The 144,179-nt window shown below is 31.5% G+C and overlaps 2 protein-coding genes across 6 annotated transcripts; both read right to left on the bottom strand.

The window, feature by feature from the left end:
• Positions 1–12,987: 12,987 nt before the first annotated feature.
• On the bottom strand, positions 12,988–24,774 carry LOC139489029 (GTP-binding protein 1-like). 3 transcript variants are annotated; one of them, XM_071275085.1, is made up of 11 exons: positions 24,707–24,774; positions 21,627–21,922; positions 20,687–20,795; positions 19,902–20,082; positions 19,331–19,577; positions 18,706–18,801; positions 17,138–17,376; positions 16,179–16,323; positions 15,443–15,625; positions 14,681–14,816; positions 12,988–13,547 (listed from the first exon to the last, which is right to left on the bottom strand). In XM_071275085.1, exons 2-11 carry the CDS (start codon positions 21,762–21,764, stop codon positions 13,108–13,110), a joined length of 1,914 nt encoding a protein of 637 aa, XP_071131186.1. In that variant the 5' UTR covers positions 21,765–21,922; positions 24,707–24,774; the 3' UTR covers positions 12,988–13,107. The 3 variants fall into 3 exon arrangements, with proteins under 3 accessions (XP_071131186.1, XP_071131183.1, XP_071131184.1); XM_071275082.1 differs by lacking the exon at positions 24,707–24,774 and adding an exon at positions 24,486–24,580; XM_071275083.1 differs by lacking the exon at positions 24,707–24,774 and adding an exon at positions 24,197–24,542.
• A 5,818-nt stretch (positions 24,775–30,592) lies between these two features.
• LOC139489028 (cGMP-dependent protein kinase 1-like) lies at positions 30,593–141,127 on the bottom strand. Of its 3 annotated transcripts, none has more exons than XM_071275079.1 (17): positions 140,107–141,127; positions 99,394–99,560; positions 94,640–94,753; positions 93,437–93,542; positions 74,552–74,615; positions 61,119–61,196; positions 57,766–57,860; positions 47,289–47,360; positions 45,737–45,808; positions 45,390–45,477; positions 43,087–43,226; positions 40,712–40,801; positions 36,833–36,974; positions 36,070–36,233; positions 34,893–35,015; positions 34,138–34,267; positions 30,593–32,698 (listed from the first exon to the last, which is right to left on the bottom strand). In XM_071275079.1, the coding sequence occupies exons 1-17, from the start codon at positions 140,457–140,459 to the stop codon at positions 32,600–32,602; spliced, it is 2,097 nt and encodes a 698-aa protein (XP_071131180.1). In that variant the 5' UTR covers positions 140,460–141,127; the 3' UTR covers positions 30,593–32,599. The 3 variants fall into 3 exon arrangements, with proteins under 3 accessions (XP_071131180.1, XP_071131181.1, XP_071131182.1); XM_071275080.1 differs by lacking the exon at positions 140,107–141,127 and adding an exon at positions 109,717–111,182; XM_071275081.1 differs by lacking the exon at positions 140,107–141,127 and adding an exon at positions 101,320–103,490.
• Positions 141,128–144,179: the final 3,052 nt, after the last annotated feature.

Genomic DNA, 144,179 nt, shown 5'->3' with positions numbered 1-144,179 from the left:
TATTTCACAATATTGTGCAATTAGATATTTCTTGCCATTGCGCAATACTGTGCAATTGAAAAGACTTGCTATTGCACAATACTTAATATTATAATTTTAGATCCTGATATGGACCAACTTGAAAACTGGGCCCATAATAAAAAATCTAAGTACATTTTTGGATTCAGCATATCAAAGAACCCCAAGATTTCAATTTTTGTTAAAATCAGACTAAGTTTAATTTTGGACCCTTTGGACTTTAGTGTAGACCAATTTGAAACCAGGACCAAAAATGAAGAATCTACATACACAGTTAGATTTGGTATATCAAAGAACCCCATTTATTCAATTTTTGATGAAATCAAACAGAGTTTAAATTTGGACCCCGATTTGGACCAACTTGAAAACTGGGCCAATAATCAAGAATCTAAGTACATTTTTGGATTCAGCATATCAAAGAACCCCAAGATTTCAATTTTTGTTAAAATCAGACTAAGTTTAATTTTGGACCCTTTGGACTTTAGTGTAGACCAATTTGAAACCAGGACCAAAAATGAAGAATCTACATACACAGTTAGATTTGGTATATCAAAGAACCCCATTTATTCAATTTTTGATGAAATCAAACAGAGTTTAATTTTGGACCCCGATTTGGACCAACTTGAAAACTGGGCCAATAATCAAGAATCTAAGTACATTTTTAGATTCAGCATATCAAAGAACCTAACTGATTCATTTTTTGTCAAAATCAAACTAAGTTTAATTTTGGACCCTTTGGACCTTAATGTAGACCAATTTGAAACGGGACCAAAAGTTAAGAATCTACATACACAGTCATGACAGTTAGATTCGGCATATCAAAGAACCCCAATTATTCAATTTTGATGAAATCAAACAAAGTTTAATTTTGGACCCTTTGGGCCCCTTATTCTGTTGGGACCAAAACTCCCAAAATCAATACCAACCTTCCTTTTATGGTCATAAACCTTGTGTTTAAATTTCATAGATTTCTATTTACTTATACTAACGTTATGGTGCGAAAACCAAGAAAAATGCTTATTTATGTCCCTTTTTGGCCCCTAATTCCTAAACTGTTGGGACCTAAACTCCCAAAATCAATACCAACCTTCCTTTTGTAGTCATTAACATTGTGTTTAAATTTCATTGATTTCTATTTACTTAAACTAAAGTTATTGTGCGAAAACCAAGAATAATGCTTATTTGGGCCCTTTTTTGGCCCCTAATTCCTAAACTGTTAAAACCAAAACTCCCAAAATCAATCCCAACCGTTCTTTTGTGGTCATAAACCTTGTGTCAAAATTTCATAGATTTCTATTAACTTAAACTAAAGTTATAGTGCGAAAACCAAAAAAATGCTTATTTGGGCCCTTTTTGGCCCCTAATTCCTAAAATGTTGGGACCAAAACTCCCGAAATCAATACCAACCTTCCTTTTGTGGTCATAACCCTTGTGTTAAAATTTCATAGATTTCCATTCACTTTTACTAAAGTTAGAGTGCGAAAACTAAAAGTATTCGGACGACGACGACGACGCAGACGACGACGCAGACGACGACGCCAACGTGATAGCAATATACGACGAAAAATTTTTCTAATTTTGCGGTCGTATAAAAACTATCAAACAAATCAAAATCCTCATTTTAGTATAATGGTATGTATATCCCTTGTGGACTAAAAAGATATTAAGCTTCAGTCAAAATATAGGACACTACAGAAATATCTAAACTTTGCCTGTATTTTTCAACCTATAATGAATAAAGTCCTAAACTATGGAAACATATGTTCCTTTAAACATACTTGACATATAGACACTGTGTAAATTGTAAATAAACTGGAAGTTTTTATGTTGTGGCCAAACCGGTTTTGGGGGTGAACAATAATTTTTCCAAAAAATCGGGAGGCTTGCGAGATAACTTAATTTGTTTAAAATTGGTATGAATGAAAACTGTAACATATAATGCAGTACAAGCTAATGTTGATTTTTAAGAAAATGTATTGATTTACGAGTTTCAGTTAAATTCATGTATCTTAGTGAACGAATATCAAAGGTACAATACAGAAATGTCATTGTAACATATTTATTTGACAAATAAACACTAGCTTGTACTGCATTACATGTAACAATATTCGTCTATACCAATTTTATACAAATTAAGTCATCTCACAGGCCTCCAGATATTTTGGAAAATTTAGTGTTCACCCCCAAAACCGGTTTGACCACAACATACAAATTTTAAGTTTATTTGCTATTTTTACAGTGTGTATATGTAGAGTATGTTTAAACGAACATATGTTTCCATAGTTCAGGACTTTATTCATTATAGGTTGAATATTACAGGTAAAGTTTAGATATTTCTGTAGTGTCCTATATTTTGACTTTAGTGGAACCTTGAAACAAATTGCTACTCGTCAATTATGTATTCGCACACCATGCTATTAATATGGCAAATATGTCTCTACACCATCCAACATTTTAATGTTTATATTGTATTACAAATCTATAGTGATATACAAACTTATCATAGATACCAAGGTTAAAATTGCGTACACCAGTCGCGTGTTTCGGTCTACCAAAAAACCTCATCATTTACAAATACAAATACCAGGTTATACCTATAAACAACATGAACAAAGTGAGGAATAGAATCTGATGTAAATTTCGTTAACACAATGTTTTAATATTATTTTTTTTAAGCAAAACTAAAACAAAACGTTTAAGCAACTGTTTTAAAAATAAAGCTGTAGTTAGGATCTGCAATAATTTCATCATTTAATTTGAATTGCAAGAACATTTCACAATTTTGTGATCCCATTAAACTGTAAACTGATATCACTATTCAAAACATTTATTTAACATTTTTTTTTTTAAATTGAGGATCATAATTTTTAAGATAGATGTGACAACAATCCAATTATGCTTGAACAATAGTTCATTATAAGTTATAGTGTTGAAAAAGTATACAATTTTCCTGTAACCCATTCTTAGTTTACCATCCAGAAAAAAAGATTGCGTCATGAGCGTGGTAATACTAATCCCATCAGTATTTCAAAGAAACAGAAAACAGGAGGGAGTGTCAGAAATAACCTCGTCAATGATACCAGGTTTATAATTCGTTTCGTGAGATGTAGTTATCGGTGGCCCACGAATCAAAACGATTTGAATACAAAGTTAAACAATATACGACGAAAAATTAAAATGTTTGCGGTCGTATAAAAACAAAGCTGAAGAGCATTAAACATCTAAAATTCAGAAAAGTTGTGCCAAAATACAAAACAATATCTATGTCTGGGGAAAGAGAGATGTTTGTTTTGAATAAGACGACTGTTTGTTTCAAATAAGGTGACGTATAAGCAAAAAAAAAAACCTAAACATACCAATCATCTGTCTTTTGGAACAAATATGACTATGCTTGGCTGTTGGAAATTCCAATAAGTCAATCGAAAATCAAGTTTTGCACTTGCTGATGAATTTTATGATTTCAAAACTCAACTTGTTTATGCTTATTATGATTCAAATAAAAAAATGTGTAAAGGTTCTGCGAAACCCAGTGTCTCGCTTACCTTATGAAATGACTATGTAATGTTAACTGGAAAAAAAGTCCATTTATAAATAAAATACGGATAAACAGGATTTGTTGTTTACAAAATTATTTCTACTAGAGACTAGCTTTTGATCATAAACAAGCTTCTTTCTGTCCACATTTGGTAGAAATCCAGGATAGTTTAAAAACTTTAACCGCAGAGTGAATGTAATGTTCACTGGCAGAAAAACTAAGTCCATTTATAAATAAAATACGGATTCACAGAATATTTTTTTTACAAAATTATTTCTGGATACTATCTTATGATCATTAACAAGCTTCTGTCCGAGTTTATTTTAAGAAAACTATTAAAATTTTTGAAAACTTGAACCAGAGTGAATGTAATGTTAACTGGCAGAAAAACTAAGTCCATTTATAAATAAAATACTAAAAAAGAGGATTTTTTTTACAAAATTTCTTTCTGGATACTATCTTAGGATCATTAACAAGCTTCAGTCCAAGTTTGGTAGAAATCCAGGATAGTTAAGAAAGATTTTAAAATTTCAAAAACTTTAACCACAGATTGATTATTTGTGGCCGCCGACGACGAGGACACCGACATTGACGATGACGACGATATGTAGGATCGCTATGTCTCGATTTTTCGACAAGAGAAGGCTCGACAAAATTTGAAGCGTTTCAGTGTTCATGAATTAAAACAAAACATAATACAACGAGAACACGTGATCAGAAAGTTGGCGTGTCTAATTGACAACATGTTTGTTGAAATTGGAGGACGAATTTTCCAGGAGGTTGTAGCATTTCTATGGGAACAAAACTCTCCTAGCCGACTTTTTGTCTTATTTTCATATGAGTTGGAACAAAAGATGAAGACCATAGAAACTAGAGACTCAGGAAACCACAGATAGCGCTTCATTTATTTCTTTTCTAGATATGTAACTCGAATTTGACAACAGCGGTGACCTCAGAAGTCTATCCAGCTGCTTCTCCGATGTTTAGCAAAAGATTAAGGTGGTATGTCAAAGACCGTCTGGACCTTTTCTCCGAAAAATTTCATCGAAATGAACAAAAAAGTCAGACACAAAGATTTTGTGTCTACTTCACAAATAGTACAAGATGTTTTTGAGTGATATATTCTATTTGCTGAAGTTTTTTTTAGGGGATCTGGATTTTGATTTAGGCCCTACTGGTTCAGGTAAGTCCAGATGTGAGGTTTGGACGCATGGTGTTTTACAGTGTTATTTCAATTTTGTATATCATTGTATTTTTAATTTTCACTTTATCGAAAAAAATGTATTCTTTACGAGGTAAGTACGCTCTACTTCTAAAACTTTTTGTTGGCGTCTTTGTTAGATTAATTTGTATTTGTTGTTGAACTTCTTCAGTCGTGTTGTTTGTCAGTGACTTATGTATGAACAGTTTTGGCTATGAAGTCAAAATTATTTTCTCATTTACCTAATAGATATAGGAAGATGTGGTGTGAGTGTCAATGAGACAACTCTCCATTCAAATAACAATTTAAACTAGAGGCTCTAAAGAGTCTGTGTCGCTCACCTTGGTCTATGTGAATATTAAACAATGGACACAGATGGATTCATGACAAAATTGTGTTTTGGTGATGGTGATCTGATTGTAGATCTTACTTTACTAAACATTCTTGCTGCTTACAATTATCTCTATCTATAACAGTACTTATCTGTGCAAAATGTTATTGAAAATCTTCAAATTTTAAGAAAATTGTTAAAAATTGACTATGAAGGGCAATAACTCCTTAGGGGGTCAATTCACTATTTTGGTCATACTGACTTATTTATTTTTAGTTCTTACTTTGCTGTACATTATTGCTGTTTACAGTTTATCTCTATCTATAATAATATTCAAGATAATAACTAAAAAACAGCAAAATTTCCTCAAAATTTCCAATTCAGGGGCAGCAACCTAACAACCGATTATCCGATTTATCTGAAAATTCCAGATAGATCGTGACCTGATCAACAATTTTACTTCCTGTCAGATTTGCTCTTAATGCTTTGGTTTTTGAGTTATAAGCCAAAAACTGCATTTTACCCCCCATGTTCTATTTTTAGCCATTGCGGCCATCTTGGTTTCTTGGCCGAGTTAACGGACACATTTTCTTAACTAGATACCCCAATGATGATTATGGCTAAGTTTGGTTAAATTTGGCCCAGTAGTTTCAGAGGAGAAGATTTTTCTAAAAGATTACTAAGATTTACGAAAAATGGTTAAAAATTGACTATAAAGGGCAATAACTCGTAAAGTGGTCAACTGACCATTTTGGTCATGTTGACTTATTTGTAGATCTTACTTTGCTGAACATTATTGCTGTTTACAGTTTATCTCTATCTATAATAATATTCAAGATAATAACCAAAAACAGCAAAATTTCCTTAAAATTACCATTTCAGGGGCAGCAACCTAACAACCAATTATCCGATTCATCTGAAAATTCCAGGGCAGATAGATCGTGACCTGATCAACAATTTTACTTCCTGTCAGATTTACTCTAAATGCTTTGGTTTTTGAGTTATAAGCCAAAAACTGCATTTTACCCCTATGTTCTATTTTTAGCCATGGCGGCCATCTTGGTTGGTTGGCCGGGTCACCGGACACATTTTTAAACTAGATACCCCAATGATGATTGTGGCCAAGTTTGGTTAAATTTGGCCCAGTAGTTTCAGAGGAGAAGATTTTTCTAAAAGATTACTAAGATATACGAAAAATGGTTAAAAATTGACTATATAGGGCAATAACTCCTAAAGTGGTCAAATGACCATTTTGGTCATGTTGACTTATTTGTAGATCTTATTTTGCCGAACATTATTGCTGTTTACAGTTTATCTCTATCTATAATAATATTCAAGATAATAACCAAAAACAGCAAAATTTCCTTAAAATTACCATTTCAGGGGCAGCAACCCAACAACGAAATGTCCGATTCATCTGAAAATTTCAGGGCAGATATATCTTGACCTGATGAACAATATTACTCCGTCAGATTTGCTCTAAATGCTTTGGTTTTTGAGTTATAAGCAAAAAAACTGCATTTTACCCCTATATTCTATTTTTAGCCATGGCGGCCATCTTGGTTGGTTGGCCGGGTCACGCCACACATTTTTTTAACTAGATACCCCAATAATGATAGTGGCCAAGTTTGGTTAAATTTGGCCCAGTAGTTTCAGAGAAGAAGATTTTTGTAAAAGTTAACGACGCCGGACGTCGACGACGACGGACACCAAGTGATGAGAAAAGCTCACTTGGCCCTTCGGGCCAGGTGAGCTAAAAAAGTAAACCATTATAGGTCAATGTACGGCCTTCAACAAATGTATATTTTGCATTTGGTTGTTTTCATCCCACTTTGACAATATAGCGAAACATAAACGGAAATATATGCGATGTTAAAAACAACTGCCATACAAGTGGGTGCTCCTGCTAGCTATTAAACCAGATTCAACCATTATTTTTTCGACAATGCGTTCGTTCAAAGTCAGGAATATCACAGTTGTTTTTCACTCGTTCCGTTGGTCAATAAAGTTGAATTTTTTTTTTGACTTTTTACCTTAAGCTTGTAGTCTAGAATTTGTTTCCCCAAAGTATTTCCTGCTGTCCAAAGGTAATTGCCCAAAAATACGAGTTAATATAAATTAGATTTTAAATTGACACAACTGCTGTTAAAAGTAATTGATCACTGATTCTAGAGCTTGTCATAGAATTTGCTTATATGAACCTTTATTTCGTTTGATCAGCTCTTCAACATTAATATAATTTTCTGCTTTCAAATAATGTTGCCTCTTGCATCACTGAAGACAATCATCGTCGAAATGCGCATCTTGAGCAGTACAGTTGGTACTAAAGTGTTATTATAACAATCCTACAAAAAACAAGAGGCTGTCACAACGACAGCAAACCGGATTTATTAACATGTATTTGTGTCCTGGCAATATCACAAGAACCATTACTGATGAATGGTGAAAATGAAAATCGTCAATATCAAATCTGACCTCTATTTTGTCATCAGTAACAACATATTAAGATTTCAAAAGCTTTTGTTGAATGGTTCATAAGAAAATGCAAGGACACGACGGGAAACACCATTTTACAATCTTTCAAGAACCATAACTCCTGAAGGTAAAAGTCAAAATCGTCATTATTAAACTTGACCTTCATTTTGTCATCGTTAACAGCATATTAAAATTTCGGAAGCTTTGGTAGAACAGTTCATGCATAAATGCACGGACACGACTGGAAACTCAATTTTTCAATCTTTCAAGAACCATAACTCCTGAACGGTAAAAGTCAAAATCGTCATTATTGAACTTGACCTCCATTCTGTCATCAGTAACAACTTATTAAAATTTGGGAAGCTTTGGTAGAACAGTTCATGCGTAAATGCACGGACACGACTGGAAACTCCATTTTTCAATCATTCAAGAACCTTAACTCCTGAACGGTAAAAGTCAAAATTATTGAACTTGACCTTCGTATAGTTGTCAGTAATAACATATTAAAATTTTAAAAGCTTTGGTTGAACGGTTCATGAGTTAATGCACGGACAACATTTGATTGCCGCCCGCCCGACCGCCCCGCCTGCCGTACATCCCCAAATCAATAACCGACATTTTTGTCACAAAAATCCGGTTAAAAAATGCATTTGAAAGGGACATAACTCATTATTTCTTTTCTACCAACACTAATTTTTTAACTTGTCCGAGAAATTATTGTTATCAAACTTTATAGCGCTTTATAGCGCTTCAGATGAAATCGACCTCGAATTTGACAAAACGGTCACCATAGTACCAGAATCTATGACAAATGAGACGATTTTAATTTTAAAATCCCCCCATCTCAGCAAAAAATACCAACTTTATCTACATATGGGGAAGCCTGCTTCTGTAACTTAGCCTCTTTGAAAAGTCTACAGTACCTGATTTGTTTTCGCTCAATCGATTCATGACCATTAAACAGCAGGATACTACTGTTGTCACAAAGTAGATGAATCAGGGTTATGTCAAAGAACCTCTTGACCTTTTCTAACCAGATGCTCCACAGGGCGCATCTTTATACGACCGCAGAGGTTAACCCTGAACGGTTGGGGTAAGTATGGACACAACATTCAACTGGATTCAGCTCTAAATTTGGATTGTGATTAAATAGTTGACACAGCATAGGTTTCTGACACAGAATGAATGTGGTCTAATAAACTCAAAATTTGTTTTTTGCCTTTGAGCAATTCATTATGCTGTTGAATATTAATCCTCTCAAAAAAATGTTTGAAGAAATTTTCTTTTATTTATGGAATCTGAAATGAGAAAAATTTACCCCCCCCCCCCCCTCCCCGCATCCCCAATTTTTTTTTCACATCCCCCTTTCCCTTATTCCAAAACTGATCTCAATTCAAATTACTAATGGAGTTTGCAACAAAAACTACTCATTTAAATACATCATAAAATACTAAAATGTAAAAAAAAGTGCTTGTTATCACTGAATGGTAAAGATTGTTTTAATTTATCAGTTGGTAGTAAAATTTGTATATTGTATAAAACAATGATTTAAGTTGATTCAACTACTATTTTGGACAAAGAAAGATAACTCCAATTGAAAATTTCTTGCTATTGCACAATATTGTGCAATTAGATATTTCTTGCTATTGCGCAATACTGTGCAATTGAAAGTACTTGCTATTGCACAATACTGTGCAATTGAAGATTTCTTGCTATTGTGCAATACTGTGCAATTGAAAATTTCTTGCTATTGCACAATACTGTGCAATTGAAGATTTCTTGCTATTGCTGAATACTATGCAATTGAAAATTTCTTGATATTGCACAATACTTAATATATAATAATTTTGGATCCTGATTTGGACTAATTTGAAAACGGGACTAAAAATTAAGAATCTACATACTCAGTTAGATTTGGCATATCAAAGAACCCCAATTATTATATTTTTGATGAAATCAAACAAAGTTAAATTTTGGACCCTGATTTGGACCAACTTGAAAACTGGGCCAATAATAAAAAATATAAGTACATTTTAAGATTCAGCATATCAAAGAACCCCAAGGATTCAATTTATGTTAAAATCAAACTAAGTTTAATTTTGGACCCTTTGGACCTTAATGTAGACCAATTTGAAAACGGGACCAAAAATTAAAATCTACATACAGTTAGATTTGGCATATCAAAGAACCCCAATTATTCAATTCTTGATGAAATCAAACAAAGTTTAATTTTGGACCCTTTTTCCTAAACTGTTGTTACCAAAACTCTCAAAATCAATTTCAACCTTTGTTTTATGGTCATAAACCTTGTGTTTAAATTTCATAGATTTCTATTTACTTATACTAAAGTTATGGTGCGAAAACCAAGAAAAATGTTTATTTGGGCCCCTAATTCCTAAACCGTTGGGATCTCTACTCCCAAAATAAATCCCAACCTTCCTTTTGTGTTCATAAACCTTGTGTTTAAATTTCATTGATTTCTATTTACTTATACTAAAGTCATTGAGCGAAAACCAAGAATAATGCTTATTTGGGCCCTTTTTTGGCCCCTAATTCCTAAACAGTTGGAACCGAAACTCCCAAAATCAATCCCAACCTTCCTTTTGTGGTCATAAACCTTGTGTCATAATTTCATAGATTTCTATTTACTTAAACTAAAGTTATAGTGAGAAAACCAAGAAAATACTTATTTGGGCCCTTTTTGGCCCCTAATTCCTAAACTGTTGGGACCAAAACTTCCAAAATCAATCCCAATCTTCCTTTTGTGGTCATAAACCTTGTGTTTAAATTTCATAGATTTCTATTTACTTAAACTAAAGTTATAGTGCGAAAAGCAAAAGTATTTGGACGACGACGCAACAACAACGCTGACGCCAACGTGATACCAATATACGACCAAAAAATTTTCAATTTTTGCGGTCGTATAACAACAAATTTTCAATTTTTACGGTCGTATAACAAAAAAAATTTCAATTTTTGCAGTCGTATAACAAAAAAATTTCAATTTTTGCGGTCGTATAACTAAAAATTTTCAATTTTTGCGGTTTTATAAAAAGTTCATCAGAAGATACCAAGACCTTGTTGATAAATAATATTCAGTATCAAGTTCACAAATAATACCAATAGCCTAGATGTACAACTTCTAGGTATTGACGTTGTTTATCATCTTAATTGCGTGTTATAGTGTTCTTTTATTCGTCTTTGTAAATTATAAACCTTAACTATTTATACCATTTTTGTTTATATCCTTTTGGTATGGCTCGGTTCTTGTACAATCCATCTTTGTGTTATTGTGCTATGGTTATTTTTTGTATTTTTGTCTTTAATTTTGGCTTGTGCACATGTCATTTTGCTTTCCTTTGGTGGCATAGTTTTGTTGTTGTTAAAGTGATTAAGAATTTGTTAACTTCTGTACCCCTATTATTGACATTTTCATCTATTACATCTTTTTGTTTTGTTCACACTTCGTTGTCAATAAAATGGAATAGGATGCAACTTGCATACAAGTGAGAGGTTAAGTAATTATAAAAGCAGGTCTAATTCACAATTTTATACGTAAGGAAATAACTGTACCAAGTCAGGAATATGACAGTTGTTTTCACTTCATTTGATGTTTGGGGCTTTTGATTTTGCCCTTTGATATGGACTTTTTCGTTTTGATTTTTACTTGGAGTTCCATATTTTTTTTAAAAAATTCTTGAAGTTCGGTATTCTCTTAAATTTTAATTTATACTACTTAACCTTATTACTACAGATATAAACCTTTGAAATAAATTTCACAATAATCCTACAAGAAATGTAGTAATTAGCCTGTGTACAATGCAATCCCAATCTTCCTTTTGTGGTCATAAACCTTGTGTTTAAATTTCATAGATTTCTATTTACTTAAACTAAAGTTATAGTGCGAAAACCAAAATCGGAAGATGACGACACCAACGCTGACGCCAATGTGATACCAATATACGACCAAAATTTTTTCAATTTTTGCGGTCATATAACAAAACATTTTCAATTTTTGCGGTTTTATAAAAAGTTCATCAGAAGATACCAAGACCTTGTTGATAAATAATATTCAGTATCAAGTTCACAAATAATACCAATAGCCTAGATGTATAAATTCTAGGTATTGACGTTGTTTATCATCTTAATTGCGTGTTATAGTGTTCTTTTATTCATCTTTGTAAATTATAAACCTGAACTGTTTATACCATTTTTGTTTATATCCTTTTGGTATGGCACGGTAGTTGTACATTCCATCTTTGTGTTATTGGGCTATGGTTATTTTTTGTATTCTTGTCTTCAATTTTGGCTTGTGCACATGTCATTTTGCTTTCCTTTGGTGGCATAGTTTTGTTGTTGTTAAAGTGATTAAAATTTTGTTAACTACTGTACCCCTATTTTTGACATTTTTATCTATTACATCTTTTTGTTTTGTTCACACATTGTTGTTAATAAAATGGAATAGAATGCAACTTGCATACAAGTGAGAGGTAAAGTAGTTAGAAAAGCAGTTCTAATTCACAATTTTCTACGTAAGGAAATAACTGTACTTAGTCAGGAATATGACAGTTGTTTTCATTTCATTTGATGTTTGGGGCTTTTGATTTTGCCCTTTGATATGGACTTTTTCGTTTTGATTTTTATTTGGAGTTTTTTCTTTTTTTTTCTTGAAGTTCGGTATTCTCTTAAATTTTAATTTATACTACTTAACCTTAATACTACTGATATAAACCTTTGTAATAAATTTCACAATAATCCTACAAGAAATGTAGTAATTTGCATGTGTACAATGCAATTTTCCAACAAACAATATATTTCTGAGGACATAACTCCAATTATAATAGATCTTTACCACTAATCTTCAAACTTAACAAAGACATTGTTGATATACATTGTAAACCTCATAGCATGATATACATTTCATCAATATATAGAAGTTTAAGCATTAGTGAGCTTACACAATATACAGATGGTAAGGTGCTCAGTATTCCTATGTCATCTGCACCACTTTAAGGGGGAGGGTGGAACGAGGGAGAACATTTTTTTTTTGCAATGTTTGGTAAGGTCTCATTCTTATATAAAGTTGATAATTTCAGGATGAAAAGTGTTCTAATGGATGAAAAATGTAAATAACTCCAATTTTTAAAGATAACTTTAACAATGACATCATTTATATTTTTAGAACAGATATGAGATATCTGCAACATCTGGAAATGTATAGAACGTTATGATCAATGCACTATATTTTGAGTATCAAAAAGGTAGTGATAAGCCTAGGAAGATTCAGTTATCAAGTCAGTAACATAGGGTTTTAAATCTTTACCCATAAAATGCCTCTATGAGAACCCAACACTCGGAGAGTGATGAGAACTGTGTACTAACTCAAACCAAGATGACATTTAAATCTCAAGATAAATAGAAAGGCAGTTAATTTTTAAAAATATTTATTCAATTAAATTCTTATCTTTTTACCTGTTCAAAAGGAAAATACTCACTCAAAATTATAAATAATGATGGATGCTTTATGTTTGGTTGTGTTTTACAAAATTATGACTCAACTGCCACTGCAGTAGGGGAATTAACTCTAGCTTCCACTACAGGCTGAATGTTGTTGTTTGTGATTGACACGTCATTTGTGTTTGACACGTCATTTGTGTTGGACATGTCATTTGACACATCACGTTTTGACTTTTTGCTAGGTTTCTGTGGTTCATTAGCTGGGTTGAGTTGATGATTTGCTTCCATTGCTTTTTTCTGAGCTCTTTGCTGCCGCGTATTTTGTGCCACTGCACTAACATGAGGATGTAGTTTTATAATGGAGCCGATAGCTTTTGTTCTTCCTTCACGAAACACCATTTTCATGTCTGTCTTGAGATATTCAGGATTTTTTATAAACCTAAATCTCACATTACATTTATCCCCTGTTCTTAAATGCTCCTTTGTCATATGAACTATTGTGGCTGTCTGCCGCACACTTCCTACATGCACTGAGAATAGAAGAAAAATAATTATATGTTTTATAATTTAAGATAATGCAATAACAAAAATTGTTAATAGTTTAGACTACAGTCCGTAAGTCATATAAATGAAGGAAGAAAAAAAAAAAAAAAATGAAGGATGACTTAGAGAAAGCATGTGAATATAAAATGTGGATGGTTTTGTTCTTAGTTTTGTCTCCTTTTTCTGAATTCTCTTTGCCAACTGCATTTTTAAAAAATTCATAACAATGTGTCAATATATTGTGATCTGTTTAAAAAAAAATCTCAGTCAATTTAAAAAGACCATTTTATAGCCGATTGCAATGGTGTGTAGGTAAAGGTAATATCTTTGGATTTTTTGTCATTCTATCATGTCTAAACAATTACGCCGTAAATTTTTAAGTTGTATTGGAACAAAAGATGTGCAACATATAATATTAAAACAGCAACATGTGAATACACAAATAAATGGACATTGTCCTTCAGTAGTTACCACTTTTTTGCTGACATGAATTATCATTGATATGGTTATATTTATATATTGAGAATTTTGGTTCTCAATGCTCTTCAACTTTGTACTATATTTGACCTTTTTAACTTTTTTTTGGATTCGAGCGTTACTGATGAGTCTTTTGTAGACAAAACGCATGTCTGGCAACTCATAAAATGCCTCTATGAGAACTCAACACTCGGAGAGTGATGAGAACTGTGTACTAACTCAAACCAAGATGACATTTAAATCTCAAGATAAACAGAAGGGCTGCTAATTTTAAAAAATATTTATTCAATTAAATTCTTATCTTTTTACCTGTTCAAAAGGAAAATACTCACTCAAAATTATAAATAATGATGGGACTATAAAAAAAGAAAAAGGAGACAAAACTAAGAACAAAACTATCTACAGTTCTTTATATTTTATGGGTTTAGAATGACATCCATTATCACTGAACTAGTATATATTTTTGTTTAGGGGCCAGCTAAAGCACACATCCAGGTGCGGGAGTTTCTCACTGCATGTCTGCTCTTTGGTCGGGTTGTTGTCTCTTTGACATATTCCCTCATTTCCATTCCAAATTTTATTGTAAATGGTCAACTTTTTTTATAATATAAGCTCTATCTATAAACCATAATAAACTACGTACCCATTGCCTGGTATCTGACACTTATTGTTGTTGGATGATGTAACACCAGTACTTCAGATTCAAACTCCCAGCAGGCTTTAGGTTCTATCTTCGGTGATACCATTACCATACCTTTTCTAATTGTTGATCTTTTAATCTAATAAAATGATTTAACTTGGTTGAATATAATTATATATGAAATACATTTTTATTAAAACAAATAGTAATTTGCACAATACAAGACTATTCCCTTCAGTGAAATATATGCTTTAAATAACAAATGTGAAATATATGTTTTCCTTCAGAACCAAAGCTTTGAAACAACATTTAATTCACCATAATCATTTCCTTGGAACAATGAGATATTGACCCTTTTTTCAAGAATAGATTTCAAGAATAATAAAAAAATAAACGCAACAAAATAATAATGCTCAATAAAACATTAAATTGTAAGGACAAGGTATAACTTCCAATAAAGACATCATTCTATATCAACCTCTAATAAATATGTGCAAGTAATTGATATTTCTACTTTACTTATACATGTATAAATAAATAATTAGGTCATTCTTTATAGATCAGTATGGACTCAAATAAATTGTTGACAGTCATATAGACAAACAAGTGGAAACATTGTGCCTACCTGTAGATGAAAGGGCCATATTCTTCCTAAAAGATATGAGTCAATAACAATAATAATATTGAAAGGACTCAGATTAAAAATGTATATGTTAATCATTTTTGGCAACATTAAAATTCCAAGAATAAAGTAGTACAACAAACCTTTTTAAGAGCAAATGAAGCAGTTTGTCCACCTCTGACCTCTTTGACCGGCATTCGTTTCCTATGTATACTTTTAACAGCTATTGGTTGGAAGCTTCCTAAGGCGTCTGGCCCTAACATAAGTACATCGTTGATTCTGATACTGCCTTGTAATAAAGTCCCTGATACAACAGTTCCCACACCCTATCAATGAAATACAAAAATATCAAATAATGAACAATTTATAAGCTCTATAAATACATGTATATAGCAATGACATAATGTCAATGTTCAAGTGAAAAGTGGTTTTCAACTTGTCTGGGAAGATTTCTTGTTAATAGATTATTTGTACGTTAAGTTTAAATTTATTATTTACAGTAAGTGACCCTTGCATGTGGAAATTTAACATGTTTACAGTTTGTACTTAGAAAATTGAAATAGAAATGTCAAATGAGTTAATCCAAAGTAGAAAATATCAAATTAGATAATCAAGTGTTCAAAATCTCTAATTAGATAATTTCATCTTTGATTTAAAGTTTTATTGTTTTTTTGGTGTAATGTCAGGGTTGATCCAAGGCTACAGGAAGGGGGATGTGATTGTTTAGATTCCAAATGCAGTATTCAATAAAATTACATATTTCAACTTTTGAACCTCTGAATATTTGTTTTAAGTTATAAGAGCTGCATTCATTGCCATATGAATCTTTGAAATCTAATTCATAGTTGATAACGTTATTGTTATTCATTTATGTCTTACCGGCACAGAAAATGTATCATCTATCTGGAACTCAGCTGGTGCTGCAGGCAGACTTTTTAATCTTGTTGATAGAAGGTTCATAAATGTTTGTAGTAGTGGTAAGTTTTCTCCACTCACGTTGGACACTTGGAAAATTGGACACATTCTAAAATACAAAATTATACACTCAAAAGTATATCAATAGAAAACATAACAGTAGCTACAAAAAAATGTAACTGTTGCACAAATTACTGTAAATTCAGAAATTATTGCGATTTTTTTATTGTTGCAAAAAAACTGCAACAGGATTATAATCGCAATAATTTTTTTTAACCTCCATTTTGAAATTTTGTATATGAATAAAACAGGATTTTTTTTTTTAATTTAAAAATTTCAATAGCATATAAGTCTAAAATGACAAAATTGCAATAATAAATGCATACAACAATTTTTGAATTTACAGTAGTCAACTGGTTAATCTCACTAATATTACACATTGTTTTACCTTCACAATATCAGTCTGAACACACTAAACGTTTAGACCAGCCAACAAAATAATCAACACTGAATGTAAAGCAGGGTATCCTAAATGCATGGCTAGGGCTCTTTTTGAGAGTGTTGTTTTCATTATTGGTGCTGGCTTTCTCCCAATACAGCTTCTAATTAAATACGCTTAGTCAAACTAGATTAGCCTGCTTATTCTTGCATCCACTTATAAAAGCACCACTTATTTTATCCAGGGTCTTGCTGCTGGAAACCATAATTATTTACTCCAGCCAAACCCTGGTTCTTATTTTATTAAAACAATTGTGTGAATACAGTAAATTCAGAAATTTTTGCGATTATATCATTTGAGACTAAAATGTGATTTTAATTTTTGCAATTTTGAAAGAGTTGAAAATAATGTGTTTTTAACCCTGTCACATTTTTTTCGCATTATTTTCTGAATTTTCTGTATGTCTTGTCTGTATTTTTCTTACCTTTCAGAAGTGAAATTCATCGCTGAAACAATGACATCGTCCTGGTTCTGTACCATGACAGGAATCTTCCTACAACCTGGAGACTTCAGAATTCTGGTTAATAATTTTAAGGTTTCAGCAAGGACATTTGGAGGACACATGTCAATCTTTGTAACAACAACAAACACAGGAACATTTAATGCCAGGGCTAATCCCAAGTGTTCTTTGGTCATACCTATAACACCAGCATTTGATCCAACCTGAAATACAGCATATTTAACTATATAATAAAACAGGAGATAATAAGTATAAGTTAATGAAACAGGAACCAGACAGAGAAATAGGAACACAAATATTCTACCCCTAACTATTCTGTTATCAAATGTATATAGTTTTATCAAAATTTATTTTTCGAACGTACATACGTTATTTTTATTTTTTTTGTTTTTTTTTTATTTTGTTATTTATGATTATTCCTTGCTACAATGTGAATTTTAAATTTTATAGTCGACGCCCAGCGAATAATCTTCAATAATTGAAGGATCCCTAGAAACTTAAAGAAGAAGAAGGATGGTTTCAGATCTTTTTCAACCCCATCATATACTATGGAATCATTATTATTCGTGTGATACAAATTTTCTTTGATTTCATGGTTAAAGGTGAACCACAAATTTACATGTTAAACTTAATAGTACAAATTTTCAATATGACTTGGCAAAACCACCAAATCAAATTTCCATAAAAGAAAGTTTCTTCAATTCCCAAAAAATTGGTACCAAGGAAAATAAATTAATTTACAGTTTATGCTCCTGTGTCTGTCAAAAATCTGAAACATACTGTTTGTGGTTGTCTATTGTTGAAACCGACTAATTTCTAAACATTATGGATAGATTTTTTTTTTAATAGTAGCTGATAAATTTATTCACATCTTTTCTAGACTAAGCAAATTGGAGCTTAACATACTGAAAGTCATTTGTCATTTGTTGAAGATCTTTATTGACATCCAGATGTCTTTTATTTTTCTATTGCTTCCTCATTGAGATAAACCCATCTTTTCTTTAGTTCTTATAAGACATGCATCTATCAAGTATTTGACAGATAAAACACACAATAAATGGGGAATGTGTTGATGGGTCACAGATGATCCCCAGCTTGCATATCATATAAAGATATAAAGGGACATTATGTCACATAAATGAACAATGGTAAAAGTCATGCTACCCAAATTTGCACTTGATCTGAGTTTTGTAGTAATAAGCATTGTGTATAAGTTTCATTGTATTTGGTAGAGGCAAACTAAAGTTAGAAAATGGAAAATGAAAAATATCATTTTTTTTCCCATATGAAAGGGACATAACTCTAGAACTGTTACAGTCACGCCACAAAAAAATCACACTAGATCTGTGTTTTTTTTATAATAAGCATTGTGTATAAGTTTCATACATTTGGTTTACTCAAACAAAAGTAGGTGAACAAAAACCAACTTTGGGATGTACAGACATACACACAGATGGACAAGAGTAAAACTTAATGCCCCCACCGCCATGTCTGGGGGTAAATAAACATAAAAATAATAAAAGACCTCCTACCATTAACATTGCAAAATCAGGCGCATGTCCAGTCATACCAAACACTGTTGTCTTTAAGTACTTTTCGTGGCCTGCTAAATCTATAAATGTTATCACCTACAAAACAAAGCATAACATTAGTTATTCACTCTCATTATTATTATCTTTAATTTTACACCTGAACATGCTGAACAACATACATAAAATAATATGATACAAATGTAAAAACTATTTGTTTTGTGTATTGAAGTATATTTGCTCCTATCCTTTTATTGATTTAAAATATAAATATAAATCATATTATAAACCCATAAAAAAACACAGGCATTATCATAATAATTGCTAAATTAAATGATCGCTATTTTACACAATTTTCCTTTGATCTTACTGAAAGATAATTTCCTTTCTCAGCACAGTAGAGGGGTATGAAAAATTATCGCTAGAAATTAAGGATGCACATGCTGTTGTCAATGAAATTCAAAACGTCATCATAGATAATAAGCAATAAAGAGATTATCATTGATCATGATCATCTCAACTCGATTGCTATCTGCTCAACCTATAAGTATTGGATATCTTTCATATAATTATTTACTGCTTTATAGAGTACATATCAACACTGGTAAAATTTTAATGAGTTTCATACCTTCGCTGATTCTTCACAGATTCTGACCCAGTCTAAGTTTCCATGTTCTGGTTTATTGACTACTTTTCCTGTGGCATCAAACCCTAAGATATCATTCCCTACGCTACTTGTTCTCCCAGATTCCATCTCGTGTTTGTGTCGGAATAATTTCTGTCTTGCATGTCCTCTACCATTATCTAACTCCCCGTGTGTCAATACACCAAGTAAAGTACTTTTTCCTGCATCTACATTTCCAACTACGGCAACCCTAAAAGTTAGAAAAAGAATTATCCAAATTTTTGTCGTTACAAATCAAGTGGACATTCTTGAGCGGATCAGTTCAGAGTGGTCTACTATACCAAACAAATAGTGTAAACAAATACACAGCTAAAATATTTTGTTTCCAAAATAGTATATGTTCATATAAAATGTTGGCGAAATATGTATCAAGACATTTGGCTTGTTAGACAGATTAATACCCTTTCAAACCTTTGTTAACTGTGAGAAAACAGAGTTATAAAAAAAAAATAATCCAAAATCATATTAATTACAATGTATAATTATATTCTCTACTCTAGTGCTTCATATTTACCTAACTTCCATGAAGTCCAATGGTTCTAACTTTTTTCTCAGAAGATACTCATGAACACACCCATCCACTTCTCGTTTGTCTCGTAACAGAACCATTTCCAGACCTAGAGTTTGAGCGATCATTTTCAATGTAGCTGCACTAGCCTGGAGATCTTCTTCATTCAGACCTGGTGTTTCTCCATCTAAAAATTAAAAAAAAAAAAAAAATACTGAACATCCAAGGAAAAATTCAAAACAGAAAGTCCTTAATCAATTAATGGCAAAATAAAAAGTGAATCAAGCAAATGGAAAACAACTAGACGTTGTGGGTTTTGCTCATTGTTGAACGCTGTACGGTGACCTATAGTTGTTAATGTCTGTGTCATTTTGGTCTTTTGTGGATAGTTGTCTCATTGGCAATCATACCACATCTTCTTTTTTATATAGACAGATAGTTTGTGATACATTATTATTTATTGTTTGTCATATATCAACCTGTTTGTTTACTTATTTCAATTTTTTTCCCATTTGGCAGTGTGCACATTTTATATCTCAATATACATGATATATGGTATGCGTCTTGATACCTTGTTTGAAGGCCATACAGTGACATTTAATTGCTTAAATCAAAGTCATTTTGGAGTCTGGTAGATAGTTGCATCATAGGAATTTTTAATATATTTCCTAATTTTTGTATAGATATGTACATAATCGATTTCATCATACATTTTGTCAGACATTTTTTCCCCTTCAAATGGTAACTATAATCCTGTCCTTAAAATGCTTAAATAATAATGAAATGTTTACCTCCAGTTCCTATTTCATAGATTGTCTCCCCTTGTCCTTCTTCTATTCTGTCCTTGATCACATCACAGATATATTCATATTCTTCATGATTAGGGCTGATGAAAGATGTCTGAAATCAAATTGTCAAAATTATAAATGTTTACCCTCCTAAGTTTGAGACTTAAAAGCTTTAACTATTGCTTTAAATGTATGTTTAAACAGAATATACATCTATACATGCACCAGACATACAAATAAATAAAGTGTCTGTGTATTACATGTACATCCATGTTTAATTTAGAAAAACAAAACATTAAAAATCTTGTTTGATAGTTATCAAAGGTACCAGGATTATAATTTAGTACGCCAGACGCGCGTTTCATCTACATAAGACTCATCAGTGATGCTCATATCAAAATATTTATAAAGCCAAACAAGTACAAAGTTGAAGAGCATTGAGGATCCAAAATTCCAAAAAGTTGTGCCAAATATGGCTAAGGTTATCTATGCCTGGGATAAGAAAATGCTTAGTTTTTCGAAAAATTCAAAGTTTTGTAAACAGGAAATTTATACAAATGACCACATTATTGATATTCATATTCATTGACACTTCCACATATTCATGTGCTTTTCCCCAACCCTTGAATTTCAGGTTGTCACATACTATACGATAAATTCTTAATGGTGAGTTTTTTTACGAAAATTGTGTGATGATGGCAAATCTTTCATACTTAAAGTTAAATTCATACAAAATTTGTCTAAATGATTTAGAGCTTGACATATTGTATGGACTCTCCTCTTTTGTTTAAGATCAAATTTATAGATGTCTTGGGCTGTTTGTCTCATTGGGTTGCTTTTTCTTTGATCATGTTGATGTATATAACCCACATATCCTTTTGTCACATTCAAATGTCCAATGTTATGAATGTTAACATATGTAGATATAAATGTAAATAAATACCTTTGAAGTGAGTGGTGAGGCATCTACTTCAATGTCATGTCCTGGGGTAAACAAATTCCCCTCAGGATCTTCAGCTGTGTCCAGTTCCAGGTCTCTAGGACTGATTGCTGGCGACGGCATGTCAACTGCCGCTGCCATTTTAAAATAATTTTTTTCTTTTTCTTCCTTAAATTTTTCTTTTGGTAAATAAAAATTTTGCAGACAGCTGTTTTATAGCGATGGTATATTTCAAAATTTGCACACTTTTGATTTTATAACTGATTTGTTTAATGTCTTTGGGTAAGACAAGTTGTTACCTAAAATTAAAAAAAATCTTAATGAACAATATGTATTCATGGTATTAGACAAGTCTAACATGTTTGATTTTGTTATTTATCATGTTTATAGACATCTATAGTCTGCCAATAAATTCCACTTGTGATCATCTCTAATATCGCAGTCCCACTAGGCCACAATCGCACTACGATCTGTGAAAAAAATGAAAATTATGATGATTGTAGATCGATTGTGTAGATCGCAGTAAGGTTGTATCACAGTCGTGGTGAGGTCTTCAAGATTGTGATGAGCGTGGCCAACTTTGTTCAAAACAATCGTGGTGCGGTCGTGGTGAAATCAGGTTGTAGTAGAAACGTAGTGAGAGCGCAATAAGATCGTTGTACCATCGTAGCGAGAGCGTTGCAAAAGCGTGATTCTATTCGGAGAAACTGTGCTACGATCTCACCGCGACGTTATTACAACCTCACTACGACTATCACGTTCTCACCGCGACCCAACTACGCTTCCACTACAACTATACCACACTGTTCACGACCAAAGTACGATTCTAGCACGCCCTTGAGGTCCTCATCACGCTCTTCTTACGACCTGAATACGTTCATACTATAAGCTACGACCAACATTCTTATTGTCATTTTCACATAAAATATATTAAATCTCTCCAGGTTTTGTTTGTCTTTATGTAATTGGGACCTCTTGTCCATTTTCTCTAACGACTCAACCATGCTTCTCGTTTTCATATAGATTAAACCGTGGGTTTTCCCGTTTGAATGCTTTTACACTAGTAGTTTTAGGGGCCCTTTAATTTATATCTTGCTGTTCGGTGTGAACCAATGCTCCATGATGAAGGCCGTAACCTTAGCCTATAATGGTTTTCTTTTAAAAGTTATTACTTGGATGGAGAGTTGTCTCATTGGCACTCATACCACATCTTCCTATATCTATTGACACATCTGGTGACTGGATCGACACATATATTTCTATTTGGCCTAAGCAAGAAATGACACTGCATGTACATGAAAAAATGTATCTAGGAGCACCTTTGAATATGAGAATTTTGCTTCAAGAAAGATAACTCCATTATTATTTTTACATTATGTCCATAGACTAAAAGAATTACTCAAGATCTGTCTGTTACACAAATGTATCTTCCTTCAACCTTTAAGACATCTTTTGAATTACAGTCTGAGACCAAACTTACCATTACCTCAAGTCCATAGTAGCTACATTGTATTTCAATAATGCAAAAATTATGAAAATTGCAAAAATATGAAAATTGTGGTGATCAAAATTCATAAAATCATTATTGGCCAAAAAATTTGGAGATAAAAATATAAGTCCATATTGCTTACTGTACTTCAGGTTTCCATTTTCTTGGACTTTTCCCTAATCACTCATTGATTCAGGATTTACATTGATTTGTATGATATTAATAGAAAATCAATAATCAGCTGATTGCATTTTATAGCTATTGGCAACAATGGACTAATGAATAAAAAATGTTGTTTGTATTGTTACATGAACATGTCAGATGAAATGGTGTGTTAAATGGCGACACATGTCACCTTAAGGATTTATTTACAACTTTGATTCAAAGTTGTATTATTGAGTGTACATGTACTTCACCATGGTTTAAGCAACATCTTGAGACATAGTACTATGTCTCCTCATTCATTTTTTTCATTTTCTTATAACAATGGTTTGGAAGTAAACGTTTGTTTTATTATTGAGTTTTCATTTATTAAAATTGTTTGTATAATTATAATAGACAACAATATATGGCAAAATGATTTTTTGTTTTTTTAGTTGGAAAGAATTTAAATAAAAAATATGATTATTTCAGTGGGCAAAAAAAAAAGAAAGTGGCAAAAATCATGAAAATATATCAATGATTTTGCAAAAGAGGTGGTGAAAAGGAAAATTGACCCCTGATTTCAATTTTACACTTTGTAAACAATAGAGGCTCTCCAAGATGTCTTATGGTACATGCAACTATTTTAATGTGATACATGTACATATGACGGATATGTATGCAATTATTACTATATTTTTAGATCAATGTCAATGTACAAAACTGTATACTGAAAAAAGAAAATGAAAGTAAAAATTAAGCTGTAAATCATGCTGTTTTGCATGTATATATTTTAAGCCAAATCAATAAAGGCCTATTGATGACCAAGAAAAGTATGTTTAATCATTGCATAGAGTGACTAAAGCCCTCAAATAATTTACTAGCAATTAAGATTGTGTAGATCGAATCCTGATGTATTTTTATTCTTCATAGAAATACTCACATTTCTCAGGTAACCATTTGAAATTTCCTAATAAGAGCTATTAGGATATCCCTAAAATATTACATTTTATATTATTCCATTTTCGTTTTTAGAATCGTTTATCAGGTTATTGGTGTTGTACACTTTTTCCCAGCTGGCAACATGTGTATTCGCATATGGGAATCGACACGTATTTCACCAATCTATTGATTATATTTAAAGTTTTCTAATGAAAATTTATTTTATAGGTCTCGATTGCCGACGCTGATGCAATATAGCTGTAATGTGAACTTTGCATTATGGATTATACCTTATAAAGAAAACATTGCGTTGCGCCACCATGTCATCATCAAAATCAAAATACTATATTCTACAACCGGAAGTACATCGACGGATATGTATTTTTTCCGGAAACTAAAATGCGATTAAAAGTTTTGATTACTGAGGAACAGTTGGATGATCTTGAATACAACGTGTGTAAATTGCAAGCAACAAATATATACTTATAATTAGTATATGTAACTTACTTACAGTTAGTCAATGGAAAGGTACATACACAGATACTAACTTGCCTCTGATTTTTTGTTCCTTGTATAACTAATCATATTAAGAGAAAATTTTCATTTAAGATTAAAGTCCCTGTGGGTATACATGTATTTTGTGAAATTTGGTTCGAGGTGATTAATTTCATAGTTTAAACATTTCCACAGAATATCCAATGAAGCACATATCGGGCCAATCGGCACAACTCGAGCAGTAATCCTATAATTGGTCTATTGCTGATTACTTGTTTCATAAAGGTGTTTGTTAAAAGGAGGTAATAAAATAAGTTATGTACATTTTCTTTATAGTATCATACTCAGAAAGTTGTCATATTTATTCAAATTGTGTCAGTGATTTACCATATTTGAGTTAAGGAATGTTGAAACAAGATTAACGAACTTGATTGCGATTTATTTGCCAATCGAACATGAGACTACTATAACACAGAAGTCTCAGATCGATATAAAACAATGTGATATATTAAAATAAAGGCCCGCTCAGATGAAAAAGATATATAGTAGCTGCTGATGTAGCTATATTACTGAGATAAAGAGATGTCTACTTTTTTTTTATGATAGAAGCTGGACCCTTAGTTTTTTCAATTGAATTGTTTCTTATTTTTTCACGTCGGGGTATTTTATAGCCTAATAAACAGTAAGTTTTTTGTAATTGTTGAAGGTCGTATAATTGCTTACACCACTGGAACTTTGATGGAAAGTTGTCACATTAGCAATCATAACCTTATTAATATATTTATCTTACCTCCCAGTGGCGTAGCTAGGTCATTTTTACGTGTACGCCCGAACCTTGGCGAGGGATCTGAGGACCCCACACTGATCCATGTCAAACAATTTCTGGTAGTGGATTAGGTATAGGGAGCGAGGCCCCCGGAAGCTAACGAGTTGTCGAGAATGAATACCATTCCTGTCATTAAAAACTCATCAGTAGCAACATACTTTAGAATCTAAATGGTTTATTTGTTATGTTCAATTATTCATTTTGTTAATTTGAAATATAATAGTCATTAGATTTAGAGATAATGTCAAAACCAGTAGCTTTTAAATATGTTTTAAAAGAGTTGTGAGGGTATTTAGCAATTAACCAACAAAATCACCTTTCTATTTCCAAATTTCGTAAATGAATATTAATCTTCAGAGATGTTCAGGTGCAATATTAGATATCGTAAAGGGTTCTGTGGAACGCTGTTTTTTGTCAAGAAACCCCCCTGCAAAAGGTGAATCCATTTATCCGTCCATTACAGGATTTTAAAAAAAATCCAACATTTTCTTTAGATATTTTTTCTTGATCTCGAGTACTAGTTTTGAGCAAATTTCATGACAATTTGTGAAGATTGAGGCATTGATAATTTATAAAAAGCCATATAGGATCGCTATGTCGCGCTTTGGCGTCATACATACAAATGTATGTCACAGGCTCGACAAAACTGTAAACCACAAAACGAATCTAAGGAGATAAAGGATTGCTTAAAACAAAAGTGAAGGGAGTATAAAACTCACAGTAGCTTCAGACTTGACAGAAAATTAACAAATAAATGATATGATTCCATTTGACTGAAAGTAAATTTCGTCAATTTTCCAACGAAGAAAGAATTATAAAGCTGATGTGCTTCTAACAAGTTATTTTTATTTTCTTTAGATGGAAATATTTTTTTAACAAAATTCAAGTGTACGCCCGGGCGTTTTGACGTAAACGCAGCTACGCGCCTGCCTCCTATACATTTCTAGGAATATGACTGGTTAAAAGCGTCCGCGTGGAGACTGTGTATATTCCATATTGATGAATTCTATAAATTAATATAAGTCTTATCGATAGACGAAGAATGGGATTTGTTAAGGACTTTTGATACAGTATTGACCTTTTAAGTATGATATATTTGACATAATATGTCCATTTTAATCATATATTTTGGCAAAGCTTAATTTTAGCAAAAGGCATTAATTACCACTTACATTTTTTACCCACTTTAGCATCGCTGTATAAGACAAATGAGCTGCGTCGGATAGAAATCGACCTTATGGAAATGAATATCAATAATGATACCTCTGTTAATTAAGTTCGGGTTGAAAAAGTCTTTATGCAAAGTCTGTAAATACTTAAAAATTGATACAAGAAACATACAAAACGGGCAAAAATCATCGTATACTTCCTCTTTGAATGTTACAAAAATATTCAAAGTCATATACATGTACAGAATAGAATTTTTTTATTTTTATTTTTATTTTGTGTACATGTATACGTGCACTTGCATAAGCTCTATTTCTATCCGACGCTCCCACGTGTGCATCTAAATACTAATGAAAACCTTAACACATGGCTGCATTATAAATAACGTTATAAGCCAAAAAGCAATATGCCAAGTAAAATTGAAAAATTTTTTTTTAGGGTTGTCTTTCTTAGAACGAATAATTCGCAGCAATACACAACAAAAAGGACCGTAAGCAATGTAAAATTCTGCCCATGTCACCATACTTTTTATTGGCGGTAGTATTTATTTCTAACAGCTTTAAACATAAGAAGATATGATATGATTGCAAACCAAACAAACATATACGACAGTTTGTTGGTTGACAAACGAACAAACAGTGATTGCAGGACACGGAACATCAAACGTTTCGCATAATTATTGATTGCCTTATCTGCTGACAAACATCAGTTTATATTAAGCTAAGTTTAAAAATTTGATGTCCTTTATATTTCATTGAATTCAATTCTAATATTGAAAATATCAGTTACTTACATTTTAGTATAGAATATTACTGAATGATAAATATGATAAATATAATTGATAAGAAAATAAAACCGACAATGCCCAATCATATATCCGTGTGTAACAAGGCAACAGTAATACCAGATCGTATATTTGTTTTGCATTAAGTTTCCTTCATTTTGCCCTGTTACCAGTGCTTTGGTACTTACTTAGGTCAAGGGATAAATTGCTATGGAAACATGCCAGTTTATAAATTGTAAAATTGTAAGATCATAAGTTATCAAGTATAAACACCACAAGGGTAAACTCCGGTGAAGAATATGTTCAACTCCGGCTAACGGCATGTTGCTCATAACAAATAAGATATGATGATATAATTTCGTATTCGGTATAAGCTAATATACGAACAATAGAGAAGTTAAACTTAATCGGGTAACGGTAATTGAAACATAATTGTTTTGATCTATGACATACACATTGATATGGTCATAATTATGAATTAACTGTCTTCAAAATTTTAAATTTAAAAACAAATATATTAAAATGATTTTTCTAACAAAGGAATATATTACCATGGACGCATTTGACAGATGGTTTCTGATTTTCAGATCTTCAATGCTCTTTAACTATGTATTTTATATGGCCGTTTTGACTTTTGTATCCAAGTGTCACTGATGAGCCTATTGTGCTATTGTAAAACATTTTTGTATGCTTGTCTTTCATTTGTACTAATGTGCTTTGTTTGTATGCCTTTTTGTTTCTTTGATACATGTATGCATATGACGTTGCTCTATACTTATACATCCCGTCATTGTGTTATTGTACTATGGTAAATGTTTATATATTTGTCTTTAATTTTTGCTAATATGCTTGGTCTGTATGCCATTTTGTGTTTCTTTGTTACATATTTGTTTGTTTTTATTGATTAGGACTATAAGACAAGGTTGACTGCTGAACCCCTAGTTTTGACATTTGTACCTATTTTGTCTGTTTGTTTTGCTCACGCATCGTTGTCAATATAACGGAATTTGATGCAACTGTCATACAAGTGAGAGGTTCGGCTAGCTTTAAAACCAGGTTTAAGCCACCATTTTCAACGTAAGAAAATGCATGTACCAAGTCAGAAATATGACAGTTGTTTTTCATCCGTTTGATGTGTTTGAGCTTTCGATATTGCCATTTGATTAGGGATTTACCTTGGAGTTCAGTATTTTTGTTATAGCGTTCAAACTTTAAGCCTGGTACATTGAGCTTTGATGAGTATTTATACATAGTAACTGTTAATCAACTCAAGTTTTATATACGAATGGATAACTTTAATTTACCGTTCAAAACCATTGATTCTTAAAGTTCATAAAGCATCCTCTGTCCTGATGGGACACGCTTAACCGAAAATATAGTATAAAAGAGGCGAAAGTTAGATCATACCAAAGGGACATTCAATCTCGAAAGTTGAAAATAGACTGACAACGCAATGGCTAAAAAAAAGAAGACCAGCAGACATACAATAGCACACAAAACACAACAAAGAAATAGACTGGTGAGTCTGTAATGTATATATGCAGCTATATAAAAACAGGAATTTACCAATCAGATCTTTAGTTATAAGGTTAAGATCTCATCAAGCTACTGATGCCGATTTCTAAGTGTAGAGCAAGATATGAAGCACAATCTGCTTTATTTAAATATCCTTTATCACCAAGAGACAGGTTTTCGCGGTCTCAGATTCTTTTTTTTAAATTTCTGCTCCCGATGTTGTTATTTGTACTGAGTGTATATGAGCCATGGTGATGTATGCATTATCAGGATATCAGGAAATGCTTATCTTGTCAACGAACCCGGTCTTGCTCCTTTTGGAGTGATGCTTTTTCCTCACCTTTTCTACCTGGATTTATATCTATCTAAACTGTTTAAATAATTGTATTGCTGTAATCAACAATCTCCAAAGTCTGACTTATTCAGTGATAAAGGTACGTGGAGACACACTACAGCTTTCATCTCATTTTAAAAAAACCAACGTTGTTTGCATTTTACCTAAAACGAGTATAGAAATAATTCAACGAGAAAAGGAACACAGCGAGTTTCAATTCGAACTTTCAGTGTCTTTTCAAGGACAAAGTCAACGTTTTGTCATTAAGGACAGTTATAGAAATCCAGAAGTTCGTATTTTTATATTTGTTTTATAGTTTTGTTTAATATACATTAGCTTTAATTGTCATCCAGTGTTGTCTGAACAATGATTCTATAAGTACTTGTTTGATGGTTGGATGGTTTCACTGGATGGTTTAGTTTTTTTCTCTCGACATTTTCCCAGTTTCTTTGTGTTTGCCTAACTGCAAGTGGCAAATGATCAAGTCTAACCAAGATGAATCCAAATAAATCCACTTTATATGTCCTTTCAAATGTAGCATTAAAACCACCCAGAGAGTTGTCGACAAAACATTTAAACGTATAAAGTGTGCATCTCTCTTAACGCAACAACTTATTTGTATCCCTATACGAACTAGACGTGGCTGCATATTTATACATCCTATCTTTTCAACAGACGATGCTTGCAATGGGAATCGTGCTTCGCAGACGGAGAATATTCATACACGATGGCATCTTCTTAGATATTTATAATATATTTATCTTTCCGCTAAACCGTTTACGTCCTCTTATAATGTCTACACGAGATCGTACATGTAGTTTTTTTAGGTTTTCTATTTTAAAATATCGTAAATAAAGGCAACAGTAGTATACCGCTGTTCAAACTCATAAATCCATGGACAAAAAACAAAATCGGGGTAACAAACTAAAACTGAGGGAAACGCATAAATATAAGAGGAGAACAACGACACAACACTACAATGTAACTAACACACACAGAAACGGACCAAGCATCAAACAAAATCCCACGAGAATAACAAATATAACATCAAAACCAAATACATGAAAACATCAACCCGAACTCACAAAATGAAGAATTATTTTTGCAAAAAAGACGAACACATACATTTGATATTATGCATGTGTTTAAAATCTGTATCAATGTTATAACGTACTTGAAATCAGTTCCTAACCTGCTATAAGTAGATAGAGGAGTCAATGTAGATACAGTGGATCAACTTTACTGCACAATGGAGGAGAACAAATGCAACACGAAATAAAAATTATATTTTGTATTAATAATGAACGTTTGTACATTGTACATAATTATAACAGCACATCTTTTCAATACAATCTATCGTTATTTTTTAAAAATTAAAATACAATGCATCAATTTATGTACTAAGATATGGTGCTTACAAACAATCATATCCTGAAATGATCAAGAAACTTTTTTGAAATACCTGTCATCACTGGTATTATAGTTGCTTTCCGTTAATAAATAAGATTTTAAGCTATATTTTTATGTAAATTACAAAAAAAAAAACAAAAAACACGTCAATTTAATTATGTAATATATATGATATTATAGCAGTTAATTAAAAAATTCCATTATTTTTTCTATTTCTTTCTAAAATTATTATATAAAATATGTTTCTGAAGAAAAGTATGACGAAAACAGAGATAAGACTTTTTTCTAATTAAAACAAACTATTTAAAACAGATAAAACAAAACCAAAACTAAAACTAATATGCCATTTCAAAAGATAAAATACCAATAACATAAAATACACAACCTCTGAATCAATGTTATGTGGATTTCAACAATGAATTACTTGTATTTAAAAACAGTGTTTTGTCCTTTCAATAACTTAACAGTTGTGCAATTTCTAGGTTGCTATTTCGGTCCGCCTACCCTACATGAAAACTACACAATTATAATAAATAACATACTTTAAAAAAAATATTGAAACTTTTTCAGTCCTTATGACCACTTACAATATGGCTGTGTATTTTTATATGTATGCAGGGGATGGGTATATTTTTAAACAGGTAATACATTTTAATATAAAGCATCAGATTAGGAGGCACATTTTTCACTGCATGTTCATGTTTAATTCAATATCAATTGCAATTTGTATATTTTGTAAAACAAAAACCATGTGCAGTTGTTTGTGTATATTCCTTAAAAAAATTCGTTTTAATTTATAGCAGTTATAATAGATATTGCACCAATCACAGAATTATAAAAGTAACACAATGTTTAAGATAAACATCTTACTGACAAGGAATAATAAACTGGACAAGAAGTAGTTTTGCCATCCACCTTTAGTTTGACTATGCACTTTAAACCTATAGGATCCTACATGTACATTTTTTTAGAAACTGCAACGTTTGTGATTACAAGTTTATTTTAATTATTTGTTTTTCTACATAACACTGCATATTAAGGTTGATTTTTAATGAAGAGAAAATTATTTAAAAAAAATGTCTCTCACACTATTTTGCGTTATTTTTAATTGATATAACATAAAACCATTTCAAAGTATAACCATATAGACATTAACATTATATAGAAAACCCTAATTAAAAAAAAGTCGCTGAAAATAAATAGAAACTACAAGACAATGTGAACATAAGATACATTTTGTAACATCAATGGACTGATTCATAAATAAAGTCTTTCATCATTTTAGCATTTTAACAAAGTTTATGAAAATAAATAAAAGATTAGTCTTTTATAATGTTAGAAAAATGCATATATTTAATTTTGCTGATGTTTAACATAAAAGTATAGAAAAAATAATTTGAACTATTTAGTGGAAGACAAGTAATTTAACTTTGAGGCACTTTTGTGTAACCATTTCATATCCACTTGTAGGCACAATTAAAAAATAATGTTATCTCATCTTTAATAACAATATAAACACCTTAGACTTTGTACGAAAACAAATATGGAATAATAAAATAATCTATTTATTCATACAGTTCAACAGGAATATGTAGAGTAAAACAAACAAATATTCTACTATTTTCTACAATGCATTTCTTGAATGAAGAAATTTCTATAATGCAACGCTGGACGGCTCACAGTCCGATTCTTAGCATTCATTAAACCTATCTAATAGTGTTTGAACTGTATTCACATCGTTTCACTCTCTTGTCCTCAAGTCACTAAATCGCCTATTATATCACAGTTAAAAATAGTTCAACGATCTCCACACCTGCCCGGCTAGAATTGCAATTACCATTTTGTCAATAATATCACATAGATTAATACGTCATCAAAATTCGCGATCCCATCCTGTGACGTCATCTGGTGGTGGTTCATCTTCTTCCTCTGGGTAATCATCGAAGTTCGTTGTGTCGACAGGATTTTTAATCTGTTAAATGAGAAATAATATTACTACTAATATTATGCATAGCACTTCGATGGTTGGTTATGATGAAGGACAGAACTTTTGAAGAGTGGGGTTTTATGCGGTGATCATACAAGTGGGAGAATTAGCTAGCTATAAAACCAGGTTTTATCCACAATTTTTTACATAACAAAATGCATGTACAAAGTCAGGAATATGACAGTTGTTATCTATTCGTTTGATATGTTAGAGCTTTTGATTACGGACTTTCCGTTTTGAATTTTCCTCGGAGTTCGGTAATTTTGTTATTTAATTTTCTTGTGCATGAGTTCATGAAATTATTCCAGATTTACTTTTATATGAGATGTAATGTGATACTAGGAATATAACATACAAAAGGGAATGGCAAACAATGTTACTAGTCGACGTTTGTACTAGGTTTTGGATTTTCAAATATTTGTCCTCAGATATGTTACTGCTATATGGACTGTCATTTTTTCTTATGTTAGTTTATTTATAGTGGATTGGGAAACAAGTTTTGCAACTTATATTAATCCCTTTCCACTTTCCGGGTGCGAATGCTGCCTTGTAGCGGCATTAGCCTGCTCTTTTTCGAAATCTACAAGGGTGTCTTTAACGTGCAAGAGATATGGCTCTCTCTTAACACGGGTCAGCCATTTATCGTCCCCTTCCGACGGACTATCATCGTTTCCTCGAGACCATACTCGCAAATGGTGTCTTATGTTATTAGTATAACAAATGTCATGTCAACTTAAAGATAGCGAATGTCCCTACACATTTCCTTCTTTTTAACATTGTCGTAGGCTTGTCCTTATACGACAAAAGTGTTGTGATATTATTTTGAACATATTTTATTCATTTCGGATAATGAACAGATTTTTATTTCTAGAATAATATTTCGATTACTATCATAATTTTAAAAACGTAGAATCTAGGGGTCTATAGTTAAAATACTATGACTAAGAACATCTTTTTTTACCATTTGATTGTATCGATCCGATGCATTGGGCAAATAATAAAACACGTCACAGATATAAGTACTGAATCCTGATGGAGCTTCAGAACATGATCGCACAATGGCGACATACAGAAAGGACGTTGTCCTTTTTGCAGAGTTTCGTCTAGTTGTTGCATATATTCAATAACATTAGTCTTCTCTTCTGTGCTGACATTAATTATCATTGCTATGGTCATTATTATAAATCAACTGTTTACAAAACTGATTTTTTTTAATGAACTAAGGATTTTCTACCCCAAGGAATAAAGATCATAGAAGAAATTATCTATATTTGGCAAAACTTTTCGGAATATCGAGACCTCAATATAGCTTTTTAACTTCGTATCGTATATACCTTTTTTAACCGATTTTCATAAGAACACCACGTATGAGTCTTTTGCACAAAGTTTTATTCCTGGTAGTTATCTAAAATGAGTTAACTTACCTCTGGTATAAATGGTGATTTGGTCGTTCTTTTACGTAATCCTTCCCAGTTAAATCCATCAAACCATTTGTGTTTCTGTATTTCTCGCATTCCACCTCGTCCAAATCCCAACCTTTCTGATGGGTTTTCCCTGTATTTATATTTAAACTTGTCAAATTTCACAATCCAAATGTTATAAATAAGACGATACAGTGTATATATCCTAATTAAGCAACATGTCAGTATAATCATAAATATTATTTCTGGTAAAATATAGAAAAAAACATGGATATAATGATTTTAATGAAACTTCAGTGTTTCTGTTGTTTCGTTGTTTTTCTCATATAGTTGATGTGTTTCCTTCGGTTTTTAATTTGTAACATGGAATTGTGTTCTTTCAATCGCTTTATGACTTTTGAACAGCGGTATACTACTGTTGCCTTTGGTAATAGTATAATGCTCGAGTTAGCCTTTGTATTTATCATTCACATACAAAAAGAACAGATCAACCTTATCAGTGGTTGCTTATTGTCTAGTAGCAAAATTAATACATATATATAAAATGTATATTATATTTAAAATTTTATCAATTACGTCATGACTTGAATAAGTATAATTCCCATGCATGCCAATAACGATACGTTTTGTTTGTGAAAATTTGTTCACACAATTGCATGGACCATCAGCAATGTCCCACTATGATTTTTATCATGAATCTGATCAGGGATCTATGACTTTTAGTGTTACAGAATTGAACAATATTATCAATGTATTACCTGCATAACTTTTTAATGAGATTTTGAGCATTCTTCGTAATTTTTCTCGGAAAATCTATAGCATCTATCCCTTTCAGTATTATATTGTAAGTTTTCATTGGATCTTGTCCTGAGAACGGTGGACTGAAATAGAAATAAGTCAGTACATTTAGATAATCAATAAATTGAACGTCTAGTTAGCGTTACTGATGTCAATACATATGAACTATAATTGTAATTTTATGCCAATGTCATTTAAAAAAAAAGGTGATTTGTGAGTTAATGGGCATTACAATCCTTTAGCATTATGTTTAATTTTCATTCATATTGTTCATACAATATGAAGGTTCATGTTTTGTTTACGTCATCACATATAATTCTTAAAGATTATCCCCAATAACTTTTTTACGCGTTTTTTCAAGTGAAAAACCAACATCAATTATTTTTTTATATCCTAGTAAGTGCCTTCTATTACACCATTGCATTTTTGAATAAGCACCAAGCAACGTTAAATACTACTGTAAATTCAGAAATTAATGCGAGGTTTTTATTATTGCGAAAAATGCGACAGAGTTGTAAACGCAATAATTTAAACTCGCATATTGAAATATTTTATATGAATTAAACAGGATTATTCTCAAAATCGTAAAAATTAAAATCGCATTTAAGTCTAAAATGACTAAATCGCAATAATAAATGCACGCAATAATTTCTGAATTTACAGTAAATGAAAATAAAACAATACATATTTGTCTATGACATTATAATGCAATTTGCAAGCTTTATCAATTTTGCCATTATAAAGAAATTAGGCCAATATTTCTTAAACAAATAATATCGATTTACTTTGATGTCATCTTGAATGAACAATTAATCGTAATTGAATCATTAAACTGGCAACTTCAATAACTATTAATATGTACATGGATACTTTAACTTTATTATTCTACTGTCGACTCGATGTCTAGTGGGGTAGACCCATTATTTTTGGTGGAACGTTTTTATACATTAAATCATGATTTATGAAAATTATCTGAAAACGTTTCGAGTGGATATTGGCAACAATCGAAATAACACTAACTTAACAAATCATATACAATTATTAGTGAATTTACACACTTCGCATGAAAGCTTGGAAGAGTGCTTAGTTTTGGTCGCTTCATTTATAATAAATTCTGACACCTATGTAAAATCTTACCTTCCCGTGAGTAGTTCATACATAAGTATCCCTAACGACCAAAAATCTGACGAGATATCGTGTCCTTTATTAAGAATGATTTCTGGGGCCACATATTCTGGTGTTCCACAGAATGTCCATGTCTTTCTCCCCAATCCTACCTTTTTAGCGAAACCAAAATCAACCTGCAAGTTTATATGTAAAAATCATTAAATGCTTTTCTTTCAAATATGCATAGGTAATGATTGTTTTTCAATTTAGAGCTATCAAACTTTTCGTCTTCAAAGAACTCGATAAACATTAGTCTACGAAACTATACCTATCAAATTCAAGCGGGATAATTTACAGAAGAAAAAACATATACTTATATTTGGCTACTTCAATGATACTATAATTTATTATTTAGTTTGATCTGTGTGCATCGGACAAATCGAAATTCACGAATTTCACATTTTTCGTTGGTGACTTAACACATTCTACGAGCATTAATAAATGTAGTTTATTGTTTTAAATAGTATTGTATACGAACATAATTGACATTCCATTCATTTTTATGTCTTTTTCTTAGCTTAACTGAATAAACTTGAATTCTTGACATGCGTTAACATGTTCAATGTTTTTAAAATATATTTCTATTAACGGAATGACAAAGACTAAAGATTATAAATTTAAATAAACCGACATGTTTTCCATGGTTCAAGCTTTGGATAAGTGTGTCATTTCTAGTTTATTATCATGAGACAATCTAAAGTTGGCGATACTTTTATAATAACAATTAACATACCAGTTTTACATATCCGTTGGTGTCTAACAAGAGGTTTTCTGGTTTGAGATCTCTATATACAACACCTTTGTTATGAAGATAGGCTAATGCTTCTATCACACATCCTGTATAAAATCTAGTTGTTCCATCATCAAATGAGCCTCTGTAAAAAATTATGTCACAATTATGATTAAATTTGATTAAGGATATAATTTTTTAACTAAGGTTGTAGCTCCTTTATCCAAAAAGAAATTGTGAACAGTGATTGATTTACCATGTAGTTCAGTGGGTAAGCACAGAAACACACAAAGGACAATGCCAAAACCGTCTTTTGAATGATTTATTAAATACATTAATGTACCTATTAAAATAAGGAGATGTATTATCATTGTCGATGAGACAACTATCCACCAGGGTTGGAATATATAACCGGGATATAAGCAGTTATTAGGTTTTCTCCTGAATTTCTCAGCATAGGTGTTTAATTTTTGTGTTACTTGTAAAACTAATTTATACTGAACAGTTTAATATATTTGTTTTTGAATCTCAATTAGAAAAAGCTCAATTTGTACTTGTGTCTGTTCAATGATTTTCATGATATCTAATCTTTATTTTTTAAACTGTTACTCGTAATACTTTCTTTATACTGATGCATTACAGAAGGTTAATGATTCGTTAAAGCAACATATCTACAATCTTATAAAAGTACATGTAATAATAGATCTATTGAAACAATGTTTAACATATAAGTTAATGGTGTATACGTTTGATGATGTTTGTAAGCAGCAAGTGAAAGTGCGTTTCTTATGTTTTTTTTACAAATAAAGTTTTATTTCGTTACAGTACACTACAAACCATTAAAAGTCTGAAATGGCCTATATCTGTACTCGACTGTACTGATTTTTACTCGACCAGTCTGAATTCATCTGAGATTTACTTGATAGAACTCGACTGTAGACTGAACCATACTTAACAGTCTGAATGTGTACTTAACCATTTTATACAAGTCTGAACCGTACTCGACCTAGTCTGAACCGTACTCGACCTAGTCTGAACCATACTCGACCTAGTCTGAACCATACTCGACCAAGTCTTAACCAACCTAGACCTATTCTTTGTATCTATCAACTGAATTTTATCAATTTAGGAATTCTTTTAATAAAAATGAAATTTGAACAGCAACTTGAAATTAAAAATGTATTCAATACAGTATTGAAATTAAAATTTCACAATAATCAATCAAAATATAACTTCAACTCAATATTAATCAACACTTACATAATGATGCATATGTATATGTATATTTTCAATATTATTCAAAATATTATAAATATTTCGGAAGTATTTAATGGTAACTGGACTATTTTCACCATTAACTTAAGCCTAGTATAGATACATGGTGTCAGTTGAGTTCAGGTAATAATGCAGTGAATGTTTTAATTAAGATATATATAAAATAGTATATAAAACAAATTAATAAATTTTTAAAAAATGAGAGCTTAATTGTTTTGTTTTATTAAACCAAGAATTTAATATAATCATGATAATAGAATTTCCATAGCAATCCTTGATAACCTTTTTAAAAAAGGAAATGCATTCCAAAGTAACAGTAAAAAAATATTTCAATTAATTTAAGTATTTTTTTTGTCAAATTAACATGGCATACATAAAGCACTTTAATATGTTCTTATTACCTCAGTACATGTGTGTTTTACAGGTAAAAAGAAAACCCTATTTTCTTAAATTCGTGTATTACTTATCTAGTACATACATGTATATTCGAAAGGCCTTGCTATTTAATTTAAACAGGATGTTGCAATTTTGAATCAATGTTATTTAGAATTTAATACCTCTGGCCAGGTGTGATCTTATTTATGAGTTTGCCCCCAAGCAGAGGTTATACTTTATATTTCACCACTAATCAAAAAAACACTTTTATTTATTTATTTAATTTTATCCCTTTTTACATAAGCTATATATAATATTTTTTTTTATCCTAAATATAATCAGAGATATATTTCTTTTATAAGGTTAATTTTTTTTATAAATTTTGTTGGCTGTTGTTATATATATATTTAAGTTAAAAAGAAATTTATTTTAACAGTTTTTTGGTCTAGTATGGTTCAGACTGGTCGAGTATTGTTCAGACCTTTGGTTAAGTATGGTTTAGACTGGAAAAATAGGTCAAGTACATGTCGAGAATGGGTTAAGACTGTTTCAGACTGGTCGAGTAATAGTTCAGACTATTTTCAACGGCAAAGATAAGCGTCAAGTACGATTCAGTACAGTCAAGTATGGTTCAGACTGGGGTCGAGTAATGTCAAGTAAAAGTCAGACCAATTCAGACTGGTCGAGTAAAAATCAGTACAGTCGAGTACAGATATAGGCCATTTCAGACTTTAATGGTTTGTAGTGGTAGTTAAGATAATGACAGTAATAGATCTTTTGAAACATTATTGAATACTTCTGTTTTATTTTTTGCTTTAAAGTGTCTTTGCATACATCAAGTAAAAGATCAAATGTAAACACTTTAAAAAAGTAAATAAGATATTGGATCTGTTCCAAAACATGCAGTGTCATGTCACTTAAAGTCAAGTCAAACTGTTGCAAACATATTCAATTGATAGCTGATATATGTCTATGGTTAAAATGCCTTTTAATTCTGACACGGAACATGTACGTTAATAAAATTTCACCTTCAATCATGCTGAGAGAATAATTACATATTTTTATTTTGATAACATACGTGTTTTGATATGCCTGCCAAAAGTTGATGTAATCAAAGGGCTTCTTTTGAATAAATTTAGACCTTGCTGGACTATTTCTCCTATTCCATTTCTTAACTATTTAAATGCATGATAAATTATGAAAGAATTATGTTTTCGGCATGGAAAAATGGGGCATAGTAGAAGTCATCTTTGACACAAGTCTTTCTAAAGCAAACACCACTATCAACTAGCGATTGAGGAGGATGCAGACTTGCTATTGTCAGACTGCTGTGACACAGTTATACAATAGAGGTCAATAACATAAAGATCAGGTCAAAACAATATTCTAAAAATTAATTTTGTTTTCTTGATTGATACTCAATTTATAGATGGGATGCCAATTAAGGTTAATGTTCAGAGCCGTACTTCAAATTTAGCTATTTTGAAGATACATGCGATAAAAACTAAATCACTGATCTTTTGACCATATATTTAATACAAAAGTAAAATCCATAACTCACTTGAATCCTATGCTCTTTTCATGAAAATCGCGAAAATGTAGATGAAATGCTTAATATATCGGATGGTATCTTGAACTTTATGAAATTTGATTATCCGTTTGATATATATATTTTTTTGGTGACTTGAAATTATCATTTGACACATTACTATACACACTGGCTCAAAGCCTTTCAAAGAAAACAACTGAAAGTTTACCAAGTGTGTAACAAGTCAAGTATATGGCAGTTGTTTTCTATTCAAATAGATAGAGTTTGATTTTGTCAATTTTTATTGACTTATCCTATTTCAATTTACTTTGGAGTCCTGTAATTTACTAATACTTTTTGTAATGCAATTTAAAGGGTTTGAATGTACAATTGTCGAAAATTAAAAGACCACAACAAAAGATAAAGATATAATAATTCATCGAAAATGCATGATAAACCTTAAAATAAAACATCGGGACATATAAAATCCGATGTACGAAAATATGATACTTTTTATATCTACCTCTTTGATATTTTATGTCAACTATATACTGAGATAAAACTTTGTTGATTTACATATCATAGCGCAGAAACTGTCACGGAAAACACCTTTTATCTTTTAATACCAGTAACAAACACTTTTGAAAGAGGCGGACTAAATTATATAACATAACAATATAAAACGATTAAACCTTAATACTTACTTGTCTCTCAAAACAGTCCATAACTCTCCTCCAAGGCAAACTTCTAATAACATATACAAATACTTTCTGTCTTTGAAAGTCCTATACAACCTACAATTGAAATTAATATTAAGTCTTATGTTGAAATTGTTAAAAGAAAAGAAATAACCGCCTTTGTGATCTAATGGTTGCTCGCTTCGAGCGCGAACAATCGGGGTTTGGTCACCGGTCTTGTCAACCTGAACACTTTTACAGGTTGTACCTGTTCTTTCTCTGCTGTTCAAGAGAAAGGATTGGTCCGCTCATGGTCGAAGTAAATAGTTTTCAAAAAGTAAAATCACAAAAATACTGCTCCGAGGAAAATAAAAGTCCCTAATCACATGGCAAAACACATAAAAAACGGATGGACAACAACTGCCGTATTCCTGACTTGGTACAGGCATTTTCAAATGTAGAAAATGGTGGATTGAACTTGGTTTTTTAGCGCTAAACCTCTCACCTTGTACGACAGTCTCATCAAACTCCGTTATATTTACAACGATGCGTGAACTAAACAGACATAATAAATAAAATAGTCAAAATATGGTTACATTAAAGGTACCTGGATAATAATTTAGTACGTCAGACGCGCGTTTCGTCTTCATAAGACTCATCATTGACGGTCATATCAAAATAGTTATAAAGCCAATAATATGTCATGTTGAGTAAAATTTCTTACTATGGTTTTCATTAAGAACGATTAAATCTGACTGAATGTGAAGGTGTTGTTAAAACAGGGTATTTTTTTTTCTTTAATGCTTTGTAGCTTCGTTTTATATTTGTTTTGATTGGAGTGCCACTGCAGAGTCTTACATAGACACAGGGTATGTCTGACGTATGCCATTATTTACTTTGAATCCTACAAGTTCTAATTACGTTAAATATATCCATCCACCTTAATGTTAAATATATCCATCCACCTTAACTTTAATTATATCCATAAAGAGATCACTTCATTTTTATTGTTTTGACGGGTTAAGCATAACATACATATTACTTCAAAAAACTTACACCATAATTTATTTAATATAGCAGTATTTATAAAAGCTTCAATGATTCCGTCTATTTGTAGATCAAACCATGAGTTTTTGTCTTTATCATTAATTTTATGATAACATATGAAATTATTATGATTAGTCTATAATTTCTATTTATTGATGGTGATCACAACTTTTAAGAATAATAAAAAAAAATTCCTACGTCAAGGTTTTTATTTTTATCACAATTGTATTTTGGGCTTCCTATAATGTAAAAACCATGTCAATGATAGAAAAGTTCATGCGTCTTTTTATCAAATTATCTGTTTTGTCTATTAATCATACTTAATTTTGGAATCTTAGAAGCTATTTCAATTGTGCTGAACCATTCAAATATATAGATATATATAAAAAGCAAAAAAAAATGTTATAAAAAGTTAGTACGTTTGCCAACTTTACATCATTTGTAGCTGCTCTATTGCAAATATATGACATTTATTTTTTTCCATTGTAATCCATCAGTTTGTCATGAGAAAACTCTATCGCAGCTATAATTGAATATCTTTCACTGTATTGCATCTTTTATAACTTTTTAACAGTAGTGGGATCATAATAAATCAATGCATATTTGTTGGTGTGTATATGATGGAAGTTTTTAACGACCTTGACTAGCTATACAGCCCTCGCATGGTCGGCTGGTGTGTAGAACATGGCTTACTGATATTTGTATTTGATAAAGAGAAAAATTAAGGAACAGTTATCTTCTTTTGTATTGTGAAAAATAAAATAACAGAGATGAGAAAAGATTACTGCGTTATGTAATGTTTCACTAATGAATTGCTACACTTTGGTCGATACCACCAGTAATGGGTGTTAGTTGCATAAGTGTAAATAAAGTAATTGCTCTGTTGTCGGTATGAAAATAAATCATTACAAGCATTTTGAATAATTTTCAGCTGATGCATATTCCAATACCCAAAAAAAAAACTAAGGTTAATAAGTTTAACTTTTACGGCCATAATTTTTGAACCCCTTTTGTATTCATTATTAAACTACGAAAAACGCATAAAACGCTCCTGTTTCCGAATGTGACCTGCCGACTAAGACTTTTAAACGGATGTGTACTAATATGATCAACACGACGGATGCCATATGTGCCTACCCTTCCGGAGTATCTGAGATAACCCAAAGTTTATGATTGGGTTAGTGTTGCACAGTCCTTAGTTTTCTATATTGTGATTTGTGTACTTTTGTTTGTGTAGTGGTCGTTTTCTTTTTAAGTCATGGCGTTTTGAATGTAACTTTTGTATCCCTCGCCTCTCTTGACATTATTTTGATATTTTGAAATTGAAAACACCAGTATCTATTGGATATACTTACCTAACTATAAAATCTGTTCTCGATTCTGACATAATTTTCTTTTCATTCATGATATGTTCTTGTTGACGTGTTTCTACTATATGATGTTTCTTTAAAATTTTCAAGGCAAATGTTCTACTACTGTCATTGTTAACTTGAACCTAAAAAAAGAAACCAAAATATAATCTGTCATCAGATACATATTTACATCTATCAAAAAACCACAATAAAACTTTACATAGGAACCAAGTATTAGCAAAACTGCCGAACTCCAGGGTAATTTTAAAAAGGATAAAGTCCATACAACCAGACAAAATCAAACGCTTGACTATACCAACGAACGGGAAGAACGGAAAACAACTGTCAAGTTCATGACTTTATAAAGGCATTTACGAATAAAATAGTGGGTTGAACATATTGTATATATGATACAAATATAAACGCAGAAGGTGGAAATAGCACTTCCTTACATTTCGTTCATTAGATATGTATTTCAGAATTTACATATATTTTGAACACTCAAAACAAAACAATTGAAACATGTGAAAGCTAGTGATGTTTAATACGTAATCCGATGTTCAGAACAAATCTCAAATATCAAGGATAGAAGCAAAGACTGAAATGATATCATCTTCAATTGAATTTAACCTGGAATAAGTAAAAAGAAGAAGCTCATAATTTGTAGGTTTAACGCCAATGGACTCAAAAATCTAAATTCAAAGGCAAAACTTAGACACGAAAAAAGCGGTTATAAATTCCCAGAACTGCTTAACTCATAGATCTTTCTAGAACGTAACGCACAAACTACAGAACAGGTATTAAATAAAAGAAAAAGAAGAATACAAACGGTGTAACCCTCACTGAATATAATTATCAACAAATAGACAACATGTAATTTCCAACAAAAGAAAACCAAACAGGTTCAGCCATTGGCCAACCAAATGCACAATGCAAAATTGTTAAAGAATAAAGCATTACAAATTAACATGTGTATTCACTTGAAAGTATATGTACGTTAGATCTATATAAATATTGTACTCTATACAGCATGTCAGCTATCAATTTTAATAACAACAGTGTAATGAGACTGCCATGAACCCCTGTAAGCAGATATACCAAAGGGAAGGAGTGATAATGTAAAGTTTAATGAATGTTAAGTTCTAGCTAATTAACAGTTCTTGTCTTATCAGTGAACACAAACCAACCATACAGTCTTTGATGCTGAGATAAGACCAGACTGCACTTGATGAAGTACGTGTAGATTTGTTTCTGAACGATTAGGTTCAAAGTGGAGGTATACCCTTAGATACAAAGATAAAACATCAATTCAACAGAAAGTGCATAAACAAAGGTTACAAAGAAGTCAAGTACAACTGAAAGTTAAACAAATTATTATGGATACCAAAAGTTTAAGTTTGGTGCAATAAAAACTCTGGAATATGTAAAGATGTCATATTATACCCATATATTAAGGTATCAAATCAACAATAATAGCAAAGACAATTTTTGTAATTTTACACGGTGTTTCTGTGATAAAGAATCAACACATAAGACACAATGTTTTAGTTGCCACCGTATCTATCTGATTCGTTCAAAACACAGCCTGACACTCGGGTGGTATCAAGCTAATATCACAATTGAACAGAAATCGAATTGAAAAGGTTGGTTTTTGAACTTAGTATCAATGTAAACTCTATTTGACATTGAACTGTTCAATATCAGAACAATCTTTTAAAAAATATGCCAAATAATAACAGATAACATGTGATAAGCAATTGATTTGAAATGTACAAGACTTTTCTGTGAAGACATATTTCTCTTGGCAACAAGTAATACATTCTTGAATTTAATAGAACAAAAGAAAAACAAAACATTGTTTTGACATCTGGAAGGAATTTATGGAACAAATTCTCAATATATTTGTTTTATTTAATTGAAAGCAACTGCAAAAAACATTGATTTAATATACTAATTGCACCTAGCACGGATAATGAGATGATTTTTTTCTCTTGGAATCTCCAGTTTGTACTGTAAACCTACTTTTTTAAAACTTTGTTCTAATTGGATATTTAAAGTACCACAAGTATACAAAAGGATCAGTGAAATCATTTTGTTTTGGTAGTAAGAGACTAGGAAAACAAAAGATTATTTTCGACTATAGTCATATATAAATAGGTAAAAGACATACAAAGTTCTGACAAATCAGTCTACATTTGAACAAAACTGAGTTGACCAATTTAAGAAACAATAGAGTACAGTGGAGTAAGTACAAACATCTATACAAAAGATTTTTCAATAAAACTACTCGTCTATGTTACGCTTACCAGTTCAACTCTTCCAAAGCCACCAACACCCAGTGTTGCAACTATACTGAGATCGCTTAATTTCAACTTTGTAAACTCGGCATCAAATCTGAAATATTACACAGAAAATATTTTATGATGGGTACTGTGGCAAGAGTTATAGAACAAATTTTCAAGTAAATATCTTAATTAGCCGAAAGTTAAGTGTTAGACATGTTTAGTGTTTTCGAATGCTGTAAAACTATGTAAAAAACAAACAACTGACATACAACCATAGAGGTTTGATTGTTATGTTTTTATTAAGGATCATAAAATATAATGACATCAAATACGTCACTGCATTTAATAAACAATATTAGTTTACTTACGAGGTGTGCTCTTCGTCATCTTCGTATACTTTCTTAAGGACATCGAAGTCGCTTATTAATTGACAATAAGACCTACAAAGGAGATAACAAATATTATTATGGTATACCAATACAGCCTTTGTAAGAGTGCTGAGAGGGAACAAATTAAACACTGCTGCTGACAACATATTTTTTTTTAAATGACTACAATAATACAGATGGAAAACCGTCACTTTATTATACGTTTTTTAAAAGGAGTTACTTTAAAAGAGTACCCAACACTCAAAATTAAATACATTTGGCTCGTTTAATATTCTCCAAAAAAAGTCTTTGACCTATTGACAAAAGAAGAAGATTTGAACCACACAATTTACATGAATAATTTCATCAGATATAAATCAGCTTGACAAACACTTATTTTGATCGTTTAAAAGTTTACTCATAATTTGTTATTAAAACTGTGTGCTGATCTTAAAAGGGTTAACCCTGTTAGGTATTAAGCACCCCCTAAACATTTACTGTATTACTTCTTCGAAAACTAAAAGCTGAGATCAATGTGCCTGAAATGAAACTAGGAGCTTATGAATATATTCCTATTATCTGATTTCAGACCTTCAACGTGAACACTCAAGCTTTGATTTGCAGAATAAAAGTGCACACAACCTGGAATAAGTATAGTTAAAGCATTGACAGAATCACTACAAAAGTTTAACTAAGATATTCACCATGGAACATGCTAATGTGCAACGTTATTGAACTGCACTTTTTAACAACCATAACGAACCAAATAAAATATCCAAAACATGTTTATTTCGAACATGAAACATGGAGTTTAATTGCTCATTGGAGATTAGAAACCATTAAAGCACCACACCACCACAGTAGTAAAATGGTTTTATCTCTCCTTTTAATTTCTACGAAGAGGTACAAAACTCTTAATTCGTATGCAATGAAACACAGTTAATCTAAAATCCGTGAAATTAAACATGTTCAAAAGATATGCTATTCCACTGTGACTGACTATCTATGTTTTGAATTAAAATTGTTAACATCTTCATATCATTACTTTGCAGAGTAAGACAAGCTGTGGTGGAATCATCTTAGAATGTTTATATAACGCATATGGCGTTTGTGCTTATCATAGTTAAAAACTAAAAAGAAAGCAAAACTCCTGCCTCCGTTCTCTTCACGTGCATCTTTTAAGTAAATTATCTTCTTTGTTTTGAAATATTGATGAGTTCCAGAATAAGTAAAGACATCGTCTTTTTCGTTTATAAATATTCTCTTTTAAAATGCTTTATGCATAATCTAAATTTACGACAATAAAATTGGTTAAGCTACAGACAACGACCGCTAATTACTGCCATAATCATTTCCATATAAAATAAATATCTTAAATTGCTTTCTGGAAGTTCCAATTTTAAGACAATATCACTAGTTTAGCAACCTCAGAAAACCATCGCTTATTATCGTCGTAAGCGAAAACGATCGCTTATTATCGTCATAATTACATCAATTTAAAATGAATATTAGTTATTATTATCTGACAATTAACAATTAATAGGATACTTACTCTCTGTCTATGACTAGACATTCCACACCGGCGGGATCTGCGACAACCACATTGGCAGTTCGTATATCCTCACTGTAAAAAAAAGAACAATGTTTAGACAAGAATAGAATTTGAGTCTAAAGTTTAATTTGTCGTGTATTTCAAATTTATTTTTTATAAATATGGTTTAAAGTTTAATGAAAACGGTGACGATTATACTTTCTATCAATGACTTGACTGAACAAGCACGATTCAAAGGATTTGAAATAAATAGGATTGGGGACTTGAGGTACATGTTTAAGGAATAATGATCTTCGTTCATTCCATTAGGTTATACAATCTAACGTTTCGTTTTATCAGTTTTTGTAGACTTCCTCTTTCTGAAATTTACCTCAAAAATCGATAATTTTTTTCTAGTTTTTTATAAACGTGCTTGTTAGTTTTATATCCTCGTCAAACTCTATATTACAACAAATAAACTGTTTGAAGTCACTTCGTGTACATCAGTTTGCACAACCAATCAGTGCAACAACAAAAAACTGGGATTTTGAACACAAATGCAAAAAATATCACAACACTCAGATACGTTCAGATAATAAAAACTTGTTTTTGTTTGTTTCTATTAGATTCATAACATATTACATGGACAACTTCATAAGAGGTTTATGTACAGACATAATACAACTTTAAGAAAGATAAGCTTTTTGAGTGCAGGTGACATTAGAGCACAACAGCACCAGTTTAGTAGCGCGCTTCAAAGTAAATCACCATCAAAAACCATGTAGATAATCATCTTATATGAGTAAGCTTTTATTGTTGTCTTATTTTTCTGTTTTGTTGTTTTCTAATGAGATTGGTTTGTAGATGATTGCAGTTGTCACTAGAGGTGAGATGCATTATGCGAGCTATCATGATAAATTACGTTGTGAGCCAATAGTTATTGTTCATTAATTTTGCACTTAATTATCATAGTATATTTTTTATGCACCTAATTTCAACTACCAATTGTACTTTAATATGGTGTGATACAAGAAAACCATGCAGAATTCTTATCTCACATATGCAACAAATGACCGATTAACTTTTTAATTTTTATTTTGCATGTAACACATCCTTTCTTTACATTCAACTTTATCTACCAGTAAATTCTCCAGAATGTACTTTAATAACCCTTTCCGTTAGCAATGACTTTTTTAGATGGGAAGGAGGTTATGTCAAAGAGTGTCAATTGTGCTACTGACTTTTAAACTGGAGATTTGTTTTCAATGCATTCACTTAAAGAGTCATATTCTCATATTAATCACAAATGATATATAAATGAGACAAAGCCACTGTTGATATATTGTTTGTACGAGTAAGTTTTTTGTACGTTAACGTACATGTATTTCCAACGTTCAGTTACGAGATGGTACATTGAACGTATGTTAAACAACCACCCTTTCTCTACTAGATGTTACAATTGGGGAATAATTCAGCTACTTACAGTTCTTTTATTGTTCGAATTCATCTCTTTAATAGTACAAACACGCAGATTTGTTATATTCTGCGATTATCAATAGAACTCAGAGAAAGTGTGATATTAATTAAGTGCATGACATATCGCCTCATTATTTTGTTTACATCGTAAACTAGATACTTTTTTCTTCAACAAAGTGATAAGAAACATATAGAATAATAAGATAAAACCTCGATGTAAACAAACGTTTTATCTTCACACATAATAAAAGGATTACCACATGTTAAAAGCCATTTTGTTTTAAATATATTAATTTGAAATATTTTCTTAGCTATAATGAGATCAATTCGCTTTCTAAGAAGAATCATTTGTCAAATATGTTTTAAACACCTATATTTCATTTCAAACGAAAATAAAAAGTTTGTTGAATGAATTTTTGCAGGAAATTTGTGTTAATGTACATTCTGAAGGTTTGCTCGACACTTTTAACTTTTAAAACTAAAAACATATTCTATCAATTTGTCTAACAAACTAGTGCTGACTTTCTTAAACAGATATACATTTAAAACACATTCACTTTTTACAAAATTAGTAAAGCAATTTAAATATATACATATTGGTGAAATACTATGCATTTCACATTATCGTCACCCATTAGAATACCTGCCTGTAGTTGGAATTAGTACAAACATGATGGAAACTATTTTCATATAACATATACACGAAAAGATCCATCACAGTATCGATAAAAGAGGGACGAAAGATACCAAAGGGACAGTGAAACTCATAAATATAAGATAATATAGCACTGTAAAAATCAAAGAACAGCAACTGAATATCATTCATATCAATCTAACCCTAAACTCGTGATAAATATACCAAACATATTTCGCGAGAAAAAGACACTTTAACAAGTTGCGACGAATTTGGAATTCCATAAATTGTAGATGTACAAGTTCAAACAAAAACTGGTGCATCTTTCCATCACGGTTTTAGAAGATATATGATTTACGACTGCTACATATATATGGCATATTTTCTAATAAAAAAGAGAATTAATGTCATCTGTCTGCTAATTAACAATTTCAGACATCTAATCAAGCTTTAATTATCTTACTTAAATAGATTCTAAAGCAAGAGTACATTTTTCAGTCATTGCATCTGCTGTTAATTTGTAACGACTATAACTATATCTGTGTTAACAATATCTTCAATTGATGGAAAGTATTATTGAATTATTTTGTAAGAAATGTAAAGATCTAACGTTAGTTACATAACTGTAAACATCAATTAACACTGGCCTAGTTCGAACGAACTTTAATGAAACTCTTCTGCAGTAACTGTAACTGTCGATTACGCTGGCATGCACAGTTCATTCCTGTAACGTGTTAGGTTCTTCGCCGGATTGTCAACGGAAAGGGGATTTATATATATAAAAGAGGGACGAAAGATACCAGAGGGACAGTCAAACTCATAGATCGATAATAAACAGACAACGCCACGACTAAAAATAAAAAGACAAATAGACAAATAATAGTACAGAAGACACAGCAAAGAAAAGTAAAGACTAAGCAACACGAACAAACCCACCAAAAACTGGGGGGTGATAGTCTTTCATTTGTTCCCTAAAAGACTTATCATTAAATAAAGGCATCAGTAGTATACATGTGTTAAAGGTCACACATCGACAACTAGAGGTAAACAAGACAATAACAATCAAAACCAAGGCAAATGGACAACAGGAACACTGATGTGAACAACAAGAAACCCCTAACATACATAGAAATGAACTATTTGATAACAACTGCCATATTGCTGACTTGATACAGGACATTTTAAGAAGAAAATGGTGGGATGAAATATTGGTCTAGAAATTAATTTATTGGTTGTTGTGGTCTCCTCATTTTCTTATATCAATGAAAGGATTGGAAAGAGGGTTTATATTACTGAGACTGTAACCCAACTATACAAATAATCAAAAGATATCAAACATACAAACAATGTATCATATCATGGCAGTCAAGAGTTTCGTCATGAAAACCTTATTAACGCAAATCTGTCAACGGGGGAGTAGTAGTCTTAGATCCCTCATGAGTTATGTAATTGTTTTAAATAACTGACAATGTTAAATCAATCCACTCATTACATCACAGTCATAACGTAACATTGACTCAGTATCCAATACACTCTCATTAAATGTAGGAGAGAATGCATGTTCTTTACATTCTAGTGTGCATGTTCAAAAGGCTAATGTCAGCACAAAGGACAATAAAACAGTTATTTTTGGTAAAGGGATTAAGTACATGTAAGAAACAATGTGATTGATAAGAAGCACATGGGATATACATGTAACCATAATAAAAAAAGACAATGAGCAAGTACTCATTTCAATCTATACATAACTGCTATAGACTTAAGTTCTAGGTTAGAACAGTAAATGTTACAGATTGCATCAAAATGTTAACAGATATACACATTATTTACATTGTCATTTACGGCAAAGAAGAAGATGTATGTTTCATATATTCAATAAGACAGCATGTTAAGAGATAATTTTATGAATTAAAACGTTGGGACTTCCATTTGTTACGATTCTTTTTGACTTCATTAACCTTGCATCTATTGATATATGAGTCGTTGGTGGTTTTGTTTGTACAAGAACGAAATGAAAAAAATCACCTACTTTGTTAAACCTTAAGCCTCTTAATATATAAAACAAATAATTTCATGAATTATAACTACGTTGTTTTTCTCGTATATTTATTGTGATGTATATCTCAGGGTGTATACCTTAGTTTATAAGTAATTTGGCCAAATCGAAAAGCAGTAAAGTTTAACATTTTAAATTTCTATGAAGATAATAAAAGCAATTCCGTTTATTTTTTAGCATCCAAGATAATCACAAGTTGTAATTTGATCAATTTTGCATTTCATGCCATCGATATGTAAGTACTTTCGCATCTAATGAAAAACTACTAACATAAAACCGCAGCTAAATTGTTTTTCGTTGTTATCATTAAAACATATCACAACACTGCCAAACATATTAATATATATATAAAAGAAAGTAAATTGCTGATAAGTGTAGTACTTCATACGTCAATAATAAAAAAGTAAGCAATTTGCGTCTTTAGTTTTGCAATTTTTAGAGTCAATATTTTGCACTTACAAAAAGATTTTGTATTCCACTAAAGGCACAATACAAGAATTTACAACTCCTGTAGTAATCCTGATACAATAAATATCTGTTGTATTGTCCACACAACGAGTTAGGTCTTAGTTTAATGTAAAAGAAAAAAAACACTTAGTCCTGTCGACGTCAAGCAGAATGCAAAGATTGGTGAACACTAAGGTTGGTGTATGATGGAATATCACCAATGCTTCTGTATGTTGGTCGATTTCCAAGGAAAAGGTATCTTTGGACATCACAAAAATTACGTATGTTGGTATATCACCAAGGATTGTGTTTTTATGGACATAACCAAGGATGATGGTGGTAGCATATAACAAGAATAATGAGACGTGGGATATTCAAATCCGAACATAATAAAAGAGGGGCGAAAGGTACCAGAGGGACAGTCAAATTCATACATCAAAAAATAGACTGACAACGCCATGGCTAAAAATGAAAAGCACAAACAGATAAATAACAGTATACAAGAACAGATGATATTGCCCATTTATTAGTTATGAGAGCAAACAATTATCCTTCTAATCCGTAATCCAGACTAGATAGTAACTCGAAAGTGAGGCAATGTCAGATTCAAGCACTTTTTCTTCTTTTTTATTAAATTGTATTAATCAGCTCTTTTCCTGTCTCGACAGTTTTAAAATTACTCGTTAGGAAAGTACTTTAAAATGCACGATTAGTTCCACATGTTTTCTCATTATTACAATATGGCCTTGATATACACTTGTGATATATTACTTCTCATCAATGCCTCTTGAAAAACAATTAGACAGAGGTAGATCATTAGTCTGAAGGTAGAGGAGACCCCTTTAATCTGATAGACCATTACACGATTTTGATTAGAGATTACAAAGGGTGTAATATATGCCTTACTTTGAATTCACATTTTTGCATAATTATCTTAAAATTTATCGATTAGGAAATTTTTTTCTGATTTTCTTCTTTCAATATCGTTTTGTATCCCTTATCTTTGAAACTCATTTTACCCCACAACCAATTTTTCACAGTACAAAAGTTACCAACATATACTGAAAACAAACTGTTTGGAAAATATTTCCTATTTTTAAATAATTTGAATTGTTCAAATGTCTTACAATCTTTCTCTGTAAAGTTAGTTTATAAAAGACTGAGGTATGGCATTATAGATAATACCAATTTGAAATTATTTGTCAAAATCAACCGGTGAATTGAATCGAAGACATCCTACATCAGGGCACATGCTATATCGACACATCTTTCAAAATCGTATTGTATTCGGACGTGCATAAAGTGCATGCTATAATGTGCAATAATCATCAATTATATTGCAGAAAATCTAAGGAACTCCATGTTCAAATGAGTATTAAAATACATGTTAAGTAACTCAACGAATTTAGGGAGGTAGATCTTTGATAGATAGTCTCTCTTAATACGTATCATAATGTTTTAGACAAGAGGGAGTTAAAAGCTTTACAAATTATAAATAAGACTAACAATTAAAGAAGAGTTGACTGTAAACTGAACATGTAATCAAATTGCTATTTAAATAAGCAGTTGTTAAACCGTTAATGCTTCGCTGTTCGATTCTGTGATAATATTAGCAGAATATGAATCTACCGACAGATGGTCTTGCGTTGTGATATTATTGCATGAAATATGTTTATTATGACAATTTGAATAAAAGGTTTAGAGGTGAAGGTTGGGTAAGCTATTTATACCAAATCATATTTATTTCTAACCTCACAAAAATGACTCACTTGAAGAGAACACTTAATATACATTTATCTCTATCAGCAATAAATTATCAGTTCGATTGGTAATCTATTTTCAACCGACAGTCAAACATCTACACAGTTTCTTTTATCAAACTTCTATTTATTGAACCGTTCAAAAACGAATAAGATTCACAAGGTTAACATGTTTAATGCTGTTTCTTAACTCTCAGTACAATTATCTATATATTGGTTGGATGTTGTCTTCGCAGAACAAAGAGTAAACAAACAATACGCGCTTTAAAAACGTTTTATGATGATGTTGTTTAAATTGTATTTGTATGTATCTTTGACCTTGAATTGTGTTTTTCTCAATCGATTTATGAATTTCGAACAGCGGTATATAGTTATCAAAGGTACCAGGATTATAATTTAGTACGCCAGACGCGCGTTTCGTCTATATAAGACTCATCAGTGACGCTCATATCAAAATATTTATAAAGCCAAACAAGTACAAAGTTGAAGAGCATTGAGGATCCAAAATTCCAAAAAGTTGTGCCAAATACGGCTAAGGTAATCTATGCCTGGGATAAGAAAATCCTTAGTTTTTCGAAAAAAATCAAACTTTTGTAAACGGGAAATTTATAAAAATGACCACATTTTTGATATTCATGTCAACACCGAAGTGTTGACTACTGGGCTGGTGATACCCTCGGGGACGAAACGTCCACCAGCAGTGGCATCGACCCAGTGGTGTAAATAGTTATCAAAGGTACCAGGATTATAATTTAGTACGCCAGACGCGTATAATACTATTACTTTTATTTGACCCTCATCTTATGTGTGAAATTTGAGCTACTACAATTGCTCTTGACGAGGTTTTATTGTAAAAATAACTAATAGTACAAAACAGGCTAAAATCCCGCTGCAAATTTTTGCACCTGTCCTCAGTCAGGAATCTGATGTACAGTAGTTGTCGTTTGTTTATGTAATTTATACGTGTTTTTCGTTTCTCGTTTTTTATATAGATTAGACCGTTGGTTTTCCCGTTTGAATGGTTTTACACTAGTAATTTTGAGGCCCTTTATAGCTTGTTGTTCGGTGTGAGCCAAGGCTCCGTGTTGAAGTCCGTACATTGACCTATAATGGTTTACTTTTATAAATTGTTATTTGGATGAAGAGTTGTCTCATTGGCACTCACACCACATCTTTCTATATCTAAAACTCTTGTAAAAGTAATGGTGATGTGTGGCGAGCGACAAGCCATTTCCAGAGACTTGAAATAACATTGATATTTTCAATGTTTTAATATCTTATTCAACTGAATTAAAGAATTCAATTTTTTGCTTATATAAAATAAACTCATTTCAGGACTACAGATTCCCTCTACGTATCAGTAGAAATTAAAAACATCGGAAGACCACAACAGGTTGTATATCTTGAAATAATCAGCTTTGAAAGAGATTTTGCATGTTTCATGGTATATTTCATTTCATTGAATCAAAAATTGGTGGCTTCTAACAAGTTTTCTTGTGATTTATTAAAGACATTTTTAACGGTCTAATTATAAATGTACAATATTTAAGTTCTCTAATGTAATTAAGCGTTTAATATCTGCAATCAAATTATTTCAAAAGATACTAAAACCTAGAAAATATCTTTTATATACATCGTTCAATAACTTAAATTAAATACAAACAACACCATAAAGATTAATATGACTAAGGTAATCTATGCCTGGGATAAGAAAATCCTTAGTTTTTCGAAAAAATTCAAACTTTTGTAAACGGGAAATTTATAAAAATGACCACATTTTTGATATTCATGTCAACACCGAAGTGTTGACTACTGGGCTGGTGATACCCTCGGGGACGAAACGTCCACCAGCAGTGGCATCGACCCAGTGGTGTAAATAGTTATCAAAGGTACCAGGATTATAATTTAGTACGCCAGACGCGTATACTACTATTACTTTTATTTGACCCTCATCTTATGTGTGAAATTTGAGCTACTACAATTGCTCTTGACGAGGTTTTATTGTAAAAATAACTAATAGTACAAAACAGGCTAAAATCCCGCTGCAAATTTTTGCACCTGTCCTCAGTCAGGAATCTGATGTACAGTAGTTATCGTTTGTTTATGTAATTTATACGTGTTTTTCGTTTCTCGTTTTTTATATAGATTAGACCGTTGGTTTTCCCGTTTGAATGGTTTTACACTAGTAATTTTGAGGCCCTTTATAGCTTGTTGTTCGGTGTGAGCCAAGGCTCCGTGTTGAAGTCCGTACATTGACCTATAATGATTTACTTTTATAAATTGTTATTTGGATGAAGAGTTGTCTCACTGACACTCACACCACATCTTTCTATATCTAAAACTCTTGTAAAAGTAATGGTGATGTGTGGCGAGCGACAAGCCATTTCCAGAGACTTGAAATAACATTGATATTTTCAATGTTTTAATATCTTATTCAACTGAATTAAAGAATTCAATTTTTTGCTTATATAAAATAAACTCATTTCAGGACTACAGATTCCCTCTACGTATCAGTAGAAATTAAAAACATCGGAAGACCACAACAGGTTGTATATCTTGAAATAATCAGCTTTGAAAGAGATTTTGCATGTTTCATGGTATATTTCATTTCATTGAATCAAAAATTGGTGGCTTCTAACAAGTTTTCTTGTGATTTATTAAAGACATTTTTAACGGTCTAATTATAAATGTACAATATTTAAGTTCTCTAATGTAATTAAGCGTTTAATATCTGCAATCAAATTATTTCAAAAGATACTAAAACCTAGAAAATATCTTTTATATACATCGTTCAATAACTTAAATTAAATACAAACAACACCATAAAGATTAATATGAAAGCATGATCAATCTACAAGCGCTTTATCTTAGCTTTTTAATGCACTGATAAAAGTGAAAGTATCCCTTAAAATTAGCAAAGAAACCACATTACGTCTTGATCCAAGTCTCAGAAGTGAAACTTGTAAGATGCATGTATTATAATATTGCTTTCATCTTGAATTTATGTGTATTTACAAAGAAGTTTATTTTAGAATATATATTTGATATAAATATATAAATTATATATTTCTAAAACTTGTAATCTTATTATCATACAAAAAGGAATAAACTTGATGTGTTTTTGATGTAAAATACACAGAAAGAATCAATTTTCATTTTGTTTTGATCATGATAAATGAATACAAGGCCTATACAGTTTGGTGCTCTATTATCTTTAAAACTGAAAGTGATGTATGTTCTAAATTGAACTGCACTAGGTGAATGGTGTACTCATGATTTAAAATATATTTTCAAAAAGTCATATTTTGAACCTCATGTTTTGTTGCTGAAAACTTTGCTGATTGTATTGAAAGAAAAGCGAAAAAAAAATAAAGAATGTTCCTATCATCGCCTAGCACTTTCAATCACTGGAAATAACCCTGCATGTAATGAGGGACAAAACAGTCATAGATACCATATATTTTGTAACCCAGACGCGGACTTTGTTTAATGAAAAGTTAAAAAGCCAAGTAAAGTACAAACTGAAGGTATCACTGTAGTTATAAGATAGTATTTGTCTCAAGGTATAAAATTAAGTATTAACCCCATAAAGCAGATACAAATCAAGACAAACAGTGCAAAAACTGAGGGTGCCTATGTATCATCCCTCAAATAGCTACAGTAGCTTAAAAATGATTCAATTTCTTAATGGACATTTAACTCGAAGCTTTGATGACCATTTAACCACAGTACTATCTAAAAGCAGCCTTACCATACCTTCTCCATAAAGTTGTTATGTCATAATTTAAATTTTATTTAAAGTAAAACATTTTAAAATAGTTATACTTTTTTGGTATGGAAATACAAGACTTTTTTAATGAGACGTGTTTTAACATTCATATCTTACATACGGTTAGTATATTTCTGTTTACCTCAATTTGATGATTTGACCTTTTCAAGGTATAACATTTAAGCCTGGAATGAGATCTGGCATATAATTCATTTTTCTTGTATGTTTCGTATTGTTGTTTACAGTACATGATGATGAAATAGATAATTTTTAGATGTATCCATTAAAAAAAATAAGAATGATACGATGTCAGATGGTATATCTTTATATTATCAATTCAACTAATAATAACTTACCTTTGTAATGCCTTTTCCCCAAAGAAGTCTCCTTTTTGAAGAAGGCGAATTACTTGCTCTTCACCAGACTTGGAATTTCTTTTTGTTACTTTTACCTATTCAATTATACAGACCAAAACTATTCATATTTTAAATACAGTAATGGACAATGATAACCTTATTATGTTCTTCGTTTCATTAGTGGTTATTTTTTTAAATAATATTCACTAGTCAGTTTATGTGCATATAATACAAAATTATACATTTATTTTGTAATAGTGGGTTGATGTCATCACTAGAAGACTGGAATAATATGGCAGTTCTATAATATTTTAGACAATACTTGATTAACGCGTATCTTTTATTCGAAATATACCATATCATCTCGTTGTGTATGTTTTCGTGAGCTGCTTTTTAAAATTTATAAAGTACATCAAATAAATGTCGGTCTTCTCATTTGTATTATGATATTTTGAAAATCGTTCACGTTCTACTTTAAGTGCAGTATATGTTTATGTTTTTTGTTTTTGTTTACTCGTGTTTACATGATACATATTTGATATTGTCTCATGTTTCACCAACCCATAATTGTTTCATTGTATTACAGTTTGTTTTTAAAATCGAAGTTTACATTCTAAATTTCTAAATGCAGATGATATGAGTCATAGTATGAACTCTACCCAGACAACATACATCTTGGTTTACAATCTAATTACTCGATAAAGTAATCAGTTTAATCATGACCACTTGCAGATTGAATGCTCATCTTTATCTGATATTGAAGACTTCTAATTAACTTAAACTTGTTTGAAATCAGTTTCGGCTGAATGTTATAGAAATATATTGTGTTACGTTCTGATTGCAAAATCTCTAAAGTCTAAAGAGGAAAAACTTATCTCAGTGTTAGCTGAATGTTATAGAAATATATTTTGTTACGTTTTGATTGCAGAATCTCTAAAGTCAAAGAGCAAAGACTTATCTCAGTGTTAGCTGAATGTTATAGAAATATATTGTGTTACGTTCTGATTGCAAAGTCTCTTAAGTCTAAATAGGAAAGACTTATCTCAGTGTTAGCTGAATGTTATAGAAATAAATTTGTTACGTTCTGATTGCAAAGTCTCTTAAGTCTAAATAGGAAAGACTTATCTCAGTGTTAGCTGAATGTTATAGAAATATATTTTGTTACGTTCTGATTGCAGAATCTCTAAAGTCAAAGAGTAAAGACTTATCTCAGTGTTAGCTGAATGTTATAGAAATATATTGTGTTACGTTCTGATTGCAAAGTCTCTTAAGTCTAAATAGGAAAGACTTATCTCAGTGTTAGCTGAATGTTATAGAAATATATTTTGTTACGTTCTGATTGCAAAGTCTCTTAAGTCTAAATAGGAAAGACTTATCTCAGTGTTAGCTGAATGTTATAGAAATATATTTTGTTACGTTCTGATTGCAAAGTCTCTTAAGTCTAAATAGGAAAGACTTATCTCAGTGTTAGCTGAATGTTATAGAAATATATTTTGTTACGTTCTGATTGCAAAGTCTCTAAAGTCTAAATAGGAAAGACTTATCTCAGTGTTAGCTGAATGTTATAGAAATATATTTTGTTACGTTCTGATTGCAAAGTCTCTTAAGTCTAAATAGGAAAGACTTATCTCAGTGTTAGCTGAATGTTATAGAAATATATTGTGTTACGTTCTGATTGCAAAGTCTCTTAAGTCTAAATAGGAACGAATTATCTCAGTGTTAGCTGAATGTTATAGAAATATATTTTGTTACGTTCTGATTGCAAAGTCTCTTAAGTCTAAATAGGAAAGACTTATCTCAGTGTTAGCTGAATGTTATAGAAATATATTTTGTTACGTTCTGATTGCAAAGTCTCTTAAGTCTAAATAGGAAAGACTTATCTCAGTGTTAGCTGAATGTTATAGAAATATATTTTGTTACGTTCTGATTGCAAAGTCTCTTAAGTCTAAATAGGAAAGACTTATCTCAGTGTTAGCTGAATGTTATAGAAATATATTTTATTACGTTCTGATTGCAAAGTCTCTTAAGTCTAAATAGGAAAGACTTATCTCAGTGTTAGCTGAATGTTATAGAAATAAATTGTGTTACGTTCTGATTGCAGAATCTCTAAAGTCAAAGAGAAAAGACTTATCTCAGTGTTAGCTTAATGTTATAGAAATATATTTTGTTACGTTCTGATTGCAAAGTCTCTTTTAAAAGTCTAAATAGGAAAGACTTATCTCAGTGTTAGCTGAATATTAGAGAAATATATTGTGTTACGTTCTGATTGCAGAATCTCTAAAGTCTAAATAGGAAAGACTTATCTCAGTGTTAGCTGAATGTTATAGAAATATATTTTGTTACGTTCTGATTGCAGAATCTCTAAAGTCTAAATAGGAAAGACTTATCTCAGTGTTAGCTGAATGTTATAGAAATATATTGTGTTACGTTCTGATTGCAGAATCTCTAAAGTCTAAATAGGAAAGACTTATGTCAGTGTTAGCTGAATGTTATAGAAATATATTGTGTTACGTTCTGATTGCAGAATCTCTAAAGTCTAAATAGGAAAGACTTATCTCAGTGTTAGCTGAATGTTATAGAAATATATTGTGTTACGTTCTGATTGCAGAATCTCTAAAGTCTAAATAGGAAAGACTTATCTCAGTGTTAGCTGAATGTTATAGAAATATATTGTGTTACGTTCTGATTGCAAAGTCTCTTAAGTCTAAATAGGAAAGACTTATGTCAGTTTTAGCTGAATGTTATAGAAATATATTGTGTTACGTTCTGATTGCAAAATCTTTTAAGTCTAAATAGGAAAGACTTATGTCAGTTTCAGCTGAATGTTATAGAAATATATTGTGTTACGTTCTGATTGCAAAATCTTTTAAGTCTAAAGAGGAAAGACTTAACTCGGTTTCATTCCTAACAAAATCAAATGTACGAACCGATAAACAATCTTGTGAATACCAATTTCTTAGTGTTTACTGGTGAAGTTCAAAACCTGAATGAACAGGGAAATAAGCGAACAATGGAATGCGAACTAGTGAACAGCAAAAGAAAGAAATATGTCTGAGAGTATTTAAAAAAAATATCGTATGACACAGATTTCAAATCTCATGGCAATATCAATTTTTCATCCAATACGTAGCTTTATAAATGTATCTGCTGAAGGTTATGGATAACGCAAAATGCATTTTTAAAATTACATATTGCTTAGTGGTACAAGTCGATAATGGGAAGATTAATTACAAGAAAGATTTGAAACACACGTGGAAAAGCTCTATGCATAAACATTAATTGGAAAAAACAAAGTGAAAAATTAATTACCGATAACTTAAATGTATTTCTCTTAATTTCAAAGAGCTACTCACCTTTCCCTTTGCTATGATAAAGAATGTATCCCCTCTAGCACCTTGCCTAATGATGTATTCACCATTGTTGAAATGTGTCTGAAATATAATGAAAACATAATGTATAATGAAGAAAAATGACATCTGATTTCTAAAATAAAGTAATGCAACTCTATTATAGCATTGTACGTACTAATACTAACACAGTTCCTGAAATCAGCCTTGATGATAATGGAAGATACTTGATTAAAAAAGATAAATTGGTTGACTTTGTAAAATAGAGAATTCTAGTCTTTCAATTATTCAGCGCTTCCTCTTAAATGCATTCTATAGATTAAAAAAAATCAACCTAAATTCATTATTTGAATATGCATGACGATTTCTGAAACATATATTTCTTACTATTGACATACAAACACTATTTTTACATTTATTTCTTCTTCCCAAAAATATATGGTTCTCGTTCATACAGGGTTAGAGATAAATAATAATATAATTGATTGGTTGTTGATTGTTTAATGCACAGTAGCAAATATAGTCCTTAACATTGAACCTAAGCCAATATTTGAATTAAAATGATTTTTAAAAAGAAAAAAACATTAAAATAAGTAATAAAATAGGATGAAGTAGAACTCGATCTTCGTTTTTTTTGTAGTTTTGCCATAAAATTTCAAGCAGCGATTTAGTAAAATGTAGTACTTGTGTTTTCAGACTTAACATAATGTTTGTAATTGGAGCATCTTTCAAACGTCCATTATCATTCACTTAAAATTGATGTCAAGGTCAAATGTTTCCTCTAATTATCAGGTGTTTCATGTAGGATCAATCTAATCAAACAAATCAATCGTACAAGGTATAGACAGATGCGAGGTTAGTTTAGAGGATTTATTTTGCTTTTGTTGACTTTATCAATAAACAATCGATTTCAAGCTTATTCCGAGTGATATAAATAGTACTAATATTGCTTTCTTGTATAAACATCGATATAGTTCAAAGTATTATAAAACTTTGTGCGATATACTTTACCACATGAAAGTAGAATCTGGTGATAATTCCTAACTAATGGATTTCAGTATTAGTCAATTTCAATATCACTTTCACTTCTACGTTTACAATTATGAACAAAAAGTATACAAATGAGGGACGAAAGATACCAGAGGGACAGTCAAACTCATAAATCGAAAATAAAATGACAACGCCATGGCTAAAAATGAAAAAGACAAACAGACAAACAATAGTACACATTACACAACATAGAACACTAAAGAATAAGCAACACGAACCCCACCAAAAACTAGGGGTGATCTCAGGTGCTCCGGAAGGGTAAGCAGATCCTGCTCCACATGTGGCACCCGTCGTGTTGCTCATGTTATAACACATCCAGTAAATAGTCTAATTCGGTAGATCACATTCATGAAAGGGAAGGGGATTGTAGTTACCACGTAATGAACATATCCGATATCATCTATGAAACGGTTTTTCCATAAAAGTCAACCAACTCGTGATGGCGTCCGTAAAATTTACGAAGGGATGATTTTAACTTCACCATTTGAAACTCTTGGTTTAATAGCTTTCTTGTGAGCAGCAACCCTCTATCAAGAAAATCATGATAGGAAATACAAGCACGGGAATATCGTAACAATTGGGAGATATATACCCCGTATGCAGGTGCTACTGGAATGTTGCTACTTAGAAATGAAAAGTTCACAATTGGAAAGCTGAAATCATCCCTTTTGTCGTAAAGTTTTATTTTTAAAACCGATCCTCGTTGTCAATTTCTAGATGCAAGTCAAGATATGAGGCCGACTTTCAGCATAACCTTTTTCATCAATTAATGGTGTTAAGACTTAAAGTCTTATAAGCAATGACAAGAAACGCCAAAACAATTGACTTTAAGAACTGATAAAGATTGAACAAACAGGTTCAAGAAAATAATTCATATATAACATGCAAATGAAATCACATACAATTTATAACAGAGATCCAATTTTGATGATTGCTGAATAATGCAATATAGCATAATACAAAATACATTTCACAAAGTTTATGAACTATTAAAATAAGCTGACATTATTAAATTAGAGACTGTGATTTAACGAAACCCATGGGAAATTATCCCTTTATCTTTTTAAAGGAGTTTTGATGAAATTAGGCACTTGAAGACTCCCTGCAAGATGATTGAATTGTAGCTAGTTTTTGTGTGTGTGAATATTTGAGCCCGACTGCGTTAAAACAAGAATGGTTTGTCCATGGTTACTTACATTACAAAAGTGCAGAAAGTCCCGTTATTTGAAAATTTACACTGATTGAAGGAAATGTAGATAACACTTATATATGAATTCCAAAGCTTCATAATATTATTTTAACCCTCTTGCAACAAGCTTTACAACTATTAAACAAGCATTATGATTCTGAAACACGGATAATGTGAACTACTGCCATTAAATGTTGCTAATTACAGCTATCATTTTGTCAATATTGACGGAAATTCAATTGATAATGGTGTTGGTTTCTTACTGTGTAGTGAAAGTTATTTTGACAGATATAACACGTTCTTTATAACTTAATTAGCAGAGCGAGAAAATAAACAGACATGAAGAATGAAAAATGAAACAGTGTTTTATGCCTTTGAAGCTCGGATTCAGTCAAAAGTTGGATTCTGGGTCACCTAATTTATCCAGGGAACATCTCTCAGGTTTTTTTAGGTAGAGAAAAATACCCTGCACAAAAAGCACAAATGATTATTCGAAACAGCAAATTTATGTACTTTACAACAATGGATATGTTTATTTTATATACTAGTTTATGAGTGTATGGTGTTTTTTTCAGTTTGTCGCAAATATGTTTTTATTTGTTTATATGACAATAAAGATTATTATTATTTAAATACAAATTTTGTAATAGACGATGTTTATCCTAAAATTAAGTTCATACATGTACATACAAATAAGCTTATTTAACTTTTCACTTTTGTAGTGAGAGATTGTGTCTTTTATTGACGAAACGCGAATCTGGCATAAAAATGATAACCCTTGTACCCTTGGTGATTTTTTGTTTTATTTTAAACTCTCTAATCATTTCTTTTAATGGAAAGAAAATATGAAAAAAAGGAAATAAGTAACGATATAAGAAACTCGCTGTTTCAAAAACTGCAAGACAATGCTGAATTTAATTTCATTGTTTTCACAGTGCACTGCATTGCTTTTTTTTCATTATTCTGACACAATCATGTGAGACGTTGATTCACTGATCTCAAACGTTTTGATGAAAGTTTTTGAAAATATTTTCCAAACTGAACTGTTTCTGATATTCATTCTCTCATTCACGGATGGTGTAAATAGGAAAACACACCTACAAAACATCTACTTGCAAACGCAACTTAACCATATGAGAATCATTATACACCATTTTTATATATCAAAGAATCTGCTTTGAAATAGCCAATTGAATTTAATAAACTATGTGAGATAATGCAATAACAAAATCTAAAGATGTACCCCTAGTAAACCAGGTCAGTAGCACAATGGAAATATTTATAGGGATAAGACTACAACAGAGCATACATATACTGCCAAGATTTTAAAGCCAGATAATTCACAAACCATTAGTGTAATGAGGTTAACCCTATATATAAACGTCCCAACATCTTCACCTTACTGCTTAGCTCGAGAAGTGTAAATTCCCGGATTAATTTAAGATTTCAATAACGTCATGCGGACTTAAGCACGTCTGATGAATATGGGTTGTGAACTTAGCTTCTATTTGTCATTAAGTACATTGTTTATTACTGCAGTCAGTTGGCAACTATCCAATTATGTCAAGACAATGTGAATAATTATTCTACAGTTTAATCATGTTAAGGGCAGTTCACGATTACGAAAATAAATTTGAGGTCCGAATTCCTGAAAACATTTTGTTTGGTAAGAATCCCTAGGTACTCTTTTGCGGAAGAGACTTGAAGTGGTAAACGACTATGGAATATTTAAAACGATAGCAAACGAAGTATTTATTCGTTAAACATTTATTCCATATATTTAACACACAAGTGATTCATTTAACTGAAATTGTAATATTCTAAATTCTAAACGTCGATATACTCTACAGAACTTGATATATGTACTATTTCTTCGTCTTGAGATATTTACCACTTATTTATATTTGTATAGCGATTACATATTCATCATTTTTCTCATTTTTTGATTACTCAAAATAGAAATAATTCAAATGTTATAATTGTTATATATGACTGTCGAGAGTTAGTACGAATGCACCTTGGAACGTCACGTTTAATATACTGATATTGTTATAACATAGTATGTTACTTATGACGTTAATACTAGAGTAGCGTGAAAAAAATGTTATCTTATAATAATAATTACACTAATTATCTTCAACAACATATACGTGGTATACTTTGAACTTCTTCTTAGTAGAAAACTCCTTTAATTAGGAGCACTTCCATATGGAGTCTTACCATAACTTTTATTATCATTATTTTGTATTCCATGATTAGAAATAAAAGCGTACATTTAACAACTTCTAAAAAATTACGTAAGACATTCTCACCAAAAATATTTGCTGAAAAAATTAAAACAAAAGAAAAAATAACCGAACATGTCTTAAGCCAAGACGCCTAGAAATGGTATTTTTTTTACTTTAAAAGAGTTATACTAGGTGTTCAGTACGAATTTACACATCGTTTTAGAGAATTGATGCGAAGTACTCACTGCGCATCTTGACATTTACTGATTTTTTTAGAAGAGGAAGCTTACCGTGTCGAAGAACATTGCATTTATTGAAATGCATTACGATCATACGTCAACCTTCTTAACTTAAACCAATTGATATTGTAATGTTTGTGAACCGTGAAACCTTTTGCGAAAGGCAAACTTGGTCTAACTCTATTTGCAGGTTATTGTATCTCCCAAGTTTGTCTGTTTTCTTCCTGACGTTTGAGATATTTATACATCGGTATATATTACCTTCATAATTTTCCACATTCAAATCTATTTGTAAACTTTAAGAACTCGGCTGTGAGAATATTCTGATCATATTTTAACAGATGGTTTAACAGATATCCGTCTGATGTATTTATGTATCTAAAATATGTAGTAATGACTGAAATGTTTTGATATTTTTAAATACGGTCACCGACTTTGTTCTTGTCAAAGACAGCTTGTTACCTATTTATAACGGTGTTTTGAATTGGATACCGGTTGAGGGCGTTAAACTGAATGGATGCATCTACTTTACACCAAGATACTCTTGTCAATGTAGTATTATAGCTTTTTATAATTTAGCAGGGGGGTCTTTAAGCGATTTGACCATATGTTATTGAAAAGCATGATAAATGCAAGGTATTCAATTTCATTTAAGGACATCTTGGTGTAAATTGTGTAAAAAAGAATTTGCTAAAGGTATAGCAAACGAAACACAAAAATTCCTCAAAACATTACACAAAATTTAGCGATGAAAACCCTGACCCGGACGTACAAACAAAATGCACGATAACTGTTATTTATAACAAATTTTCCTTCTTTTCTTATTTCTCGTTTATCTCCGCTTACCATTAAATGTACGAAAATATGAAACGTAGAAGCATATAAAAGAGAAATATAAAAAACCGTGTAATGCGTGTACGGCGTGTGAACATATATTTGTTCCGCATATTACTTGTTCCCCCTGGAACAAATGATGGAAAACAAAAGTTCTTTGGAACAAAAATTACATAATATTATTTCCACCTTAATAAGATATATTCCTGGAACTTTAACATCATATGCCAAATTACAGATCAGACAACTGTTCTGGTATCGAACGATCTTTCACCGATGAGTTTCTCATGAGTAGAGACACATCAACATTGTATCGGTCAACCGATTCGTGATGATGACCGTAAATATAAATTCAATTTCAGTTGTTCTTTCTCATCTCTCTGATTAGCAGTGAAACGAGATGATACAGTCTCGTACCAAACTAGAATGCTCGACCAAATTACAAAACTCAATAAAAATGCCTGGGCGTGTATATTAACTAACCTATGGTCTTCATTTCGAGCCGAAAAACGTCCAAATTAACATTTTTTTTTAATTACTTTTGAAGCTTATATGATACACACAAAAGAGTGTATTATATGCCTTACATGATATTAAAATCCCCAATCTGAATAACAAATCTTTCATGGAGTAACTTTTGCTTGGCAGGCATAAATTCCACAAGAACAACGTTAACAGTGAGATATCGTCAATTAATCAGCTTTCCAAATATCGCAAATGATTCGTCTTTAGTTGAAAATAGAACGAAATCGAAAGAAAGTTTCACGCTAACTAATACATGCATAAGTTGTATCTAAGCCAATGTTTAGCTATGACCTCATGCAATTTTATTACACATCCAATACAATGTAACGCCAATGGGTATAATATGGTATATAAATGTATACATTACGCAATTTGCCATAGGAAATGATGTATTGTCATACAGACCTGTATACTTATACCGAAGCTACCCCCAGTGCATATAAAGATACAGAAATGATTTTAAAACGTCATGAGAGTTTAACTCGAAACAAACTTATGGGTTTTCTGATCGCTGAGGGCGATACGGTTGCCTATAATAACTTACATCCACTTTATTTGAACTTTGGTGGATAGTTGTCTCATTGGCAATGTACCGCAATCATACCTCATCTCCTTATTTTCATGGTCAATTTAAATTACTATGTAGAGATTTTTACAAAGTTAACGCCACGGCGATTTGTAAAGATCTCTCTCCAGTATTAGAACAGCATTAGAAAATTAATAAGCATATCTTGTTCAACATTGTCATATCAGCGGGAGGTTTGGCTAGCCATAAAATCAGGTTCAACACACACCAACCCACCCATGTGTCTTAAAAATGTCTTTCATCAGTCACGAATATTACAGTTCTTAAAACTTACTTAATAGTTGTTTCTATGTATATTAGTGTTTATTTTTGTTGCAGATCAGTATGTCTGTTGTTCTGTTGTTTTTCTCGTATAGTTGATGAATAATACTAAGAATATTTATTGAATCTAATTAAAGGGCCCGTTTCCGAGCATATTCATATATAGTATCAATTATACAGTTATTTTTAAGATGTGTTTCCCTCGGTTTTGGAATGTGAACCGGATTTGTTTTCACTTAATCGATTTATGATTATTGAACAGCGGTATGCTACTGTTGCCTTTATTTGGGACAAGACTGACTGCCTACTTATCGATTGTGTTTTTTAAACTGTAATTATTTGCCTTTCCACTTTGTCATAAATACATGTAATCGCAAAGACTTGCAGCAGTACCGGAAGATGAGATGAACCGCCAACGAATGTTCGAACGATGGGTGAGTCGATGTAGGAATCGAACAGTTAAGAAGAATTTCAAAAAATACAGCCTGTCTTATTTCGAAATTCCACTCATCCTGAGCAAGATAAAATGTCTTCCGCCTCCGAGAATATCTAGATTTTGGTAAGAAAGATAGCAAATTACGGAGTTATTCCTCCTTAATTTATGATTTTTGATGCATTTCAGTCAAATTATATCATTAAATATCAGCCCAAGAAAATGAAATGAATGTTATATTTGTCAACTTTTATATCATCGGAACTTACATTAATGTTAACGTGAGCGAGGTAATGTTTGTCATGTTTTCATCATTGCCTGATTCTCAGGCAGGTTGGCACTTAAAATGTATGTTTCTTGACCAAATATATTAACAGGTTCGAACAATCTATGTAATGTATATGTTTCTAGACGCTCTGTTATGCATACTATAAAAATATAATGAAGGTAGAAATAAAAACGGCATGAATTTATTTTTAGAACTGTAACATAAAAAAACCAATGGCATTGTCAAATGAAAGACATTGTGCAGATTTTTTATATAACAGATGTAGAGAAAATATTGCATTGTTGGAACATTGCAATTACGTCAGGAATGACATTAAATGATAATAGTGTTTCTTAATAGAACACCTAACAAAATGATGGATGGTGCAAAACTATATGCTGTTCTACAAAGAGAGCAGTAGGGGTCGTTTACAGTTTTAGAAAATGTTCCCATACGTTATTGGTAACCCTTACATTCACTGTCTATGACGCGTTTAGGATATTTCTAGTTGCAAAAAAAAAACCCCTGACTCGACAAAATATTTATAATATTACATATATTCCCCAAACTATATACATTTGTAGTTATTTACTTAAAAGAGATATAATTCTAGCTATATAGCATGGTTTTAAATAAAAAGTTACAACAATAAATTACCAAAAATATATCATTTAACATTTAAAAATATAATCATAAGAACCGACCACTCTTTATTATGGGAACATGTTTGTTAATATCTAGTTTTCTATATAGTGTTCAGTGTACACTCGTTTGTCTCGTTGTTTTTCCTTGTTTGACCTGTCATTCTTAAACTTTTTATGTGTACCTGTTGCTTTTGGGGTTTCAATCAACATTATTTATCAGGACCATTACTCAAAATCTTCCAATATTTGCAATCTATCTTTTATAGTCTATTTACATATGTACGCCCCTTTTGTTCTTTTACATATGACATGCTTTATACCTCATTTGATTTCTCAACTTTGGATTTCATACATCAGATTTGCAAACTGCTAAAAAGTCTTACTGCAGATAGGATAATTGACGGCATGCACATAAATGTCTTTAAATGGAAAAAAGGCTAATGCTTATATGAATATCACTGGGTCATTTAATATTTTGATAAATGGTCAAATGAGATGCTACGAATAACTACTTTCAATATGAACAACTTATAAACATACACTGTAACTCCTATCTTATATGTTTCAAATGTACCTATACCTTAAGATACGTCAATGAACATGTCATAACAAATATTGATTGATTAATGTTTGCGTTACGCCGCCTCGGAACAAACGGAACAAAAAGGCTTAAACGCGGCAAGTCAAATCACAACATTTGTTTTCCACGATAAGCAACGTAAATGCTGAATTCGAATTTACAATCAATTAAACAGCATATTGTATGGTACATAATTAACAATTAATGTAGTAATTTGACGTTTAATCGTAAAACAAATGTTTTCTCAGAGGATTTCGCTTTATCTGTATAACACATGCATTGCATGTGCTTGCGTCTGATATGTAGGTTTTCATTTCCTGGTTTTGTTGTTATCAGCATAAAGTAAGTACTTACAATCATAGCAACGATGGTTGAACTTCATTTGTTTACAATAACAATTTATATGCGACAGATGCGAATTTCGAAAATAATTTTCTCTTAAGGTGGTACCCAACACTTTAACTAAAATTAATTTGGCTCGTTTAATTTTCCTGAAATTTTGACAAAGTATTTACTTTGACCCTTTGACAAAAATATAAAAACTTTAAAAAATTTGAACCAACCGTTTTATCAGAAATATTACACTGGTTATATAGCAGTTTGACAAACACTTATTTTGATCATTGAGAAGCTTAATATTCTCTTAACAACACAACTTAATTAAAACGTTTAGCTGATTTTACAGTTATCTCCCTGTAGTGTTAGGTACCACCTTAAGCGTTGATCGAGGTCCACCAAAACCCAATACAAAATTTAAATGGACCAAAAGGTATAGCCAAATCCGAACACGTAATCAGTGCATAAAGGAGATATTCCTAAATTTAAACTGATTTCAAGATTTTATTTCATCAGAAAACTAATAGTCTTTGAAAAAAGAAAATCATATTATAAAAATCAAAGGCGCCTTCGTTTATTAGTCATAAATGACTGAATAACGTTTAAAACATATTATAGAAATTGAATCCACATGGGATTTGCATATTTCAATTTTTAATAAATGCTAAAATAATTCAAGTGCAGTGAAAGGTAAATAAGAACGTATATGAAAGTTACTGAAATACACATTTAGCTGTGGCAATTATCAGGAGCACAGCAGAAAGCTATATCAAAATGCTATTTCAAAATGCATAATCAGCAATATGTGCTGTGTAATTTAATTGGGAGATATAATCCGATACGTCATCATATGGGGTCTTTAATGCGCAGTTGGTTGTTAATCTCTAAACTTATTTCAATACATCTTGTTACTCTATATTGATATCAAAATAAATAATTAAGCAGACTACTTTATAATGTAATGCAAATTCTAATACCCGAGTTGATACCAATCAACAACAAGTACAAACAAAAAGATGTGGTATATAAAGGCAACAGTAGTATACCGCTGTTCAAAACTCATGAATCCATGGACAAAAAACAAAATCGGGGTAACCAATTAAAACCGAGGGAAACGCATTAAATATAAGAGGAGAACAACGACACATCACTAAAATGTAACACACAGAGAAATAGACCAAGCATCAGACAAAATCCCACGAGAATAACAAATATAACATCAAAACCAAATACATGAATTTGGGATAGACAAGTATCGTGACACGTCTTATCGCAATATGAAATTACACTCAAAATAAGATGAGACAATTTTCCACACGAGACCAAATGACGTAGAAATTAACAACCATAGGTCACTGTACGACCTTCTACAATGAACAACACACATGCCGTATAGTAAGCTAGAAAATGACCACCGTACGACAGTAGTACATTCTTAAATTTTGCCAATGTAAGGTTAGAATTAAATTTTATCATTAATGTTTTCTTGCAAAGATTTTCAGAAATATGACAAAATGTTGGTTCTAAATTATACCCATGAATGCGCTGCATAATAACCAAATTAAGTATGTTTTGATTGATTTAAATGAGAGAGAAAAAAAACATCAGTAAAGAAACAAGGCTTAGAAATATTTACACCCGACGAGCGTCTTCAAAAGACTGATCAATGACGTTCGAATGAAAAAAGTTAAAAAGGTCAAATCAAATTGAAGAGCAAATAACACTATTTGTTCCTAAAGATTTAGCCAAATAACTACTTTAGTATTTGTTTTTTAAAGAGTTAATGCCCTAAATTCTCATGTTTTTGAGCTGTCTGAACACAGTAAATTAGTGTATAGGGAGTTTAAGATATTGGACTCTGGAATGAAAATATTAACCGCCACAGAGGCTATTCAGTCTTACTAGCTATATTATATATAGATAAGGAAATTTAAAAATCTATATATAGAATTTCACGTTTATTACCATCATTCGTTCTTAAAGAGTAAAGTTTTCTTTCCCCATCTTTTTATTCAGCAAATTGATTTTTTTTTTGTTATAAAAAGTAGATATTCAATGTTATTGTGAATACTTTTATTTGTCACATTGGCCGTATTGTCATCTTTGTTGGAGTTTTGAGAACGATAAACAAGACCTCCGGATTTTCCCAATTATGAGAACGCTGCTAAGTTTGTTTTTGCAACCATCTACCGACTAATATTTTTTCTCAGCAACGCATCGTTGCAAGAATCAATATTATGTAATGTAATTATGAAAAGTGAATCTTATGAATTTCAAAATCGAAATAAATCCAAGTAATGTCTTAATCTTATCTAACTATCATGAAATACTTGTTGCATCAGTTAAAATTACTGATTACTTTATGCTTGTATGAAAATTTATTTCTAAAATTAACTTTTAAATTAGACATAAAGTATCTATTAGAATTTATAACTACCATTTGGTAATGCAATAATGTATCATCTCGAAAAAATAAGAGATAAATTGATAAACTGAGCGTTGCATTTTACAATTATATCTTCAAATAGTCAACTGAAATTCTTTCAGTTTGGATCTGTCATCGATGAATATAATAAGAATTATATTCGATGAATATAATAAGAATTATATTCATTGAACGAAAAAGAGCTTTTTGTGCATTTTAAAGGAAAACTCGCCAAGGCCACACTTAAAAGCACTTTGGTTCGCCCAAACCCTTTTCAGAGGTAAAGGCAGTGGGAAGGTATTTATACATTTTATTTTTAATTTTTTTTGGACATTAAAAGATTGTGAGTAGATTGGTATTTTCTGGGTAGGTAGGGTTATGCAAACAAACATATTCTTTTTTAATGGCCCAAATGAATGAAGATCACTCAGAATAATTAAATAGTTTAGCGTTTTCGTGTCTCAATAAGTAAAATACAAATAATTTTTGTTTGTCAAATTATATCTATTTCTTAAAAATAAAACATTTACAGTTTTTATTTTTATCTATTCTTATATATTCATAATGTGAGTTCTTTTGCAATTACAGAGTCTTGTACGTTGTGCTCCGCATATTATTTATAATATATAAATCATTTGTTCCTTAAATAAATCATGTACTTAGACATTTCAAAATTACCTTCAAACATGGTTTGACATCGATGCTTCAGAATTATTCTGTTGTGTATTTGAGTTTTAGTAACGTGTTAACCGGAGTAAACGTTCAGGTAGTACTACAAACGTGTGCATTTTTTTGGAGAATTAACTTAATCAGGAATAAGAAGAGACAAAAGAATCACAAAAGTATGGACTAGTTTTTTTTACAAAGAATAAACTTGCCAAGCACTTCGCAGTGTATGTTCTATCAAAAGCAAAATATTAGGCTAGCTGCAACCTTAAACCTCAATAGCAAGTAAAAGCCAAGTATCAAATTGACAAAAACAATGCATCTTTTATTTCTTTAATCACAACTGGACGATTTCTTAATTGTAGATGAAATTGCAAATAAAGTAGTATGTATACAGGAAAAAAAGTCACATGTACTGTATTGACGTATTTTCAATTTCATACATTTTTTTCTATAGTTTTTTTTAATAATGAATGTTTTAAAACGTCTATGAAGGTTTGGATGGGGTTAAATGTTTAAAGAATAATGCCCTAAAAAAATGAAGATTAGAGAATAACGGGCCAAAAAAATGAAGATTTGAGAAAAGCGTGGTCTAATTTTTTGAAGATTAGAGAAAAAAGGGGTTAAATTTTTGAAGATCAGAGAAAAAGGGGTGAAAATTAAATGTTTACATAATAACAGATCCCCCCAATCCAGACCCTTGTCTATAGCATATATTGAACTATTAAGATACAAAAGTATTCTGAGACATCACATGTGCAACTTCAAAACTTATTTCTTGTCAGTGGAACTATATTTCAAAAATTTGAAATCCAAAGTGAAATGTTAAAGAGCCTTATAATCCAAAATAACACCAAAACAAATGCTATGTGAGGGATGAAATTTAAATTATACAAGTTTTAAAACTATTGTCTAATGGGTATCACTCCAGAATCAGTATATAATAAATGGGAAAAGTGGAGAATATTTGCCTTTATTTGCGAAAAAGAAGATGTCATAATATCTTTTAAAGAAAAAAGAGAATATCTCTTCAGAAGGTCTAATTGCTTACTTTAAAAAAAAGAATAAAACAACTTGTCGACTTCTTTTCATAAAAGATGTGAAAAATTTAATTCACAACATTACAATTCTGATGCAACAAAATTGAAATCCTAGAAACAAAAAAAGTAGCTTACCTCTTCCAACACGTCGGCAATTTTACTCAGCGATTCCTCAGGCAAATTTTTAAAAGTTGGAACACTGCAAAATAAATATATAAGCATAAATATTTATGATATAAAATATTTACAATTTAATACCTATATAATGCATATAAAGATATAGATTTTTTTTTATAAAAACTTGCATCAAAATTAAGCTTACCTTCTTGCAATACGTTCAAATCTTCGTTTCGACAAACTCCGTTCTACTTTCATGCCAGCCGTTTTGAAAAAGTATTATAAAGTTCATAATTATTAAAGTCCAGTTTTGTCATATTGCTAACCGTCCACACTTATTACGGTTTAAACGCAAACTGTTCTCCACATGTAAAGATGAAAGGGTTTATTTGTATACAAAGCAAAACAGCTGATTAGTTTGCAGCGCTGCTTCCGTATCTGAGATTGGATTGAACTGTTGTCTGTATCAGAGATATTCTACATAAAGATACTTGCTCTGTCAGTCACTAGTTTTATTCGTCATGTAACTGATGATAATTGATACGAAATTTAATTGTTTCAGACAGGTTAAATTTCGTAATGCTCATATATATACGAATAAAAAGAAGTGGCTTACAAATAATGAGACAGCAATATTTCTACATAATGCAAGTAAATAAGATATCAAAAAAGGACAAAACAGTCGTATGAAGGTTTTAATACCACCAGCTTCGAATCGTACTAAAATGTGGTACCTTATCTAGGCATTTTAAGAATAAATTCAACAAAAAGTTTTAAATATCAATATTTGATTATCTTAAGGGCAAAAATAAACTCAATAATAAAAATTGTTCTGCAAACAACTATTTTTAAGATGCAGACAGTATTACATAGAGTTAACACTATGATATAACCGAAAAGTGGAACAATCTCCAGTAACTTAATTTGGGCTAAAAGTTAACAAAACTCCAGCAATTTCAGTACAAATGACAGTAAAAACTTTAACGTAAATAGTATTTTCGAGTGATATAGTTGATTATTGTTTAGCACCATGTTTATTTAGTGCTTAAGGAGAAACCACAAAGTTTTTACTACTTCTTGCATTATCTAAATGATATATTTTGTAGCAAATTTCAAGTTTATTTTTTTATAAGATGATACTAAAAGTAAGGTTGCGACCCCTTTAGTTAAAGCTGGTCTTACTGGTTTATGCACTTCTGTTGAGTCCGTCAGGATTTATTTAATCAAATGTTTATTTTTTTTACTTCCAAAACTTTTATTCGAGTTTACAAAACACGTGCAATGCACATTAAAATATCGGCAGTGTTTGTGTTTCTTATCATGGAGCCAAAAACAATGAGGCAAAAACAAAACAAAAACTCTTATCTTTATTTTACATCATTTCCCCAAAATGTAAATTCGGTATTGCGCATATGTCTACTGAAAGTTCACATGACAAGACGATAATTTTTTTTTTACTTTTTAAAAATATCCTAGACTATTTTAATATCTATTTACTTATATATGATAATAAAAGATAGTTACGTTTGACAGAAACAGCTGTTGTACTATTTATCTTTACAACTAGTTTTCACTCGTTGACATAGTGCTATTATAGTTTAGCCTCGTTTTTGGATATCATTCGATCTGACAATAAGTCTAGAGATCAAAACCATTCGGACAGCCTGATAACATCTTCGTTTCGTTTCTATGGCAATGATGCAAGTTGAATATTTTTCTTCTGTTTCTGTATATTTGATCTGCTGCAAAGCTTAGCTAGTTTGCGTTATCATTTGAATTGGTTATACATTCTATGGCTGTTTAAGTAAAATTGAGTCTCCGTTTACTTTAGACAGCTATACTTTAGTGGTGGACACGTTTAGCAAAATGTATTATATTGCCATTTAAAAAATATTATCTAACTATAAAATGCATTAAAAGGTTTCTGGCATTTGAGGGAATGGTATATATATATATATATGTTATTTGTTTCCGAGCGGTAGCTCTGTATTAAATTAAAATGCAACAGAATTACTAAACGTTAGTCCTACCCTCAGCTTAATAATCGTTTGAGACAGTTATAGTCTTAAATAATCGTCTAGCGATGAAATTTGCATAAAACATTGAAAAGATTCCAAGTGTTCCTTCCATCTCGGCACCAAATATATTTCAGGAATAAACATTGAAGTGTGCAAACTATATGATAAATTAAGGACTGTATGCATAGACCAGATACGAATAAACTTAGAAGTTAAGTTTTGTGGACCCAGTGTCACGGCTCACCTGGTTTCCATACCTGTTGGAAAACCCCAAAGATTCAATAGTAAATATTTATACAATTTGTACCAGCTGATTTTTGTGGTATATTAAATAATTTCTCAATAGATGGTAATCTATATTAGTCAACATTTCGTTCGTGGAATAAAAAAAAACACCCTTTATTTGCTTTTCGCGATTTGTTATGGTTTTTATCGTCAATATCATTAAAAAGACGTCCATCTAAATGACTTATCAATCAAGTTTCAGACGCGGTACCCCATACTTAACATAAAAAGTAGAACACTTAAAAGTATTTGCAATACATATCTGTTAAGTTGGGTCACGATATCAATCATTTAATGATCGAGAAAGAAATAATATATATATATATAAATCTTATCTTTCTTTTGATGTTATGTTTCTTAGAGAAGAACAAATAAACAATGTACCTGTAGCTCTAAAAATCGAATTAGGTGTTAACAGTTAAAAGCGTCCAGATGATTCTGATCGAAGAAGTTTATGTTCTAATTCTCTGCGGGATAGATGTTTTGCTTTAGCTTTTACGTAAAACAATGTAAAACGCATTTTGAAAGTTTATCGGTATCAGAATCTTACTCCCTAATGACATTTCTGAATATATATCTGAAAATAAAGCAATTGTAACAATTTCTCCTCGAAACTTGACTTTTTTTTTAAACAACGTACACGAGAACTTATTTCCACTTACGCAAGACAATAACATAACAATAGATGAGTACATGTAGCACATTCAACGGCTTTTTTCTTTTAATTTCAGGTTTATTTTTCAAATTAAGCGTTTTTGGTGATTGAGCAGTCTGTTTTAGTTGAAATGAATCATTTATAAAATAGAATGTACGTTGTTAAGTTATAAGCTTGTAATACTATTCGATTATTTTTATATATAAATAAAGAGTTAATCCAATGTCAACCGCGATGCATATATTTCATCCGTCCAAAGGCAATAACTACATTTAAGTTATTTCTCTACATAATCATCTTAGAATGTTGAGATGACTAGAGAATTATTTCCGTTATCTTTAGCATAACTTATAAACAATATTTGATCAGCATTTGATTGTCCGAAACATTGCTGTTATAAACCTTTGATTTGAATTTTATAAAAATCTGGCAAAATTGGACGCAGGAGAGCGCATAAAATGCAAATACCATATGATTCATATTTCTAAGGGTCATAACTTTTTTTAAGATATCTTATCGGCATCGATTTTCCAATTCGTCCAAAACGTTGTTGATATAAATCTATAAAAAAAAATCTGGGTATTTTCTTTACTGAGTATAATAGTCCAAGTTTAAGTATTATAAAAAATCTGATAAGAATTGTACATGTGTGAGAACTAGCAAGAACTGATTCTGCAGCCGTGATGCTATCAGTTTGGTTATATCAGGAATTTTAGCATTTTGGTTTTATTCTAACCTTTTCTTTGTTTTTTCTGCTAATTGATATTTGGTTGATTTTTTCGTTAGATAAATATGACAGAGAAACTAATCCTTAGAAAAACAAGGCTTTTATTTTGCCAGTTGACTATTTATTACACTAAATTTTATTTATAACCCAATTTGTTTTGTGCTTCTACCAAAAAATGTGCATTGTGTTTTACTTGGGATGCCTGGTGCAATTAAAAATATAAACAATAGTAAGAGTTTTCGTTTTGCAAACATTGGTTTGTTATTCTTAAGTAATGTCAAAATGCTATCACTATAAATTTATCGTGAATGTTCCTTAAAAATTCTTGACTCAAAAATAGTTTGTTTAAACTTTACAAAATCTAAAATACAGACTTTTTTTTATGTTTTCATCAATTTTCAATTGCTCTTAACCAAGTTCCAAAACTCTATCTTGAAAAATATACCGATATTGCAAATGTTATAGACAACAACCTTCATAACTTTTTTTAAGATATCTTATCGGCATCGATTTTCCAATTCGTCCAAAACATTGTTGTATAAAGAAGGTTGTTGTCTATAACATTTGCAATATCGGTATATTTTTCAAGATAAAGTTTTGGAACTTGGTTAAGAGCAATTGAAAAGTTGATGAAAACATAAATAAAAGTCTGTATTTTAGATTTTGTAAAGTTTAAACAAACTATTTTTGAGTCAAGAACTTTTAAGGAACATTCACGATAAATTTATAGTGATAGCATTTTGACATTACTTAAGAATAACAAACCAATGTTTGCAAAACGAAAACTCGAATCAATTGTCATTTCGGGGTCTTTGTTAGCTGACTATGCGGTGTGAGCTTGTTGAAGACCGTAGATTGACCTGTAGTTGTTGACTTCTGTGTTTTTGCTCTTATGGAGAGTTATATCAATGGCAATCATTCCACACCACCACCCCTTTTTTTATTATTATAGAAATTATGATTATTATGTCGTGTGCGGGTGTTAGTGACTGTAAGAATTGTATTTTTTATTCTATGTGTAGATTCCTCCTTTCCTCACCAGATGGTAAGTTTCTTTTGACCTTTTGTATATTATTTATATCTACATCGAGCATTATAGACTAGAAATAGCATTAATAACAGTGCAATAAACTTCTCATTAGTATATATAATAAGAAATATACAACTTCCGGTTATAAATTAGTGTCTGATGAAGGCCATCTTGAACGGCCATTATTTACCTATTATTACATTCTCTTCACTTTGTTATAAAACAGACAAAAATATTATATAAATAATATTAAATGTTTATCTTGGAATAATTGTATATTATTACGTTACTGCCGACCTATATTTTTTATTATTTAGTTTTCTTTGAAATCGATTTGGCTAATTACACCTGTCAATATGATGTTATGATTCAGAGCTATAGTAACGGTAGTGCGCTGGTGGTAAATGCTTTAACATCGGTTACGATTATGCTGAGATGCGCGGAGCAGAACGCTTCTATCATTAGGGTATTTTTTTTTGTTAATCTTGATTACTTTTTGTCTACAATTGTGATGTACCTCAAGAAGCAAAATGTATTGTCAGCGGGAAAGCTGCTTATCTTTGACGGAGGGGGATTATAAATATAATTTAGCTGTTAGCGACAAATATACAAATTATATTTGTTTTGTGCTCTAATGCTTCATGTTGAACTTTATATCAGGATATTAACATTTATACTGCACTCGTTCTATTTGAGCAGTAAAAATGCGTTGACTGTATATTTCTATGTCATATACAGTCACTGACCCGATATCACTTTTACTCATGAATATTTAAATAGAAGTTGCCGAAATAATATTTAATTATTCATACGAGCTCTTCAACCTGTTCTTGTTTCCAATGCATACAACGATGCGTGGAACGACTCAACGTTGTTTCTTTTGCAATTATTGGAAAAACATAGTTCATTTGTTAATATGTTTTGTTTGCAACCTATAAATCATTATGTTTTATGCTTATGGTTGATATTTTAGTCCATACTCAAACGATTTCGTTCACCATCGAGTGTGGATTTCAACAGTTAAATGTACATTTCATCGTGTTGTATATTTCTCTGCGAGCATGATATGAGGCCTTTTTAAAGGCGGTTTTCCCAAATATCTAAATCAAATAAATAACCTTAACGCATTTAAAAACAACAATTAAAAATGTTTTTTTAGATCGCAGTATAAAGACAATAATAGTGCATTGACTTGACATCTCAACGATATATAAGGATTCGGCCCGAAACGGGGAAATAGCTCGGCACAGCCTCGCATTTCCCCGTTTCTAAGCCTCATCCTTATATCGTTGATATGTCAAGTCAATGCACTATTATTGTCTATGTAATTGCGAATATAATATTTTGAAAATTCTATGACCACATAAAATCGTATCCTGCTCGAACTCTGTCACATTTCCATGTTCAGTGAACCTCAAAATAGGGGTAAGATCAATTTCTGGCATACATATGAAAATGTGCACATCATAAGCGTGTACTAAGTTTCAATTTAATGGGACCACAATGTCATGATATACTACCTGAAAAAATGTTTTAACCTAACTTCAACCAAGAACTTTAAATTGACAAGTGAGCTCGGAATCCGGGTCAAAATCTTTAGTTTGATATCTATTTGCATAACAATGCATAATATGTGTATTTAGTATCAAGCTGATAAGAGCAAAACTTAATGGAAAACTGTTTTGATTTAAAATTTTAACCTGACATGAGACGAACAAACAGGGGGACGAACGGACAGACCAGAAAACATTACGTCCCGTTTGTATTGTAGTTGATGCATACAAAATTAACACTAGTCTTATAGTAAAAAAATAGGTTATTATAACCGATTTAAAGTGTGTTTTTTAAATGTTGAAGAATCGAAGCAGGTTTTTTGGTGAACAAACAGCTGATTGAAGAATATGTATACAAAAAAGTTTAAAATAGAATCGAAACTGAACGTGACTGACTTTTTAAAAGCGTCCAACTGCAGCCGACATATGTTACCTTGAAAATTTGTAGAAAATAATTTGTTGGTAATAAAAGCCATGTATTTATGCAATTAAGAAGCAACTTTGGCAATATGTTATAGAGTAATTTTTCCGTTTTTACTTAAAAGTGTAGAATTCTAACAATATCATTGTACTCAAACATCGTCTTTGGTTTTCAAATATTCGGCTTCGGAGTTCCTGATGGAGATAAATCCAGTAAAGCGGTTCGGACGTATGAAATTTAAATTGTGTTGGTTTCAATACGACGTTTTCAACCACCACAAACAATTATCGTTTCATCTGACCAATGTCAGCATTCCATTTTTTAAATACACCGATACCAATCTAACAATATGCTCGGTTATTTTGGCATTTCATGTTGATAAACATCTCATACAGAGACAATTACAAACATTCCCCTCCACTTATAGACGTATACATGTGTAAAAATCTAAGAACAGTAAAAAATATAATGCATATTTTTGCCCTCAACTTCTGACCGAGTAAAGACCTTGTTCTATTTTATCAAACAGGTAAACAATGCATATTAATTTCTTAAGAAGGAAGCGAATTCTCGACCATTATAGAAAAGTAACAAATTGCTTTTCATGTTTTCTCTGAAGCGACACAATATAACTAATCGTAGTTTTGCTTATCTCCCTTGTTGTAAGTACATATAGACTGGAAACTTTCTAAGCGTTTATGACACAAGAAAACATAAAACCTTTTAGACAATACAAATGAATGCAAACAATACAAAAACCAGCAAAACAATTATCCGAAGTTAAAAGCATGCTTGGTACACATTTATTTTTTAACTAACATTTGTTATCAAGGTTACAGGTTTTTTTTTATCCAAAAGGTAGAACAAATGTCAATTAAAGTTAAAAAAAATGTATATTTGATTTCTTGATTTATGATAATGCAGTATAATAAAATATCTAAGATTATAAATAATGCAGTGTTATATCTTTTTTATTCAAATCTGCTTCTGTTAAGCAGACTTCTGTCGTTGAGTTTTTGCTCATAAAACTTCGAACAACTGAGAAACAATTAACAAAAAAAGACATAAAAAGGATAAAAAGTAAATACTTTTTTATTAGTTAGAAACTTAGAAATTGTTAAAACAGATCTTGGGCAAAATGAACTGTCGTTGAACTAGACGTTTTGTAATTAAGCCTTCATTATTCTTATTAACATTTTATGCAGTTTTATTTTCGTAGCCAATAAGTTATTGTCAGTTACCTGTTATCAGATCATTGATTGTAAATAAAAAAATCTGAAATTTTAAAAGCGTCTTCAGAAAGGTGCATATAGTATATAATAAGGGAGTTTGTTACTATATGACGTTAGTACATCTCTACCAACCTGTTATACACATGTGACCTTGCTTGAAGTGTCATCTGAATCAAAATTTGAGTATTTACATGTGTATGCATGTTAACATGCGAGCTGCAGGTAAAAGATGGAGAACAAAACACTTTATTTTCGCATTATCTTATAAAGTTTTCAAATATATCTATTGAAGCAGGTGTTTATTTGAATTCAATCATGACTTCTATTAGTTTTATCTAGGGTGTGTCTACCTGAGTAGCAAGTGTTGTTTTGTTTGATTTCTTTGTTATCCGGAATACTGGTGAAGGAAAACCTCAAGGTCATCCGATGTCAAAAGAAAATTTCAAGGTTATGAGATGTCGAAGGTAAGCTTTAAGGGCATTCAATGTTGAAGGAAAGTTCAAGGTCATTCGATGAAGAGGAAACCTTCAAGGTCAATAGATGTTTAAGGAAAACTTCAATCATTCAATGTCGAAGGAAAACACCAAAGTCAACAGATGTCCTAGGAAAACTTTAATGTCATTCGATGTCGGAGGAAAATTTGTGATGTCTTAGGTAAACTTGAAGGTTATCCGACAAAAGCAGCAACATTTAAGAAAGAAATAGGATATTCTTATTATTATATAGTATTAACAATGGATATAGTGTTTCTTTAATAAAGTTTACAGAGTGACGTCAAAACAATATTAATTATAGTTCATTATAAAAGTTTGAAATATAAATGCCAAGTACTCCAGTCTGTATGGTTTTTACAGCTTTTGATTCATTGTTATATGGGTCGAACAAATGTTTCTAAGTCGTTCAATATGTCTACGTTCGTCACACACCCACACCGTAGCTTCGTACGGACCAGCACATCTATTACTATTGATATTTAAACAGAACAAGTCGTAAGATGCATGTTTTGTGTTAATATTCTACGCAGGTAAACTGACTTTTTGGAATTTTGGATCATCAATGCTCTTCAATTTTGTACTCGTTTGGCAGTCTTACTATTTTGATCTGATTGTCACTGGATCATATGTACACGAAACGCGCGTCTGACGTAATAAATTATAAGCCTGGTGCCTTTGATAACTATAAGCATGTCGAAATGTACTATTTTAGTTTACTTGTGTATTTCTCTGTCCAGAATGTTCTTGCATTGTACTGTATTGTTTCATGTAATGTTGTCGCTTTAGTGTTATATTTAACATTGCTATAAACGTGCGAGTTTTAGCTAGCCACAAAACCAGGATCAAGTCAGGAAAATGGCATTTGTCACCTTATTGATCGTTCTAGTGTGTGTTGCAGTGTATTGTTGTTTCATTGATTTCCTCTTAAAGTTGATGTGTTTCCCTCGGTTTTAGTTTGAAACCAGGATTTGTTTTCGCTAAATCGATTTATGACTTTCGAACAGCAGTATACTACTGTTGCCTTTATTTTCCCCTTTTTTGTCATATTTTTCTTTTAAATACTTTTACACTAAGAAGTTCATACATCGACAATATTCATTTAATATAAACATGGTATGCTTCTGTCGAAGTCATTGATGGCACACATATTATCTGAACACACTATAAAAAATAAAAAAAACGAAAATACCGAACTCACAGAAAAAATTAAAACGGAAAGACTTTAAGCAAATGACAAACTCATAAGCTCAAACTCATCAAACGAATGGATTACAACTGTTATCTTCCTGACTTGATACAGACATTTTCTTATGTAGAAAATGGTGGATAAAATCTGCCGCCAAATAAGATCCCACATTCAACATACTATACACCTATTCTAGAAGTTAAATACCAAAATACACGTTAAGTCACTGAACAAATTGGAAATGTCTAGAACTTATAAGTCTGATAACAACCGAATTAAAAACATGCACAAGATTAAATTTAAATACTTAAGATTTTACTCAGACTTAGATATTTTCTATATATAAATCATATGCAAATTTTTAGATTGCGTTTTTAGATCGGTCTTACTAGTAAGACGTTGCGTGCACAACATGATCGTTGCAATGTGTTCACATTCATTTTAAATCATTTTAACACCAGTTATGAAAATTTATCTATTTCTATTTTTCATCATTATTCTTAAGTATAATATTTTTTTTTTACCAGAAAAACCTATTTGATGAGCTCAAGTCCCTTAAAATAGGTTGAAATCAAGCACATATATGTTTTAAAATTTCCACGTACTATATTTATTTCTTTTTTTAAGAACAATTATACTTGATGAGCGAAAGTCCATTAAAATAGTTTTGAAGTAAGCACAGACATATTGTACAAATTCCACGTGCAATATTCATTTTTTTAGAATAATTAAACTTGATGAGTCTGACTCTCTTAAATAGTTTTAAACCAAATACATAAGTATTCCACTATCATTGTTTCTATATTTAAAAATAATATATATTTGCCAAACAACTGATGCAAAATGTGATTTATTTGTAGATTTTTTTATATTAACGATCCATTTTGGGGATTTTTTTGTATAATCAGTGCAATTGAATTATTAATATTACGTCAGAAAACAATTTAATTTCTTATTATTTCTGCAGTACGTGCTACACGTAAACGAAAGAGTGCTGCTTAAATCGTAGTTCGAAGATATATGATGATGTTATACTATAAGTATAGTATTTTTACATTACCGACGTTTGACTCCGGAATTCATATTTTCTTGACAGGTTACGTATACCTACTCTGTGGCAGGGCATCCCGGTACTCAGTCCGTTAAGAGCAATTTACAGAAAAAAAGTATTTAGTAAAGGGGTAGGGTCTAAGTAATTTGTTATAAACAAAAAACATGATTTAAAAAAATATATATAAAAGAGGGACGAAAAATACCAGAGGGACAGTTATAACTTATATATAAATAAACTTCGTTGAAATCTAAAACATATAAAACATTAAAGGCACCGGCATAGCAAAGGCGATAAAATTAATGAACCCGTAAGACCGTCTAAACAGGAAAGCTAACAATAAGGAACGAACAAATCCCTAATTCTCATGTGCGACACTAAAATAATCAAATCAAGAAAAGGATACTTTTTGCTATTTGTAGATGGATTTATTTAGTCACTTCCCTTTTATAAATTTCTGAAGTTCAATGAGTGATTCCTTGATTATTTTAAGCAAACATTTAATCACGGTTAAGGTGAGTAGTTATACCATTTTTTTCTATAAATTTACTGACTTTGGATATTAAATTTGATTCATAACAATGCAGGAATATGTCTGAAATTTCAGATTCATTTGGTAACAAAAGTAATACCAATATAAGCTGATAAACTGTATGACCGAAAATATGTGTAGACACTGTTGTATACAATGTATGTCTGTAAATGCTCTTCAACTTTGTATTTATTTGGCTTTTTAACTATTTTGATCTGAGCGTCACTGATGAGTCTTATGTAGACGAAACGCGCGTCTGGCGTATAAAATTATAATCCTGGTACTTTTGATAACTAATGATACCACATCTCCTTATTTTATAGATGTTTTAAAGTGAAAAGGGATTACCACTTTAATCATATCTTTACAGATACGTAAGTATATCTAACATATTTACTTTTTTACGTTACAGAAGAAGCTATTGTATGATTTGCTGAAAATTAATTTAAATAAAGAAATATGTATTTATGACTGTGAGAAGAGTGACATGCCGTGTCTCTGAAAAATAACAATCTAGCAAGCATTGGGACTGAGCTAAAAATACACTTGATTAAGTCTAAAAAAATATTATGCGATCAACGAAAACCGTATGCAACTTTATTTCTCCTTGATATCTAAATATAAATAGCACTTTTTAGCCCATAGATATTTAGATATTTATAGGTTATCGGTGATCATCTCAACGAGATTGATTTTCTCGCTTGAGCTGGGACGGCGAAAGCAAGAAAGGCAATCGAGTTGAGATGAAGAATGATAATCTTTTTATCGCATTTTACCTATGACGACGTTGTCAATTTCATGTCAATTTCATGTCAATTTCGTTAGCAACGCTACGTGCATGCTTAGTTTCTAGCGATAATTTTCCATCTCAAGCGAGTAGCAAGATATGAAAATTATCACAAAAAAAAGATCAAAGGAAGGATGCACAAAATAGCGATAAATATCTATATTGCTTACAAAAGAATGAAAAAAAAACCCAACAATTTCAAAATCCATAGACAGAAAATGACCGTTATAGGATTTGACAATCATATTTGGTAATACCGATTCCATATGATTCCTTGAGATTTCAGATAGCAGTAAAATCAGGTACACTTTTCTATATTCAGAATATTCCCTTTGATACCAAACATCATTTTTCCCCTTCATTAACATAACACAAAAGAGAATTTAATCAACACAAAAACATTATGACTAAAACCCACTTGTAAGAATGATAAACTTTTTTCGTTCAGATACAAAAGGTTATTTATTTTTAGGATACATTTGATTGATGTAAAAGTAAATGACAGCCGATAAAATAAAAATAGAACTGCTTGATTCAAAGTTAGTTCAAGGCTGTAAAGTAAATCAAAACAAATACTTAGAAACATAATTAATAATTTTTGATAGCTATCAAACACATCACTGCCAAATATTAAAAGTTCAATAAACCGGCTTAATATCTGTATGAATCATGGTTATTAAACTGATCGCGTACACGTCTTGAAATAGAACCGATTGGTGCTTGAATTACTTTTTTTACTGACAAGTAGCAGTTGATAGGAATATCTAAAACTGTCAAGCACTACAGTACGAATGTACCTAGAGAAATGCTATCTTGTCATATATAGAACGAGGAAAGGTATAACACATGATATTGTTTTCAAAATAATAATGATGCTCACATCAAAAATAGTTAATAAGCTAAATAAGTATAAATTTGAATAGCATTGAGAACCCAAAATTCCAAAACGTTGTGCCAAATACAGCTAAAGCGATTTATGCCTGGGATAAGAAAATCCTTAGTATTTCTAATAATTCCTGCTTTTGCAAACAGTTATTTTTTTTAAAATGAAGGACAATCAGTTGGCTGGCAGTTATCAGAAAACATAAATTAGTAAAAAATAAATAAAAGAAAGGGTCTACAACTTACCGTGAAGCGTGTATAAACACACAGTCATGTTCAGTTGCAAATGGGGTTCTCATTCCCAATATGCAAAATAAATTTCCCACATTATAGAATTAAAATACCAATCAATCAATAGTTTTCATTTTCAAAAAAAACTTAAAAGTAAAAAACAAATATTTAAGAACGCATTATTATGGAATTAGCTTGCGTTTAGATAGCATACATTTTTTTTTCTGTCCGAGAAGAGAGACAACTCAATTATAATAGATGAAAATAAGTGAGACTGATTTATAGCCTGAAAGTTAAAAGTTAAAAGTATAAACGTCCAACTCCCGAATCAACGTTCATACAATTTTCATAGTGAAGTTTATTTAATGTGTATTTGGTGTTTGGATGTTGTTTGTCTTCATTGTACATACACACTCATCAAAGCGACCAAGCGTACACTTGTGTACGCAAGACGCGCGCCTCGTCCACATAAAACAATATAGAGTCAATATAGGTACTCGAATCAGAACAGCAGGAGGACTAACTCAAATACGATATTTATGAGTGTTTTTGCATGTTGCATGTTGCATGTCGTGATACAAAAAACATAATCAGGCCTTTGAATTAAACAAAATATGCTATAGACAAAACGAGCGGACAAAACTATAAGTCTGGTATTTTTGATGAGTTTGTTTGAACCACTGGTTCGATGTCTTCGATGCCGTTAGAGGTTCTCTTATAAAGGATATAACCAAATAAGTAGGAAGCACTTAAAGGTTGACATGACATACCACTGATTTGATAAAATTTATAAATTAATTCATTACAAAACTAAGAATTGACCGAATTTCTAGTGTTGTATAATCAATGAATAGATTACATACGCTGTAATTTGCAAAACCCGTCCGTAATTCTAGGTTATCAGTGCACTTGAGCTTCGTAATTCATTTATCCTATTGACTTTTTTCATTCGAGCGGCATGAGTCTTTATTTGATGAAGAGAGCGTTTGGAGTACAAAATATTAGCCTGGTATCTATTATGATTTTTGTGTGCATTATTTGTACAATGCTTTTAATCAGTTTTCGTTTTTAAGTTGACAAAGTACGAAAGTAAATTGATAATGCCAGCTGAAGGTTGAAAAAATTCATCATCTTATAATACATTATCTTATAAAGACTTTGCAATCATACCACAACTTCTTTTTTTACATTTGAAGAGAGATATACTACGGTTGTCTTTATTTCCTACAGACTATAACGTTTAAGATTTTAACACAAGCAACGTGAATGATCTCACTGTTGCAGCAAGAACTGCTTATCTTTCACGTCATGTGGTCGTAATGGACATATTTTATCCTTTGAAGAAAGGTTTAAAAAAAATCTCTTCAAACTATTATCATCAGAATAATTGACTACCACAACCTTAATGTGTTCAATATTTTAAATGTGATTTTATAAAGTACATTTAAACTCAAGACACCTATTTGTTAATAAATTCATTATAGATACCAAAAGTGAAATTTTGAATACCATACGTTAAAAGAGAGATAACTCTATCGTACTTGAGTTTATCTGATAAAACATTTTAACTGTCAGTTTATATAATGGTTAAAGTAAGAAGGTTTAAATTGAAAGTGGCCATGTCGTCAAAGGAAACATATTATTTTTTTTTTTTCATAAGAAAGTTAAAACACTATATTTCATGAAAGTAGAGAATTTCTTTTTCAAATTTATTGCAAATTAAGGTGGTACCCAACACTTTCACTAAAATTAATTTGGCTCGTTTAATTTTCATAAAATTTTGTCAAAGTATTTACTTTGACACTTTAACAAAAATATAAAAAAATTAAAAATTTTGAACCAACCGTTTTGTCAGAAAAATTACACTGGTTATATAGCAATTTGACAAACACCAATTTTGATCATTGAGAAGCTTAATATTCCTTTTACAACACAACGTAATTAAAACGTTAAGAAGACTTTATAGAGTTATCTCCCTGTAGTGTTAGGTACCACCTTAAGGCAATCAGACAGAAAAAATAACAAAACAAGCAAAATATGAGGTAAAAAATTTCCAATGATTACCCGAAATATAAAGTATGTATATCTTATCAGACTATTCTAAAAATAACGATAACTAGCTTATCATTTTAAATGCAAATCGCAGATTTCGTGTAACAAAGACTCGTCAATGACGCTCAAATTAAAAAGACCAAATCAATCGCAAATTTCAAAAGCTTTGATGACCATTAATTTCGAAAGGTGTTGCTTATTACAGCTTAGGGAGCGTTTTCTGGGGGGTGAGAATCCTTTGTGCTTTGATCAAGTAAAGATAATTATAATCATGGCCACATATATAATGATGTTAACAGTTACTTGCTAACAAGTGGGCTTATAAAATCATCAGGGAGGAAACCTCCACCAGCCAATGGGTAAAAAAACCCCATCATAAACAGCAGTATTACAATTTGAACGCTAGTTTTGTCTGAAAAAAACTTATCATTGACGCTTTAAAAAAGAAGAAGATAAAATGCTAAATTTAGTATTAAAGAGTTTCGAAATGTGTTGGCAAATACAGCCAATGTAATCTACTCCTGAGTTAGAAAATCCTAAGTATTTCGAACAATTCAAATTTTTTGTTAACATATAATTTATAAAAATGACAATTTATTATATATAACATTTCAAAAGCTGACTTCTAGGCTGGTGATATCCTCGGGGACAAACCTTCTACCCCCAGCAATGGCACCGACCCAGTTGTTGAAAATAAACTCATTACAGATACCAGGATGATACAAAATTGAGTTCGCCAGATTTGATTAACATGATTTTCACAAAATTAAAAAAAACATAGTAACACTCATTTTAAAGAAAGAAAAAAACCAAGGATTTTTCGTTTCCTTAAAGTACTATTTTAACAACTGACATTACCATAAAGTACAAACATAAGATGAACATCAAGTGAAAAGAAGAATTTTAGGTAATTTATCATCTTTTGAAATTGTGAAGTATTTACGTTTTTGCAGGCAATTTCTTATTCGTGGTAATAAAAAGCTGCAGGATATATGTAAAAGTTAATTTTTTATTGGTAGTTTATGAACGTGGCATTCTTAAGTAATGTAACATAAGAAATATAACTATATTTTTTTCCTGTGTATGTGTTATGTTATATGATGTATGTGTTATGTTATATGATGTATGTGTTATGTTATATGATGTATGTTTGGAGCACTTATACTGTTATATAAAATTTAATTAGCTTGAAAAAATGTTGCTGAGTGTCCTCTAATTATTTGATTTTTAATTGATTTTCAAATGTTTCAAGTATGAGAATACAATGAAACATGACATGATACGATGCTTTAACCGATTAGCTTTAAATCATTGTAATAATAATGTTGTAATTAACATGCTTAGCACCGTCATTGCCTGAAAATAAAATAAAACATACATTTCTTCACAAGGACGTGATGAATGACCTTTATTGAAAAGGACAACACTTTGACATTTTGTTTATTGTATTTGTGTCAATTAATTCACTTATCACGAAAACTTGTCCAATTCCATACATAGATGTATCATTGAAAAAGGCCATGACACTTAAAATCCTCAACAACAAATCCACTTATTTTAAACAAAAGCAACAAATTTCAAACATATGCATGTTAATCTTGTATTTTGACTTGAATAAAGAAATACAAAGCGGAATAACTCTAATCGTAATATCAGATTATTTTTCTGTATCATACGCGCACACATTTAACTAAATTTAATAAACAATTGTCAATCAAGTCGCTGAATGTTCAGCTAACTTTAAAACCAGGGTTAACTCACAATTTTCCTTAAAATACCTGTACAAAGTCAGATATGATATTACCAATGTTATTTCAACTGATCGGGCGGAGCTTACGTTTTAATTTGCATAAGTACAGTCTATTTGAAGATGTGTGTGATAAGGATGATTATCGTTATAATTTTCATTGATTTCTAATCACCTATTAGTGTCACCAAACGAATTTACAACGACCATACCAGGACACTTCATTGATGAGTTTATCCACAAACACCTATCAGTAGATGGACTGGTCAATGATGGGCAAACCGTTTTTTTAACTCCGTCCAGTCAAGTGAAATAAATCAAGTAATAGTTGCTTTCCACTTGTTCCGTTGATTGATAGCGTTTGATTGTGTCAGGTTTATGGACTCCTTACTAAATTTGCACTGCAGATCGGTATTGTTGTTATGCTTTTGCAACACATTTTTGCAAAGAAAATCTTCTTTAATATATCATAAGGGTTATGATAGAAAAAAAGGTATGAGAAAATCAAAAAGTCTAGCAATATCGACTACGTTGTAATACGATCACAAAAAAGAGAGCACAAAAAATAGATTTTTACCCAGTAAATGACAATTTTATCACACTTCAAAAGTAGCACTGATTTGAAGTCATTTAAGCAGTGAACTGTAGATGGATTAGCTGCTTGCTTTCAACAATTTTATAAGTAAGAATGAAACAAAAAATGGGAAATATATCAATAGGTCTAACAAAAACTACATTACTAATTCATTGAAACTTTACACGACGATGTTCCAAACCAGATTGCAAAAGCTTGTACTTTATTTAGATATTTATTTTCATTCTATAACATTCAGCCTAGCTATCGTCAATCAATTGTCGTTTATATTCATCAAGGGTAAAGTTAATGAGATTAAAGTCCACCTGTATATGTACATTCAAAAGATGGACAAAGGTGTTTTTATAGAAAAAAGAGTTAATTAAATAGACAAATAGTCAGGTATATGTTTTTCTATTTTGAAAGATTTACTTTAATTAATGCAAACAAATATATGAAATGCCTAACTTTTCATAAAGTCTCCTAGATAAGCAAACGAAGAAAAAAATAAACAAATCAAACCAACCGGAAATGATAATGCATATACTGCTGTAGTGATAATCATAGATTCAGATGTGTACATTTCATTTACCATGTTTACTATCCTAAATGCACATTTCATCTTACAGAAAAAGTCGTAAGTATATGACTCACGATTGTTGTTATATCGTTTACAATTACATAGGTTTAAGCATTTAGAAATTATAAGAGATCAGAAATCAAACTTCTATATTTAATTTACAAAATGGGGGAGCAAAAAACAATCACCGTTTGCACAAAGATAAGAGGTGAGTAAATTTCCCAGCAATTGGTTAACTTGAGTCAAAATCAAAAATACTTTCAATCAGACGCCCATTTGAATATTATCATTTGATTTTAACCTGCCACAAGCAAACAGACAGGTTATTTTAGTTGAACAATAAGTTAGCCAGATGCTTGATTTGTCATCATAAGACTCATCAGATATATCAAACAAAATGTTTGAATGCCAAATCAAGACTATTGAAAACCAAATACATGTATTCCAAAAAGTTTTGCTAAATCTGGTTAGGACTCTTAAGTTCTCTCAAAGATTTTCAACATAACAAATCAAAATTTGTATTCAGTACTTATTCTAAATCCAGGCATAGATTACCTTAATCTTATTTGGCACCACCTTTTGGAATTTTGGGTCCTCAATGGTCTTTAACATTATACTTGTTTGGCATCTAATGTATCAAATTTTAACCTTGGTACCTTTGATAACTATTAACATTATTGCGAGCATAATATTTTTGTGAAATAGTTGCTCGAAGGACAATATCTATCATCAGTTAATGCTCACTTGATTATTGGAGACAGTGACTTGTTCTTGTTGGAAACGGTTACGGACAGACAGACAAACAGTATATTCGTGTCCTTTGGAGAGGAAATATGAGCAATGGAAATCAATAAATATTGACCTACCTCTTAATGAACTCCATGTGTTCTGTCTGTCTCATCATGCCCGTTCGCATCATTATACTTTGGAAGCATGGCCGATCTATGGCCCATAATTTACAATTAATTAAAGCTGAAAAAAATTACATTGATAACTATTATATTATTTATCTATAAGAAGTTCCAATTTCAATTTTATAAATATTGTGCAAAATATTGTACAAATTGTAATGAACGTGTTGCATATAAGATAGATTGGTTATCGATATAACTATTAAGATATGCAAATTATTTTTCGGTTTTGTCATACAACAAGCCAGATGAAAATACTCAATTTCATGTAAATCTTGCTGTAAATTTTTCTAGTGGTTTTTATTTCATTTCAGGGCCTTTGTGGATTGCTTTGTTTCGTTTTGGTTACTTAAACATATTTTATTTTCAAATTAGCAAAAGAATTAGACACAAGTTATAACAACATTAGTGATGTCGTCTCCCTGTGGACCTCTATGCAGTACGGTCTTTCCTCATTATTGAAGACCGTACGGTGAACTATAGTTGCTAACTTCTGCGTCATTTGGTCGCGGTTAGAGTCTTGTCTTATTGACAAATAATACCACATCATCTTAACATTATAAGCCAAAACCCCGTTCTCATAAAAGACCTTTAGATAGACAAAGCGCATGATTGACAAAAACCTAATAGCACGTCTTCTGCAACCTTGGATCGGAGCTGAAGGTAAAGGAGTTTCTAGATTAAGTATTAGTCAATGTATTTAAGCTATCAGTTCTTCTTTAATAGAGACTATTTGATATCAGACTGGATGTAACTGTTGCTTCGTCCATTACCATTAAAGGTTTACACACATCAAATTGGTCCTTTTTCTTATAAGCTTACGAGCAAGGCAATATATATTTACTACTTATTAATGCGAAAAGGAAATCTTAAAATTTCATAAGCTAAAGGCTTCTAATCAAATACTATAGTTGGATTGTACTTTGTATACTGTTGGTTGTTTGTTGGTCTTTCTTTTTTTTAGCCATTGCGTTTTTTTTTTTCCGACTTACTAATTTGACCGTCCCTTTAGTATCTTTCGCCACTCATTCTACTCGATATTGACTATGGCATTAGTAGTTTCAAATCATTAATAGCAATATTGATATGAGTATTGCAGTGTTCAATAGAATTGAAAGATATTTCATAAAACACATATAATGACAAACCCTAGTTTACCTTTTACGCTGGCTGTTCTTGTACAATTATATAAAATGGCGAGCTCTCCAAACACCTTGGCAGGACCCATAGTACATAACTTCTGTCCATCCTTCGTCACTTCAACTTTGCCATCTTAAAATGAAAAGTAAAGTACTCCAATTAATGAGAGAATCAAATGTTATACCGATTGAATTGTGAATTTACATTCTCATTTTCATCTACTTTATAAAACAAGAGCAAATCGTACTCCATAATACTGATCAATGTCATTTTAACTTAAGCCACGGAAATCAACTTGGATCCCCATTTTACTGGTCACAGAGATACAACACCAAAACCATGCAATAAACTCATTAATATTTCGCGAGACAGGAAGTTCATTCTAAGTTCAACAGACAGTTTTATAATGTAACCTATAACATGTTGAATATTTGAGGAATAAGAATTTATCTCAACCTGCTAATTTTGACGTATTACTTTAAATCTGTGCATGTTTTGTTATATATCTGGTGAAGATACAAGGTGGACAACTCTGTCGACCTTTACAATCAAACAGACTGCTGGGCATACATTGAAACTGCTGATCAAATATTTAATTGCATGTGTAACTTGCTCTATCTGAACAAAGAATCATTAATTGTGAAAATGGTACTTATAAATCGTCAATATTAGAATAATAGATATCTTTATTGGAATTAACCTCTTTCTTTGAATTAGTACAATGCTATGTACTTAAGCATGCACTTACCTCATGCAAAATTTGCTTAAAACAAAGACGGTGACCATATGATTATTTTATATCATAGAAACGGAAATTAAGATATCATCAACATATACTTTTTGAAGAAAATTCCATGAATCAAACGTAGAAATATGATGATTTTAAGACAAACTTATGAATGTTTTTTCTTATCCCAGGCATAGATTACCTTAGCCGTATTTGGAATTTTTGGTTCTGAATGCTCTTCAACTTTGTACTTGTTTGGTTTTATAACTATTTTGATAAGAGCGTCACTGATGAGTTATATGTAGACAAAACACGCGTCTGGCGTATTAAATTATAAGCCTGGTACCTTTGATAACTATTTGTCAATTATATGTGCTTCCTATACAAATATTAACCTATTTTGAAAGAATTCAATCAGTTATACTTCAGAAAATAAACGAGATAAGGCATTATTATTTCGATTTTCAGATATAATTCAACAAGCCAAATTTGTATCCAACATTTGGAGAAAATCTGTGCCATAGTCCAAAACTGATCCTAGAACGTTTCTCCGTTTATAGATAGAACTGTTGGTATTGGCCTTCCTGTGCGCTTTTGATATTGAAACAATCGAATCATATAAAATATAAGACACATCATATAATATGTGACACAATATACAGATTATATGTTAATAATCACCCAAAGTGTAAAAAAATGTGTTAATGAATTGAATAGACATTATCAATGAAATAAATTTGATACCAAAAATTATTCCCTTGAAATAAAAGAGTCGTCCGAGAAAGAACAAAAACAACAATATCCAAGGTTCCTCGCCTTGACAGGCCAATAACATATATAATATGTTAAAGGAATAACTCATTATCAAAGGTACCAGGATTATAATTTATTACGCCAGCACGCGTTTCGTCTACATAAGACTCATCAGTGACGCTCAGATCAAAATAGTTATAAAGCCAAACAAGTACAAAGTAGAAGAGCATTGAGGACTCGAAATTCCCAAAAGTTGTGCCAAATACGGCTAAGGTAATATATTCCTGGGATAAAAAAATCCTTAGTTATTTCAAAAAAATTCAAAGTTTTGTAACAGAAAATTTATAAAAATGATCACATAATTGATGTTCATGTCAACACCAAAGTGCTGACAACTGGGCTGGTGATACCCTCGGGGACGAAACGTCCACCAGCAGTGGCATCGGCCTTGTGGTGTAAATAATTATCAAAGGTACCAGGATTATAATTTATTACGCCAGACGCGCGTTTCGTTTACATCTGACTCAGCAGTGACGCTCAGATCAAAATAGTTGTAAAGCAAAACAAGTACAAAGTAGAAGAGCATTGAGGACCCAAAATTCCAAAAAGTTGTGCCAACTACAGCTAAGGTAATGTATTCCTGGGATAAGAAAATCCTTAGTTATTTAAAAAAATTCAAAGTTTTGTAACAGAAAATTTATAAAAATGATCAAATAATTGATATTCATGTCAACACTCAAGTGCTGACTACTGGGCTGGTGATACCCTCGGGGCCGAAACATCCACCAGCAGTGGCATCGACCCAGTCGTGTAAATAATAGTTTGTAATTACGTAGTCTACCCCTAACTGGACGGTTTACCCTTTCGAAGCACACGAATCTAATCCCGTTTTTTGTCTTTGATGCAGTGTTGCTCAATCTTGTTTTGTATCTACAGTATTTACTAGAAGTGGGTTTTTCGTTTTTTTTTCTCTTTTAGCCTTTCGTGTTAAATTGCATTTCTTAGATAGGTTATATCCCCCTTATTTTTAGCATTACACACATTAAAAGCAGGTATGATGGTTTGAGGGTTAATAAAAAAGATGTTAATTTCATAAATTATTTCCCTCTGAATGATCGTATAATATGTTGTTGATATGATGAATGATGTCATAAATTGCTGATATCATTTTATATAAATATTTACATTCTTGTAACCTGTCAGCACGAGCAATCTGTAACATCTTGCAATAAAACACGTGTATTAAATCGGACTTCAGATATAGACATTTATATGCATGGAAAGTGTTTATATGAATGATTCTGTGGTTAAAGCATTTGGCAAGATACAGTATTTTGTAATTCAAATGCTACTGTATATCTTAACGTAGGTTTGATTTTATTTACTTCAAACTTTCTAAGGATGGAACTTTGATGCTATAACCCCTTAAATCCCAAATTCCCAAACCGTGTCTGTCAGTCGAGGTCCTCTTTTATTAACTGTTCCTGCTTTCAAAATTTTGTTATTATATGAACCCACTGTTTATAAGAATGAATCAAACATATTTGTAAAAAATAACAATTTTTATACGATCAAGAGTTGCATTAGAAATAACTGTATTACAAATAGCTTATGTAAAGTGTTATTAACGTGTAATGGGTTGTACAAACATTATCATTCATATTACCGTGTAATAACGTAATTTTCTTCTTAATTGCTTCTTCCTACTTGTTTCGATAAACTTTACTACCCTGTCTTTGATGTTTATTACATGTAAGCATCATTTGACTGACATGATAGTTTTTGTCATAAGAATAAACTATTTCCTTATCATGGATTGAATAATGAAAAATGTAATTTTGAAGGATCCAGTTATTGAAATAAAAAGAATTGCAAAGAACAAAAATTGATTAATGTTGATCTTTGATAGTCCTTGGTACGTTTATCAATATCTGTCTAGACTCGGCCTATCTTAGACCTTGACATAGTATATATACATGTATACATGTGTAGACGGATATGTTCCAGTTGTCGTAACCACAATCCCGTCTTTTTTTCCTTAATTGCATGTGACCCGAATGATTTTGCCATTTGATAAGGGACGTTCGGTACGTTCCGTTTTGACTTTTCTTTGGAGGTTGTGTGTTTGTCTGTTTTATATTTCACTTTTAAGATTTTCTTCTGTCCTTACAAAAAAATAGCGATTTGAGGATTAAAATAAAGTTTTGAAAAAAAGAAAAAAATATGCCTCGGATGAATATCGCTAAACAAAATGGTTATTGCTAATTCAAAAGAATCACATCTTTGTCTTTATCTTTGCATTTTGTCATGTAGGACTCATCTACCTCGTACAAGAGAGTCAACAGTGACGTTTTGAGCTTTTTCGTATTATTATTTTGGATTTAACTTCACTACCATTTTATTCGGTAATTTGAGAGAACTAAGATCTCAATTCGGGTTTAAAGTCCTTATATCAGTTGAGAGTGCGTTTTGAAAAGGGACTTTCCATTTTTAATTTTCCTTGGATATTAGTACTACTGTGATTTGACTTTTGTGTATTGAGAATTTTATACACATTAATCATACACATGAAATACATTAATTACTCTAAAGTATATAACTCCTACACTAAGTTCTCTCTGTAATTGCTACTGTATATAAGTTAGTAGATACCAGAGATCAAGCATCTTTTATCAGTACACCAGGAAACTTGATTGATAACATCTTTATATTCCCTGAAACATCACCTGTTTAGCTTACATAGCTAGAGAAACAATTGTTTAACGCAGAAGAAAACTTGAGATAGTATAATCACATCTTAAAATTGATACATGAAAGCTTGTAAGACAATAAAAAAATCTATAGATTATCAAAGGGGTGAACACACGGCTGAACTATCATGTAAACGCACCTTTTAGTTCTACAAATAAACTTTCATTTACAATTTTAACCGATAATCGCTTCATGTCTTGCGAATGATATAAACGCCTCAAATAATTTCGAAAATCAGCGTCGTCCTCAAAAAACTAGTTTTAAAAGAAGGGGTTTTTTTGGGAAGCGTTTCATTCGAAGTTTTTGTAGATATGCTAGTAAAGTAGCAAAATACCGTAATCCAAAGAAAATTCATTACGGTAAGTCATTTATAAATGGCAAAATAGTTTGATTTAAAAGTAAAATATCAGCAAAAAGTGAAATTCAAGGAAAAAAAGTATGACATATAGAAAAAGGATATACAAAATAGCCATATCTTAAAACATTTGCTATAGTTCATGTTTATGCAAAGTTTTGATAAATGTCTAACATCATACACTACCTTCCATAACATATACAAGTGATCCTACATCTCCTTCCTTGATAATCAAACTGTCCTGCTTATATTCTACTGGATACATACAGTCCACTATTTCTCGTATTTGTCCCATTTCTAAATTCTTCATAAAGTCATTGTCTAATATTGCTTGCTTTATTAAATCTCGTGAGCTGAAATTAAAAAGAATAAAAGGTTTATTACTTTTGTTATAGGACTTTCATGACAGCAATAATACAGAATTGTCCAGAACGTATAAAACACCAGTAGTATAATATTTCAAATTCCTTTTTATTGAACTTTCGTTTGGGATATACGTTGATGTATGTATGTGAATGCTTCGATAAGGTTTGAACGGATGAACCGCCATTAAATCTTCTGTATATATTTTTTAAAGATAAAACTGCCATCAAAATACATGTGTATGTTCATCTTTGATTTGATCTCACTCAAGAACGTTTTGCATTTTTTTTTTGGAGGGGGGGGGGAAGGTTGTAACTTTCATATTGATCAGAAACAATCTTATAATTCTGAACAATGAAATGTTTTGCTAGTATTATTTTATCCACCTTCTTTGCAGTATTTACGTTTACCTTTATTTTCCCCATTTTTAATAACAATTACAATTATATATGTTTATTGTATTTCAAATCTTCATACGCTTTATTTATATGACATTAAGTGTTTGATAGTAATTCCTAAATAAAATCTTCTTTTCAGACAGTCCATGTAGCAGAAGTATAATACATTATTGTTTGAGGGGCAACTGAAGTTCGCCTCGGACGTTGCATTGTTGTTGCTGCGAAATCACAGTCTCTCGCGGTATTTAAAAGTTAGTGGTGCAGTAGCTTAACTGACCCCTGTTGTTGTTTTGCTCTAATCTACACAAATCCATCAGCAGTGGGTGGTCAGTTTATGTACAACAATGGAACTATTATATTGACAAAATATTAGTTCCATTGCACAACTAAGTCCCCTCGGCAAACGATACCCCCGATGTGATTCACAATATCACGTCCAAGTTCAAAAGATAATGATGGGAATTTATAAAAGATTGAGATCAAGTGCACTAGAAAAGTTCTGATGAATAATAATCGACCCTTCAACCATAATGGCAATCACAACTGGAGAATACGTTTATTTATCTGAGTAATAATTATATTATATAATGAATGCATTTGCCAGATTTCTTCCACTTTACATTGCCGAACCGACAAATGCTTTCTCCGTCATATGATAAAGGTTCTATCAATTTATCTGCATTCTAAGCAAGGTTTTACGATCAGGAGCGAGATAATTTGAAATACATTTAAACAAAGATACATTTTTATTTTCCCATCTCGGCATAAAGAATATATTAACTCGTGCTGAGAAATATGTACAAGGAGCAAATGCAGTATATATCTATTAACTTCTAATAACTTCACAAAAGCATGGCAGCTAGCACCTGTCTTGTTTCTGAGCTATCAATTTGCCTATCTTAAGAAAATGTATATTCTCATTCGGAAATGATTTGGGACAAAATTCTTATATTCATCGGTCAGTTAATCTTATATGCTTTTCACAACTAAAACATTAAGTTCAGCGCATCACTTGCAACAAATGAAAGTCTATTTAAAATTAATTTGTTACATCGATTGAAAATTAAACATTGTTTTGCCTGTATATACGAAAATGATATACTTGGCGAAAATAACCCGATATTTAAGTTTGCTTTGATACGTTGCTTGCAAACTTGAGGCTACAAGTCTAATTTGAGTGTAATATTTCCCAAGCTAGGTCGATAGCTGTATAATCCCAATAATTATAATGATTTTTTAAATCCAGATAAACAAAATAAACTGCTAAATCCTTGAACATAGAGATTTATAATCTCAACTGTAAACTCCTTACTTGCATTTACCAAAATGAAAAGCGAACACAGACACATACCTGGATGCCTTCTGAAATTTTGTCAGCTTCTTAAAGCTTAATGCATCAAATTTGGCAGGTTCGGCAGAAATAGCACATCGTTTAATTCTGTCCCTTGACATTGCTAAACGTTTCTTTATTGGTGGTGATGCTGGTTTTAAGATAGATCTATATTTGTCAAGTTCATTCTGTAAGGATTTGATTAAAGAATCTTTTTCATCAAGTTCTGATTCTAATTCGTCAATCAAGTCATCTCTTTGTTTTAACTCCTCAATTTTATCACTAAGACACCTCTGTAGTTCTCTTAATGTGCCCATATCAAAGTATCAAAAGACAAATTAAAAAACTAAATAGATATTCCCCGCGCACAAATATGGATAGTGAAAAGACTTTCCTTTATTCCAATCTTTATCTGGAAAGGACGGACACTACTAACACTTGTGGTTCTCTTAATTTCCCCAAATTTTAGTCAATAGACAACTTAAAGTACAATACGGTACGTGAAAGACTTTTACTTAGGTCTAACATATATCTGGAATAGTCTGACACTTCACTTAAAAGAAAACCTTTACTTATATCCTTTCCAATGATGCAATGAACTTTAACCTTTTGGTTTCCTGTACGTGTTAATTCATTATGTTGAATATTGAAACTGACACGGCATGTAAGAATATAAAAATATTTATCTATAATTACTTATTGATACATAATTTTACTTGATAGAAGTATAGCTACCACTGGATATTAATTACCCATGATAGTTAAAGTAATGATGAATGGTCCAAGCGCTTGATTGAATTAACTAACGGACTTAAACGTTTGATTGAGTTTGACTTAATTCTCCATGTTTAATATCGTAGTCGTTATTTCATTTTCCATTCTGTGTTCACTTTGAATTAAATTTCATGTCCGAAATGAAATTGCATGGATTAATGTTCTGTTCATCCTATTATGATTTCCAATATCACACCGTATCTTTAGAAACGAAAAATACGATATCTTCTAATAAATGTTGATAGCTTTGCTTCAAAATTCCTCTTTCTTTCTCTAGCATTAATTAAATAGTATTGGAACTTTTTGATATAACAATATGAAAAGATTTTCACTTTGTTTTTCACATTATGTTTCTTTTATATAAAGATTTGCTTTCGCCCGTGTTAATAGCCAATCCCGTCTTTGATTCCTCAATTAGTTTACAAATATTTAAAACATGTGCTGGCATGGATTAAATGAATCGGAGGTGTTCTTTGACTTTGAATCTCTATATCTTAGTTTTTTTTATTTTAATTAGTGTCTTCTATCTTTTCTAATTCAAATCAATCATCACAGGAAAAAAATTATTACGAACTTCTGTTATTCATGTTATTTGTATGATTCAAAAGTGAACTGTCTTTAAGTGGCAGCAATTTCTAATTCTTAATTCCCAAAGCATAAGTGAGGTGTTTCTTTTGTATTTTTATTTTAGAAACTTATTACTTCAGTGTAACGTTTACTTCGTACATGTTTAACTTTATCTTCCGAAGCTTTTATCAGAGTGAATCTTCTCTGTTATCACAATATGCGTGGCAGTTTTGCCTTATGCACTTTCAAGAGTAAAATTCTCCAAATTCCACTTGAGAAATAGAATAAACTTAGCAACTATTCACTGTCAAAATATCTGTAAAACTTGAAGATTTCCGTTAAAATCATCAACTTCCAATCAGTTCATTGCCTTTAAGCATATTTCTAGGATGTATAGATATACACATGGTAAACCAGTCACTCTTAACAAACAGGTTTAATCCAATTTCTTTGAACAAATAACTTTTTATTTACACCCGCAAGTACAACTTTTTATTTCAAATTTCCAAGTTTTGTTGATATACTTGTTTTCTAAAATATTCAAATATCGATTCAAAGTAAAATACATATCTTTTGATTTTGTATCTGAAGTCAAAACTGTTGGATGCTATCCGATACTTTAAAAAGATAAGTGATTCCCCGTGAATGATAAAGAGTGTATTAAAAGAAAATTAGATTTTGCTCCTCTTCATCAGAAAAATACACATAGCGTTGAAAGACACGTGTCAGATTTATTCATTTGTACCTGACAAATCCTGGATATAATTTTCACACCTTATTAATAAAACAGCTGTAAGTAACAAATGAATTATCAAATCTCCATGCTCTTGTGTGTATATCAAAACATATTTAATCAATCTCTGTATTTCAGATAGACCGTTTTATTCCTATCCTAACTGATAATTAACATTTTACCTGACATTTCAAATAGGATTCTTTTTTTCAATTCGAACGAATCTGGTTAGATGTAGTTTTCAATGTCAATGCCATTACTTCTACGTTGAAAATAACAGTTCTTATCTTTTACCGTTATAATTGGATTAAAAAGTAGAAACTATAAAATATAAAATCATTTAGACCAATGGTTTCAGATAGTATCAAAATAGAAAGAATTAAATTAATTCCCCAAAACATTGCATTGGACACTTTCAGTTTGCAAAACACTCATTTGCAAATCCGCGGCCTTAGAGCTACAGTGTCATATATATAACCAAAATGTTTAAAATTACATGGGATTCAATAATTAATTTTCATTGCTTTTTCTACTGTTTTCTACAGATATATCTGGCAATTTGATTTAGAAAAACATGGGATTTTCAATATCACACGTGACAGTGCAAAATCCAATGGGATTGATCATTATCCCATGGGATTGTTTGTGTCCCATGGGATAATTGTAGTCCCATGGGACAGAAAAAATCCCATGAGTCTATATATATATATAACCATTTGAATTCCATCCTGACATCTATATTTTAACCTCTATATCCTGACCTCTATATTTTGACCTTTATATCGTGACCTCTTAGACTATATTTTGACAGAATCGAGTTACTTAATCATTACAGTTCTTTGCAGTGTTAATCCAGTTGTTCGACTTTTCTTTCGTATATTTTTCCTTTGAATTCAAACCGAAACATTTGAAAGCCCGCATATAAATACGTTGAAATTTAAGAGCTTTGTAAACCCAAATGGAAATATTGCAGGAAGAGTCAATTTTCCTAAGAGAGTTGGAACTGTAGTTACTTAGTAATTTCTGATATTATCAACGGGGAGTTTAAGAAAAATATGATCATATTACATATTTATTAGCTAGTCATTATAAAGAAAAAAAATACCGTTAAACAGTCATTGCAGACTATTTTATTTGTGATCTTTGCTTTAATTTATATTCATTTACAGAAAAGCCTCTCAACGGTTGTTTTTAAATGATATTGTTGATGTTTTTTTTTTTATACTTTTTAACTAAAACTGAAATTTCTTCCAGCTTTCACAAGCACGTGTTTGGCAAAGTCTGCCAAAAGACAATAGCTTTAAGATGCATTCTCAAATTATTTACATCTGATTTTGAGTAAGGAAGGTTAATCGAGAAATTTTACGCATGTGTAATTAAAATTAACTATTTAATCATCTGGTAAAACGAACCAAATTCTTTTCACAATTTGTTTGATTTACAAATTATATGAACAATTCAAAAGATCACTTTCAAGATGTAAGAGGCTCGTTTTGATTTGTGTATTTTCGTCTTCTAATTGTTAAAAATAACAACAACATGTGTATGTTTTTGAGTGCAAGAAAGAGGCTTTTAGTTAAGCTTTGTAATGAGTAAACATGTGTTATATATGACAAAAGTAGGGGACATCTAATTCAGTGACAGAAATATCGTGATCTCTATTAATAATTTCGAATTTGATACTGCATGGGCGAAGTACAATATAAGATTAAATAGTATATCAAGCATTGAATATCTCACAATGATCAGTGGGCGCAGGAATTACGTCACTCGTAATAGAGTGTTGTATCTGATCATTAATTTTCGTTGCATATAGTCGAAACTACCAAAGGGGAACCAAAGAATCGTCATAACAGAATGACACAATCTTGGCTTTATTGTATGTTTGCTTTCTGTCTAATTGGCATTATATTCCATGTTACTTATATCCTTACCATTTTTTTCAAAACTAACTCTGATGGACAAACTCCGAAACAGAGGTGAATATTCTTTGCTTAACTATCACGTTATATAGTCAACGTAGCGTACAGCAAAGAGGACGTTAGCCGCTGTTTCGGAGTTTGTCTGCATGATGAAAAGTACTAGACAATGGAGATTCTCGTGAAAACTGCGAAAAAGCGATAATGGTCGAATAAGCAGACAACAAACACCCTTAATAGCTTGCTTTTCTGTTAGACTCAATGCTCCGTGTTGAAGACTGTACTTTGACCTAAAATTGTGATTTGGATTGAGAGTTGTCACATTGCCATCTACCCAAATCAAATGAGAATCGATAGCATAACAGAGCCATTAACTGCCCTTTCGTGACATTTTTGATCAAATGTGGATTTTCATAGCGGATAATGCATTCATTATATATATATATATACCCAAAACACACATGTATATTTTCATCTGAACAATAAGCGTGTTGAGTGTGACCGGTATTATTTTATACAATACATGCAATGTACTATTATGTGTTATGCCATTCTCGTTGTATCATGGTTTACTTTTAATTAAAACATGATGTATGTAATCAAGGAATAATGATAGTTATACACCATAGGCACTTTTCTAATTAACCATGAAACATGCGCAAATTGACCGGAACCTACCGTTTATGATTTAACAGAACAACAAGGTTATGTCTTATTATGCTAGAAAAAAATATCCTCAGATTTACAAATTCCTTTTCATAAAAAAGTTTTCTAACAATACAAGCGTCTTGGTTTATATTGGAATTGGTTTATATTGTTTATCTTACACTACGAACAACTGGTTATAAGACAAACTACTTAAAGATATCAACCTTGTGTTTTGTTTGTTTGTGTTATTATCACTCCGTTGATCGATGACCTAGATTGTGTATTTCATCAAGTACGTAGATGACAGTGTTTTGGTACAGAAAAAAGACGTCATTTTGGAGACAATGCTTATTCAAGTTTATAATCATGGCAGATTAAGCACAACTAACATCCTTAAGGAAGCTGGCTTGTCATGATTTAGATTTTTGTCAGATTTTCGGAATCCTCTTGTTTTATCCATTTGAATGCCTTGAAAAAAATTTGACCGGTGATCCCCATTTTTCTTTTCGTAAATCTTTTACATGTATAATGATAAGCCATCTGTAAAAGTCTTATAAAATATTAATTACTTTTCAACCGTTTTTGAGAACTTAAACTTGTCAATGATAAGGCTATACCAGCTGAAGGACGCCTCCGGGTGCGGGAATTTCTCGCTACATTGAAGACCTGTTGATGACCCTCTGCTGTTGTTTTTTATTTGGTCGGGTTGTTGTCTCTTTGACACATTCCCCATTTCCATTCTCAATTTTATGAAAAGTCAAGAGAGAATATTTTCCCGCCAAAATTTCAATGGCTTATATCTCGAAAACAAGCACGATGACCTATATATTTTGCCCTCTGTCCACAGTTCCATATTCTGTTTAATAACTTCGGTGTTGACATGAATATCAATTATATGGTCATTTTTACAAATTTTCTTTTTACAAAACTATGAATTTTTCGAAAAACTAAGGATTTTCTTACCCCAGGAGTAGATTACCTTAGCCATATTTGGCACAACTTTTAGGAATTTTTTATCCTCAATGCTCTTCAACTTTGTATTTATTTGGCTTTTTAACTATTTTGATCTGAGCGTCACTGATGAGTCTGATGTAGACGAAACGCGCGTCTGGCGTATAAAATTATAATCCTGGTACTTTTGATAACTATTAACACCACTGGGTCGATGCCACTGCTGGTGGACGTTTCGTCCCCGAGGGTATCACCAGCCCAGTAGTCAGCACTTCGGTGTTGACATGAAAATCAATTATATGGTCATTTTTATGAATTTTCTGTTTACAAAAATTTGAATTTTTCGAAAAACTAAGGATTTTCTTACCCCAGGAGTAGATTACCTTAGCCATATTTGGCACAACTTTAAGGAATGTTTTATCCTCAATGCTCTTCAACTTTGTATTTGTTTGGCTTTTTAACTATTTTGATCTGAGCGTCACTGATGAGTCTTATGTAGACGAAACGCGCGTCTGGCGTATAAAATTATAATCCTGGAACTTTTGATAACTATTTACACCACTGGGTCGATGCCACTGCTGGTGGACGTTTCGTCCCCGAGGGTATCACCAGCCCAGTAGTCAGCACTTCGGTGTTGACATGAATATCAATTATATGGTCATTTTTATAAATTTTCTGTTTACAAAACTTTGAATTTTTCGAAAAACTAAGGATTTTCTTACCCCAGGAGTAGATTACCTTAGCCATATTTGGCACAACTTTTAGGAATTTTTTATCCTCAATGCTCTTCAACTTTGTATTTATTTGGCTTTTTAACTATTTTGATCTGAGCGTCACTGATGAGTCTTATGTAGACGAAACGCGCGTCTGGCGTATAAAATTATAATCCTGGTACTTTTGATAACTAATATACTGTTTAATAAAAGAGCCAGAGACATATATGTCTTTGAAAGAACCTAAATATTCCACTTGCTGACTATAGTGGTTGGATTTAGGATATGTTTCAATTTATTCTTTGTTTATTCTATTCACAACTCTCTTTTTTATTATAATAAGACTCGAGTGATTTAGAACTTAACATATTGTTAAGATACCTTGTATATACAGCCAAAATTAAACTATAGGTCTTAAGAGTTGCAGAAAACAGGTTCAATGTAAAGTTTGTCAGATAACCTGCGACTGGTCATAAACAGTTTATATACAATATCAATATGTAGATGTATACATTTCCAAGCACAGGCTGAACCCGGTAAGAAGGATTGTCCTGATCCAAACTTGAAGTGATATGTCAGCTTTTAGTCAATGTTTAAATTATCACTGTGACTTTGAAAAGAAGAACAGTATGATAACGGTGTTCTATTTGGCTTTATTGAACGCGTATCATGAATCATCTACATTTTCAACATGTATTGTCAACTCTCCACAAAAGACCAAATGACATAGAAGTTTACAACTATAAAAGACCCCGATTAATAAACTTTTCGAACGAGAAAATTATATCCTAAGTTATGTACAAAACAAAGAATGAAAAACAAATATGTTAAACAGCAACAACCGACAGCTACTAAATTGCAGGCTTCTGACTTGGGACAAACGTATACCTGAGGCGAGGTTTTACTAGTTTGTTAGTACCATAACCTGGAATGGTGGAGTAACAGTAAACTATCAAATTCAGTAGAAATAGGCCTAACTCATCAGATACAAAGAAGACAACATAAAACAAAAATACAGACCAGACGTGGCAGGGTATTTATACATCCCACGACAAAAAGGAGAATAAAGGTTTTGAAAAGTTGTAAATGAAGTTTCTATGCATGCGTCTATAGAGAATATAAGTCTTATGTTCAGTAGACAAGGCTACACATTTAATTCATTAAATGCAAAGGCGCTTCATTCTCAATAATTAATTGGGATTAGAAATACATTTAATGAATCAAAAATTGTTTCCATGTAACTAATTGTATCTTGTAAGCACGCGTCGGCATGCATGATACAGGTGTAAGTAAAAGATAAGAATTTAATGGCTGTCAATAACTGTCATCACTTTACATTTTAAGCATGTTAACTTTTTGTTTACACGATATAAAGTTCGGTGAGTGCTACATGTACTAAATAGACCAATGCCGGCTGTAATTCATTTCAAAGGTTTACTCATGCATCCACTTTAGCATTGGAAATTACAAAGATTTGACCGTTTTCTACTCTTATGTGACTCTGAGGTTTATTATTAATGTGCATTTAATCATTGGGTTGCTTTAGCCTAGACGTTTACTTTCGAAAATACCTGAATGGTATAAAAAAAATCTAGACCAAATAGTCATATGCTATAATATTTGTGCGTTTAACATGTTCTGGGGGTTATTTGAAGAAGTTCTGTGAACATCAATGTTAACAGGGCTATGGTAATGTGCAATGCGCTGATTTTGATTGGATATAGGTACTGGGTCTGTATGAACTATAGCTTTACAATTTTTCTACTGCAGCTTAGAATTATCCATTAATTTCTAGTTTAAAAAAACAGTCTTTACATTTTATTACTGCACTTACAATTTGTGAGGACCAACACTAATTCACTATTGTGCATTATACTACGAGACAATCAATTAATTAGTCAAAAACTTGATAAAAGTAGACTTTTCAATGCTGTCAATAGGAAAATGGTAAATTCCATAGTTGCAAGTTCTTAATTACTTATACCTATACATGAGCGTAGCCCCGACCTTTGGTAGCAAACACTTAAATAACCTTCGGTATCATGTGGTCAAATAAGAAAATATTCAGACGTCACGTTATTCAATTAGCATAAAAAGTAAATTTCCTACTTACTGAGAAGGCTTTGTAACATATTTCGGTTTATACAGAGCAAGAATTGACCCGTATTTAGCTGGCTCAGCAGATATTGCTGTTCGTTTTGAACGCTCAGGTTGAAGTGTTTCTTCTCGCTGTACTCGTTTGGTCATTGGTTTTATTATAGAACGGTACTTATCCAATTCGTTTCTAAGATGGCGTATAACTTCATCTTTTTCGTCTAATTCGGCCTCAAGTTCATCAATTAGAGAATCTCGTTGTTGAACTTCTTCAATTTTCTCCCTTAAAAGGAACTGCAAATCTCGCAATGTTCCCATTTTTATGTTGTTTAATCTCTTTGGGAGTATCTTTTGCTAACATTTCCAGATATACTTTTCATTTTAGTACTTTTAAACGCTTTTCCATTATTTCACTGGTTATCTTTAACAAAATACAACCGGAGAAGTAACATAATGCACTGTCTACTTTCCATTAAATAGAACAAAGCAGTCTTTATTACATCATGGTTCATATTCGCTACAACTTGTATATCTGAATTTTCTGTAAATGTTTACTCTATCTTTCTCAAATCTTTCGCATTTTTTTTTCTAATACTACAGTATGTAGTTATCTCAAAATCATGAATTTGAATCTAAGATCCCAAAGGATTCATAAATTTCATGAATATAACCTATTGTTAGTGAACTTTATATGTTCCCAGAAGATGCTTTAAGAATGTATACACGAACTTATAAGTATTTTGCTGTTATCAAATGTCAAATGAATAAAATATTCACCAATAAATGTTATATTTTCAATCCTCATTTTCTGTCATTTGCAAGTCTCGTTTTATCCCTCGCAGCACCGACTTAATATCCTTTAATAAGAACTCATAATTTGTTTAGCATGGCTACACGAAAATACATCATCAAAATTCAAACTATTTATGATAGATCCTAGCGTATAGCATCAATTCAGATTTATCAAGTTTCGTCAAAATTATAAAATAAAATCCAAATCAGTTAGTATGTTATGATGTTCTTGCCAAACTCACCATCAAACTTGACACCTCATTTAATCGTCAAAACGTATATATATAATATCTGGTCTGTCTGATGGTTTTCAATTTCCATCATGAATGAAACAAGCCTTTTGTTTATCATACAGATACTTTCACTTTTTAATCTTCAAAAACTTCATTTCGAGTTCACGAGATCGTATTGAATTAGCCCTTTGATGTGCTTCATAAATCTTTTACTACAATATGTGTATGTATGCTTAATTCTTGCCAGATAGATATACTGCAATCTCAAAATCGGCTTGCTTTTTTGAACTTATTCAACAACTCGAATGCCATGTCATTATTTAAAACTGTAACGTTAAAGTTTACATCTTTGCCATGTAAATACTTTGAAAAATAACATCAACACAAGACCGCACTTTAATGCCTAATTGCAAATCATTTCAAAATATCTGCTTAACATGTATCTATGAGTTCCATACTCACTGCTAGAGCACCTGGTATTGTCAGAAACTGTTGGGTTAAATATCTAATTAGGCCCTCCTCATTTAGGTGTCGAAGTTAATTAGGATCTAATTATTTCAACTGAACAGTTTCTGATGTTATTGTCATATCTCCGATTTTATCTCTGTTTTTATGGAATTACAGGTCTTTCACTCATTTTCTGACTTTGAAATTAATTAACAAAACCATACGTGCCAAAAATCAATTTTGTGTATGTTGAGAACTATATATAACTGGGTTTTTTTTGGTTTACTTATAATATTGTTTTTATTTTTAATGGAACTTTGTCTTACTGTGGGATTGATATACAGTTGCCATGCTATTCTGGAGCTTTCTTTTAAGTTATTTTAAGTTGTGATATTTTGTATACTAATATGTTAAATGGCGAAGTGCCAAAAGTGGGGTAATTAGGTAATTTCCGAGTTTCCATTCTTGGGGACAAAGCATTAACAACCGGAAAACATATTTGTATTTATATTTGTCAATGCAATAATTTCAATCGAGACATTTCTGAGGAAAAAGGAACATTATGGGCTTTGCTCATTGTTGAGGCCGTACGGTGACCTTTAATTGTTAATTTCTGTGTCATTTTGGTCTCATCTGGAGAGTTGTCTCATTGGCAATCTTACCAAATTCCTGAAAATGACGAAAATCGAATGAATTTTCCTTTGTTTTAATCAATTCACAGGTTATTTAAGCGTCTTTAGGGCAAAAGTACGTCTTCTATTAATAAAAAAAAACCTATTGAATTTAATAAATAATAATAGATTTGCGTTCTGTCAAGTTTGTTTCTTAAACAGTTATAATCGCTTTTCCGTATAATATAAAACAAATAAACTCAGCATCTGACACAATATTAAAAGTTTTGATAAGATGCTAAACCTGAAGTTGTAATGTATATGCTACACAGTTAATCACATTCCCATTTTCAAATCAATAGAGCTTGTTTTGTTTACTAAAAGTTAAAACAATGAATATGGTGAAAAATAAAGGTCAAAGCTTGCAAATTCTCAAACATGAATACAGATAATTGTTAGGTTTACGTCATTAAGACAGCAAACCAACCGATACAAACAACTAAAAGACATTTGAATATATTCGTTGGAGTAGAGTGCGTGTGTGTATATTTTACGCTTATTCGGGTGATAGTTGTTTACATTACTGAACGGAAATGTATACAAAGAAAATTGCATTTGTATCTGATGCTGTTTCATTCATACTTCCGATTCGGACATATATTATATGTAGAACGATTCTTGTTTCAATTACTACTTGATTAGACACAGACAACGTAAATAATTAAAGGTATGCATATACGTGTAATGCAACAGTGATAGTGAATGAAAACCTTTCTCTCACTCTCAATCATTATCAAGATCGATCTTACTTTCTGTCGATCATTATGGAGAAAACTGCTTCTCTACACATTGCATATTATCTGTCTTTTATATGTCCTTAGTTACCTGACGAATATGAGACTTGCATTACATGCAAAAAATAAATATTACATTTTATAATTATACCATTATAATCATGATTATCGATACCGTGTTATCAAAAATAAAAATATGATAATTTCATCGGTCCTTGAAACTCCGAGGTTGAAACAGCCTGGCTCACAAGCAATACAAAAAGACTGGGAATCTAAGCACATTTTTACTACGAGGGATTGAAGTCATCTAAACAATATAAATAACAAAGTGTACACAAATTATAAAATAAGAAAACATATCATTCTTAAAGTAAAGAAACTACAGGATTCCACAGATTTTATCAAATGTTTCCTTAATTAATTTTTCATTTGTTGTTTTATTTAATTGCTATTTACTACTGATCAAGATAGACAAGATTAAAAGTCTTCTAGTAAGGAATGTCAGTATTGGCACAAGAGTTGGGGAGGAGTATAGTATTTCAAAGATAACCAGCAGGTAATTATGAACAGTTATAAAATAAACATTTTTTTGATAATTACCAGTAATGTTACATAAGTTTATACATATCATGTTTGAGGGTTATGACCTGCATGAATGAAAAGAAACACATGACTTGATATTTCAGGTAGAAATTAATATTTACATGCCTTTAAGATGTCTCATTCGTTTTGTTTTATGTTTATTTTTAATAAGACTCGTGCTGCAAATAAAATTTATGTTATCGTTTTATTCCTTCTGACAAAGTCCCATACATTTAAAGTAATCTCACCCTCCAAATTTTGCATATTATCTTTCTATTTAAGTATCTTTTTATTTCTTCGTTATTCCTGATGCTTGACAACACCAGGACTGAAGTAAACAACACTCAACCAATCGGATGTTGTAAAACCGAGTCGAAAGATATAACAAAGCCTTTAAGGGACATTCAAACTTCCATTCTAAATTTTATTATAAGTCGAAAACAAACCGACAACGACATGGCAAATAAAAGATAAACAACAGCATACAAAACACAACACATGCTAATCGAGAAAGTGACACCAAAGAAGTGTTTCTTTAGCGTGCACGTTAGTCTGCATTCATTTCCGACAAAAGGCACATAGTGACATTAATAAATAAATGTAACTACAAACAAGGGAGTCTATAGTTGCTAACATGTACGTCATTTGGTTTGTGGTGGGTAGTTGTCGCATTGACCGAACCAACCTAACAGGTATCATCCTACTTTGATGTGGTGTTTTGGAATTAAAGTTCAAAAACCACTGAAGTGTCGTTAACCAGAATCTGTTTGTACACCCATCACGTGACTTTCATTGTTCGTGCACCTGGCACACCGTGAGTGAGCATAGCGAATGCAACGGTCTTAAATCACCCTTCGCCTTTTTTTTAACTAAATAAATGTTAAGACATGAAAGCGAAGTGAAGGAAATACCAGCATCTATATCCTAATTACCCTGCTATGTTATTGTGCTGTATATGTTGCTCGTAAAATATTTCATGCAGGTTAATGATTTTGATTTATTAAGTATCATGATTAATATAATTATGACAGTATGCATTAATTATTATTTTGTGTTTTAATGCTTGTTGGGAATCATTTTGAATGTGCAATATGTATAAATACGTTGCCATTTCCAGTACGCTGTTTATATAGACAGTTATACAGTTGTTTTGAAATTTTTAATATCCGATTTTCAAAGAAATCAGTTTTACTTGTACGCGATGCGTGAAGATGACACCAAAATGATTGTTGTGGTGTAAACTTCGGTTGAATATGAGCGTTCGTTTCTTATGAAATTTACAAGGATACGATATGGTATTCAAATATGCTGAAGTTAATATATTTTCATCTTTATTTTTGCACCTGCTCAGTCGTTGAAATGTAATATATAACTAAAGGTATATAATAAAATGTTATTGTTTTTTTTCTGTTTTGAGAGCAAACATCAATATCAAAGGTTTTGCACACAGGCACTTGTCTCAAAAAAAAATTTCCTATATGTACATAGGAAATTTTTTTTTGAAACAAGTGCCTGTGGTTTTGCATGAAAGGTAACACTGACAGCTGTTTGGCCGGATTTAGCAGTTTACATAAAACGAAGTTTTTTTTATTCAATATCTATTCATTAGTATATGTATATAGTTGACCAACGTTTAGATATAATTGACCAACGTGGAGTTTTATTTAGCAATTAAAAACAAACTTTGAAAATGGGTCAAGCTAGTTAAATTGAAACTGCATGTATTGTTGACGTCACTCATGTTTGACATTCGCGTCAAATGAATGTCAATATGTCTGACAGACGTCCAAGAGGAGTATTGAGCGTGTAAGTGAGTAAAAAAAAAAACAAGTGTTAGTTTAATGATCAAATCAATATACATTGTACACATTTTTTTTCATGTTTTGAAAGCTCTTTGAAATTATTTAAAATTGAGAATGGAAATGTGTCAAAGAGACAACAACCCGACCAAAGTGCAGATAACAGCCGAAGGCAACCAATGGGTCTTCAATGCAACAAGAAAATCCCACACCCTGAGGCGTGCTTCAGCTAGCCCCTAACCAAAAAATTATGCTAGTTCAGTGATAATGGACGTTCTACAATGCAACAAGAAAATTTCCTACATTGATAGCCAATATGGCTGATTGGAAGATAAATATATATTGACATTATCAAACAAAGCTCGTTACATCAAATAACTCACGACTGATCTAGTGGGTGTCCATTATTTTTTAACCGAGCCCAACTATTTTTGGAGCAGTGGGTAATTGTATCTTTTCAATCGTTTTGTCGTTTGACTTGTTTCAGGTTTGCATATGCTAGTAATATTGCCCGCTGGGCGTAAGCAATAAACAAGCTATCAAAATATTTAAGTGCCGCCATATGATAAGAAATATGTATTAGAAAATTCTTAATAGGATAAATGGTCTGTTTTCCATTAGTTTTGATTATGCAATTTACCTGATTAAGATAAATAAACCATTATCGACTGTAAATCAATTGCTTTGCGGAAGCTAAACTTTCATTCAAAGAGAGATAACTCAAAAGTAAAATCACAAAAATGCAGAACGGTTAAAAATACTATGAGTTTCTCTAATTTAATGAACAGCAAAGATAAATTTGTTCTTGTTGGCTTAGCCATGTTCTGTAAAATTGTAATTTGTCAATTTACAAATGATATTTACCTTCCCATTTCTTCATGCATTTGTAAATATGTTTGTTCATGCATTATTTATATCTTATTTGTTATATTGTTGTACTATATCATGCCTCATGTGAGGCCTTTAGTGAAATAAAATGTTTCAATGTTTCAATGTTTCAATGTTTCAATGTTTCAATGTTTCAATGTTTCAATGTTTCAATGTTTCAAAGGCGAGGATAATTCATAACGGAAAGTCCCTAATCAAATGGAAAAATAAAAAGCTCAAATACACCAAACAAATGCATGGATAACAACTGCCATAATCCTGACTTGGTACAGTCAGGAAAATGACAGTACAATATGAAAAAATAACAGTTAAAAGAATATAGTATATATGTAAATCGAATGATTCACTTGAAGAGAATCAAACAGTCTACAATGAAAAAAAAAGTTTTGGAAAATAAAGTCCAGCTGGAAATGTTACAGCTTAATTCAAATCAAAACCAAGTTAAAAAAATAAATCATATACATGTAGCAGAGTCTAATTTACTGACCGGTGCTGAGTTAACTGACTTTAGGTAGACACAATTATTTATTCAGAAAGGACATGAGGTTTGCCTTATAACATTAAACTAGCATGACAGTTCTAGTGCAAAAAAAAATTAAGCAGCGACTTGAATATACACTACTGTACGTGGCTGGAACTTACAAACGAACTTTTAATAACGGAGAGATACTTCATTGGTATTTACTTTATGCAATTAACATTTATTTGGTTAGTTTTTCTGTGAATTTAAAGGCCAAATGAGTCGTTTTAGACTGCATGCGTTTTTCTATACTTCACATCTACGATGTATACGTACCGATGACAATATATTAGATACGTTCACTAAATGCTATTAATTTCTTATAAAGAAAACGTCTTAGTCGGTCGCTTAGTTTTGGATTCGTCAAGATTGCTTGTAATGACTATACAGACGAATGATAGACATAGTATGTAGGAAACGTAATGCCAAGGAATTTACTTTTAACCCATCATATTCTATTTTTCGTACTCAATCACATATTTCATCACTTTTATATACTTTCATAATTGAAAAAGATATATATTGATAATTGCCTTTATTACTTTTATTAGATTGATTACTACTGAAAATCTTGTTATTATGACTAGAATTGAAACTATTTTTATCTAAGCACAAAGTAATGAAGTTAATTAAAAGTTAATTGAAAAAATCTGCCGCAACAGCCTCATTGTGAAAAAAACACCTTGCAACAGCCTCGTTGTGAATCAAACTAGGTTTACTGATATCTTAATTAGGATCAATTTTCTTATTTTTAGGCTGAATATAAAAACAATGCCAGGATTTTAACATGTTATGACAAAGAAACAAGACGCCTAAAACAAATATTATCGTATGATAATCATGAGTTTGTAAATATAGGATTATGCTGTAATAATGTTTTTGTTTTTGTTGTTGATTTGTTTTGTTTTCTTTTTTTTCAGTCTTTTTCTCTCTCAGAAATCCCGGTATGCTATTTGTTCTTTTCTCGAATTTATAACTAAGTCTAAAATAACAAACTACATGTAATTTTTGTTATTCTTCTGTTGAAACCCTGATTGATTGTTATTTAATACTCCGCCCCTTCTATTCCTCGTTTATTTGTATGAAATATTTGCTTTATGGAAACCACGAACATTTTCTTTAGAACAGAGTTGTAATCTCTAAACAGTAAGATTTTGCATTTAAGGTGGTTTACTTCTTCTAGCCATAGCTAGCTTTGTCATCATTTAACAGTGGTTCTTTGGAAAACGTGTGTTAAAATTTTATTTCACTTTATTTTTGTTTCATATCCTTAAACTACCGCGGGTTCAAGTTGGCTTCACAGAATAAAACAAGGCACTGACACAACTGAAATATTTGCTTGCAAATTACAAAACAAAATCTGATATAGAATGACTTGTTCTGCTTAATAATTTTAAGAGCAGTCAGATATAAGATAAGTAACTCAACACACTTGCCATCAGTTCCCATGTACTAGTAAACTTGGAAGCTTTTATTTTTGTTTTTCATTTTGATACGGTTAGCTTATCGAAGAGCAATCAAGTACACGACTTTTATAAGCTTATAAGGCATACAGCAGAACCATTTGTTTTCTGTTAGTGTTTAGAACATCTGAACTCATTCCAAGATAGTCGAGGAGAAAGTTATATTTAATTTTCGAGCGGAAGAAAGACGACAGATGGTGCTAAAGCCAATTCTAAAAAAAGTTTTTTTGGAAAACACCAGTGCAAAATCTCAAATTGAAAAATAAAAAAAAGCTTTTACATTTTTTGCTAATTACTGTAATAAATGTTAGTATAGATAAAATGTTTCACAGAATGTTTCGTACGTCAGTGCATCATTATCTACAGCTTCCCATAAAACACATAGCATGGCATCTATAATTATTAAGATTAATGAAGTGGATAATTGTTGTACTCTGTTCTATCTATATTGATACCAGGGTCGTACAAGATAATAACAGCATATCTGGTTTTCAACAGGAATGAAGGTTCTTTCTTGATTTTTTCTGCTTGTTCGTTCGGTCAACCAAAGAACTTTCAACGCTATAAAATATGAATGTACATCGGAAAGATTTCTAAATGTTATACTAGGCAATAATTCTACCCCTTTAATCAACACAACTTTCTTTTCAATAGCAATTCTAATTCTGATCTCCATCCCCGTACGCTTACTTGACATTTTGTGTTATTGTAAAAAAAAACATCGTCTTGGATATGGACGAAATTATTGCTACTGGACGTTTAACGAACACAAATCAATCAATTTCTGCATCTTAATTATTCATAAAAACAGTAATCTACTTTTTAAAAACAAAAAAGAAAATGGGGGGAGGGGGTATGGAAGGTATGAATTTCGACCTTTATTAATTGATAACACATCTCATAAGGCCAGGGAAGGAAAAGTCAAATGTAATATGAACAGCAACAAAGAACAGGGATTTGCACCAAAAAAAGGAGAATCCAAAAGCAAGGATGTTCAACTTTGTTCGACGTAGTAATAATCGAAGCTAATTATATATTAACATGTATCTTAGTATTCTCAGATGTCCGCTATTTTCGTAAAAAAACACAATATGATGTATCAGAACAAGTGGTATCCAAAACTTGTCCAAATTCTAATAATATAATGGTAAGACTATATCAACGATGAGTTTAAGATATATTATATTTGGGCGGAGAGACAGTACAAAACTTTCCTGTACGTCACTAGACAATTCTAATATTTGGATGACCAACAATGAAAAATATATTTGCTATCGCATTGTTTACCCAAAGAGAGTAGTGTTTTCTAACTTCAGTACAAATGGTTTACATCTTTTATCTGTTTTCTAAGTCAGCTTTTCGACGGTATTAATCAAATTATTTTTTTCATAATAAAAAAAACTTTTAGGCATGGGGAAATCTGTATTCAGATTATTTTTTGTCATCGCTTGATTGGGGATCATAATATTCTTTTTGGAAAAAACCATAACCCCTATTTGAAGTTAAATGGTCGTCCTCTATAAAAGTCCAGCCCATAATCTAAGTGTAAACAAAAGTTTGAAGCCTCCTGATATGTAATCGTAGCTGAAGTGTTTACTATAGTGATAAATCCTTGTAAACTGACAATAAAAAACAGACCAAATACACAACTTTGATCTCGTCAAATACACGCGACCTTCCGTCTCTATTCAAACTTCAATCACTTCAAATATGGAATACTCTATAAAAGAGGTCAATTGATTTTCATTTTAATGACATTTTTATAATAGCATTCAACTATTTATATTGAAGTAGACATAATTTTAAATGTTAGATCATAGCAATTTACATGTAAATTGTAGTATTTATATAGCGTGATTTTAATTTTCTAAACACAGATTAAGTGTTATACTCTTACGGTTAATGTTAAAATTACATGCCCTTTAGAAATCTACCCGTCCCTAACAGAAAGCATTGAAAGAGTGACGTAAGACTGAAGAAGAATTTATTTATTCTCTAACACAGACTTAATTTAACATATTGCACTTAGAAATGTGACAGATCGAACACCCTACTGGCTTAGTGTGTTTATAGCTTATAACGTTGATCTGACATACCGAAATATTTCACCATGATACTATCTTTCTGGAAGATTTTATTTTCTGTTTGTCTCATATAAGTCACTATAACTGTGTAGAAGGCATAAAAAATCTCTGGTATGAGTGCAAATGAGACAACTCTCCATTCAAGTCACAATTTGCAAATTTTAAAGTAAAATATTATTATGTGACCATTTACATATGCGCATTCTATTTAAATATATAAGATTCATTTCTCTAATTTCGTTATACTCATATGCCTACATATACGAGCCAGAGACGGATCCAGTAAGTTTTATCAGAGGATGCATGTTCACCATCTTCGCTAGCCAAGGGTTACGATCCAGAGGAGGGAAGTGGACCGTAACCCTTGGCTAGCGAAGATGGATGTTCACAGGCTGCCTAGCATGGGGCTGCTCCAGTCAAGCTTCGGTGATTCCCGTTATAATCAACCAAATGTTTGCCACAAAAAGGGGAATGGGCTCTCCCTCTATACCGCATCTGAGAGCACGCGAATTAATATGGATCAGAATTGAATGGGAAATACGTGTTTTTTTGGTGATTGTCACATACATGTAAGCATTGGCGTAACAATCTTAATGGGCTTTGCTCATTGTTAAAGGCCATACGGTGACCTATAGTTGTTAATTCCTACATGCCATTTTGGTCTCTTTGGATAATTGTCTCATTGGCAATTATACCTACATCTTCTTTTTTATATTTAATGCTGTAGCCAATGGAAAATGATTCTATGTTTCATGCAGCACCTAGCTAAATATACTGACCCTTCTGTGTCCATCCTTGTGTTTTTGTGTTACTTTAATTAAACTGTTTCTTTGTAGTGTTTTTTTGGAATGTTGTTTGTCTGACGTTTTTTTCGTCATCTTTATGAAATTGTTTTTTTCTTTTCGATTTGTAGCATTTGATTGCTGCCTTGATATCTTCGTTTTATTCTTTATTTCTATTATTAGTAAAATTATCTTCTTTATATTGTATACTTAACATAAATCTAAATTTAATTTCATTCTATGTTGTTTATTTTTAGTTATAGTATGAATACCTTTGTCGCTATTTACGTTTTTGCAGTGAAGGTTTCATTTGTTGAATTACAAGAATTTTAAAGGGTCGAAGTCCTGATGATGAAAAAAGTATTTGATCTCTGTTAAGTCATCTGGCTTTATAAACGATTTAATAAATCACCCAATGTCATCAACCTAGCAATTACTGTGTATGTATATTCATAATAGTGACTAAATGGACAATTTACTCCCACATCTACGTAAATAAACAAACTATGGTCCGAATAGTTTAGGGTCGAAAAATCTACAAAGAATTATCGAAATCCACTTACACATAATAGATCATAATTAGTTGTTCCTTCCGTTTATTTTGCGTCGTATTATGTATGTATTACTTAAGGTAAATTGTGTTGTTAGACAAATCAAAATCGTTTAATTTATGGTTTCACGAAAAATATTAGTGGACATTTCCGTAGATCGAACTAATGATCATCTGACAAGAAAATACATTGATGTTAAGGATGGTTGTGTTTTTGCAAGCGATATAACTGCATGCGAAGCTATTTTAATGCTTCCGCATTGAATGTTTTGCAGTTGTAAGAAAAATAAAATAAAAAATAGATACATGATTTTTCTGACATAACCACCTAATTGAATTTACTTTAACATGTATCTTAAAGTATCTGATGTGTACCAACAAAGTATACGATGTCGTCAAAACGTACTAATTTTTCTTACTAACAAATTTAGGAAGTATAAATATGTCTGAAGCACAAAACTATCAAGCTTGATATATCTTAATTAATGTGTAAAGATGTCAGAGTATTGCTCGTTGTTATTATAGAAATGATTCTTTTCTTTCAGTAAGGTAGATTGTTCATCTCAGGATCCGAAACAACGCATACGTCATAATAATATTTACTTTACTTTTCTTTTATCATTAAGATTGAGATCAAGATGTTGAGGGAATCATGGGTATTTCGTAACAATCTTAATCTTTTTGACAGCATCTTGCCGTCATGCATCCAGAGAAAACATAAGCACTTGAAACATCTTGAGAGAAGTACGAGAATTTCCCGATCTTACAATTTGATGACGTATTTATGATTTATTCTTTTAATTAAAATAAGACAAAAGTAATTATCGACCTGAAGTAATTAATAAACTTCTAAAAATCTCTGGGTTGTCTCCAATTTTTTTTTTTTTTTTAAGAACCTTCAACCAGCCCGGAGGACAAATGTGAATAAAAATAAAAACATATCAAAGAATTAGAATACCTTTGTAAAAATTTGATGCAACTTTTAACATTAAAATTTATCTTGTTTAATGAATATATCTTAAAGTATAGATATCTTTTTTCAAATAATGATTTACGAAAAAATTACTTAAAAAACAATATATCTTGAATTTCGAAATATAGTCTGGTTCTTTTTAGAACAATAATAATCTCAGACCACTTGAACACCTCAAATTGAACAATTTTTTTTCATTCGGAGTTAACAGTGAATAGAATCATACCTTGTCGTTCTCCTGAAATTTTAAAGTGTCTTTTCTTACATAACAATTAAAAAGACGTGCTCATACGAACAAACGACCATACTTTCGGGGAGTTTCTGAAAACTTTTCTTATTAGAATGAACAATAAATCCTTTAAAATGATTATTTTTCAGTGTTTCCTCATTAATACCCACTCAAACATATCTTATCTGTATGAACATGATGTTGGACAGGGAAACAACAAGAAAAGCCGGATGGATAACAACCACTGACTCTCGAAAGTTGAGGACAAGGGAGAACACCGTGTTTCCCTATTAAACCATACTAAACGATTTATTTACAATCAATGCCTATTTTTCAAAATATATTGGACTTTCATTTTGAAATAAATAATATAACGATTTATTTCCTCCATAACTCAGTAGAGTTTTCTAAAGTACGATCTATTTTGAGCTACTACATAAATCCATTTCAGTATTATAAGCAATGCCAATTTTTCCTGCACTTGTCATGAGAAAACCGAACCCAATTAACCTGTTTTTGATCTCCGAGTTGAGGTCCTTACACCTTTGCCAGCAGTACTATCCTACCACAAACTAGTTTGGATCTTAAATTGATACTGACGTAAATGCAACTTTGGTTATACATTATTAAAGGTACCACTGATAACTATGTGTGCATTATATTTTACAGAAATTCCTCTTGCATTCCTGAATGTATTATTATAATATATATTAAATTCCTTTTATTTCGACATATAGGCTCTCTTCCCCTATGTCAAATTAATGAAAACACGGTTATTGTTGATGGTTTTTATTTAAATAGTTCTTTTACTTTAAATACGGCAACTTTTCAAATGTGCTTTTAAAAATCAATAAAGTACAACAAAATAGGTATTATCAATAGAAAGTAGTTGCATAACTCTTGTTTTAACATAGATATTAATAAATTATGATCAAGAGAAACAATACATGAACATGCTATAACATTTACAAGCTGTTGTATCACTAAAACATCAAATACTTCAGTTTTTCAAAACATGAAAGATCGCTTGTCAAAACTGAAATCAAATCGCTTCTTTACGAGGTGAAAAAGTTATAGAAACTTTTCGAAAAACAAATAGCAAGTACACCAAGTTCTTTCAGTTATTATCACACGAGGCGATAACATTCATAATTACACGATTTATTGCATTCGGCAAACGAAAACATTCAATGAAATCGATCCTAATATTTGACCATATCAGGTGCCAATGGTAGCAAAACTATAATACATTTAGCTAAAAACCAAAGGTCGGGAACGAAATGAAAGACGTCCGGATTATCTAGATTTATGTGTAAAATATTTACACAAGTAGTTATTAAACGGCAATTTATTAGAAAATGAAATGAATTTCTTTCGTTATTAATGTATATATTATGAGCGACTTTATTAGGTTTTGGTTCATTATGATATACTGCAAATACCGTTTCAAAGAGAAATGGACCGAAGTGTATATAATTAAATAACAAATTTGTTGTCGTGCACAGAATGTTTATATTTTGCAGCTATCTGCATTTCCCATACCATTAGCAAAGGCACCTACGATGTAATCTCTTCTAAATGGTTTAACGATATCTCAGTAATAATGTACATTCCGTTTAACTTTGAGTGGGTTTCTGAAATCGTCACCAACGTATTCGGAGGTCAGTTATGACACATATATCCCGTAACGGTAAATCAAGTGCTGATAACCTAGTGGTAACTGTAGATGAAGTATGGTCACCAAGTACCCCCCTTTTTCTACATCACGGAAACTTAATTGTATATTCAAAATTTTACGCCATGACGTAGCTAATGTGAAACAAAGAGCCCATCTTCAATTTTTTTGATATGAGGTTATTTCGTGCCTCGGCTGTCCCTCCTAGCACTGTCTGACATGCACTGTTCTATTTCATATCAAAGATGCAACGTCATTGTACTTAGTGATTAAAAAATGAACAAAGATCTTAATCGCAAATTTTGTAAAATGAGAAAATAAAAAAAGTATGAAATGTATTTAACAATCAATTCCCTGTAGCTTTTCACCACATGCACACCTGCAGAATGTATACTCTGATTTAATGAACCACTTTAGGACAATGTTTAAGTTAAACCATTTAAAACGGCAAGTAATACATTGTATCTGTTTCGTTTTTGATCTTGTCAAATTTTAAATGAATATTTGTTAAAGTATCAATAACAATATTAAAATTCTATTATCAAAAGATAAAACGAAATCTTGTTGATATTGATACCAAATTTTCAATTAAATATGAAACCAAGTGGTTTTATTCTTAACAGATTTGTATCCAACTGACAAGTAACTTAATTTTTAGGTGAATGAATTTGCTTTAAAGAATAATACACCATCTAAAATGTATATGTAAGTGTGGTGAAGGTAGTAGGAACAGTTTAATTAACAAAACGAAGCATGTAGAGATATGCCGAGCGAGAATAACTTCAAAAGAATTTTGGGAGAAATCTTCATCAGTCTTGTTAATCCGGAGCGAACCTTTTAACACTCAATTTCCTGTACGAATTGACAACTTTAATATGTTGCCCCTGCGAGTAAAACATATCGTGTAAAAAGCCCTTCCTCCTTGTGTGGTCCAATTTGCTTTCCACACTAACACTGCCATTAGTTGTAAAACTACATCTAAGCACTACCCTACAGATACGAAATCATAGTCTGTTCAATTTTACGCTCGACATATAAGCGATTACTTCTTGGTGTACTGATATGAAAACCAGACCATGGGAATTACTTACAGATAGTATACAAAAGATTATTAAAAATCATTTTCACTTTAAATATTCAAATAATATGTTGATACTAAATCAATTGCACTTTACTGTCAAAAAGTGCACTTTTAGACTTAATTGTATAAAACATTGTGAACTGTTAATAATTCGTAAATATCAACATGAATGTAGAATATCATTATAGAATATCATCAATTTCAAATTATCATTAACAAGTATTCTGCCCGCTGACATCAAATAAAAGGAGCTATGGGCATACGTCAACGCCACCCATGCAAAGGGAATACTTAGGGGATATACTATAGTATCTTATCTGTTCTTTACTGTTTGGGTTAAGTAACTAAATATATGTTTTGCTCAACAGTATGTTTTAAAAGTCCACCATATATCAACTCACTGGAATGACTACAGGACAGTGCGAGGTTTGCAACATTGATAGAGATAAAATTATGACTCTACTTTCTTTGGAAACTATATTCCAGATATCATCAATATCACAATCATTTAAAAAAATAGGATCTTCAGATGCTATGACCAAAGGACTTAATCTTTACACGTTCTCTATGATTGAATTTTATTGATAAAAACCGGATCTGCATCGTTCACTCAAGTAATATAAGGAAACTACAAATCTGTCATGGGAATTCTCCCCTTAATCTCTGAACCAATGAGTCTAGAATTGTGATAAAACTCACTTTGAAAGTAGGCAAATACAGACGTTCAATGTACGAAGAGGGAACTTTTAATATTATTATTTGAGTATCTTTCGGCTACATTCCTATGGCCTATATATTAACCTCGGTTCTAATATTTCTATGCCATTAAAATGAAGAATACATGTTGGAATGTTTCGCTTAAAGCAAGATAATTAATAATCGTTTACGTAATGAAGCAATTTCCAGTCAATTTAAAACAAATTAGCAAAATATATTTTATCAATATCATAGTGAATATCTATTAAATCCGTATTATAAAAGTTATGTTCTAAATTGACCAATTACCGATGGGGTATGGGAAATGAATCAGAATACTCTAGTGGACCGAAATGGTGTTTATGGTGTTCTTTCGGGTTTTGTGAATATTGATGCTTTAATCGTATTACTAGACTAAAATCTTACTTCTGACCTTGACCTTACAAAAAGGTTTCTCATAAACAGTAACGCATAAATATGACTATGTTTGACGAAGATTAATGACAATAATAGAAATCGATTTGTTGATTGATTGATTATTGGTTGCTTAACGTCCAGAGGTAAATACTAGTAGAAATCGTAGATGTCTACAAGTTTCCTTTTGCATTTTGTGGCCTTGAACTTGTGCCTTGAAATCAGTCAACATAAGATTTTGAATCTCCACATGGTCATGTATGGATATTACGTGAATTAGATTGAACGTGATATTGCGGGCTTGACGATGCCTACATTTTCAAATCTCCGAACTATAGTTGTGACCTTCACCTTTGACCCCTAACATAAGAACAAGAAGAGTTCATGGTCGTCTCATGTACAAGTTTTTGGCGCCAAGAAGAGTGCATATAAGAGTGATATGAATGAAATAAAGTTTGTAAATTGAACTAACTGTTTCGTTTCTTACAAAATACGGTAATCATTGCTTAAAATGTTTATACAACAAAAAAACCAAGATGCATTGCGATTTATACTATACATTTTCATGACCTTTTATTTGTTCGATGTAAATCAAATACATTGTATACCCTCTATAAGATTTCTTGGCATCCTTTAATTTGCCACATGCATTGTTTTCAAATACATCTTGCAATAAATAGACTAAAAAAGATGTTTTGGGAGTATTAATTGTTCTTTACGATCATTAGCGCTGCTACGAACGCACAATTTTCTTTTGTCTGTTTACACGTCTAAAATATACTAATGATAACGAATCGAAAATGATCAGGGCTTTTCCTTTCTATCACAAATTATTGTGTTTTTCTTTTTTCTTCATATAAGTTGTAATTCGTGCACTTAACATGAATGTATTTACTTTTAAAACCATGTCATTAACATGACAAGCGGAAATACAAGTTGTATAAGAATTTCATTAATGTTGTTTTGTCTCTAGATGAAATAAAAACGTGTATTAATAAATCTGTCATTTTAGATTTTTAATAATTTCAATTCATTTGCATATGTGCTACTCATACAGTCATTCCTTACTATCCTTTGTAATTAAAATGTTTCTATATTTAGCATCATAATCTCAAACATGTAGTGTGGTAGGCTTGCACAATGTTAAATTAGAATATTTATAATTACTCTTGAGTAATTTCAAAGTAATGACCAAAAGAGGAGAATTTGTCTAAAAATACGAGAGAGCAACCAAACCACACCAAAAATCAAAGTTAATATCAAGGTCGACATATGCATCAGGTCAACAATACACATGTGTACAATATCACATGATGTTTATAACTGAGTCATAGTGAATTTAGCAGAAACTACCAATGTGTCGTCATTACCAAATTTCCTCAGTGATAATAAGCACTAAAATAAGATACAAAAGAAAACCACTGACGGTTCATGATTTGAGACAGACAAACGAACATATACAGCGAGGTTTAACTATGGCAAACACACAATCATGCGACAAGGTTTAACCATGATTGGCAAATGAACCTGCATGTTGAAGTGTGAATCCATGACAGACACATGGACATTGTGCAATGACAGACACATAAAGAGTCAGGGTTCAGCAATGTTATACACATGGTCTGTGCATTCATTTAGGTTCCAACTGAATGCAGGACAGCTTTCCAAAGGCATAACATTCACTATGTTTAATGTTTAATAATGTATGCATGCTTGATTCATTTTTAGCATCACTGGTTGTGTACTTGTAGTCTTTCATAGTGTGATACCTACGGATCACTAAACACTTTGGCGATATAAGGACTTTCTTTTTATATCCCCATCTTTTTCACATCGCCAAGTTTTGTGCGTTCCTAGCAGAGTACACCCGGAAATGCACTTCAAACTTGTCGAATTTTGGTTTACATTTCTCAATTCAAGTCATTTGATACTTAACGTGTGCTCTTTAATCGTCAAATGCACTATATCCTGCTTGTAGTGACAACATAACACTATAAACTGACCTTCAGTAGGGACACTTTGTTGATCGTGCTCTAAGATTTATCTCGAGATAGAAAAAACGTGAACTAATTTCATGGAGGTTCATTTTGTATCAGTACAAGCGACCACGTAACATACTCGTGCCGACAACACCAAAGAAGTCCTGGTTTAGTACATGTATGTAATGTGCAAAATTGAATATAGTCAAAAGGTGCAAACAGTTCAAACGAAATCTTGAAATACCTATATAAATAGATCCCCGGAGATTGTTCCTGATAAGATTAACTTATATAATTTATTAGGCTTTTAGTATTCGAATTATTTTGAAAAGAAAGATATGGGGTCAATCCAGATGAAAGCATATTGTCTTGAAATTACATTTATCAAATAACTTTGATACAGAAGAAAGCACAACTGTTGCTACACGCTTATCTTCCAACGGTTCATAAGAAAACTATATATACTTGGTTTTTTTTTTTTTATCGATGCTCAGCGTCCACGCGGTGACAAAAATAAATTGCATTATTCATATCCAGGACGTTATATAGTAAGGGAGCTACCATTTGATTTTTATGGGGGGGGGGGGGGGGGGGTGGCTAGAATGAAATTTGAAAAAAATAGGCAGGACAGGAGTTTTGATTAAAAAAAAAGGCAGGATGAGACAATTGCCAAAAAAAAAAAGTCAGGACGACAATTTAGGTAAAAAAAAAGTCAGGATAAACTAAAAAACTAAAAATCAAATGGTAGCTCCCTAAAAGTAATGTTTTTATTAAAAGCTTATTAATTTTGAGGGACTGGAAAGTGGTTTTATCGAGAGAAAGGAAAGTGGTTTTATCGAGAGAAAGGAAAGTGCTTGAAGTACAACCAATTGAGAAGACGGCGAATTTTTAGCACCAAACAGTAGTTTATATGTAAAATTATAGGTAATAAAAATGTGAAACATGTTCATTTATTTCATTTGTTCCTTTTCTAGTTCCCTCTTTTATATTAGATTAGATCGTTGTTTCTCCTGTGAGAATTGTTATACAAAAGTCGTATTTGTTTTGTTTATGTTTTTTTTGGGGGGGGGGGGGGGGGGGGGGGGCTTTATAGGTTGTTGTTCGGTGTGAGGCAAGTCTCCGTGTTGAGGGCCGTACTTCGACCTATAATGGTTAACTTTTTATACATAGTGACTAGGATGGAGAGTTGTCTCTTTGTCTCAAGCAACTTTAACAATAAATTTGTAAATTTACCAAATGCTACAGACAGGCAACTTAACCGAGTATTTGTAAATATGCTTTATGTTTTTAACAAGGATTTGTAAATAAACTGTATAAATTAAAGAACCCAACTAAGACCCGATAATGTGTTTATCAATCATTACACAAGTTTTGTGTAATTTAATTTCGATTTATTTGTTCCGTTTAAACATATTAATATTTGTTCACAAGTTTAGTGATTTTAATCATATCACATATTCGCTCCTTTTCAATGAAATAAGTAATAAGTGGTCACGTGACATCAGTATCGTATGTAAATCACAGGAAACACTAGTCAAATTCAGCGTATACTTTTCCTCAAGAAACTGAGTATTCCTAGAATTTGGTATTTTAGGTCAATAATAACATGACATCGTTTCAATGTCTGACCCAACATAATCCTTCATCGTAAATTTGTTTTTAAAAATAAAAAATGTCAAAAAATTTCCAACCACTAAAACACCAGACATAAAAACAAGAATACATCAAATTAACGGGCAGATATATTTCGCTGATGTTTAGTTTTTTGTTTGTTTTGTGTTTATTAAATTCATGGAAATTTACTTATGTTGTATGAAGTTAAACCAGAAAAGGGAAAGATGAAATATGATGATTGTGTTTGGATCGATGTATTTTCGAAGGTGCGACCAACATTATGCGAATTCCCCGCAGACAATAGTCATCAAGTTTGAACAAAAATGTAGCTTTTGGTAATTTGTTTTGAAATGTTTAACTTACAAATCACTTATATAAGTGTGTACGTCATCACACTATAATAGGAACAAAAACATGTTGTTTTCAAACCACATCATGATGATTTTATGAGCCAAATACTGATAATATTAATTAATTGATATCTCTTTTTATTGTAACATCCTATATTTTCCGATAGTTTGCTGTATGTTCATTTCTAAATATGCATGTAACATGCAAATTATGACGAAATACGAAGTTTAAATAACAACCTCTCGTCGTCTTTGAAGCACCGTTAGCGTGACTGTCACTCCACCCCTTCCCTCAAACCATATCACTCACTACACCTTTACCTTTCAACCAAAATACATCGTTTACGTCAAAATGATATTAGATTATCAATTTTAATTTTAATTTCGTAACAACGGTATTTTGCACCCCATGTAACTAGATAAAAAAATAGTTCAGTTCACATATCATTTATCAATATTACACTCGTGGATATCTTTATTATAAAATAAGTAGTTGATATGTTTGTTTAGTATCGAATAGAGAATCTACCAACACGAATATTTAAGATACCACCGCGGTTATAGTTTTGAAAGAAGCAGAGTTTGTTAATTCGTATAGGCTCAAGATCAGGCGAACTACAAAAGTATGTATGTTCAAGATTCCAATACATTAAAAGTGCAAACTAGAAATTGTTGAAGTGTGTATGCAGACATATAAATTAGTGTTCTTTGCAATCTGATAAAAAAAAAAAGGTTGATTGCTATTCAGAATTAAATGATTGGATCGCATAGAACATCAAACCAACCAAATTATCGATTCTCATAGAACATCAAACCAACCAAATTATCGATTCGCATAGAACATCAAACCAACCAAATTATCGATTCGCATAGAACATCAAACCAACCAAATTATCGGTTCGGATAGAATATCAAACCGACCGATAATTATCGAATCACACAGAACATCAAACCTACCAAATTATCGATTCGGTATAGAACATCAAACCAACTAAATTATCGATTCACATAGAACACCACATCTACAAATGAATCTGTTCTCATCGATTTAAAACCAACCAAATTAAATGTTCGCATGGCCGGATCACTTCACCAACCTTTTTGCTTTTTCGCATAGAAAACCAAAATCAATCCTGGTATTGGTTTGCATACAAAAATCAACCATCTCACGGTTGAACTAAAACACTTCAGTAACTTTCTTGTTGCTTTTAACGAAGACAATACGGGTATTTTTGTTATTTATCCATCGAAAATAGAAAACTAAGTATTTGATGGCAACCTTATACAAAGAATATAGTGACTATGAAACGTACTTATTGTTTAATTGAGCTTTCATCGTATCTAAATGATAACGAGATAATATTGTGTTGTTATTAATCTTCGGTTGCACCGTCCATAGCATGAAGATTTATGCATATCAGGTGCAGCAATTAACAATGGAAGGTACATTAAAAAGGAAATTCAATCGTACACAACTTTGAAGTAGAAATATGAAGTTGACCTAGATTTCTTCTGTGTCTATATATGTTGATATACTGCAGTATTTGTACATGTTAATTTACATATTAATTGGACAGCGAAAGAAGTTCAGTATGTTTTACCCATAATTCAAGATAAATAATAGATACACATACATATTAATGTTCATATTAGGCAGATATAGTCTTCAGTCATTAATAATAATATACTTACTAAGAAATGTATGTTATTGTCGCCCAACAACCAGGTATTGTGAATTATACAATTGGCAAAGGTTTGATACCAGTGGCGGATCCAGAAATTTTCATAAGTGGGGGCCCACTGACTGACCTAAGAGGGGGCCCGCTCCAGTCACGGTTCAGTGATTCCCTATATAAGCAATTAAATTTTTTCCCAAAAAGGGGGGGGGGGGGGGCCGGGCCCCCTGCCCCCCCCCCCCTAAATCCGCCTCTGGATACCCATTTTGCCTTATTTAAAAGGGATTTGACAAATACTGAAAGCAATTAATTATATTATATTCCAGTATTACAAAGTAACTATTTCTATCCCTTAAACAATTTACGGATCATGCCCCCCCCCAAAAAAAATAATAATTAAATATTCCCATATCATAAAAGTAAATCGTATATGGGTAGCACCTAATAGAAACAATGACATTTACCTGAAATTAGGTAGAATTTATTCCAAATTTGGAAAATCAATTTAATCAAAACCAAAACATCCCAAACCAACATTTTAGAAATCTAAAACAAAAAGTATAGGCTAGTGCACTACATAACAAGGACAACAAAACTCCTGATTTTCATCAGTAAAATCTTGAACGTAATACAAATTAGAATAATTCTTAAGTTTTTACAATAGACGAGGCTGTGTTACTTTTCAGATGAAACAATACATCTAGCTGCACGATCTGAACTATACGCCTTTGCATTGATCCCATATGTTTGTACATACGACTGCAGGGGATAAAATTGGTCTGTCTTTTTGTGAATTAAATCTGGTAAAATATATTTTAAAAGCATGACATAGCCCCAAATACATAGGGAATTTACAAATACACGTAAATCGTAAAACAAGTTGAGAATTGCTTCTCAAAACTTATCGGTAACTATTGTGCAATCTTAATTCATTTCTTTAAGTATTATACCTAATTAAATAGACCATAGACTTAAAACCACTCCATGATAAAGGAATTTTATCAAATAATCCAAGATAATTAGTGGTTTCATGAAGTTTTATTTACTCCGGTATCAGAAATACACCACAGAAGAGTCATTTTCTAAATGTTTATTTTAACAATTTAACAGATATAGCTTTAAATTTGTATTTACTGAGCACTTGAAATGATTCTTGTATTCATTTTATCAAGATACTTGTAAGCACTCAAGAAAGAAAGAATGAATTGCTACCTCTTTGTATATTTCCGACCATGTAATTTAACTGATAATGATACCTATACGATTAAGAATATGACGTTCAAATATGTCTGTAAATAGTCTACCAGTTACTCATAAACCTAAATAGCGTCAATTTTGTAAAGTTTCCCCCTGGAGGAGTCTGACGTAAAACCAGTTGTCCTGTCTGATAACTGAAAAGTGTTAATTTATGTTTGAAGGAGAGGGTAAGGTCACAGTTTACCAACACATAATGGTAGTATATGAGATTTCTCTGTTTTTGTTTTGTTTACATCAGCGGACGGTTAGTCTTAATCAATGACCAACTTTAAGTACCCATATTGCCTGATCCTCACTTAATGCAATTAGCGGCTGTCAAAACTTTGTCCGCCATTCTCTCAGTCGATTTTCGTATTCTACATTGTTGGTTACCCTTCCGGAAAACCTGAGATCACACCCATTTTTGGTACGGTTCATGTTGCTTAGTCTTTAGTTTTCTACATTGTATTTTGTGCACTGTTCTGTTGTCTCTTTCTGTTTTAGTCATAGCGTTGTTAGTTTGTTTTCGATCTATGAGTTTGACTGTCCCTTTGATATTTTCGCTCCTCCCTTACTAAGAATTTAACGTTTCGTCCTGAATGTGACATAATATTTACAACTGCACATTAACTAGCCAACATACAACCATTTTTACCATTTGACTTTTAACCAAAATTGATAGGCAAAATTATTATAGAGTCGAAATTATTATCAGTCATACATCAAGTACACTTAATGTGTTGTTTATTTCATTAGCGAATTGACTATTCAAAATATCTGATGTTGAATTAGCAGCGGAATGATAGCTATTCAGATATTTTGCTTGCATATAAACAGAAAAAATGTTTCGACATTGCAAGTACCTTTGCACCGTGATTTCCAAAGGTCATTGATATCCACGTACTTCAACGGAATAACAACAGAATACTTAAAAATTTGAAAACAACTGGATGACCATAGTAGGTGCTTGAAACAGTGTAAGCCCTTGAAAGTCATTGTAATTGAAAAAAAAAATTGTTGCTACCACTTTTGTAATATGTCATTCAAAGGTTTAAGCTACAGTCATTTGTATTACGTTAATAATTTTAAACTGAGTTTATCCAATGAAACTCAAGCTGGGAATTTTTAAAATAAAAAATGTATTTTACAGAAGAAGATTAATTGATAACTAGTATCTCAATTGTTTGTAAAACAATTGAAAGGTCTTTCCTGTAAAAGTGATGTTTTCGTATTGTACTTTGTACGACCTTTCGTTTGATATACGACAAGCATACCTTCTGAAACTTTTCGCTTTTTACATTTAATGACCTCATCCGCCTACATTTTTGAGATCGGAATTATGATATATGGAACAGAGTAGATGAGCTTTCATTTGATATGCGACAACACCATGTTCTAGAAAGTTTGATTTTTGCACTTAATTACCCTATCCAACTAATTTTTGGAGGTCGGGAATTTGATATTTCAAATGTACACATCATGACCTTTCATTTGATATACAACAACCCTACCTTAAAAGAACATTTATTTTTTGCACTCAATGACCCCATCCAACCCATTTTTGGGAGACGTCAATTTGAAATTTGAAATGTACGCTTTATGTTCTTTCATTTGATATGCGACAACCTTACCATCTGAGAAATTTGAATGTTTGCACTCAATGACCCCACCCTTCCCCCTTGGATGAAAAGGGGGTTTAAATTTTTCATTTTCAAGTAGAGTTTATTAAGACCTTCAATTTGATATATCAGATGACCCCATTTGACAAAGTGCAAATAATGATGCAATATCAACTATATAAATAGACGTTATGAAACTTACAAAGTCAATGCAAAACATGAAAATTTCAAATTGATTTTTTGGTGTTTTTTTCCATGGAATGTTTTTGGTATTTGGTCAAACATATAACTATGTCAACCTCTTCAATTTCTAAAACATTTTAAGTGGTAAGCTCTTGATGATTCAGAAATACATGCCTCCGCTCGCAAAACTTGAAACTGCATTATCTCTAAAACGACAATAGATACCTCAAATCTGTTAAATGATAAATGATCTACAGTTGAAGGACAACATTATAGAAAAAGAATTTGGACAATTTCAAAGTTCACCAAGGTCACAATTAATCATCAAATATATGATGCAATACAAAACTTGAGAACCGGAAGTCGTAGAGACATGGGACTATCACCATTCAACTCAGGACCACTTGACCTTTCAAATGTCACAAGGCAAGGTCATAGTATAATGTGAAGGTCAAGGTGAAATTTCATCATGACCTGACATTGACCTCAAATTGAAGGTCTTGAACTACTGATCATCTTTAGTTTGCAGTTTATAGTAGGTTGATATCTGTTACCTTTAAAAAGATATACACACAATACTATACTTTTAAGAATCATCCCGTCGTAACTTTTGAACAGACAGTCGGACTCTTTTGAGCTCAGAGTATAAAATGTAGAGCTCGTCGAGAGGAACATTTTATACGCTGTAAGTATGCAGCAAACTCTTATCGTTTTCTTAATATGAAAGCTTGAAATTGCAGCGTAATTTTTTTTTGCACTCGGTGACCTTTGACCTTGGGTGCAAATTAAAGGTCACATGAATTTAAGATTATTGGTGTAGGTCCCAAGTCTTTACGACTTCCGGTTCTCGAGATACAATTTTTCAAAAATTGTGTATATTTTTTCAAGGGAAATAACTCCTTATAAGGGTTAACAACAAAATGATTGTATATGTTTATTATCATTGCCATCTGGTCTTGTACATGTTGCCGTTTTCAAATCGATTCTATCTTGAATACTTTTTGAGAAAAATGTAAAAGAATGAAATTGCTTGAAGGGAACGTAACTCTCACAGAGAATGATGAAATCCGTAGCAGCCTCATATGGTAACACATCATGATGAGATCTAACTTTTGTCCAAATAAGGTCATGATATCTTTAAAAACAACGAGGGGGGGCCATGTCGAAAAAAACCAATAAAAGGGAGATAACTTCTAAAGGGGATGACGAAATCCTACACAGCCTCATCTGGTAATACTTCATGATGAGGTCTACCGATGGTCCATATTTGGTCTTGATAACTCCAATAGAAACGAGGGGAGGCCATGTCAAACAAATGCTGGATGAAAAAAAAAAAAAAAAAAAAAAAAAAAAAAAAAAAACAGGAGAAAAACAATAAGGTCTTTCCTCGCGGAGAGGAAAGACCTTAAATATTCTAGGAACACTGCCACAAGTGTGACTAGTGCCGAATACGTATCACTCATTTTGACGGCATACTTTATTTCCAAAACGGATATGAATATTATTAAGAACAACAAAAAATTCCCTTATCTTAAATTTGGAGTAATATTATTGACTCATTGAAAAGTTCCTGAAATTTTACAAAGCAAACCACAAAATCTTTCAACTATAAACACTCTAAAAAAATTGTGTTGCACCTTAGAAATTTGAACAGAAACGGATCGCCAGATAATAAATTGTTTTTATTATGTATAACTTAAAGATTAATTAAAATAACACTTTGCTTGCTGTAACAGTTGCACAAAACCATGAACATCATGAAGATGAACGGTAAACCATTCTATATTCGAATGAAGATATTTATAAATTGTATTTGTATATATAGTCGCTTTTATTGACAAGTGCTTGATATAAACAAACAACCACATTTCCTCTAAACTTAACAATCTTGTTTGAAAATCATTATCCTCCGTTTTATACAGTGTTAAAGTTTTAAATGGTTTCTTAAAGCGTAATCAGTCCTAACATCTTGAATCACAATCAGTTTAAACATTACAATCAAAATATTTGTTCACAAATTGTCAAGAGATGATGTGTTTATATACAAAAGTGACATGTATCACAGTAAAACTCCAGGACATTCAAATGTTAAATATACATATACAATATTGACTAGCGACTTGGGGAAAAACAATCGTCAGGTTTGCGAATTACAGTCACAGGTCGGACTTGTTAATGGTACATGTAGGTCATGCATATTACGACGTTTTAAACCTTCAAAATGAAGCACAGTCGTTAAGGTTCTTGTAAGTCTGGTAAAATACCAACTTCTATAAGGTGCAGTCACCGATATTAGAGCTATGCCAAGATTTCATATCAAATAGTCATACTTTGGGTGTGTTGTTTCTTAATATTTGCGACTACATGAATTTCATCTGAGTGCAATAGCTAGCTCCATTAATACGATTTGTAATACTTTGTTATACAGATTGCGTCATTGTTAGACCTAGCTTATAAATCCCTCCCTCTCTCCTGTGGGAACAAAGGCAAACTGTGGCCGACTGTAAAAGAAATTGTCTCAGTACATTAATGGTGTCTTTAATACTCTCGTCATGGCACAGTTGCTAGAATATCTCGTATTTATGACTTGTGGTCAAGTTTGCGACCTATATGTATACATATTTAAGCATACCTTGACCTTATTCGGATAAGGACGGAAACGGCTCGACCTGAATTCAACTGAGGTTCCCACGGTATACATGCTTTCTCGAAAAGCTACACTTTCTCTTAAGTAGAGACTTCAGGAAAATCAACGCGATCTTGAAGTAGATGCTTAACCACTTGCCAATGAACAATGTATCCGAATGTCACTTTCTGGAACTTTTTAGAAGAAATTACAAAGGTCACGTGATAATAAAAATGTGACCAGGGGGCGACTGATATAAATCTTGTCAAACAGAAATTAACATAGTATTACATCCTTGATGAGTATTTTATCTTTTGACCTTAAATCACCTAGTGTTACAATTATGTTATGTCAGAAGAAGATTGAGGATAAAAGGTACTAAAGGAAAATAAACACAAGTTAAATGCCTCAAATGGATTTAAAAGATCATAAAAGCTAATTAATAAAGTCATTTTGAAACAGTAGTGAACGTCTTGTAAGACGAAAAAGCAAAGTAATTTGAAGAAGGGGCAAATTTGATGTCGTCGTTATCTAGTTATACATAAGCAAAAACTACTTTTTGTTATTCTTGTATCCCTTTTCGACACTGAAAAGGCTACGTTGGAACGTTATTAACTAATAGTTATCGGTGTATCTTAAAACTTTAACATAAGTGTATGATGCATATATGTACTAAAACTGGACCAGATCTTTTCACTATATGACATATTATTTATGAATTTATAAAATCCTTTCTACTTTCTCCCATAAAAAAAACAATAAATTATAATTGACCAATATTTCAGACCAAGCCTGAATGATGATAAAGTATCGTTTTTTTTCAGTTTGAAGAATCCTAAACCAATGTAGACTTTGAGGATTGGGTGTAGGGTCGGTACTCGTTAGAACTATAATATTAGCGCAAAAAATAAAATATAAAAAAAACGCCGACCTAGGCAATAAATAACTGCATGATACATGTATTTTGTGGACATCTGGTGACTTGTGAACTGTTACATATGCCGTATAACTGACCATTCATTACATGTCAATCAAAGGAACAACAGTCTGCATATAATTGTTTTTGCGGAGTCGAGCAAATTCCCCGATTACAAATTTTGTGTTTTATTGTTCTGTATCCACAAACTGCTGCAGTTTAAAAACTCTTTAAAAGCGAACTAACAAACAAAACTATTGTTGTAATAATTTTTTTACATATATTTCTGTTTCTATACATTTTACAACTGTGTAAATTTGTATCGATATTGATTAATTTTGAATACGTGAAATGTGTTTATAAATAATGCAAATATAACATTTATTGTAAAATCGTGTAATTAATCTTAAATTCTACAACCGAAAAAACGACGTAAAACACATCATCAATTTCAAAATTCTTCAAAGCTGTTTATAAAATATTTAATTCATTCACAAAAGAATGATTGATGAATGTGAACTGATACACATACTGTATTCCTGGTTTGGTTTTGTTCATTTCATAATATTCGTGTTCAAATCAATTTTGTTGTAAATAAATTACAATTTAATCGACCACTGAAACCAGCTGACAGTGTCAAACAAAACTGTAATGTTTGAAATTGATCAAATAATTTTCCCTTTTTCTTAATAAATTTTGACAGATAAAATGTGTGTGTTGTCTTATTAGGAACGATTAAGACAACACATACACTCCTGTCATACACTATATCTTTACTACTAACAAGGTTGATAAAGTACAGGCCAGTCATAATGTCATTCTGATTGTTTAAAAAGAAACCAGTGTTGGCAAAAAAATAATAAAAGTCCATTTATGTAAAGAAAAACAAGTCCAATCTAATTAAAATATAGATCTCCGATTTCGTTATACTACGTTACTACATATCAGTAACGTAGTATAACGAAATCGGAGATCTATATTTTAATTAGATTGGAAAAAGTCATCCTTTTTAATTACATCAGAAAGTTGTATTTTATACACACATTGCCAAAACAAAACCGTCATTGTAATGTTTTAATGGTATACCCCCAGGCTTCGCTTTGACACATTTAACATGTATATCGTCTAAGTTTTGTATCCATACCAGTTTATTCTGACTTTATAATGTTTACACTTTTCTGAGACGAATCCTGCTTTACCTTAATTCAAGGCATTACAACCACTAGCCAAATTAAGTGTCTGCTAAATCTGTATCTTATACTTGACTAGAGTAAATACACGAAAGTGTTTTTTTCTATACACTTCATTTATGTACGAATTAACAAACTATGTGTTTATACGTTAAGAGGTGGTAGGAAAGAAAAGAGTAATTTTCCGTTGTTTACACATAGCCTGTCGATACAATTTGAAGAAGGTGACTGGCTTATCATCACGAGTTACGTTGTTAGTAATCATTTAAACAATAATAAACAATTTAATAATTTAAACAATGAACAAGGGACAATTCTCTGTTTTAAATAAATGAATACTACAGAAGATGGATCACAATTTGCGGTGACGTATCTGTGTCTTATTAATATTAAGTCTCGTAACCTACCTTGTACATTTTGAGTGCTTCTTGAAAACTTGGTTGACTAGATTTTGTACCATTTGAGGTTCAGCTGATATTCCCTGTGCCCTTTGCTTTCTTGGTCCTTTTGTAACTTGCTTAAAAGTTTGACCAAAAACACTTTGATATTTATCCAACTGACTGCGAAGTTCTTGAAGGTGTTCGTCCTTTTCGGACAGTTGTTTTTGTAATTCCATAATTTTTTCATCCTTTCCTTTAATCAGAATTTGTAAATCATGCATGGTGGTCATTTTACGATTATTATTATCCAGATCAGAGCTTCTGCCGACTCTTGGCGGACTCATAGAGCCAGCTCGTACTGAATTCAATTTGAAACTCATTATACTATAAATTACACACAATACTAATAATCACAATTAACATACAAATTATACTTCCTTCACACCATTTTATCTATCATTCACATAATGATACACAAACAAAAATATACGAGTTGAAGTTGAAACAGACCACGATAATAGTTTCCCAGAGTACAGAGAACGCACAGCTGATTACAACATTGAAATATACACCGATATTTTTTGTACGACCATATGTCACATGACCTGAAGATTACAACCAAGGGCAGGTAGTGTAAATCGAATTTGGCTTGTCTTTCATTCTTTTGGACAAATTTAATTTACCTGTGGCGTATTGTACATAAATAACCATTTAATTACACGAAAACTTTTAAATCTTCTTAAATCCAACATCACTTAAGGTTAAGGAAAAGAAATTAGTTTTGACTGCTGCCAAATCGAAATTTAATCATAGTGATCAACTTGATCATTTACTGAGAGCAGGGTTTGATAAATATTCTCCAAGTTACCCTATTTCTCTGCAACAACGAAAATATTATTAATTCATTTTCAGCGCGCATTTCCCTCTTATCAAAACGTTCCTCTAAGATTGTTTATTTCAAAGAATAGTTACAATGATCAGGGAATTAATTGATTTCAATTTAATTCACTTTTAATTGTTTGTATCTTTATCAACGGAAATGAACGTTGAGGATAGACTTTGAAGTTGGTAAAGTACAAACCAAATGATAGAATGCTTTAATACTTAGCCTAAATGAAGTTTGAGTTGATATTTTTTTCTTTAAAAAATATAATAATTAGTATACAGGACTACGTGCAGGTTTATAAGACGTACACGATCTGTTTAAACTTTTCATATAAGAATAGTTATGCACGAAGCAGTAGTATTATGTGAAAACATGCAAAGGGGGAGGCTGGGTTTTGAAATATACATTATACGAGTAGAATGTTCAGCCTTATAAACGATAAAGTTTGGAAACAAGAAGAACACTTGGGGATTACCATTCTCCGCTATATAACAATAGTAATATTAACAGCATGCATTCTATACACATATTTCTAACCCACTAAACGTGCAGTTACAAATAGTTCATGTTTCGTAAAAAATTTAACCAGGAAACCAATAAGAATGTTCTTCCAAGACGGTACTCAGTCAAGATTGTCTGGAAACACAGACTACCACAGGCAAAACAATTCAACCTTGAGACAGGCAACCAGCTGAAAACGGTACTAAACACAGAACATCTGAACAGTTCTAATTGCCTCATAACTAAGAGTGAAGCTGCCAAAATATACAATTTTAAATTATAGAATTAAGAAGATTGAGCTAATTATAAATTTAAGAATATTAATAATTTGTTACATATATATATATATATTTGAGGGAATCAGCTGTTTAGCGCGAATGTCCCATATGTCACAATTGAAAGGGGGTGATTTGCTAATACTTTTTTTATGATTCTAGCATGCAATCATAATTTTTGCTTTACTGTTCTGTTTACTTCTGTTACCCTTTTGATTTTTTTGTTTGTTACTTATACACATTTTATGTGTTTTGTATCCAAACATTTTGTCTCAAGCCAATCTGACGAAGGTTTCTTTAGAACAACCTTTCGTGTACGTCGAAATAGTAATTATACGATCATAAACAACAAATTGAAAATAACACTTATTTCAAAATGGGGATATTGTAAATTTAATGAATTTCAAAGGTTAATGAAAAAGGTTTTAGAACTAAAGACATTCAGGTACGATACCATTTATGATAGTTAATAGAAGATCGTACAAAAAGTCGTTGACCTGTGTTATTCACGGTCTCTGTTGGAGAGTTGTCTCATTGTCAATCATACCACATCTTCTTATTTCTAAATTAACTGAAGTAATTATGTAACAGCCAGTATGTTCTGTCAGTTACTTTGTTCCGGCGGAACTTTTCAACTAGTTATTTCGTTCCGATGGAACTTTCCAACTAGTTGTTTTATTCCGAGTGCAGTCGAAAAGTTCCGGAAAAAATAGTTAGTTAAAAAGTCCCGTAACAATGTATCTTGTTGAATAGTTCTGACGGAACAGAACAACTAGTTAATTCGGTCAGAATGTTGCCTTCATAACTGAATACGTTGTAATTCATTGGTACACTTCAAAGAAATTCAGAATTCATTGGTGTGAGTGACATACAATGCCATTCATCACAGAAGTGCAGACAATACATAGTCGGGATTGTATCCCACATTTTATCCATGCTACACTGAAACTGGTATTGACATGTGCATAGCCTTGATATGACTTTTGAATGGTGTGGGGATTTTGTTTGCATAACTGGAGATTCTTTGGTTATAACACTATATATGCTGAACAATAGTCCTACTCAAGTTGCAATTTAGAACCAGAATTGTGTGTGATGTCGGGGAAATATACTTCGTTAAGTAGCAACTCAATGACAAAAGAAAACCACCAAAGACCTCTAGAGGGCAACTAACAAATTAATATTCATCCCTGCGTAACTTTTACGGATGCCATCACGAGATGGCTGACTGTTATGGAACATCCGTTTCACATATGATAGCGGGTATGTTCCTGATGTCGTAACTACAAATCACGTGCCCATTTAATTTGCTGAATATGACCTACCGAATATACTTCTTGTCGAGTTTGTACTAATATGAGCAACACGAAGGATGCCACATGTGGAACAGGATCTGCTTACCCTTCCGGAGCACCTGAGATCACCCCCAGTTTTAAGTGGGGTTCAAGAAGTTGTTCAGTATTTAGTTTGCTATCTGGTGTTTTGTGTACTATTTTTTGTCTGTTGGTTGTCCTTTTTTAGCCATGACGATGTTAGTTTATTTTCAACTTATGAGTTTGAATGTCCCTTTGGTATCTTTCTCCTATTTTTTAACAAGTTTTAAATCGCACATCCGTGCTTATTGACTATTTTGTATTATCGTAAACATATATTCACAAAATATTCAAAGCAAATATATCTCCTCTAAACAGTCATCTGAATTCTAATAATTACAAATACAATATTTTTCTCCAATAAACACTACAAGGTCATCAAAATCACCATCAAAAGGCAATAACTCATATAAAGAATCGTTGGCTCTCCGTGCATTTTTCAGAATAAGATTTACAACTGTCACAGTTTCTAAAATATTAAACTACAATTATTGCTTTGTTTAAAAATCATAAATTTCATTTTGTAAATCTTGTACTTCTAATGCTTTCTTCTACTGCAGCTTTCGACCTCTATCATAGTTTTCAAGACATTAGGCAAAATCTCAAAAACTATTACATTGTAAATACCCTTCATTTAAGAGCAATAAAACTTTCGTCTTTTTTTCTGACCTGTTAAATTACTGCTGTCCAGTGTTGGATCCAGCCCTTTTTAGAGGGGGTCCAATTCCAGGATAAAGGGGGCATTCCAACTATATATCCCCATTCAATAGTTTAGTTTAAACATATTTATTTATAGTGGATTGGGAAACAAGTTTTGCAACTTATGTTAATCCCTTTCCACTTTGCGGGTGCGAATGCTGCCTTGTAGCGGCATTAGCCTACTCTTTTTCGAAATCTACGGGTGTCTTTTTCGCTCACCTGGCCCAAAGTGCTCTGTGTTCTCATTGCAGTTTTTGGCTTATAACTCAAAAACCAAAGCATTTAGAGCAAATCTGACATGGGGTTAATTTGTTTATCAGGTCAAGATCGATCTGCCATGAAATTTTTAGATGAATCAGACAACCT

Source organism: Mytilus edulis, chromosome 9, assembly GCF_963676685.1.
Source record: "Mytilus edulis chromosome 9, xbMytEdul2.2, whole genome shotgun sequence".
NCBI lineage: Eukaryota > Metazoa > Mollusca > Bivalvia > Mytilida > Mytilidae > Mytilus > Mytilus edulis.
This window is presented reverse-complemented; position numbering and strand designations above follow the sequence as displayed.

Excerpts from the sequence above, each read along its gene's own strand:
- LOC139489029 (XM_071275085.1), bottom strand. The coding sequence starts at position 21,764 with ATGGCAGCGGCAGTTGACATGCCGTCGCCAGCAATCAGTCCTAGAGAC. Across the intron at positions 19,578-19,901 it reads TTGGACTTCATGGAAGTTAG|GGTTGCCGTAGTTGGAAATG; the intron begins GTAAATATGAAG and ends TCTAACTTTTAG. Across the intron at positions 13,548-14,680 it reads TGTCAGATACCAGGCAATGG|TGCATGTAGGAAGTGTGCGG; the intron begins GTACGTAGTTTA and ends TTCTATTCTCAG.
- LOC139489028 (XM_071275079.1), bottom strand. The coding sequence starts at position 140,459 with ATGAGTTTCAAATTGAATTCAGTACGAGCTGGCTCTATGAGTCCGCCA. Across the intron at positions 94,754-99,393 it reads ACTTGTATATGTTATGGAAG|ATGGCAAAGTTGAAGTGACG; the intron begins GTAGTGTATGAT and ends TTTCATTTTAAG. Across the intron at positions 34,268-34,892 it reads CTCATTAAAAAGTTATGCAG|GGAAAACCCATCAGAAAGGT; the intron begins GTAATACATTGA and ends ATATAAATACAG.